Raw genomic sequence first — 125,807 nt, 5'->3', positions numbered from 1 at the left:
CAGTAGTTGGGAGGGTCAGTGCTCTGTGTCCAGCAGTAGTTGGGGAGGGTCAGTGCTCTGTGTCCAGCAGTAGTTGGGGAGGGTCAGTGCTCTGTGTCCAGCAGTAGTTAGGAGGGTCAGTGCTCTGTGTCCAGCAGTAGTTGGGGAGGGTCAGTGCTCTGTGTCCAGCAGTAGTTGGGGAGGGTCAGTGCTCTGTGTCCAGCAGTAGTTAGGAGGGTCAGTGCTCTGTGTCCAGTAGTAGCTGGAGAGTGTCCATCTTCTGTGTCCAGCAGTAGTTGGGGAGGGTCAGTTCTCTGTGCCCAGCAGTAGTTGGGGAGGGTCAGTGCTCTGTGCCAAGCAGTAGCTGGGGAGGGTCAGTGCTCTGTGCCAAGCAGTTGCTGGGGAGGGTCAGTGCTCTGTGTCCAGCAGTAGTTGGGGGAGGGTCAGTGCTCTGTGTCCAGCAGTAGTTGGGGAGGGTCAGTGCTCTGTGTCCAGCAGTAGTTGAGGAGGGTCAGTCCTCTATTCTAGTGCCCACCACTGTGAAGGAGAGACAGTCTTGTGTCCTTTGAGAGAATCAGAGAATGAAGGTGCTTCTCCTGCAGCTGCTGTTTTTAATTCTGATCCTAGACATTAAAAGTAAGTGATGAAATAGCCACAGGTTGGGGCATGAGGGAGGAGAGTGGTAGCTGTTGTGTGTTAGTGGAGCTCAGGGATCAGGACTCCAGGTGGGACACCACCTGGAGGAGCCTGAGGGCATAGGCCTTATCCCCAGATGTCCTGTCCTCTAAGCAAGGGACCCGGCGATTCCAGTCCCGTTCCTGTTCCGTGACTGTGTGTTCCTCGTCTTGTTTTCCCTCTTCTGGGGGTTTTATCATGTGCTCGTCTCGGATGGATTACCTTGTTATGGATTACGGACTGTTCCCTGAGTACCAACCTGGATCTGCCTGGGCTCGGTTGCCTTTGGCTGTTCCCCTGTGAACTGGATCACAAACTGTCCTCACAAATAAACCTAGTGTGTCTTTCTCTGAAGTCCGTCTAGTGTCTTCTCCAGAAAAACCGTCAGGTTTAACTGACCTCTACATGGGAGACCAATCTGGCTCCCATAACACACCTGCTGTGGTTTGTGTTAATAGAGCTCAGATACAGAAATCAGGACTCCAGGTGGACTGATAATACAAGCTCATATAAAAAGGACCTTTATCCTGTCAGTAGCATTATTTTTCTGATGTGAATCGCTCTCCTCAGGGAATCAATAATTCTTATCTCACTCTCACTGGGGACTGGGGTTCTCAGGGGCTGAACTGAGCCAGTTACTGTCTTCATGAGCCAAGAGTCACAGTGACCTTTAACCCCTGACTGAAGACACTAGAGTGCTGAAGGACTGGGGCTTTCAGGGACTGAACTGAGCCAGTTACTGTCTTCATGAACCCAGAGTCACAGTGACCTTTAATCCCTGACTGGAGACACTAGAGCACTGAAGGACTGGGGCTCTTAGGGGCTGAACTGAGCCAGTTACGGGCCTTAGCTGGGATTGTGAGCTCTGGAAGAGGTTGTGCTTGGCCCAACTCCCCTGGGGTCTACACCTGGGTCTCCAGCTACAGGACCTGGGCGCAGGAGAACAGTGGAGTCTGATAGTTCTGCCGAGTCCTGGGGTCAGCGCCCTCTGCTGGCACTCTCTTTACCTGCAGCTTCTGCTTCTGATTTTGTTTTTAATCAAACTACAGTAAAATGAGTTGGGATACTGTGACACTGTGTTTCCTGTTCCAGCGTGTGTGTTACTTACTTAAAGTACTTAATATTACATTTTCTGTTCCATCTCTCCCCATTACACTTCACACACAGACACACACACAGGATACATTACAATCACACACATGTATATGCACTCAGGAACACCTACACACTGTAATAGGATCACACATGTACACAGACTGCATATTAAATATTACAAACAGACATATCTATAGACATTGTATAGAATCACACACACAGACAGGGCACAATCCCACAAGCACTCACAGGGCACAATCCAAACACAGACAGACAGCACAATTCCAGACACATGCACACAGGGAATAGGCGCACACAAAGCACAATCACACACAGAGGGCACAATCTAAGAAACACACACACATAGCACAATTACACAGACACATGCACACACAGGGTACTGTTACATGCACATTTAATACTCTTACACATGCACATGGGCAGGGCACAGTCTCTCATACAGGGCACAATCAAACAAACACACACAGGACGCAATCATACAACCTCACACACATAAGACTCAGTCACATAATCTCACACACACAAGGCACAATGTCATTCACACACGTGTAGCGGCGAGGCTTATTAATAAGAAAGAATTAAGTGTTCTGAGCCTTCCCAAATGAGGCCCCATTTCTCTGTTCATCTCTGTGGTGCAGCCACAGAGAAACTATTCATGCAGGCTGATTTAAGGTTCCTTTGATAAAGGACAGCTCCCAAAGGGGGATGCACTTAGCTAAGCCTGGCTATCATGATCAATGGTCATCCATTGGCACCTATCTGTCTAGGGAGTGCCAGATGGACATCTGGACTGCATTCCTAAGTGTCAGGAGTAAGTGACTCATATCTCACCTTGATCAACCAATCAGGGACTGGTAGGGCCGAGTAACCCACGTGGGACTCTGATGCCCATGGAACTTTCAGCCAATCAATGAGCTCAAGTTCCTCCAGGTAAAAACAGGCAACACAGAGATTCAGGGAGATTCAGTAAGATTCAGTGGGATTCGGTAGAATTCTGTGGACTATTCTAAAGGGAATTCAAAGGAGAATTCCAGGGCAGGACGGCCCAGGAGCAGAAGGCTCCCAAGGGCAGGACATTCTCGCAGCGCGCCTCCTGACCATCCTGAGACTCAGCCCGGACAACCACGGAACGGCCAGTGTGTCCGAGTGCCAGAACTTTCCTTTGTTCTAAGAGTCTAGAGCGGAGGTTGCCAGAGTAACCAGAGGATCCACCCGAGGTTAGCACCAGCACCAGGCATCGTGAACAGGTCGGAACTGTGGACGGCTGAATCACTATTCAGAACTAGCTCTTCATCAGGAACGAACTGGTCCTCTTCCTGACTTGCTGGGACCCACAGTCATCTTTTCTCCTGTGCACAAACTGTGCTAGTTAAAGCCAACACTAACTAGCCGGCCAGTGAGCATCTGCAGCGCACCGTCGCAAGCCGCACAGCACAGCCTGGCACCAAGCCAGAGAGCGCGGATTGGACAGCAACAGCCTGCAACTGTTTCTTTGTGCCCGCAGGAGATCTGAATCCCCAGAGATTGGATGAGTATTCAACTTCACTGCATTACTGCTCGAGAATTCAATTGTTATCCTAACCAGTTGATATCAATTTAATTCCTAAGAGTTATGTACTTGTTTTGAGTATCTAATGTAGAAGTTATAACCAAGTTCATTTACGAAACGGTCTAAATGAATGAGGGTTTGGACATTTACTGGGACAATTATTAATTGTAGCAGTAAATCACATAATTGATTCTTTTAATGGCCTTAGAATCCAACCATGCGATATAACTCAAACAACGCACACACACAGGTACTAATACACGAGGATACATTTATTAATACATAGAATATGCATATAAACCTAACAGATCTTATTGAGAGGGTTATCAGAATACAAAAGGTATATATTCAGTCAGTTACGAAGAGTTACATATATCAAGAGGACATACGTTCAATATATCATTCATTTAGACCGTTTTGTAAATGCACTTGGTTATAACTTCTACATTAGATACTCAAAACAAGTACATAACTCTTAGGAATTAAAGTGATATCAACTGGTTGGGATAAGAATTGAATTCTCGAGCAGTAATGCATCGAAGTTGAATACTCATCCAATCTCTGGGGATTCAGATATCCTGCGGGCACAAAGAAACAGTTGCAGGCTTGTTGCTGTCCAATCCGCTGTCAAAGAAACAGTTGCAGGCTTTTTGCTGTCCAACCCGCTGTCCAAGTGCCAGGCTGTGCTGTGCGGCTTGCGACGGTGCGCTGCTGATGCTCTCTGAAGACTGGCTAGTTAGTGTTGGCTTTAACTAGCAAAGTTGTGCTCAGGAGAAAAGATGACTGTTGGTTCCAGCAGGTCAGGAAGAGGACCGGTTCGTTCCTGATGAAGCGCTAGTTCTGAATAGTGATTCAGCTGTCCACAGTTCCGACCTGTTCATGAGGCTTGCTGCTGATGCTAACCTCGGGTGGATCCTCTGGTTACTCTCTGGCAACCTCCGCTCTAGACTCCTAGAACACAGGAAAGTTCTGGCACTCAGACACACTGGCTGTTCCGTGGTTGTCCGGGCTGAGTCTCAGGATGGTCAGGAGGCGTGCTGCGAGAATGTCCTGCCCTTGGGAGCCTTTTGCTCCTGGGCCGTCCTGCCCTGGAATTCTCCGTTGAATTCCCTTTAGAAAAGACCACCAAATAGTCTCTCAGGCCTTCTGTGTTGCCTGTTTTTACCTGGAGGAACTTCAGCTCGTTCATTGGCTGAAAGTTCCATGGGCATCAGTGTCCCACGTGGGTTACTCGGCCCTACCAGTCCCCGATTGGTTGATCAAGATGAGATATGAGTCACTTACTCCTGACACACCCTAGACAGATAGGCGCCAATGGATGACCATTGATAATGATAGCCAGGCTTAGCTAAGTGCATCCCCATTTGGGAGCTGTCCCTTAACAAAAGAAAACATCTTTAAATCAGCCTGCATGAATAGTTTCTCTGTGGCTGCACCACAGAGATGAACAGAGAGATGGGGCCTCATTTGGAAAAGCACAGCAACACTTAATTCTGTCTTATTAACAAGCATTGCCGCTACAAGTGAAAGACTGAAGTGAAATAGAGCGGGGACGAAGGCAGTGAAGAGAGAGAACGTGGGAAGAAGAGAAAAACGCAAGGGGAAAAAAGAAGCGTCGTAAAAGAGGTGACGGAGCTGTCCTCTCTATAAGAAAGGTGCCATTGAACCCTGCACTCACTTATGGCCACACCCACTTGAGCATGCCTGGTCTTGCCTGATCTTGGAAGCTAAGCAGGGATGGGCCTGGTTAGTACTTGGATGGGAGACTGCCTGGGAATACCAGGTGCTGTAAGCTTTAAAGCACAGGAGGTGCCCTATCCCCGCTCGCTCGCTCATTCCCCTGTTCACACGTGCAGTGCGGCTTTTCCGTCTGTTTATTTGTCAGCTTTGGCGAGACACGGGTGCTTGTGTATTAGCGTGAGCGTTTTTTATTCTGATCATGAACAGTTTTACAAGTCTGCAAAGGATCGAGGAAAGGTTTATCGCCAGCTGAAAAGAGACACAGCGCTTCGGCTGTGGAGACTTGTTCGGCTGGCGTTCTGGGAGTCGCGTTTTTCAGAATTGTATTGAGATCGTTTTCCACAGAGCTCAGATGTCAAAGCACAGTAGAAGCTCTCCAAAGCGATCCTCTATAGCGCCCTTTCTCCCGCAGCTCCGTCCTCATTGGAAGGAAGCAAGAGTGAAAGGCTGAAGTGAAATAGAGCGGGGACGAAGGCAGTGAAGAGAGAGAACATGGGAAGAAGAGAAAAACACAAGGGAAAAAAAGCAGCGTCGTAAAAGAGGTGACAGAGCTGTCCTCTCTATTATACGGATAACTTTAGAGGTCTATTATACGGGTAACTTTTGAGGTCTATTTTATGTATATGGTTAGAGTTCTGTGATACGGATAACTTTAGAGGACTATTATACATACATGGTTAGAGGTCTATTATACAGATGCAGCTATTCAAAATGCGCGGGCGATACCGCCTTATTTTCCAGTACGCTGTACGCAGTCTACCGCAAGTTACCGGTAAATTCCGCTAGTTACCGTAAATTCTCCTATAATACAACAAGCAAAATAATAGTATCCAGAATTTCCACAAGGTGGAGCTAATAAAGCTCAACCTCTCATGTTTGAGCTGTGGCCATCAAAGTCTTTAACAAAGATATTACTAATAGTATTAATAAATGAATGACCTTGGACAAGCTGTAAATGTAAACTCAAATTATTGCCCTGGTCAACATTCTTTTTTTCATTGACCGTCTTTGTAAAAGTAACACCACAGCATTTCGCAATCACGCATTTGTTTCCAATCATGCAAAGCACAGTAATTTTTGAGAATCGATTCACCATGCCTTTCACATGCTCATAAAAGAGATTGATTTAGGAACATAAACATATTACCGTATGAAAACTGTACTGTATACAGTATGTATATGTATATTTAATGTCTTAACTGTGCCCGTTTAAGTATTGAATATTCATATCTAATTTTACCACTGAAGGGAAATCTTAGTAGCTGAGCATAAAAAGAATAGTAGCATACTGCAACGCGTGTGAAGGCCATAAACGATATTAATTTTGGAACATAAACATACAGTATATGGCTGGTCTCGGTACTTTAAAGAAAACATACATGAAACATGGTTTCATTATGACCAGAATCGGTCTTGAGATATTTTTAACTTGATTTACAGTATTTTAGAGGTATGTCTTAACACCGATAGTACAGTGCGTAAATACTGCTCACGTATATGTTTCTAGGTTTAAATTATGCATTTCATACAGTCAAATTACTTTTGAGCAACTAATAAGAAGCGCGAAACGGTATGCGTTTTAGTTTCGTTTTGTGCTGGGAGTCTGCTTTTAACAATGTCGCCGTGGATTGATTAGAGATATCAAGTACATACAAGTCATTTTTAAAATGTTGTAGTTCGTCTTGTAAAAATGTTACGAGTACATCATCTATCAACAATTACACAGGTTCTGTTTCCATATTGCAGATTTTGGTTACGTAATATTATTTTCTAGATTTCACGTTGTGAATATATGATTTGGGCAAACAGCCGCAAAGAAGTACATTATGGGTTGTTGTTTTTTTTTTTGCAGTTTTATCTAGAACAAGCGATGCTTAAACCTTTGTCTGATTCTTGTGAAACTATCCACACGACAGTTACAGTACCTAGGAGTTGACTTCACTGATGTCACTGATGGGATGTTTCTAAAAATCCACCCTCTGTAAAACGTCTTCTCTAGTTGTCCTGCGTATGTATTCGCTAATGAAGCTGTGTGTTCTGAGCCTGGATCTCTACATTTCTGTATGAACCAGCTTAGAGGGCTAAAGACAGCTTGTGTTTAAATTGAGTGTAAGGCAATTTATGCTTCTAAAGTCATGGTCAGCATTTATTATTGTACTGTGCTGTAAACTTGTTCTGTGCCTAGTCACATTATTTTATAGCGTTATCAATCTGGTGGTGCTGTGTGTTAGTTTCCTGACTCCCATGTCACATGGTCTGTGATTGAATCCCATGGAACTATGACTTTATTTTTTAACAAACATTTCTTTGAAAAAATGAAACGTTTCCCTTGGTCAGAGATTAAATAAAACCTCACTCGCACCAAACAAATTTATATTTCTAAATATCACAACATGATCGAATTTAAGTCTTTTTAATAACAATGAATAGTCACCTATGCGTTACAAAATAAACATTTATATTGATTTGAATCGTGTTTTGATTTAAATCGTAAACGCGTGTTTAAATATATGTGTTTAAATGCGATAAACTGTATAAAAGCTCTGATTCTTATGGAGTGTGTTCCGCCGGGGATTCAAAAAATTTATTTTTTTTAATTGCGTATCTAAGGAAAATTGCAGTATAACTTTGTTCATGCACAAACAGTGGCATGTTACATTATAATTTGGGTGTCTCCTCTTGCCAGAAAGCTCTAAATTGCATTTTGAGTGCGGTTTTTGACTTTTTCTAAATTGCAACCCATAAATAAAGCTGATAAAGCTTAGACTAACTGTATTCTAAACTATTAATTCATTTAGGGCTAAAATACATTCATTGTCTTCCAATCGAGTCGAGTTGACATTGGAAGCTTGCCACTCCCGGACTGTTAAACCAACGCATTAGCATGTTAAAGCGATTCCATTGAGGAGCCCAGCTACCAGTTAACACTGTACTTCCTACTTTGAAAATACCTGTGAAACCGGTTTAATTCGTCACAGCCAGCACTCCGGCAGAGAGGGGGTTGTACTCGTAAAGTAGAAGCAGGCGAGATTTCCAGCGAAAGACACCTCTCCCCCTCAAAACCCCAGTAAGCAGTAATGCTTTATGTTGAAAAGTGAGGTGGATTTTGAGGATGATAAAGAGGATAAACTGGGATGGGAGAAGGGTTTGGTTTTGCATAAGGGGCGGGATTATGATAATTGTAGGAATTTGCGAGAGTATAATGGTTTGATATATTTGATTTTGTATTGTGGTCGTTATCTATGTTTTTGGTTGGTATTATGTTTATATGGTTGTTTTTTGTTGGTTGGTTGTTATTAGGGTTATTAATAATACGATCTATAGTTGAAATCAGAGCCTAAATAAAAAGAAAAAGCAAGTGATTAGGTTTAGGAGCAATCTAATTATTCGTTTAAAACGCTATATAAAATAAAGTTTATTATTAATTTGTTAGACAGAGCGGTAAACATTATTATGCATAAGACAAAGATAACGAAATCTGTGTACGCTGTAAGGTTTTTACTTCTTAAACTTTTAAAATACACGTTTCGAATAGAAAGAAATCCTCTTCCTGGTACAGTACTGTATGTATAGCAAACCAGCACGTCTTTTTTCTCCAATCAGAGGGGTGTCAGATGGTGTCAGCCAATCACCATTCTGAAGCCCTACCATAATCTCTGGTATGGGGAGACCCCAGAATTCTGTCCCATAGTTTAGACAGATGATAGATACTTTTATTGATCCCACGAGGGAAATAAAGTAAATCATTTTCATTTTAGGAAATTATTAAACGCTCAGTTAAAAGCAAAGGAGATTGTCTGTTATAGTGGACATAAAAACAAGAGTTCACTGGCATTATATCCTAGAAGACACAGACCGGCGCCAGACCGGTAAAATGCCTGATGAACTAGGGATTGGACAGTTTCCAAGTGATTGTACAATCGATGGAAATGTTCAAATAAATGTGCAAAAGAAATAAACAAAATAATCATTTATTTCTTTATCATATTGGCTAGCTAATGTCCTCTCTTTGCTAGTTAGTGGCTATGTTTCTGTGTTGGATAGCAACGGGTGACTGTTCTCAGGTGGAAGATGTAAACAGCTTAATTTTCGTGTTAAATAATTTTTAAAAATTAAAATTAATTCTATACAGCAATCACATATTTGGGTACCGTTTCATAAAACTTTCATGCTTAAAATGTTCAGGGAGAAATGGAAGACTGGTGTGTATTTTTTCTTTAAACTATCAAGACCAGCCATACACAGTACAGTTTATGTACACACAGTAATGTTTATGTTCCTAAATTAATATCGTTTATGACCTTCATATGCGTTATGCTCCTCTTCTTTTTATGCTCAGCTACTAAAATTTCCCTTTAGTGGTAAAATTCCATATAAATATTCAAAACTAAGCGGATTAAAATGTGCACAGTAAAGACATTAAATGATTAAATCTTTTCACTACCAACCAATGCACCATGAGTGCCCCTGTCGGTCATTTTGGCCAGCCAATCACTTACCGCGGTGCCCTCCGGTGCCCTGCGTGTAGGTTACTGTACCGCGGGTGTTTACCGCGCATTTTGAATGGCTGCATCTGTACATCAAAGATAGGTTTTGTAGGTGTAGAAACAAGTAAACCAAGCCAATGATTTGGTTTACAAATTTATTCTGAAAATACACATTCACACCTGAAAAATATGCATTTCAAATTATACATTGTATGCAATCAATCAACAATCAACATATGGGCAATAATCATAAAAAAACACAACTAGTCTTAAACTTCAGCTACAAATTCTGGTAACATCAATATACAGTATAGTAATGACAAACACAAACTAATTACATTAACACACTATCTAACTCAAAACCACATTTTGATTCAAATATAAATTTTAAAATGTACTTCTATACATTTTTTTCCAAGGAAAAAAAATATCACAATTGAGGTTAAGACGATTTTTGTCCACAATTTGCAAACCCTGTCTTATTGTCCTAACAGAACCAGAAACCTATTATTTTCAGTGTCCAGATCTCCTGGCCCCCTGCCTTGCATATGCATTCTTCAAGTAACGCATTGCGTGCTCCTTTATTTCTTTTTCTGTTGATGTAGGGTGGGACTTCAGCACCGCAGCTAGGAGAAAATTATATAATATTACTACTCAAATAAATGATGATTAATATCTTCTTGAGTATAACCTCAAAAATGAACCATTAAGGTTTACTAAGCTCAAAGCTGAAATAAACGGATAAAATTTGGCTTGCATCATAGCGATTGAGCAATAAAGTCTGTCCTAATTAAAGAGTACCCTGTCCTAATTAAAGAGTAAGTTTGAAAGTACAACATAGAATAGGAGTACCTTTAATTACTCTATAAAGATTTGTGTCTCCCAGGCCCCTTTTTTGTTGTTTATCTTTTCGGTTTGTGCCAGCGAAGTTGAATTCTGACATCAGTTCATTTGTCATAAGTCTGAAAACCAAATTCAGACATTTAGTTTAGACATTTTTTCCACTCAACATTTATTTACTCAAATATTTAGGATCAAATATAGTACTGTAATCCTTATATTTTAAAAGACAATTTTGCAGTTTTACACCTTGCACATTCAGTGGTTTACACATAGGTATCTATAAGCTCAATTCTGTGGATATGTTAACTTGATCAAAGTAAAAATGTAATGTAAAAACATTTTAAAAAAACAATAAGCAATACCTTGACAAGACTGTGAACACACACTCTCTGACATCACTGCCGCCTACTCTCCGAAGTTGGTTTATCTGGAAATAATATTATATTACAAATAATATTAGAAGCTACTAGATCTTCATTAATCAACTAATCAGACATACCCATTACACATGACCATTCAATGAAACGAACACATTTTCACATATTAACTGCACTTTTTTGGAGTATTTTCTCAGTCTAAAAATACAAAGTAACCATTTTTCAAAGTAAAAAAAAAATGTAGTAACTCTTTAAAACATGAAAACACTTTAATTTGCCATTAAAGGATAAGCAAGATTATACATTATAAACTAAAAATATGAACGTATGCCAGATATGGATTATATTAATCAGATGTAGGCTATAAAATTATGACCTATCTGAAACCTAGAATATTAGTAGTGAATATTTTCTACACCACAGTGAGAATATAATATCATACCAGCAGGTTTTGATTGTCCATGCTGTCAAGTGCTTGCTCGTATGCACAGAACTCTTCCATTGTGGTCAGCCTTCTGATGTGGAATTGGGAGTCCACCGGTTCTGTGGACCTACCCAAACGCCTCAATTCATCCATCATCTCTATCAGGAGGCCCAATACCCGCTTCTGAAACTCTGAAATAATTTACATTTTATATCAGCATTTAAAAGGAATTAGGTTAGGAGTTTCTATTGTCACATTAGCATTACTGTAGTGTTGCTACATGCAATTTATAATCTTAAAAAGTAAAAATTCCCACATCTGTAGTTTATTTTAACTGTACTTACTTCCTTCTGAAAGAGGATCTCTCTTTCTCTTCTCTTCTGGTCTGGACGTGGTCTTCTGCCTGGGAGACTCTGAAAAGAATTCAGTTATGGAAAACATTTACTTTATCACACAACTTAATATTTCAATTTAATCATTTAGTTTGTCATTGAACTAGGATTCTATAAACAATGTCAATTAAACTCCATTGGTGTATTTATTTAAAAAAATAGCTTCAATTTTGAATATGTTTGTGTCGTTTGTAGCATTGTGGTAAAACACAACATATTTTTATATTGTATATGAGCCTACACATAATTAAAATACATTCTGTGTAAAACTATAATATGGGTAGTTTTATTTATTACTTTATACAATAAAAAATACATACTTTTTGACAGTCTTCCAGGATCATTTCTGCCATCTGGCCAATCCTGGTTTGATACTAGAAACTAAAAAGTTAACAATAATCTCATACCTATCAAATCTATCATTTGCAGAGGGATCATAAACTATTCTTAAATTTAATAATTTAATTGATATGGTACAAGTAATGTACTATTGTTCATGTCTACAATGCCTTGTGTTAAAACATTTATAAAGCCATTATTTCCTCACCTGATCGAGATGAGGGGGAAGGCGAGGGTGAGTGTGAAGCTGAGGAGGCATGGTGACTCTGGGGTTCAGTTGAAGACTTTGGTCTTATAACTTGCTTAGGGCTTTGAACTTTGCGTGGTGAGGTCACAATTTGGACTACCTGGGCTGTCAATATAATATTGCAGATTAATTTAATATTTAAGTATGGACGTAAAATTTTCACCAGTCCAATAATCTTTTAATATAATTCGCTTATGGTAGACAGTTCTCCAGACTTAGGAAAGTATAGTGACAACCTCAGACATAATAAAAAAAACAAATTAACTTGTGAATTTCATCTCAATTTCATAGAGTAATTAGATGTAGGCAAAAAATGTAGTAATAACTTCAGGAATGTTGAAGCCAGAACTTAGCACCGGTTTTTTCTTTGGGGAGGTTCTCACTTTTGATTGTTGGGCTTCAATAACATAAAGAATTGTGTTAACTTGTCTTTAAATATGATTGATGATGGTTATCTTCTAAGGACATTAAGAAAACATTTTAACTTTAATTCCAATAACCTACCTTTAAGCATACTTGAACAGCTGAGTGAGCTCTGGGAGACACTCTTCCTAGGAGAGAACCTCAGTTTTGGGGGTGGCACTGGCAGCTTCAGTGGCTTCTTCTTTTCTAAACAGAAAAAATATGGCAGTAAAATATTTCATATCAAATTACATTATTTAATCAACTTGATCTGTAACTTTTTACAATAAATTTATTTCCTTTATTTTGGGAAATTTGAAGGCAGAGAAATGTACTTACCTGGAGTAGCAGCATCAGAATCAAAGTCTGTAATATAATAGAAAATTATCATATTTCAATATAATACTGAAAATTAGTTTAACATAGAATAAGCTAACCAAAATTCTTAGCAATTTCCATGATCAACAAATCTGATAAGATTTTTAACATTTTCATACAGAACACCTTTCAAAATGACTTATTTTAAAGGGTTGTAAAAAAATCAATAACAAGGTACAAGCTAAGTGAGGCATCAGTTGATATTAATAACTGGTTAAAAATATAGCTATTGAGATTGTTAGTTTTACATACCATCAACGTAATCGGAGAACACCCGCTTCTTACTTTTGCGTTTTGGATTGGGTGTCTCATCCTCGTCTTCAGCATCCATAACAGAGGTGGTTAAATCAAAGTGATCACACTCTGATTTCTTGTCTACAAATAATTATATTTACATGACGTATGATCAAATATGAAAAAGGTATTGTTGCACTAATACATGTACATAGACAGTTACTGTAAATATTCAATCGGAATTTATAATAATTAACAGGAATTTGCTCTTATTTTCAAAGAAAGCTATACCTGATGTATGTTTAACTTTTATGACCTTGAAGGTAACCCAAGTATCTTTATTAGGGTTGGCCTTCTCTTTGTATAGTTTTGTGGCCTGCTTTGGATCATTCGGCCACCACACATACTCTCTTCGGGCATCCACCCAGTTTGAGGGCAGGACTCCCTCAACCTCCCCCTCCTGCTCTATCCAAACAGCGCGTGTCCACATCACCTGAAACAGACATACACATTTTAATTTTGAGTCTTAATTCAGATTGTGGTGCTGATTACTACACTTGTATTCACTTATAATGATTATACATAATTAAATAATAAACATTCTGCTTTATGTATACATTTGTAGTTAGATGGTATTCACTACATGCAGTTCCTAACAAACTTTAAAATTTAAACTTAACCATGAGAAAAGAGCAGACAGAAGCATCCTGTGTGAATAAAAGTTGCAACTTCTTCATGGAACAGGATTATGTTCTATGCCATGTAGAAGAGGGAAAAGGACATAACCAGCACCATATGGGAGACACACTACTTTTCTGTGCAACTCTTTTACAGAGAGGAATTTCTCCCTTGCATGCATCTCCAGACTATTAACATATACAATATTAAGCAGTTTTGACTCACATGGTTCAGTGAAGAAGTTACAAGTCTGAGTCTGTCATACAACATCACATAGAAGACTTCTGTCTGCTCTTTTCTCCTTCACAAATGCAAAGTCCTCATTATCCAACAGAAAGCAACAGTCTTTTTGTCTTGACGAAATATACATCTGTGAACAAGATGATTCACAGTTGCTCTGAACTCTTTCCTTCTCCTTCATTCTCTTTACTACTTGAGCTATAGGGTTATGACTGCTCCGCACTAGTTTCTTCAAGGACTGTAAAAAGTTTTCAAATGGGAATGCAGATACATCATTTAAGGAACAAATTGTACCACATCCTGATGTAGATGTCTCAAACTGTGCACATTGTATACAACAAATGTTGGTCCATACAAATGCTGAGCATTGTCAACAAAGGTATCAAGCAGTTTTTGGGCATAGTTGAGACAGGCATTTCTCTTTCTTTCATCCGAGTCCAACATAATGGAAAGAGCAACTGTTAGCATCAGAAAATGTGTGTATAGTTCCTTTGATACAACATTACGAAGCACAATGGGGCCTGTATACAAAAGGAACTGGCGGAACTCTGTAGCCTTCCATCTGTCAAGCTCTGAGAGGGATCTTGGCTGTCTAGCAAATTCCCCAGGCATCTTTCCGCTAAGAATTTCCAAATTATCAGAAATTTAATTCCTCTGCCTGACAGTCGACATTTAGATGGTCCTTGCTTTAAGAAAATAAGAATTCTTTTGGCAACACCAAGACAAGCTAGATGCATGTAGTCAAGGTTGAACTGGCTTATCCACCCAATTCCAGCAGCAGCTAAGGGAGAAAGTCTTTGTTGGTGTTCCTTGTACTCAAAGTTCTTGAATTGTTCTTCCCCTGTGAAAACAACTTTTACCCTCCCAGCTCCCTTTAATTTTGCATCTTTCGCAGCCAAAGTACGAATTGTGTCCTTTGCAGCATTTCAGATATGAGCGTGCAGGGGCATCACATATAAAAGCCTTCACAGTAACATTAAATACTCTATCTTCAAAGTGAATGCCATTATTGGTGAGTAACTTTAACTCCTCTAAAAAGTCACTCACATAATCATCAACTGATTCAAGCTTGGACCCTCCACAAAATAATGCTACAATGAAAGGCTGGCATTGGTGAAAAGAGCACAAAATAGGCCAAAATTGCACAGATGTAGATTTGATGAGAGGAACTCCATCAACATTGATACACAGGTCTACAGAATACATGCTTTCTTGGAATGTTTTAGAAGAATATATGTTTTTCAGGATTCCTTTCTTTAATCCAAAGTAAATGTACTGACCACCGCATTTATCATTGATTTGCACTTTATTAGGTGTTTGTAGGAGAGTCCTGCAATCCTTTGGAAGCTTGTGCCCCTGACGTCTCAATATCTCCAATAAATCATTGAAACACTATCTTTTACAACCATGCTTAGCAGACCAAGCTACAAGTTCAGTAGATAGATTTGGCCTTGCTGGGTCAGTCTGTGCCTCATCTACAAGGTCAGTAGATTCAGGACTGGGGTCAGTTACATCAGATTCATCAGAGTCAGAAATTTCAACCTCGTTCAAGATTTCTTCTTCAGAAGTAATAACTTCTTCAGTGTACCCATAGTCATTTGAATCCTGACGTGTAATGTCATCATTGACACAAGGACCCATATCACCAGACGATTGTTCCACATTCTCATCCTTGGTGTCATCTATGTGAAAACTGTCATCTTCATCATCTTGATCATCACTGCTGGATTCTGCAAGTGCATTTAGCTCTGCACGTCGCTTCCTCCATTGGGATGAATAGTGCTTTGACATAAAGTCTGATTTTGTGTGCCCCCTGCGTGCTGATGTGCACCTACAGATAGTTGTAACACATGCAGTTAGTAAATAAACAGCAACTGCTGTATGTATGGTACAATAAGGACTATGGAATATAAAAGGAAATGGTATCAACTTTTCTTAAGAAAATAAAAATAGAAATATTGTCATTCAAAGAAATCAACATTTAATTACATTTTTTCAGGCAGGTGGCAAGACCCCCTTGTGAAACCCCTGTATGCAAAGCTGTGTAAATAACTTACATACAGCACTGTTGCACGTTTTAGACCGTACCGTACGCTCGGTAATTTCCGGCAATTCCCATCAGCAGTTTCATTTTTGGGATTTTAACAGAGATTTTCTAATGTTTACATTTATATAATCTAATTTACATATAATTATATAAGGGTACATATAATTTACATTTATATAAGGGTCAAGAACAAAATGACTGCGATGAAAATGTTGTTAAATTTAAAATGGTGAGAAAAAAAGGTCACACTACGCAGGTATTTCCCATATATAATTGCCTAGTTAAATCTAGAAAAAAAACATGTGATTATTTTTTCCCATAAAAACATATCGTTATTCCTTAAAGTTGTCTTGCTGGGGCAATTCTAATTTCTAAGAATATCCATATATTTTTAGGAGAATCAGAGAAAATTATCATCACATACTTTACAAATCCATGGGGTACTATAAAATTAAGGGTTGGTTAGCATTGACATTGTTAATGGTACATGTTACATACTTCTTTTCAATGACCTGTTGAACATGTGCTGTTTTTTCCGATTCTCAAATTAGAGAAACGGCAAAACTATTTTGTGTAATCTTCCCCTTCACATTATTTTTATGTGCCATTTTTTGCGTATTAACGTAATATTTTAAACAAAATAATATTAAGTAAGATCTGTATGTATTCAGATAGTGTTATTATTTATACTTACTCGTCAAAAGAGGATTGCTGAGATTTCTGCGGATTTCTTCTACGATTGAAAAACGTGGCCAAAATGGCGACCAACGAATACTAGCAATGCAATGTGGTATATAACCTGAAAATATGCTGGGTTAGAGATTTTCTCAACATATGCATTTATTAATGTTGTCAATATTATGGTTGAAATTTAACATTGATAATACATCGCGGCTATGTGCCCCCTGCTATGTGCTGATGTGCAATTTTAACGCAAGCAGTTAGTAAGGATCGGTCACTGTTTATATATTATATATAATGACATTATGGAATAGGATGGGGACAGGCCTGGCATCACGGGGGGAGGGAGGGGTGTCGCCCTTTCAGTTCTAGGCAGAAGAATTTAGTTAACTTGTGCCCTAAAAAACTAGTTGTACTTTGTCAATGGTCAGACAACACTAATTGACACTAACAGTCACTCGGACTGTTTGATGTGCAGGAGTTAATGTATTTACTATATTTATTACTATAATAACTATATTTATTATACACATGTAAATGAATTAATTACTGCGAAAATAATTTACTTCGTACACTGTGCAGATTGCTGTGTACTCCTAGTTGCTGCACACACGATATATACAGTAAAAAGCCTCAGACACTGTGTTAGATGTGTTTTCAACGTTATATGTGCGTTTATTAATGTCGTTGATTTTACGGTTGCAATTCAACGTTGATTATACATCGCGGCGATGTATATATACGTATAGCCGTATTTTCCCCGTGATATATACGTATATTCGACGAATCACTTCCCACTGGGTCAGTGTCTGGTCTGCTATGTAAAGGAGGCAATTTGCTCTGAGAGCAGGCTCAGCGCTTACTGAACGCAGATGTCTCAGAGTGGTGTGTCCAAGTGGCTGTAAAAGGCGAGCGTTCTTGGTTATCAGTGCAGGAGAAATATTGCCTGCTGGCAAAAAAAAAAGCAAGCGATTTTTTTAACCTGAAACTTGTGATTCGAGAAAAGTACCCACCCGCCAGTCCCTGTGGCACAATCGGTAAGCGCATTTGGCTGTTAACTGATAGGTTGGTGGTTCGACCCACCCAGGGACGGATTTATTCTGCGATGTAAACATTGTCTCCGCAAAGGTCAATTGGATTTTTCAGCAAAACCTTAACCATTTTAATATTTGCAGGAAATGCGAGTGTTTAACACATGTCAGAATCACCAGGAAATGTCCAATGATGCCTAACATCTCAACTTCCCAGAAAACCATATTCACCCAAGAAAAATGATAGTCGAATCGGCATTTATACTCCCATTGCATCTTCTGCTGAAATATTTTAAAAATACAATGCAGATTTGTTTGAGAACTTGACAAGCATTGTTACATTAGCACTCTGCAGTTGGATTTCGATATTTTGACATATTTACCTTAATTTTAAACATGAATACTGTATAATCTATTGTAATTTTGTTGAAATATTAAAATATGTTAGCTGAGGATGCAAAGGGGTGAAAGGGAAAGGTCAGAGGGTATAGTAACAACAAGGTTATGATTGGTGGAGGTGGTAGGGGTGTTGATGGTTTTTCTCTGTAGAGGATGATTGAGTTTTTTATCCTTCTCTGAAGTGAGAAACTGGAAGAGTTGGGAGTTGAGGGATCTGATGAGGTTAGTTATGAAAGGAAGTTGATGTGGATCTTTTAGCCATAAGGATTCCTTTATATCTTTGATTTTATCATCAAAGATAAACTGGAGTCAGCAAAGATAAAAAGAAAATTATCTTTGCTTACTGCCCTGTCTTTCTCACACCTGAAGAAGGCTCCACAACCAAAACGTTGTGTTTCCTTTCTTCTCTTTTCAGCATGGAATAGTCCTTTACTTGTTCCTTTGCAGCCTACGCATGCAGGCACAGCTACCCACTTGATACCGTATATAACATTCCTATAATCACAACTATGAATGTCCACTGCAGGCATCTTTTCCATGATTAATTATTCTGGCATTGAAGCGTATTTTATGTCATAATCACTGAAAAAAGATGTTTTGTACATCCAGATTTTCTATATACTTTAACATACCATGTTCAGAATGTCACAATGCAGAAATGCAACACTGAAGTGTCATAATTACAAATGTTCATGATGAGTGATTCTGTCTCTCTTACCTTAGTGATGGAATTTTAAGATGTTTTGGTAATGAGGAAGGAGGGACATGCCATGTTTACACGGTCATATTTTAAAAATGGTACAGTAAAATTTCCTGAAGTTCAGGATTTTGACATTCTGTTCCATTGTCTCTCACACCTCAGTGTCAGAATTTTGAGCTGTTTTTATAACCTGGAGATAGTTTCATAGCAATAATCACCCTTTGCTCACCCTCGGTTAACCATATATTCTGCCATGTTCTAAATGTCCAAAATTAAAACTGCTATATTAAAAGTTCTTGCAAAATGCAAGATTTTTAGATTTTTAATGATCAGAATGCAACGTTGTGGTAAATATGCAGAAAGTGCCAATGAATTCACGTTTTGCCTTTGTCTTATTTACTTGATTTTCATCAGCCCAAAATCAATGTACTCTCCAATCGCTGTTGCTTCTTCAAATCCTTTAACTGAACGTTGATATTGAGGGATTATATTGCACAAATTGTGGTTTTCTTTTTAAAGCAAATTTGAAAATCTGAGCCTCTATTACAGTTGTCTTGGATGTTTCGCAAGGTATAACAGACCCCTTGCACCCTCAGTTAAACTATTTAAAAATATAACAAACTTAATTGATACAGAACAGCATTTAAAGTTACATGTATATTTAAATTAAGGTAAATATACAAAGGTATTAAAATACAAATGTACAGTCCTAACATAATTATGCTGTCCAACTGTCTTTTTTGCTTGTCAAGTTCTCCAACAAATCTGTGTTGTAATTTTAAATATTCTAACTAAGGGTGCAGTGAGAGAATAAATGAATTCTCCTGCCAGCCATTCGAAGATCAAAGTGCATGGCTGAATACAATGTCCTTGAATGTTGGTCATTATTGGCCACTCCCAGTGATAATGACTTACGTACTCAATTGTTTAGTATAGATGAGTTTTACATCAGAATAATGAGAAGTGGGCTCGAACCACTAACCTTTCAATTAACAGTGCCCAGAGAATCAGGTGTGTCCCTGTAAGCTTTTGCTTAAAAAAAAGAAAAAAATGCTTTTTCTTGCCAGCCTGCGATATTTCTTTTGCACTAATAAGCAAGATTTGTATTTCATCTTTCACAAGCTCTATGTATTTCATGAAAAGCAAGTTGTTCCAGAAAGGATAATCAAGCCACACGTGATCATGCATTCTATAAGACAAGACAGGAAGAAAGGCACTGTTTTCACTGTTATAAGAGCACAAGAAATATTTCCTAGTTAGAGAAATGTTGTAAGAATAACAGGAAGTAATCAGCCACCCTGACACAATATCAACAACACAAATTATTATTATTTGACATTATCAAAAAATATAAACATATCACAAAACTATAAACTGAACCCACATAAGGAAATCAGTAAGATCACCATTAAGCAGAAACAGAACAGTTACTGGGTCCAGTTCCTTTCATCAAGCTGGTCACTGGTTATTCTCACAGAGAGCACACTGCTGAGCAACACACTGAGGGACACAATGGAGTAAACACAGCTCAGTATCAGCACACAGAGCAAGAATATTACTGGGAACATTTGCTGGGTGAGAAACCACAGCAAGGCCAGATGTTCAAGAAGAATCACTCAAGCCCTTGCTTAGAGGAAGGGGACAAACTGTTATTACAGGATGGACAAGAGTAATGCTGGGCGATAATTCGATAACGATAATTATCACAATATAATTTTCCTCTATATAATTTTAACAAAAGTTTGATAAATGTTTGATATATATGTTTATGCCAAAATACTGCGTGAGTGCGCGTGCGTGTTGCAGACCGGGCAGCTAACGTGGTATTGTTTACCCACACGGTGGTGGCTGACAGGATTGAAGAGTGGAGAAATGAGCGACACTGAAGCTAATGTAGTGCTGCCAACGACCAGCTCGAAGGACGATGACATCGTTGACAGAAAAGGTCATTTAATTTAGGAAATTTGGAGATATTTTGGCTTTTTACAATCAGACATAAAACAGAGCAGCATGCACTGCAAACTGTGCCGCAGATCCGTGCCAGCAAAGACAGGCAACACCACGAACCTATTTCACCATTTAAAACAACATCACCTGTTAGAACACGCAGAAAGTAAAAAATGACAAGCACAAACTAGTGTTGTTAGTGGAAGGGGACCATCTATAAGCACCATGCATATTTTGACATAAAAAAGACTTGAATACTCTCTACCTCAGATTTGTTTAATGTTTCTGCTGTTTGGCAAGTGTTTGTTGTGTTCTTAAAATAAAGAGTTGTTTAATTTACTAATTAACTGTCTGGTTTCTTCAACTTTCACTCAGGAGAAAAAATCTGCCTTTAAACTTGAAAGAAATAATAATTTGACATTTATCGTAATAATTATCGATATCGACTGATATGAATTTTTTTATCGTGATAACGTTTTTGGCTATATTGCCCAGCCCTAGACAAGAGCAGTTTTTTTGTCAGTCTAGCACTTCAAAACCCTACCAGAACCTTCACACGGGAGAGAGAGAGACTGTTCCCTTGCAGGGAGTGTGGGAAGGGTTTTAAAAACATAAGCCACTTAAAAACTCACTGGCACATTCACACAGGAGAGAAACCAGAGAGTTTTAATCAGTCAAACAACTTGAGAGCCCACCTGCGCTCTTAAGGTACTGCTCTCTGTGTGCTGCTCACTGAGTGTCTCTTTCCCTTCTGCAGCACTGAGCTCTGTTTCCTGCATCAGACTGGAGCCCCACTCCTCCTCACTGTGCTGCTGTTCAAGAGGAGCCCTTTCCCCAGCATCAGGGAGAGCACTGGCCTCTGACCCTGAAAACACAGGACAAGAGAACAAGGCCTTTAACATAAGCTTAGAATACTGTTCAAAAGTAAATAATATCCACACAAAAACAAGCTAAACATCTTAATTTTGAGATAACAAAGAAATATCATCTGGCAACTGTTTTTAAATTAACTTGTTAAAGCTAATTTAAAAACTAGATGTAGACCAAATATCCAAACAGATATACAACAAAGATACAGACACTCTGGACACAACAAGACATTAACACTGCACTGAGAGAGAGAGGGGTTAATAAAGACACACTGAGTGGACACTACAGTACATTAACACTACACTGTGAGAGAGAGGGGTTAATACAGACACAGTCTGACTGGACACTCCAGTACATCAACACTGCACTGAGAGAGAGAGGGGTTAATACAGACACACTGGACACTACAGTACATTAACACTGCACTGAGTTAATACATGTTAATACACACAGACGTTTAAAATACTAATCTGGTGCTTTGGGGAGTTATTTTTCAACAAACATAAATATACGTACTGCAACTTGTATTATTTTTATAATTTCTGTATAGTATTATTTATTATACATATGTTCGAAAAGAGTAGGGGTGTAACCCCGGCGTCCTGGCCAAAATTTCCATGGCCTCCTAATAATCCCCATCTATGAACTGGCTTCATTACTCTGCTCTCCATCCCCACTGATAGCTGATGTGTGGGGAGCGTTCAGACGCACTATGGCTGCTGTCGCATCATCCAGGTTGGTGCTGCACATTGGTGTTGGTGGAGGGGAGTCCCCATTACCTCTAAAGTGCTTTGAGTGGAGTGTCCAGAAAAGCGCTATATAAGTGTAAGCAATTATTAATGATTATTAATTATACAAATATTACACAATAATTTTGGTAATGAGGCTAAATTATAAAAACTGATTCTATCAGAGAGAAAACGTTTCGGCTGTGAAGCCTTCTTCGGGTGCCTTCACCTGAAAAAGGCTTCACAGCCAAAAGGTTGTTTTCTCTCTTCTCTTTTCAGCATCAAATACACTTATTACTTGTTCCTTTGCTGACTACGCATGCTGACGCAGCTACCCACCTGAACTATACAATAATTGTTCAGAAGTAACACACTTCCTATCCCCAGGACTATTAATGACAACTTTTCCATCCTACAGGATGATCCCTCCATTGGGGCCCTCTTTTCTGACCACCCCATCATCTCATGACCGATCACCTAATCTGCGCAACCTTCTTGTTCACAGCTCCCTTGACCGCCCTCAACAACCATCCACACCAGGTACTTCCCCTTGCAACAGAGCTTGCTGTATCACCTACAAGTACACTTCACACAACACACTCATTCAAGGCCCCTCAGGACAATTCCGGATCACTCAGATGGCATCTTGTACCTCCAGCAACCTTATTTACTGTATCTCTTGCAGTAAATGCCCAGCCATCTACATTGGAGAAACAGGAAGGAGACTCGGAGACCGCTTCAGAGAACACGTCAGGGCTGTGAAGATTAAAGATCTCTCCAAGCCCATTGTTTCTCATTTCACCTCTGACGGCCACGGCCACTCTAATCTCTCTGTCTGTGTTCTCAAAGATGGTTTTCCGAACTCATACATCAGAAAGACTACCGAAACCAAACTTATCCTGCAGCTAGGATCACACCTTCCCCCTTCTCTTAATGACAGACTACTGTTCTACTAAATTTTCTCCATTCATTGGAAATTTCATTTCACACCTTTCTACACCTATCCTGACTGACTTCACACCTCTTGATTGGCCTCTCTTTCTGTCCCCTGCTCCCGCCTCTCACTCCTCCTCCCTCCCAACCTTTGTTCTCCCGCTACATTACCTTTACCTACTGCCTTGTCTCTCTCACACTCTCTCATTACTTGTTCCTATACAATTATTGTGTCTTCAATCATTTTTACCTTTAGATTAATTACATACCAAAGACCTAAAAGTATTCCAGAATAAAGTTTCACATTATATGTTGGGAATCAGAATTTACAAATGCAAATAAAATAATTTACCGATTTTTTGCTAATCCAATAATGAGATTATTGAGTCTTAAAGTGCTGTTTTCAGACCTGTTACTGTATTACTGATGTTTTCAGTATCATAACTGGAACAACAACAGTTCAGTTTCTATTAAAATAATCCTGCTGCTACACAAGACTTTCCCACTTCACTCTGTATCTCTCCACTATATTCTCACCAGTGAGGAAGTTAAAGACACTGTTTTTAAACACACACACTGACCTGACAGCTCCAGTTTCGTGTCCATTTCTTCCTTTATTCCTGCAGTGGCTTCACAGGGAAGCGTGTATCCAACATGATCTGTCTGTCCCCGATCTCCTCCTGCTCCCGACTCCGTCTCCCACAGCTGCAATCTCCACTTCAGGCTCTCGTTTTCCTTCTTCAGCTGCGCCACTTCACTCCCGAAACTCTCTTCCACACACTGTGTGATTTTAACCATTCTGTTTCGGAAAACTTCAGAAAATTCATCCACGATCGATTTAAGCAAAACCTCCATGAAAGAGTGAAGCTCGGTCTCCAGCGTGAATAATAAATTAGCCATCTTTCTAAACAGTCGATCCAAAAGAAAGGCTGAGTTTACGATTAGATTCAGTCTGCACAAATCTGCATCAAAACAGGGTCGCGCCACCAGGAGTTAAAACGTTTTTTTAATAACTGCCTTTATTATTCTTCTAAAATAGAAAAAGAATAACATTTTTTAAATTATTATTCATCTAAACAGCGGATTCAATCACAGCCACGCAGCCTGATGACGTCATTTTAGCGCCGCAGAGGCTTAAAAACAACCCAGGAGGGAAGTCGACAGAGATTTTCTGTAACGATATGAACTTCACTGCAACCGTCTAGCGCCAACTAGTCAGGAGGAGTGAATAGCCATTGAGCTACATGTTCGTGTGTGTGTTTTGCATTCAGCTATACATTTCTTTCCTATAAATATAGTAAAATTGTGTACATTATTCTCAAATTCCAAATTGAACATGAACATAGTCTGAACCAGTCAGCAGATATTACATAACGCGCCCACCTTTGACCAGACAAAACTACAGCAAGTTGTAGGGGATTTGTGATTTTACTGAGACAAGTATTAATTGTGGCAGTAATCACGTGGTACAGTGGTACAGTAGTGGTACAGTAGTTCGTTATGGCTTTCAGAAAATCAATCGTCAGAACAACTAACAACGCACTAACAACGCACACACACGGGTTCAATACACGAGATACATTTATTAAACATAAATTGTGTACCAAACATATACCAGTCTGCCTGAATACAGGCGGCAGACCTTACTTTGAGAGTTATCAATATACAAGGTATATAATCTCGAAGAGATGCAAACACAAAGAGATACACAACAGAGAGTATACTTCAATATGCCGTCCGGCTATACCAAATCTCTAATCAGTGTTATTACCCACTGTTACTCTAAACTCGAAAGTAAATACATTACTCATGAATTAAATTGATAAAAACTTGTGTTGAGGTAACAATGAAATTCTCAAGATGGAATGTAGAACATGGGGTTACTTATCCACTGTACTGTATGGATTCGGCTTTCCCAGTACAAACACCCAACCAGCTGACAGGTTCTGTTGCAACCTCTGTTCCAGCGGTTGTCCAATAGGTGCCCGTCTAGGCGTCCTCTGGCTACCGGCCAACCAATCGAGGTGCAGCTGGGAGTAGGACTGGCGGAAGAATCTAACTGCAGCGCACAGGGCAGTCGTTGCTCCCAGGGAATCTACCAGCAGTCTGGCTGATTAGTAGAAAGTCCCTATGCACAGAATGTGACCGCGGGTCTTCACAAGTCACTCTTTTGCATGGGAAGAAACTGGTTAGTTCCCGGTCCAGCGGTGCTTCTGAATAAATTATTCAAGTCGTCGGAGAGGGTCCAACTGTAGGCTGCCGTTGATCAAGCGGAGCGTTCACATTGGTTGTTGCAGAATTCTAGTACGCATGGGATCCTCAGCCTCGCGCTTAGAACAAAGTCTAAGTCCCAGTGCAGACAACACCAGTTGCCACGTGATTGTCTCTGAGAGTGTGCGGGAAATGGCCAAGGAGAGCTCCGACCTGAGCTTGTGCTAACTTTTTGGCGGGAATGGGAGACCAACGTGGTGTTACCACTGCCTCCCAGTCCCTGATTGGTTGATCAAGGTGAGAGATGAGTCACTTACTCCTGACACTTAGGAATGCAGATGTCCAGTTGGCACTCCCTAGACAAATAGGTCCCAGGGAAAGACCATTGATCATGATAGCCAATCTTAGCTAAGTGCATCCCCATTTGGGAGCTGCTACTTATCAAAAGAACACACCTTAAATCAGCCTGCATGAATAGCTTCTCTGTGACTGCACCACAAAGATGAAGAGAGAGATGGGGCCTCATTTAGGAAACTACAGCAACGCTTAATTCTGTCTTATTAACAAGCATTGCCTCTACAAGTCAAAATATTTTAAATAACACAACACATCTATTAATTTAACACCCAGACGTGACACATGTAAGACTTACACACAGATTTTAATGTGTGACAGTGTGGAAGACCAAGCCAAAAGATCAAGACTATGCGTGGGAAAGGTTTTCTGTTCGCACCTAAGACCACTGTCTTAGGTGCAAACTAAAGCCTGTGATTCCTCACACCCATTCAACCAGAGAGAAATGAAACAGATTGCAGGATGCCAAATGGTATCTGCCTGTCCTGTTTGTTTGACTTCTGACACTGCCCCTTTTCCCTGTGTACCGGTGAGGCTTAATAATAAGGCAGAATTAAGTGTTTCTGAGCTTCCCAAATGAGGCCTCATTTCTCTGTTCATCTCTGTGGTGCAGCCACAGAGAAACCATTCATGCAAGGTGATTTAAGGTCCAAGGACAGCTCCCAAAGGGGGATGCACTTAGCTAAGCCTGGCTATCATGATCAATGGTCATCCATTGGTGCCTATCTGTCTAGGGAGTGCGAGTTGGACATCTGGATTGCATTCCTAAGTGTCAGGACTAAGTGACTCATATCTCACCTTGATCAACCAATCAGGGACTGGTAGGGCCGAGTAACCCACGTGGGACTCTGATGCCCATGGAACTTTCAGCCAATCAATGAGCTGAAGTTCCTCCAGGTAAAAACAGGCAACACAGAGAGCCTGTGTGATTCAACAAGATTCAGACAAGATTCTAAAGGGAATTCAAAGGAGAATTCCAGGGCAGGATGGCCCAGGAGCAGAAGGCTCCCAAGGGCAGGACATTCTCGCAGCGCGCCTCCTGACCATCCTGAGACTCAGCCCGGACAACCACGGAACGGCCAGTGTGTCCGAGTGCCAGAACTTTCCTTTGTTCTAAGAGTCTAGAGTTGAGGTTGCCAGAGAGTAACCAGCAGCAGGCCTCGTGAACAGGTCGGAACTGTGGACAGCTGAATTACTATTCAGAACTAGCTCTTCATCAGGAACGAACCGGTCCTCTTCCTGACTTGCTGGGACCCACAGTCATCTTTTCTCCTGTGCACAAACTTTGCTAGTTAAAGCCAACAGTGAGCATCAGCAGCGCACCGTCTCAAGCCGCACAGCACAACCTGGCACGGAGCCAGAGAGCGCGGATTGGACAGCAACAGCCTGCAACTGTTTCTTTGTGCCCGCAGGAGATCTGAATCCCCAGAGATTGGATGAGTAGTCAACTTCAATGCATTACAGCTCGAGAATTCAATTGTTATCCCAACCAGTTGATATCAATTTAATTCCTAAGAGTTATGTACTTGTTTGAGTATCTAATGTAGAAGTTGTAACCAAGTTCACTTTACGAAACGGTCTTAATGAATGATATACTGAACGTATGTCCTCTTGATATGTGTAACACTTTGTAACTGATTGAATATATATCTTTTGTATTCTGATAACCCTCTCGATAAGATCTGTTAGGTTTATATGCATATTCTATGTATTAATAAATGTATCCTCGTGTATTAGTACCTGTGTGTGCGCGTTGTTTGAGTTATGTCGCATGGTTGGATTCTAAAGCCACCAAAAGAATCAACTTTGTGATTTACTGCTACAATTAATAATTGTCTCAGTACATGCCCAAACCCTACAGAACTGGTGCCTTCAGAGAGCCACTATAATCTACGTTATTTGGCGTCCCTGAACCGGTTTTCTCTACACCTGTATGTTCCTTTGATATGCTAAAGTCTTGCCTACTTTTAATGTAAATAAAGGAAAGTGTAACTTCAGTCCAGGGAGCATGTTTTGAGTGCTAGGGGAAACCCTTTCTCTGTGATGTGCTCCCCTTCAGCTGATTGAATTAAAGATCTCTGTTTGACAATCTCCCAACCTGAGTGAAGACTGAGTTTTCTTCGACAATAGAGAATTTGCAGGTATCCTGGGGAGGGAAGAGAACTGATATTAATGAAATACATATTTAAAGGGGGTGTAAGTCTTTAATGTATTCTGTCACATCTGGGTGTTAACTGAATAGATTTGTAGTATTATTTATTCTATTTTGTCTCTATACTTGTGTTTCTCAGGAGACAGCAGAGATATTGATCTTTTTCTACACTCATTATTTGAAGATCTCCAGCTAAAATATTCTTAGAAGTACAACGTAATTGTGATGTACTCTATTGAATAGCATTTACGTTTACGTTTATATTCACATTCCCGGTGATATTGACTTAGGTACTCAACTATTTACTTCTAGTTTGACTCGTGTCAAAAGTTTAAAATCTCTGCAAACATCAGGTTGGCTGAGGATGTGCAAAGAAACTCATCACATTTAGAGAAGGTGGATTAATTTGAAGTGTGTCTCTGGGTGCGTTTGATCTACCAACGTTTTGTTTAACTGAAGGACACCCTGACTGAGTGTGTCATAGAAACTAACACATATCATATTTTTTAGCTAAAGCTAAAAGAAAATCGTTGTCATTTTCTTGCCAGTTGGCAGTAATTCTTCTGCACTGATAAGAAAGATGAGCATTTTATCTTTTGCAATGTGTGGATTTCTTGAAAAACAAGTTGTGTCAAAAACTAAATGAACAGCTCCATTAAACTTAATGTAGAAGCATGTTGTCTATAATGATAAACGGTGCGAGAAGACAGGAATAAAGGCACCGCTGGGATTTGAATGCAGGATCTCCTGGCACTTTAACCAACTAAACGACAGTGCCAGCAAAGCACTGTCCTTTTACAGCCACTTGGACACACTGCTCTGTCACATCTTGTTCGGTGTGCTCTGAGCCTGCTCGCTGAGCAAGTTGAGAAAGGATGTGAAATGGCATTTATCTGGCAATTTCATTACCAAAGAGCTCAATATGCTTTTGATCATCTACAGGGTGTCCAGTGCAGCACAGGTGATGGACTGTTAATCCATCGTGCTCTGCACGCTTGGGTTCATATCCCATCCTCATCGACTTCAGGGTTTGACAAATATGCTTTTTTTAAGTGGTTGTGCTTTCGTTTCATTTTTCGCTCTTGTACTAGAGTAGTAATCTTTCTAGATGTGGATGAACGTGGTTTAGTAGGCTGACAGCAAGAACACAAGCAGTGACAGTATCAGAGGTGCCTGCAGTATGTTGGTATGTGAGCATAAATAACTTGTTGTGGAAGCAGGTGTGCCTGAATTAATACAGCTCCATCGAGCGGAAAACATAACAGAAGAACCAACATAAATTCAACAGCGAGCTTCTGTAGCTGAAAACACAGGCGAGACTGCTCCAGGTAACTCACAACCTCAACATGACATCACTGGGTACTGCTGTTGAAACCAATCGCACCACTGGAGTTGTGCGAGTTTTCTTTCTACACAGGCTGACACTGTACAAACACAGGGGAAATACAAGAGAAGAAACTGAAATAATTGTGCTCACTGCAAAGTTGGAAGGATAGAGATGGCCGGACACTTAAAACAGCTTGGAGGATAATTTGTAACGACATTATTCCGTGTCAATCAGCAGACGGATTTCTCTTCAGGTTCCGCTGTGCAGTTTGAATGTTTGTTCTCTGAGATCTGGTTCATTATATGAAATCATCTGATGTTAAATAGGACTTATCAGAATCAATACAACTGATGTCTGGGGAAGGCAAATAACCCTTTTTCACAATTTGGAATGTGACTGGTTACATTTCAACAGTTATAACCCCATTTAGAAAGGGTGTGCACACCAAGGCATTGAAAGCTTTTATTATTGTTCCAAAAAATGTTCCATTTGTTTTCTTTCTTAAATGTTGTTGATTAAAAGATCTTATTAAATGTGAAAAAATCTGATTGTGAAAAGGTCAAAATGTTAGTGAAAAAATCAGTAATGTGAGGAAAGATGGATTGTGGGAGACCCTTGACTCTCCATGTCATTCTGTATTTCTCTCTCATTCTACTGGGAGTGGTGCCGTCGCTTCTGGATAAAGTCTGTCTGTGGTCATTCCAGACGGGTCAGGTATGACTACTCTTCGGCACAAGAGACACGTGACTTGTGAGGATCCTGAGAGTGTCTACTGTTTTCAGACCCCAGACAGCTCAGACGGTAGCGCATCAGACTTTTAATCTGAGGGTCCAGGGTTCAAGTCCCTGTTTGGGTGGGTGTGCTTTTCTTAAATCTATTGTGAATGTCATTAGAAATCGTCTTTTATCTTTCACTCCTCTAGCTGTACTGTGGTTATTTTAAATGTCCATCACTTGTATTTTCTTTAGTGTTTCCTTTCACAAACCAAAAATGTTCAAGTAGATCTTGTCACTCTACTCCACGTAGATAATCTAAATGAAATCACAGTAGAGTACAGGACACGCAGTGAGGAGCTCCCGCAGTGAGTTCTCTTGAATACAACAAGAGGAAAGGCACACTGCACATCTGCGGAACATCACGGCCGAGTTTACAGTGACTTTGGAGATTGGAAACAATGTAGTTTTTCTATTAAAGGTTCAAGGAAACCTGAATATGTTTGCTAAAGTATTTCATAATCTCAGTCAAATCGAGTACGATTGCTGCACAGATCTGCAGTCTGCAATTAGAATACTGTTTGTGTGTTGTATACATCCGTCGTTCAAAGCTTTTCTAAAACTACAGAGATACGTTTCGGAATGCGTCTTCCTGTAAAAATAAAATCTCTACATGGGCGCTATAAGCAGAGTCTGAAGCCTGCTGAATAGAAGAACTATATTCAGAGGGCCAAAGAATTGAATATTTCACCAAGTGAGAGGACGCATCTCAGAAAAAGGAGGTGTAGTTGCTTCCATGCATCATAACACCACAAAGTCAGACTACAAGTGCTGTTAAGATGTTATCAAGGGTAACCCTGCCGAGCACTCTAAGGAGCTGGATTAAAGCCTGTCTCTTCGGGGGCGTGAGTTGGAATCCCACTGCTGCCCGGTATCTCCTTGTTAAGAATCACGGTTTTGTTGTTGTTGCTTCCATGTGATTTAATCAGTTTCAATAGAATTAACTTGAACAATTATATCATTATCATATTTGTTTTATTCCTCCTACCATTACAATTTGTGCACAAAGATTTAATTTTTTTAATTTTAAAAACGTGTTAGCCTTGATGGGAAAGTAGATAGAACAGGAGGCGCGGTGGCCAAGTTGAAAAGCGTTGGCCTTGTAAACTGAAGATCACAGGTTTGAACCCTGTCTGTGCCTGTTTCGTTTACCAAGACTTTATCTATATCGTCAATTGTCTTGCAATGTAGAAATCTCTGTAATAAGAAGAAAAGAACTATCAGTAGTAGTTAATAATCCTTCGACAAAGAAACGGGCACATTCAAAACACCAACCTCCACTGCTTGTCAGGATGGCTGAGTGGTCTTAGGTGCCAGAGTCAAGGACTCAGTCATGTGTAGTGACAGCTTTATGTTATTCACAACACAGATTTTTCTTCATGTTCATTAAGATGTGTAATTTGTATTTTGGTTGTATGAGAACAGTTTCTTCAAAAATCCCGTCAATTAACAGTGGAGAGCTAGCAGACGTATGTCTTCATGAAAACTCTCTTTAAGGCAATTACAAGTTTCTTGAACCAATCTGTCATATTTTTAAAATAGTTTAGCTCAAGATGCAACGGGAGTATAAATGAATTCTCCCACCCTCCATTCCAAGATAAAGCTCCATGTGTGAATCTTATTTTCCTTGAAATTGCTGATTTTGGTCATTATTGGAAATGCCCCATGCTATCGACTCAGGTATTCAGTTGTTACGTGCTGTAATTCGAGAAATGCAAAGCATTTGTATTCCCTGTAATTTTCAATAGGTTAATACTGTATTAAGCATTATATGCCCTTTTTTCTCTAGATGATATTCATGTTGGATCAGTGAGAAAGGCATGCCTGGTTGTGTTTCAACCAGCACCTTACTATAATTTCAGTTTCGACCTGACCGCACTAAGCAATTGTGCCACAGATACTCGAACGGGTCAGTTTTCTCCATTTACAGTTTTTGGGAAATAGATAATCTGCATTTTTAAGCAAGATTGTATTTCAAATTTCACAAATTGTAAGTATTTCTTGAAAAACACTGTTTCAGAAAGAAACTGAGTAGATGGGAACAGCCCAGTCAGGAAATATCGGACTTTTCATCTCAGGGTCCCTATTCAGGTGGCTGATTTTCTTGCAACTACTTATTCCATGCTGAAATGAGAAGGAAACACAGCGTTTCAGCAGTGTAGCTTTCTTTGGGTGTGACACAGAATAAACCTTTACTTGTTTCTTTCAAATTAATTTAAACCTCATTTCTAGCACCTTAACTCGTCAGTTGCTTTCAGTAGCTGAAAACACAGGCCACACTGCAGCAGGTGAGGACCAAACTCACAAACTCAGCATAACTCCACTGTGCACTGCTGTAGAAGTACCGCGCGCTGACCGATTGCACCACTGGAGTTGTACAACTCCAACTCCTCATACAGACTTGAGCTGCAGAAACACAGGGTGAAAACAGGGTTTCAGTTGTGGATCCATCTCCACATGGGGGAAAGGGACAGTAAAATAGCAAGGAAAATACAAGAGAAGAAACTGAAAGAATTGTGCTCACTGCAAAGTAAGAAGGAAAGAGGTGGCCGGATACATAAAACAGCTCGGCAGATAATTTGATAGACATTCTTTGCTATAAGTAGTATTTATAATCCAACAGGCACATTCAACACACCAGCCTCCACTGCTTGTCAGGATGGCTGAGTGGTCTTAGGTGCCAGACTCAAGGACTCAATCATGTGTAGTGACAGTTTTATGTTATTCACAACACGGATTTCCGTTCATGTTTATTAAGATGTGTAATTTGTATGTTGGTTGTATGAGAACAGTTTCTTCAAAAGCCCGTCAATTAACAGTGGAGAGCTAGCCGACGTCTTCATGAAAACTCTCTTTAAGGCGATTAAAGTGTCTTGAACAAATCTGCGTCATATTTTTAAAATAGTTTCGCTCAAGATGCAATGGGATTATAAATTAATTCTCCCACCCTCCATTCCAAGATAAAACTACATGTGTGAATCTTATTTTCCTTGAAGTTGATGATGTTGGTCATTATTTGAAATTGCCGAGTGATGTCGACTCAGATTCTCTCAGTTGTAAGGTGCTTTAATTCGATACACGCAAAGCATTTGTATTCTCTCCAAGTATCAATAAGGTCAATCCCAGTGGGCAAAAGATGTAGAATATATGTCTCTTAAACACATACCTTAGACGTATAAATGTGGTCCATAATTAGTCTAGAATGAAATTCTAATATACTTATATTTTTATATGTCAATTATACATCTATTATACAGATATATTTAGAGGACTATTATACATATATGGTTGGAGTTCTATTATACGGATTACTTTAGAGGACTATAATACATATATGGTTAAAGGTCTATTATACATCAAAGCTATGTTTTATAGGCATAGAAACTAGTAAATCAAGCCAATGATTTGGTTTAGAAATTTATTCTGAAAATCATTCACTCCTGAAAAATATCGAGTTCAAATTATACATTATATATAATATTGTAATCAACATGTGGCTAATCATCAAAAATCATAAAAAACAACTAGTAAACTTCAGCTACAAATTCTAGTAACATGGCAGTATATTTACAAACACAAACTAATTACACGAACATGCTAATATTTAACTCAAAACCACATTTCAATTCAAATATAAGTTTTAAAATTTACAACTTCTATATTTCCAAGAAAATATTATTACAATCTGAAGTTAAGTCGATTTTTGCTGTCCAGCATTTGCAACACCGTCTAATTGTCCTAACAGTTAGAACCAGACTTCCTGTTGGGTGGGACTTCAGCACCACAGCTAGGAGAAAATTCTATAATATTAGTACTCAAATAACGGATGATTAATCTCTTCTTGAATATAATCTCAAAAAAGAGCCATTAAGGTTTACTAAGCTTATTTAATGTAAATTTAGCATGCATCATAGTAATTCAGCAATAAAGTCTGTCCTAATTAAACAGTTTCCAAAGTTTGAAAGTACAACATAGAATAAGAGTACCTTTAATTGCTCTATAAAGATTTGTGTCTCCCAGGCCGCTCTTTTGTTTTTGATCTTTAGGGTTTGTGCCAGCGAAGTTGAATTCCATCGTCAGTTTATTTGTCATAAGTCTGAAAGCCAAATTTTAGACATTTTTTAAGCGAGTTTCCACTCAACGTTTATTTAAATATTTAGGATCAAATGTAATAAATTCAGTGGTTAACAAGGTATCTTTAAGCTAAATTTAGTGGATATTTTAACTTGATCAAAGTAAAAATGTAATGTAAAAACATTTAAAAAATCGATAAGCAATACCTTGACAACACTGTGAACACACTCTTTCTGACATCACTGCTGCCTACTCTCCAAAGTTAGTTTATCTGGAAATAATATTATATTAGAAATAATATTAGAAGCTATTTTTACTACTGGATCTTCACTAATCAACTTATCAGACATACCCATTACACATTTTCACATTTTAACTCTACTTTTCTGCAGTATTTGCTAAGTCCTAGAATAAAAAGTGGCCATATTTCAAAGTTCAAAAGTTGTAGTAATTTCTTAGAACATGAAGCTTTTTATAAAACACTTTATTTTGGCATTAAAAAATTAGCAAGATTATACATTATAAACTAAAAATAAGAATGTATGCCAGAGATGGATCCTATTAATCAGATGTAAGCTGTCACATAATGACCTATCTGTAACCTATAATACTAGTAGTGATTATTTTCTACACCACAGAGAGAATATAATATCATACCAGTAGGTTTTGATTGTCCATGTTGTCAAGGACTCACTTGTGTGTACAGGACTCTTCCATTGTGCTCAGCCTCTTGATGTGGAATTGGGAGTTCACCAGTTCTGTACACTTTCCCACATGCCTCAGTTCATCTCTGATCTCTATCAGGAGACCCAATCCCCGAAACTCTGAAATCATTCACATTTTGTATCAGCATTTGTAAGGAATTAGGTCAGGATTTTTTTTACACTATTGTTATATTAGCATTACTGTAGTGTTGCTAATGTGCTACATGCAATTTATAATCCTAAAAATGTAAAATTCCCACATTTGTAGTTGATTTTGTGTGATCTTCACCTTCACACTATTTTATATGCCATTTATTGCTTATTAACGTACTATTTTTAATCAAAATAATATTAAGACCTGTATGTATTCAAATAGTATTATCATTATTTATACTTACACATCAAAAGACGATTGCTAAGAAAAACATGACAGTATTTAACCTAAATGGCAAACAACAAATATCAGCAATGCATTGTGGTATATAACCAGAAAAGATGCTGTGTAAGATATGTTTTCAATTTCAATTATATATGCATTTATTAATGTTGTCAATATTATTACGGTTGCAATCTAACCATGGTGAGAATCCCTGCCTGTCATACAGGAGAGTGGGGTTTGATTCCTGACAGGGAGCTAAGGAGCTTTTTCTATGACCTGTTTACAATTTAAACTGTAATGTGAGACACCTTTCTTCTACAGAAATCTATTTTTTAAAAAGGAGATGAATTAGTTATAACAACACAAAACATCAAAGTGAAGTTGCTTTTCAGCAACTCCTTGGCTAAATGGGAATTTAGTTTTTTTGACAGCAGGGTCATTTGCAAAATTAAACAAGGAATTGATTCACTCCTGTGGAATACTGTATAAAATGGAAGACAGGTTTGATATGGAAACAACTACACACATTTTAGTTTTTTTTTTCCAATTGTACTCCCATCAAAGTGACATAAGAAAAGTCATTGTCAGAAGTGGGATATGAAAACAAGCCACCAGGGGAGACCGATGTAATAACTTCACCAGAAATATATTGAAAACAAATGGGCTGTCACTAAGGAAATTCATAGAGAAATACAGGTCCCACCATAAAACACCATAAGGAGTGCAAAAAATGTTAAGTTATTTCTGTACTTCATCAGTGTCGGTAAAAGAGGGACTCAAGAACACAAAGACTCTAGTTTGGGATTCAGGCTGAGAAAGGGAAGTGTGACTTTGGACACAGGGCATTGCAGAGAGGAACAAATGGCGCAACGAAACAAAATGCCAAAACCCCAGATTGAGCCAGGGACCTTTAGAGCATCAGTCTAAGGCTTTCTCAGCTGGGCTATTTCAACCTCTGTGTATGATCCAACCTCTGCTGTCTGCAGTAGCCTCCCAAAGTTCCAGCATGAGTGCACGAAGAGGAGTGGTAGAGTGTTACGTCATTCAGAAGGGGAGTAATCCAGCTCAGCTCTCTGAGGTTTGGTAGATACATCTTCTTCCTGAGTAATGTAGGATCAACTTCTTCAGGCTGGAGGAAGGGCTTGCATTTCGGCAGTAGTAACTGACTGAGTAGTGACTTCTAGGACCTGGTCTTATCAGGTTGCTTTGCCACATTTGTCAGTTCTGCTGAAAAGACCTGTCTCTAGGAAATTTAGGAAGCAGAAGAACGACTATCTGAAAGGTGACATGATCTGCTGGCTGTTTGATGTGATCATGAATGACACAGGAAATTCGAATTATTGCAATAAGACAAAACAAGATCCATAAAACACTGGCAGAAGTGCAAAATGTGAGAAGATAAAAAGACACCTGTTTCTGCCCGCTTTCAAAAAGGGGATCTTGCGCATGTGTGATGAACGTGATAATCACAATATTACAGAAATGACAGCAGCATTGAACATGGCGAGATGTGAAAGATTGTTAATTCCCTTCAAATACTCACAGTGTGTTTATTCTGCTGTATTAATTTACTGTGCTCATCAGGCAGTTACAAACCTGTTATCTACACACTGTTCCCAGAGCTGGATAGGTGACTCCACATTCTACAGCTCTCTAGCAAAAGAGGAAGTCAGACTATAGAAATGGAGAAAATCTCCTCTTCAGAATGTGGAAATATATTCCTGAGAGAAGTCCTTTCTCGACGTTCAACACTCTCTGCAAGTCACCCATTCCCACCTTGCGCAGTGTAGTGGTTATCACATTCTCTTAACACACCAAAGGGTTTCAGTTTGAAAGCGGGCGAAAACAAGTGATCACTTTTCGCTCATTTGTCACTGCTGAGGTTGCTTTATGGGTCTATTTTCTACACTGTGCTGATCAATTGGAAATCAAATGGCAAAAAAGACCCGTTCCCACACCTAAGGTAAATTATTAGGAATCAAAACTGTTCGAGTGTATGGAAGCACACAGCTTTATCAAGATTTCCAAGTGCAAGATCTTTTTATTCATAAAATACCCTATTTATGTTTTATGAGAAATATTAATGTTAATACAGAATCTTTTTTCACCAAATAAATGGGTTTCCAGACTTCAGAAAGCCTTCTAGACAAATACTAAAAGAGTAAAAATTCCATTTGGTAAATGAAATGAAAACAGATACCCTACCAAACCTTGAGTACAGGCCATTCAGGGTGATAATACAAAACCATTTATAATTCAACAAATAAAAGCTGTCAACTGGTAATCACAGCTACTCATAAAAAAACTGAAGTGGCAATACACAGTAGGTGACTCTTGAGTGCAAGTTAAATCCATGCAAGAAGGGGGTTTAGTGTTACATTTCCAAATCAGATATGCAAATGAGAGATCTGGCCCAGCCAATCTCAAAGCTCCGTTGGTCTGGAATGGAGCTGCTCCCCTCTTCTAGTTATTCACACTGGAGCTAGGTTACATATTAGCACATTTCATCTAATTCAGTTGTTTCAGAAAAAAAAGTAAACAAATAAACTGGATTTATTTGTTGGAGCTTCACCAATCTGTTTTTCCACCAAATAAATTGGCTTTCTGACTTCAGAAAAACCTTCCATTTATTTTTTAAGAACTATTTTTATTTCACAAACAAATACAAAGAATCACAAAATAGGAAACTTTAATAAATATACCCAAAACAATATATATGAAACCATCTCTTTAGGTTATAGTGCTCTAATAATGGACAGGGCCAGGCTACCTGCTCTCTTGACTGGAACCTCAATGCTTTTGAACACCCCTGTGTTCCTCAACCTCCTGTTTTTATTCCGTCAGCACCTCTGAACTCAGTTCTATGAAGGACTATAGAATACTGGCTTAGCCAGGTGCGAATGTCCTCCATCTTTGCAAACTCTGAGAACAAAACAACATGCACAGTTGAATATGGATCTTCCCATGGGCCTGAACTATCATTCTTTTTGACTCAAACAACTCCACACATTGTTCAAAGCGAGGGGAGGTAGCAGTAACAACTTCAAACGTTTTCTCCACATTCTACAGATCTCTAGAAATAGAGGAGGTCAGGCTGCAAAAGTGGGGGAATGGAAAAAATCTCCTCTCCAGAATGTGGAAATATTTTCCTTTTCTCTGCAAGTCACTCCTCCCCACCTTGTGCAGTGTAGTGATTGTCACGTTCTCTTAACACACCGAAGGGTTTCAGTTCGAAAGCAGGAGGAAACAAGCTATCTCTTTTATCAAAAGCTTAGCTCTCCCGACAGTGCATAACAGGGCTCTTTTCTACACTGAGATGCTTATTTGGAAAACATAAGGGAAGAGAAAAGTTTCCCTTATTGGGAGTTTAACCCAGGCCACCTGGGTGAAAATCCAGAATCCTAACCACTAGACCATACAGGAGCACACAGCCTCACAAACAATGTGTAATTTCTGTCTTTATAGCGCACTTGTTACATAGCTAGCTGGCACTCAGAGTACTGCAAGATCTATTTACTGAGAATTAGTTGAAGGATAACGTCAGGACTATAACCCCAGCTTTCAGGGGGACTGCAACCTTAACACAGAGCCTTAGACCACTCAGAAAAGGTTTGTTGGCTTTTATAAGTAATTACATGTGTGAAATCTATGTCTCTCAGGCCTGTGAGACTACATCACAGAAGTGCAAACTTGGAGGATGGGCTTAGTAGATAGGGCAACAATTGCGACACGCGCCAAGCCTCTTATGTCCACTGCACATGCAGACTTTGAAAGGGGTCTCAGATTTTATGGGTACTCAATTCTATACGACACTGGCAAGACGGAGTAAAGGAGCAGACCCTTTAAGAGACAAAAACAACACATTGTTTCAGCCAATGTTAATTAAAAGGGCAGCACAGCGTTGGAACTTCTGTCACGGAAGTTATAAGGGCATGCCGTGGAATGGCCAGGAGAGCAAAATAGGCCCTATGTGTAGTGGCAAAACGGGTGTTAGCCCGTTTAGGAGGTCAGATGATGTCAGGTAGAAACTTAAGCCATCAGGCCGCGGAGGAGATGGCCTGGTGCTAGGCAGGTCTGAAGACATATGAACCCTCAATACTGAATGAGGAGGAAAGGGTGACCCGGAAATATATAGCCCCAGACAAAGACAAACCAGAAGGACAAGCAAAGCACAGGGAAACTAGGACAGGACAGAGTGGGAGCGCCCTCTAGCTGTAGAGGGTGTGACAACTATTAGTTTTGAGTGATTGAAATCCATTTTCAATGGTGTTTTTCCTGCTCATAACATTACCAGTGAGAAAGAGGATTGTGAAACCCCCATTGCTTAAACAGCGAGTGCGTTGGTGGTTATAGTAAGAAGTTTCCATAAAATGAAGCATTATATTTTTGTAATACGTTTAGTGCCTATAAAAACTATTCACCCCCCTTGGCCTTTTCACATTTTATTGTGTTACAGTATGGAACCATGATGTATTTAACTGAGAATTGTTGCCACTCATCAACACAAAGTGCTCTATAATATCAAAGTGAAAAAATTCCAGACATTTTACTAAGTCATCAAAATAAAAAACACTAACCCTAACACTCAATACCCAGTTTATAAGGTGAAAAATTATGCTTGAAGCACAGCAAAGTTCTAAAACCAGCATTTGAAAAGCACCCAGAAACATAAAATGTCCATTTCTCAAAAGTAAAATCTTTAGCTTTGAAAAATTATTATCCATGTTTTCATTTTTTCTTTTTTTACATAACATGCTTTCGAGAAATAAACTGCCTATTACAATGAAGGCAGCATTAGCAAATGTGCATCTAGCTTTGTTAAATAAAATCAGGACGTTTACCTATCTCAAATTGATCACTCTTTGCAGGCACACTACGGAAACCCGCGGATGTGAGCTGGGAGAATTGACTCTTACAAAGAGTGTTGACCTAAGAGAAAAGGACTCCTCCTCTCAGTAATACATTTCCACATGTTGAAGAGTCGATTTTCCCCATTGCTTTCCCATATTTTTCGGTGTGGTTATTGATCACTGCCAGTTATCTGCCAAGTCACAGTGAAACTGTTACAGTGAAAAGATTAATAATATTTATTTTATTGGAATACATGTGTAATGTCTCATTCTTACAAGCAATTTTTAAGGAAACACTAGTGTAAATTATAGTGTAAATAGACAGGAGCTATTATAATGTTAAATACTAGTTGTGATAGGTAAAGCTGCATCCAAGTGCTTGGTATGAATAGGTTATCTACAGAGTCTTTGACTTATCTACTCAGAGGAGGAGCTAGATCAGTCCTTTTTTTCTCAATCTGAGTCACCATCAAGATGTAACATGGTCAAAGATGAACAGGAAACTTAATTAATGAGAACACCTGTATCACCCAAAATTGAATTCATAACCCTGAGATTAAGAATTCCATGCTCTACTGACTGAGCCAATCAGGCACTGGTTAAAGTGCCAATCTAGTCCCTGCTGACGTCAATTTGAAAAGGTAAACTTGCTGGCTTTTAATCCTGTTTGGACCAGAGTCTAGTGAAGCACATTGTGTTCTTCATTGATTACTTAAAGCAGAGCAAATGTCAGTGTAGCGGCGAGGGTTATTAATAAGAAAGAACTAAGTGTTCTGAGCTTTCCCAAATGGTCCCATCTCTGTTCATCTCTGTGGTACAGCCACAGAGAAACTATTCATGCAGGCTGATTTAAGGTTTCCTTTGATAAGGGACAGCTCCCAAAGGGGGATGCACTTAGCTAAGCCTGGCTATCATGATCAACGGTCATCCATTGGCGCCTATCTGTCTAGGGAGTGCCAGATGGACATCTGGACTACATTCCTAAGTGTCAGGAGTAAGTGACTCATATCTCACCTTGATCAACCAATCAGGGACTGGTAGGGCCAAGTAACCCACGTGGGACTCTGATGCCCATGGAACTTTCAGCCAATCAACGAGCTGAAGTTCCTCCAGGTAAAAACAGGCAACACAGAGGGCCTGAGAAGATTCAGTGGAGAATTCTGTGGACTTTTATAAAGGGAATTCAAAGGAGAATTCCAGGGCAGGACGGCCCAGGAGCAGAAGGCTCCCAAGGGCAGGACATTCTCGCAGAGCGCCTCCTGACCATCCTGAGACTCAGCCCGGACAACCATGGAACGGCCAGTGTGTCCGAATGCCAGAACTTTCCTTTGTTCTAAGAGTCTAGAGCGGAGGTTGCCAGAGAGTAAGCAGAGGATCCACCCGAGGTTAGCACCAGCAGCAAGCCTCGTGAACAGGTCAGAACTGTGGACAGCTGAATCACTATTCAGAACTAGCTCTTCATCAGGAACGAACCGGTCCTCTTCCTGACTTGCTGGGACCCACAGTCATCTTTTCTCCTGTGCACAAACTTTGCTAGTTAAAGCCAACACTAACTAGCCAGTCAGTGAGCATCAGCAGCGCACCGTCGCAAACTGCACAGCACAGCCTGGCACCTAGGCAGAGAACAGGATTGGACAGCAACAAGCCTGCAACTGTTTCTTTGTGCCCGCAGGAGATCTGAATCCCCAGAGATTGGATGAGTATTCAACTTCAACGCATTACAGCTCGAGAATTCAATTGTTATCCCAACCAGTTGATATCAATTTAATTCCTAAGAGTTATGTTCTTGTTTTGAGTATCTAATGTAGAAGTTGTAACCAAGTTCACTTACGAAACGGTCTAAATGAATGATATACTGAACGTATGTCCTCTTGATATATGTAACTCTTTGTAACTGATTGAATATATATCTTTTGTATTCTGATAACCCTCTCGATAAGATCTGTTAGGTTTATATGCATATTCTATGTATTAATAAATGTATCCTTGTGTACTAGTACCTGTGTGTGTGCGTTGTTTGAGTTATGTCGCATGGTTGGATTCTAAAGCCATCAAAAGAATCAATTTTGTGATTTACTGCTACAATTAATAATTGTCCCAGTAAATGCCCAAACCCTACAGAACTGGTGCCTTCAGAGAGCACACTACATCAGTAATCACAGAAATTTACAATTTTAACAAAAAAAACACTCAGTTCTCTCATGTAGTAACATATTATACAGAGAAAAGATTTTCATTGTGCTTTTCAGTGCCTGAGTACCTGTTGCTTCTTTATTGGGCACAGAGTCTTTGTCTACTAAAAGAAGGAAAGACATATTTGATCTGATTGTTCGTCAGATATTTTCATTAGTATGTGTTTTGTGATGTATTGATAGGTACAATTAAGGTGTAGTATGTACAAGAATTAACTTGCTTTACTGTAAATAAGATACACACAGCTCAATATGGGACTCAGATCCTTATCTCTGAGATGTAGCTGCTGACGGGGGGTGTTTTCTTCACTTTTTAGCGGCTTAATAGTTGAGTTTTGATAAACTTAGTCCAATACAGCATTGTGGCGTGCCAGTCAAATGTCAACCACTGTGGAATTTGTAAATTGTTTAAAGGAGAGAAATTGTAAGTAAAGATTGAACCTTATTGTTTAGATAATTAACAATTTGTTCACTCTTGCAGTTTCAGATTATAATGTGGGAAGATTTCCTCTGGGTTAATCTGTGTCCGAGTGCAGGTGCAAATATGTTGAAGGTAGAGACTTTGCATGATCTGCTCAAGGAAAGAAATTTGGTTTTTGATTGTTTTCAATTTGATCAATGATACATATAAAATATAACAAAACTTACAATATTCTGAACAGCATTCATGTTTACATTCATATTACAATTTAGGTACATTTAATAATATATTAAAATAGAGCTCTATAGTCCTAACTTAACAATGCTGCTGTTACGACCCCAGGTGTCTAGGTGTGTAACATTTAGGATGGACTTGGATGCAGGTGGGTTTCTGGTGAGAGACTTAGGAAGTGTGACAACAAGTTTGGTTCAAAAGTGATTTATGTTTAAAAAGTGAATAAGTTCTGTGTATACAGAACACAATAACACACAGGGAAAAGGAACGAAAATAACAAACAAAAATGGCTGATAAAGTTAGGGAAGCTGACCTAAATACCAAAACAAAACCCAAAATACTCGGTATTCGGCGTCTAACACCCTGGCTTAACCTTCACTGACTACCAAAAACCATACAAGACAAAAGGCCATCCTAAACTAGTGTTTCTAATACAAAGACCAACTATGTGTGCACAATGAACCAGACAAGCTAAACTAACCCATTACATAAGTGAGCTACGAATACAAAGGTTTATATAACACTTTCGGGCAAGGTAATGGTGAAATAAAGGATAATACAAACAAAGCCAAAGCTATATGAAAACATGAAGCGAAACAAATGAAAACGAAGAGAGGCGAAGCGAAATCGAAGCCAAAGCTGAGACGAGTGGAACTGAAGTCGAGCGAAAGGTCCCTTCATTCTAAAAACCTCCAAGTGAAATACTGAAGAAGTTGGGTTCTGATTGGTCGAGAAGCTCATTACGGATGACGCAATACAACAAGTTGGATGAATTAATGAACCAATGGGGAGGGAGAACAACCAAAGTCAGGAAGTGTGGAAGATAGCATCAAAACAAACACACATGGACCACACTGGGACATAACACCCCCACCCATAAAAAAAATAAATCTTTAAACTCTAGAAAGGGTGTCAGTCAACACATTTTCTGCCCCTCTTTTGAGGAGAATTTCCAAATTATAATTCTGGATAATCAAAGTACAACACATCAGTCGCTGATTTTGATTATACATACTGTGCAGAAACATTAAAGGGTTAAACAGGGCTAAAAATCAGTTTTATAACTCTACTTAAAATATAAATATGGACTTTTATTATAATGTTTAGTATCCATTTGTCTGATTTTTCAGAAAAAAAAAACAGAATGAGGATAGAATGAAAATAGTAAAGTTCATAACAGCAAGTGTGATTTGACTAAAGCATTTTTTTACATTTTGCAGTTCTCTGAAAAACCATCATCATCCTGATAGCTGCTGTAAACTGTTGCTTACTCATTTGTCCAGAAGAGCACAGTGACTGAGAGGTCAGAGCTATAAACTGGTGTTGCCAGTGTGAGAACAGCTCTCCAGTGGCTCTGTGTCACGATTGTAGTCCCTCCTCCTTAAGGGCGCTCTGGCTCTTTCACTTCGGACCTGATTTTGTGCACCTGCCCCTTGTTCCAGCCTCCTTCCCGACCCCCTTAAAACCCATTCACCCACTCAGTTCGGGGCTCTGCATTGATTCCCGCATCGTGCAAGCCCGGGACCTGGATGCGCCTGGCTCCGTTATGTTTTTAAATTCCTGTTCCCGTTCCTGTTTCCCCTGCCAGTTCTGTACTGGTTCCTGTTTTTAACCGTCAGTCTTGGATGGACCACCCGGCTTTGGACCTTTTGCTTTTGTTTGGATTCCCCTTTGGATTTTCTCCTGGATTGTTTGCCTCGGCCACACCTCCCCCGAGCACCAGCGCACCAAGGAAACACCCCCTGTTTTCATTCTCGTATCCTGTATGCTTTTCTCCCCAGTGTTTCCTTACTACCCCGGATTGTGTCGTCCCCATAGGGTCCGGAAAGAACTGTTCCATTACACTCTGTCTCCCTGATATTCTCTCTAACAATCCCACTGTCACTGCAGTCTCTCCTCCTGCTGCTCCATTGTCAGAGAGACTGATGAGGCACAGGACTCTTCTCAGCTGTCAACACCCAGTAACAGTTCTGTCCTCTCAGTCACAGAGGAGCTCTGGACCAGTTTGAGAGCTGCATTTTCAGGTGGTAATTTAAATACGTAATTTCTTTATTTTTATTTCATCTTTTTTGTTTGCAATTAATTTATCTTGGGTTTTTTTTGTAATGAAATTGTTTTACTTTTAAGATGTAAGACCCAAATCGTAGGTTTAAAAAATACTTTGCTATGATTTTTTACATTTGCATCTACATTTGATGTATTTAGATTCCACTGCATTTACTCACAATCACTGAGCATGAGTTAGAGCACAAAACCCCAGAAATGCAACAGATAAGTTGAATTTCCTGATGCCTTTAAGGATTTTGAAAGGTTCAGTTCTATCAGGGCTGGCAAAGAATGCCTCATAAACTGAATGTGGATGTTAATTATGAAATCCAATTAACAATCCAATTAAATATCTCAAGATAAGACAAAACTATAAGAACTGTAAGAATTGCATGTGCATGCATGTGTTGGTGTTATTTAATTTACATTTCTATGGCATTGAATTAGAGCTGCTGTTTAAGCTGTTGTATAGTTGTAAGTATTGTTTTAATGCAGCAGTAATTTATACATTTACAGTAGCTGTCAGCACCTCAGGACACAATACAGGAGTGTTATCTGCAGTAGTGCTGTACAGTACAGTGTTGCTCAGTGTTGAATAATTAACAACAAGAAATGACCACTTTAAATTCTATTTGGCAGATATTATTGATATGTGGAATTATTTATTATTTATTTATTCGAATGTATTTATTGTACTGTATTACTGTATTACTATATTTGTACTGTACTGTGTTGATTGTGCCTGGATGCTGTAGCACTTGAATTTCCCAAAGGAGATTAATGAAATACCTACCTACCTTATGGCATTAGAATAGCTTGATCCCTACATTTCTATAATTGAAGATTTATAATGATTTTTTTTATTATTTCAGCAATGGATAGGAAATACTAGTAAAGATTTCAATGAGAAACATATCCAAATAAGATACAACAGTCGGATACGAAAGTCACTCTCGCGTAATGCATAGCAATAGTCACTAAGGAGACACATTTCAACCTCGAATTGCGGTGTTAGATTGTGGGAGGAGCATTCGCTCACTTCCTGTTTGAGAGTGAGCGACACTTCCTGCTTCAGATGTTAATTTAAAGAGCGATTATAAAAACCCACCTCTGCGCAAGAGCTTCTGTTTCGGGAGCAAAATGTCATAGCTGAAAAAGAATAAGAGCCGGAAGTGGACCTGCGGGGGAAGTCAGGAGCAGTAGATCAACACTGATCGAATCTGAAGAAAAATGGCGAAGTCGTTGTTAAATCTGAAAGACGAGTTTTTCTCTTTCATGGAGGTTTTGCTCAAATCAATCGTGGATGAAGTGTCAGAGGTTTTCCGAAAAAGAATGGTTAAAATCACACAGTTTGTGGAGGACAGTTTCGGGAGTGAAATTGCGCAGCTGAAGAAGGAGAACGAGTGCCTGAAGTGGAGATTGCAGCTGTGGGAGAAGGAGTCGGAAGCAGGAGGAGATCAGGGACAGACAGATCATGTTGGACACACGCTTCCTTGTGAAGTGACTGCAGAAATGAAAGAAGAAATGGACACGAAACTGCAGTTGTCAGGTCAGTGGGGTGACTTTTATGAAGTCAGTGTGTGTGTGTGTTTAAAAACAGTGTCTAACTTTCTCACTGGTGAGAATATAGTGGAGAGATGCAGAGTGAAGTGGGAAAGACTTGTAGTATTGTATCAGACTTGTGTATTGTAGATGATTATTAACTTGATATTGTACATCCAAATCTATCTTGTATAATTGTAGTGTCATTGCTGACATTGTTGTATGTGTATATATATAAACTAACATATGTACAGTATATAAAAAAAATCATGGTTCAGCCAGAAACTGAATTTCATTGTCTTAAGCCTTCTCTCAGTGTACTGCTAATGTACTGTAGATTCCAGTCAGCGTCTGTATTCCTTATCAGTGTATTTATTATGTTTTTAGGTTAATGTACTTTTCAGTCCCATTTTGCTTTCTCTTTTCAAACAGCTCTTAGGTGTTTGACTTTTGTATATATCAGGTTTGAAAATGAGTTTTATTTAAGATGTTCTTCTATTATTCTTTGCTATCTCAAATTCACATTTCAAGCTGCTTTTTGTGTGGGTCTTACTTCCTTTTGAGCACTACTCTAAGCTCATGTTAAAGGTCCTGTCCTGTATTTTCAGGCTCAGAGGACAGTGCTCTCCCTGATGCTGGGGAAAGGGCTCCTCTTGAACAGCAGTACAGTGAGGAGGAGTGGGGCTTTAGTCTGATGCAGGAGACAGAGCTCACTGCTGCAGAAGGGAAAGAGACACTCAGTGAGCAGCACACAGAGAGCAGACAGAGTGTCGAAGATCTGGATGGTGTGCACATGATAAAGACAGAACCTAAGAGTGAGACATATGAGTTCTTAGTATCTGAGGACTTTACAGAAAAGATTAGTAATCTGGAAACTAAGAATATCACAGAAAGCTGTAATGAACTGGACTATGTCTGTATACCACGGCACAAAGAAGAACTGGGTTGTTGTAATCCTACAGAGCAGAAGATGGAGTCACAATTGTTTGACCCTGCAGAGCAGCAGATTGATGTACCTGGTGAAGAGAACAGTACTGAGTTACAGCACACAGAGAAGAGTCAGTACTGGGAGGAAAGGGAGGAGAAACGGAGAGGCCAACAGGAATCCGAACTTCATTCAAACAAATTAAAACATCGCCAGCTCACTACAGGCCATAAGATCAGGAAGACTCAATCAACACCTTGTTCAGATAAAGTAGAAAAAATGTCTGTACAGCACAAAAAGCAGCAATCAAGTAAATTAAGTCACCAGCACACTCACATGGGAGTTTTCACCTGCAGTCAGTGTGGTAGGAGCTTTAGTCGCTCATGCAATCTAAAATCCCACCAGCGTATTCACACTGGAGAGAAGCCATTCACTTGCAGTCGGTGTGGGAAGAGCTTTAGTGTGGCATGCAGTTTAAAAAAACACCAACTTATTCACAAAGGAGAGAAACCGTTCAACTGTAGTCAGTGTGGTCAGAGTTTTAGTTCGGCAGGGAACTTAAAAACCCACCAGTTCTTTCACAAAGGAGCAAGACCATTTATCTGCAGTCAGTGTGGGAAGATTTTTAGTCGGGCAGGCAACTTAAAAACCCACCATCTTATTCACACAGGAGAGAGACCATTTAGGTGCGGTCAGTGTGGGAAGAGTTTTAATCAGCCAAGCCACTTAAAAAGACATCAGGTTGTTCATGCAAGATAATGCAATGCACAGAAATGTGGAGTTGCACAATGATTTCCTTAAAATTAAGTCTCTGTCTCTTTTCTAATCTATTGTGGCATGACTTGGTCATGAAGTAAATCAGTATTTGAGGTCTGAAACCGCTTAGCAGAACTCACTGGTGCTTACATTTGTACAGTGTCTGATCAAGGTTTCAGAATGACAATACTCCCAAATTAAACCTGTGTTATCATGTCACCATAATATATTTGTAAATGGTAAACAAAGTATTGCTTATGCTATTGACTCCAGTATTCTCTAAATCGAACCATTACATTTTTCACAGGAGTGAAATCTTAATCTTTTATTTGTAGGATTTGTGAAAAATATGTTCGATACATTTCTAGTTGTTTTGCTTAAAAACATCATCAGCCAAGCCAGTAGCAGAAACTATTGGACTACTTGGGGATAGAAAAGGCATAAAACATGGTGACATGACGCATAACCTCTCCCTTTGTGTGGACATTGTTTTATTGTTTCTGTCTCAGCTGTCCTGGTGGTCATTACTGAATTTAACTCCATTTCAGATGATAAAATGAATTACAGTAAATCTGAGGCTGTTTCTGTAGATGGATCCAACAACACTTCGGAGTCCTTTCCGAATGTTCCATTTAAATGGACTAAATTCACCCAACCTTAGAGAATTAGGGAAACTAAACTAAATGTCCAAAATCATTTGGAACTCTGGCATAATCTCCCTCTTTCCCTTCTGGGCCAGATCAGTTTAGTTCAAATGAAAGTCTTGGTGTACCTTCAGTGCCAACATCTCCTCTCATTGTGTGTTTTCATTATGTATGTCTTGTGTATTTTTTTGTTGTTGTCATTCTGTAAAGCACTTTGAGAAGCCACCTTCAAAAGCTCTATATAAAATATTTATTATTATTATCAAGTCTTTTATACCCTCTGCATTGCTCTCCATGTGGCTGACCAGGAGGGTTATCACTGACAAGCACATGCCAGGTGTATTTGATGAGGTGAGAGGCCCAGACACAAGCTGAGTTTCTTTCAGCTGCTTGTAGAGAGGGGTGGTCTTGGCTTGTTAGACAAACTATTTTACAACTAGGCTTGTCTCTCCTGGTCATTGTGGGTTTCATTCTTATGTTAAAGAAAGATGATGAACATATTAACTAACTTTGGGAATCTTTAAGACATAGTATAAAAAACATTATACACATGATTGGGGATTTATTTATTTGAGGATGGCATCTTAATGTGTTTTCAGCAACTACAATCACAATTTAATCTTCTGCAAGAACGTTGTTGGGTTTTCTGCACACATGACACTTCGTCACGATGTAGATGCCTGCATCCCCAGATATTTCTCCTTGTAGCAATGTAGGAAATTTCATTAGGAAGAATAAAAATTTCACATTTTGTTTCTTCCTTCTGCTCTGTGTTATACACACTTGTAACACACAGGTAATGTGACTAAATGAGTTCATAAATGGGCAAGGGATCTTAGGTATGAAAACATGAGGAGGAGGCTAGAGGTTGTAAATTCTGTCTGATGAATGTTTACATGCAATCGATTTAAGGAAAACCCAATATTTATGTTATTACAGAGATTACATACCACAACCTTTCTTTAAACAGAGTGAAGGATGCCCCTTTATGTGTACAATTCTGCAGCAAACTCAAAACATTCATTATTATTGAGACTGCAGATTATTTTCATGTTTTTGAGGTTTTATTTCCCAGGACCTGAGGGGTGGTTTTCATGTTAAAATAAAGGAGCCTGGTCTCTCTACCCTTGGCCTACCTTCTAATCAGCTGTGTTGATTAAAATACATTTCTGTCAGCTAAGAAATGTATCTTAATCATCAGAAAGAAGAAAAACACATCTGTTACACTTTGGTTTAGAGACTGTTTTAATGTACTGCTCCATGAAAGGCTTAGTGCATTTCTGAAGGGAAATGAAAGATATTTCCTGAAATCATGGTCACCTCTTATAGAGTATTGGCTAGTGGAGTTAAGAGAATTACTGCTGAAGGGTCACTGTGTGATAAGGAGGAACACCTTCAGGCCTTCCATAGACTGAGGGAGGAGGGGAGCTCTGCTGGATGGAAGGGTGGCTGGATCTGAAAAGAAGAAGGGACAAATGTCACTAGAGATCTAGAATGGTGTAAGAGATTTTATTGTTTCTGTACTCATATCCTGTTGTATAGTATGTTAGTTGTATCCAGGAGCCTGCAGTAACCTCACCCTGCAACTCACAACTGACAGCCCACTGCAACTCACAGTTCTACTTTCCAGTTCGGATTTTAAAAGCTGAATGATCTGTAAACTCAAAATAATAAATCCTGTCTTTTTAAAGAATATTTTACAATAGTGTTTTCTTTAAAAACAACTTGCCTGTAAGAATTTAAGAAAGTACATATTCTAATAAAATAATTCTGATGAAACATTTCCCTGTGACAGTTTTGTTACACCGTGGAAAACCAGCAACTGAGGGGGACAGATTTCGTGGACATCTGGTCTTTATTGTGCATAACTCCTGTCACAGAACTGCATAAACCTAAGTGCCATAAAGTGGTAACCCCCAAACAGAAAAAATGCAACAGTGTCTTCACCCGAAATGAATAACATTCCCTTTCTGAAAATGAAACAATCTTAGTTGTTCCAGACTTCCTGAAGTAGGCTGGCAAGCACAACAAAAGCAATTAAAAGTCAGTTATAAAGTTTTTAAGACTGTCTGGCCATGGAAAAGGGGATATGGACTGTTCTCTCACAGGAACAGAGGGCTCCACAGGGGGGTCGACCTCGTCTGGGAGTCTAGTAGGGGCAGCTTCAGTCTCAACAATAGCTTTGGAGGTGGAGGTGGTGTACCAGCGTGACCCATCAGAGAGGCGGAAGGTGGCAGGACCCAGCTGCTCTGTGGCCTGTAAAGGAGAAGACTAAAAGACTGGAGCTTGTACTCATGATTGGGTCTCCTGGTCTGGACCCGATCCTGCACAGTGATTCCAGGCAGCTTCACTCTATGTGACCTGTCATACCACCTTTTCATCTGCTGCGGTTGTTCTGCCATCCTGCTGTGGGTGCGCACTGGAGGGGTATGCCTGTCCAGCGGTGTTTGTAGCTCATGACCGAGCATGAGGAAGGCTGGTGAGCTGCCAGTCATGGCATGCTGTGTGGCCCTGTAGTGAGAGTGCAGAGGAGCACGGCTGAGAAGGAACAGCCCTCAGACAGGTGGGCTCTGATTTTTGAGAGTCTGATTGAGTCGTTCCACATCCCCATTCACCTTTGGGTTGTAGAACGCAGAGACCCAAACTCTCCAGACACAAACTGTGGCCTGTTGTCTGAGGTGAAGACAGTTGGCAGCCCCCAGCAGGCAAAGAGGGATTCCAGGAAGTCTGTGAATGCCTGGGTTGTGACTGATCCTGTGGATGCTACTTCTGGCCATTTTGTATGTAGGTCATAGACCACTATGAGGAAGTGCTTTTGGAGCAGGACACCATGTAGCTCCCCACAGATGTCCACCTGGAGGTGATCCCAGGGGCTGAAGAGGTGGCAGAGGAGGCAGGCCTCACAGTTTCTGATCAGTGTCTCTAAATCACGATCGATTCCTGGCCACCACACGAGATCCTGGCAACATTGTTTGACCTTAAGAATGCCCAGATGGCCTTCATGTGGAGGACACATACTTGGAGACTGGCTAGAATAACCATACAGGTCCCCTGGGCAACACTGGAGTAATTCCAGCAAGAGAGCTCGTCTTTGACATGAAGGAAGGGGCCCAGTTCAGCAGAGACTTTGGAGGGCCAGCCCAGGCATATAAAGGTGCGCAGCTGAGAGAGCACTGGGTCCTGTTCTGAGGCCCTCTGTAGGTCCTGGAGTGAGACTGTGGCCTGAAGTGGAGTGTGGAGCATCTGGATGAGGTCGGACTCAAGTGTGTCTGAATAACGGCCTCCAGGCAGGTTAGAAAGGAGTGGGACAGTAAATCTGCAACTACATTTTCACATCCTGGAGTGAACTTTAGTATAAAATTATATTGATAGAGTCTCTCAGACCAGTGGTGGAGTCTGAGTGGTCAATGTCCTCTTCCTGAAGTGGCGAGCAGCACAGTGAGGACCTTGTGGTCCATCTGTAGCATAAATGTACGACCATTCAAATACATGTGCCACATCTCACATGCCCAGACGCAGGCCAGGGCCTCCCAGAGTACTTCTGTTCAGTTGGACTGAGAGCCCGGAAGGTGAATAGGTTGGTGATAGGTTGTTTCACCCCATTGTGAAGATGGGACAGTACAGCTCCCACAGCGGTGCTGGAGGCATTGCTGGTGATGAAGGTTAGGCTGGAGAGGTCAAAGTGTGCCAGGACAGGCGATGAGGTGAGCTGATGGCTTCAGAGCAGGCAGGCATCCAAACCGAAAGGGCATCCTTTTGCAGTAGCTGCTGCAGTGGGGCTGTAGTGGCTGAGTAGTATGGAGGAAACTAGAGGTAGTAGGCAGTCATCCCAAGGAAGGAGGTGACCTGAGCTGGTGTGGAAGGCTCTGGGATGCAATGAATGGTATCGATGTTGAACTGCAGTGGGGTGAGGCCAGCAGCTGAGAGGCAAAAACCTACAAATCCGATGGCATCAGTGGCCACATCTCTCTATTGAGGGTGAGGTGGTGGTGGTGGTGCTCATCATGGCTGGCAAGGGTTGGGCCATGAACCGCAATGTCATAGAGACAGATGACCATTCCTGGGATTCCAGCAAAGATAGTCGACATCACTTTCTGAAAAAGCTGGGGGCGGAGCTCAATCGGAAGACACCAATGTGTGTGATGACAACTGTCAAGTTTCAACTGGCAGGGTGAAGAGGAATCTAGAGATAGGACTGACGAAGATCCAATTTCGTAAATACAGTGGAACCCGAGAACTGTGAGGTGAGGTCTTCCACTGTGGAGAGTGGGTACTTATCTGGTATGACAGCTTTGTTTACTGCCTACAGGTCCACGCAGACTTGCAAACCCCTGGACTCTTCTTCGCAACCAACAGATTGGACACCCATGGGGAGGTGTTGACTGGTTCAACGATGTCCCCCTCCTGGAGCCTCTGAAGTTTGGCGGTGACCTCACCACGGAGGGCCAGTGGGATGTGGTGCAGTGGCTGGACGACTGGGCACACGGTAGTGTCAATCAGGGACGTGATTTAAAGCAGTGATGCACCGCCCCGGTGGCGTGAGAGGGTGAACTGCAATTCCCGCAGCACCTGGGAGGAGACTCACACAGCTGCCACGTGTGCAGCATGTCTGGGTCTTGTGTGAGCGAGTCCTGGCTGTCCAGCCGCTGCGGCTACTCCACATGGCCGGCAGTGAGTGCAGGAAAAGGAGTAGGGCAGCACGCTAGTGTAGAGGACAAGGCAGCAGAACCCTGAAAGCTTTAACAACTCTCAGTTGTTTGTTGCCTTTTCCCCCGCAGTCAATCCATTACTAGGAATGCTTATGGCAGGTTGAAAACGGACCCTTGTTAGTTTAAGAAATCAATGCATTCATGATTTTACATGGTTTTAAAGACAGCTATACACACAGAGAACAAAAACGACATGGCTGATGATTTTTCCCAAGCTGAAACACAGTGCACCTTTCCAAGCCATTTGATAAAGACCACCCACTGAGAACTGTAGCAGAACTTGATGGATGCTCAGTTTTTAGCAACTTTTATGTCTTTGTTATACATCTGTGATTGAAAGAACCATTTTTGGATGTTTATCACGTCTTTATCCTTTTCTGTGTGTGCGCATTGATCTAAAAGTTACTGATAAGTCAGAGTAAGTTCTAGTAAAAAATGCAGTAACCAAAACCACATATCTTATTGTTTTTTGTGTAGTAATATAAGTGAACAACCAAAACAGTCACATAATGTCTTGATCTAGTTTAATACAGGTATTCTTTTCCTTTCTCAACTTTTTTTTTCAAGAAATCCATGCAAGTTGTGAAACATGAAGTACAGTTCATGATCATCAGGGCTGAGGAAAAACTTCCATCTGTGAAGATAGTTCCAGCGATTTATTTTCTTTAATAAAAACCCACAAATGGAGAAATGCAATGTCTGTGACTTTCTGTGGCGTAATCTCAGCGAAAACAGGTCGAACTACAATAAGTAAACAATTGAGTACTCAAGTCAATATCACCGGGAATGTCCAATAATGACCAACATATTCATCCATGGAACTGATATCCTCAGCTAAAATGTTTAAAATTACACACAGATTTTTTGCCAATCTTGATCTTTCGCAAAAATGATAGATCGCCAGCATTTTTAGATTAGGACTGTAGAGTTCTGTCGTTATATTTTGGTATATTTACCTTAATTTTAATGAAAATGTAATGATAAATGTTTTAATCATTATATTAATATAGTAAATTGCAATATGTAGCATAAACTGTACATATTGTATAAAAAAGCTAAAGAACTTGTAAAGTGATTAACATTTCCTTGATGTCGATTTACTAATTATGTCTCGGCTTCATTCAATTAATTTCCTTCGTGACAGGTAATTTCTTTCCGGTATTTTTTTCTGGTTCTGTTATTGATCACTTACGAACCTTATTCTCATTAGCAAAATGTCACCTACAAAGTCACTATGAAACTGGTATCGGGAAAAGTTTCTTAAAATTTCTTTTGATTAGCATGCAAGAAAATTTGATTATTACCTATGGAATTTCCCGCCAGCGTGGAGCTTGAATTCACAACCTTGAGACTCAGTGTTCAAGAGTCACAGAAGAGGTCAGCCTGGTCTTCAGTTTGCCAACGATAAGCTCCGGCAGTGCTCCTCTGTAAAGCAGATTGTTCGGATCGGTTATGTGGGACGGCACTTCGATACTAAGATCGTTTGCAGCACACGCATGGTTTCCCCCTTCACGCAAAAAACATAGACGAAGGAAGCTCTCTTGTCTTGGGCTGCTGACTCCCGGATTTAAAGCGCTCTGGGTGCCAGCTAAGTCTTTAACAAGCACACTATAAAGACAGGAATTACACTTTGCTCACGTCACGCATGGAATGGCGAGGCTACTTGTTCCAATATTATCTAGTCTCACCTCATATGGTGCCGATCCCTGGTTTTCATTTAAGAAAGAGCACTGCAAAAACACCGTAAACAGTGCAAAACGTGTGATGAAAAAAGTCTTTTCCCCCCTTTGTCTAAAGCAGAACACAGCGGAGTCATGCCGAGGGTTGTGAGATCAAGATTTCAGTGGAGCACTGTCGTCTACGTCTTTAGCTACATGAGTTGGACATCCTCTTGTACACGGAAAGCAGATTGAGATCCTCTGACATGAAAAGTGCCATATAAAAGCCATTTCTCATCCTTTCTCTTAGTGGTGGAGCTATCGCATGTAAATGAGGCAACTTGCAAGGCGAGCAGGCTCGGTGCACACCGAATGCAGATGTCTCAGAGCAGTTGAAACGTGTCCAAGTGGCTGTCAAAGGACAGCACTTTGCCGGCGCCGTGGCTTAGTTGGCTAAAGCGCCTGTCTAGTAAACAGGAGATCCTGGGTCCGATTCCCAGCGGTGCCTTTCTTCCTGTCTTACTGTACAGAATTTATCCTTACGGGCAAATCCCATGCCTTTTAATTCAGGTGAATGCAAGTGTCCGTTTCCTTTCTGGAACAACTTGTTTTGAAAGAAATCTATACAGCTTGCGAAAGATGAAACACAAATCTTGCTTATCAGTGAAGAAGAGGTACTCCCAGCAGGCCAGCTAATACCAGCAAAGTTTTTTTTTCACCCTAACCCAGAGAATGGAGAAAAGCGAGGCGCCTGTGGCTCTGCAGTGTAATCAGTTCGCGAGTTCGGCGGTTAGCTGAAAGAGTGGTAAATGGAGATCGCCCCAGCCCGTCCTTACTCTTTTAAAGAGGATAAAAAATTAACTTCGCCGCCATTACTACCAGCTTTAAAAGACTGCCATGGGCACGGAAAAAAACACACTACAGATGACTTTTCTGGAACCGAAGCAGAGATTCCTTTACGAACCAACTGATAAAGCTCAGCCAGTGAATACTGTTAACAGAATGTGAAAGCACGATCAACTTTGTAACTGCAACCACAGGAAAAACAGCAAGAAGCAGGCTCCATTCCCCATTTAAATCTGTCGTGCGAGGCATGCTTTTTGCACGCATGAAGTAAATCCCACGATTGCTTTTGAACTTGGACAAAGTACTTCCAAAGGAGCGCTATGCGCAAAGATTTAACAAGCTCAACCCCCGCCGACGATTTGGTGTGAAGAAGCAGAACATTCAAGTTTCACAGACAGAAGCAGCACGCCAGCACAGCCAACATTAAAACGGAGGGCACACTACGATTTGCATTGACACAAAAGTGATCTGGGCAGACATCGTTCCCTGCATAACGCAAAAAGTGACAAAGCGCTTTTGGGTTGAGAGGACGCAAGAAGGTTTTTGTTTTGTGCCTTGATGTCAAGCTGAGAAAGTATCTTTAAACACTTTGCTTAGTTTCTCGAGAGACTGCCAAAAAGCAGTTCCCTCCCTTTCGTCTGAAGCCAGCTGAAAGGGGGTCTCGACAGAAGCACCTGGCAGCGGTGGGATTTGAACCCACGCCCCCGAAAAGACTGGAGCTTTAATCTAGCGCCTTAGACCGCTCGGCCACGCTACCCGCTGTGCATTGTCTCTTTGTCTCATTACTTGCCCGGAGGAAGCCGGGTGGGTTTTGCTCTTGTCGCCCGAATTAGTGGCGTTATGACCGTGGAACCGACTGCACCTGCTTTTTCTGAGATGCTTCCCCTCTCATGGCGAGATCTCGACTTCTTTAACACCTCTGGATAAAGATCTTCTGTTGAGCAGGTTTCAGACCTCTGCGTACAGCACCCTTGATGTCATTTTATTTTTACAGCAGCCGCATCCGGAAAGTTGTGTCTTTTACGTTTTATTTGAACAACAAAACTACATACAATACAAACAAGACCACATATAACGTATCAAGAAAATCGTCAGGGGCACATGCTATAATACAATGACACTTTATGAAAAATGATTACACAAAGTAAATAAAGATAAGGTCCGCACAGCTTGTTCTTACATTTCGAAAGAGTCCGTAAATACCCCTTTACGTCTATTTTGAACTGTTCAAATGTAGGACTCTTCCCAGACCATTTCACTTTATACCACATTCCTAAACGAGGATGCTTCTCCTGTTTTAGAACTATTTTGGGCGGTATGGCTTATACAGCACACCCACAGTATTCTAATGGTGGACTGCAGATCTGTGCTATAGTTCAGTCGAATTCAAAGGATCCAGCAATCTTACTGGATTTGTCTGGGATTCTGAAATGTCTCTTGCAAAAGTATTTGGGTTTGCTTGAACCTTTGATAAAAAAAGTGATCTGATCTGAGACTACCCAGCTTACAATCTCTGAGGTAGTTGTCACTAAACTCGGACGTGATGTGGCACACATGTGCCGTGTGCCTTTACTTTTGTAAAAAACTGGTATCGGAAAAGTTTCTTAATATTTCTTTTGATTAGCATGCAAGAAAATGTGATCATTACCTATGGAATTTCCCGCCAGCGTGGAGCTTGAATTCACAACCTTGAGACTCAGTGTTCAAGAGTCACAGAAGAGGTCAGCCTGGTCTTCAGTTTGCCAACGATAAGCTCCGGCAGTGCTCCTCTGTAAAGCAGATTGTTCGGATCGGTTATGTGGGACGGCACTTCGATACTAAGATCGTTTGCAGCACACGCATGGTTTCCCCCTTCACGCAAAAAACATAGACGAAGGAAACTCTCTTGTCTTGGGCTGCTGACTCCCGGATTTAAAGCGCTCTGGGTGCCAGCTATGTCTCTAACAAGCACACTATAAAGACAGGAATTACACTTTGCTCACGTCACGCATGGAATGGCGAGGCTACTTGTTCCAATATTATCTAGTCTCACCTCATATGGTGCCGATTCCTGGTTTTCATTTAAGAAAGAGCACTGCAAACACCGTAAACAGTGCAAAACGTGTGATGAAAGAAGTCTTTTCCCCCCTTTGTCTAAAGCGGAACACAGCGGAGTCATGCCGAGGGTTGTGAGATCAAGATTTCAGTGGAGCACTGTCGTCTACGTCTTTAGCTACATGAGTTGGACATCCTCTTGTACAGGGAAAGCAGATTGAGATCCTCTGACATGAAAAGTGACAGATAAAAGCCATTTCTCATCCTTTCTCTTAGTGGTGGAACTATCGCATGTAAATGAGGCAACTTGCAAGGCGAGCAGGCTCGGTGCACACCGAACGCAGATGTCTCAGAGCAGTAGAGACGTGTCCAAGTGGCTGTCAAAGGACAGCACTTCGCTGGCGCCGTGGCTTAGTTGGCTAAAGCGCCTGTCTAGTAAACAGGAGATCCTGGGTCCGATTCCCAGCGGTGCCTTTCTTCCTGTCTTACTGTACAGAATTTATCCTTATGGGCAAATCCCATGCCTCTTAATTCAGGTGAATGCAAGTGTCCGTTTCCGTTCTGGAACAACTTCTTTTGAAAGAAATCTATACAGCTTGCGAAAGATGAAACACAAATCTTGCTTATCAGTGAAGAAGAGGTACTCCCAGCAGGCCAGCTAATACCAGCAAAAAATTTTTTTCACCCTAACCCAGAGAATGGAGAAAAGCGAGGCGCCTGTGGCTCTGCAGTGTAATCAGTTCGTGAGTTCGGCGGTTAGCTGAAAGAGTGGTAAATGGAGCTCGCCCCAGCCCGTCCTTATTCTTTTAAAGAGGATAAAAAATTAACTTCGCCGCCATTACTACCAGCTTTAAAAGACTGCCATGGGCACGGAAAAAAACACACCACAGATGACTTTTCTGGAACCGAAGCAGAGATTCCTTTACGAACCAACTGATAAAGCTCAGCCAGTGAATACTGTTAACAGAATGTGAAAGCACGATCAACTTTGTAACTGCAACCACAGGAAAAACAGCAAGAAGCAGGCTCCATTCCCCATTTAAATCTGTCGTGCGAGGCATGCTTTTTGCACGCATGAAGTAAATCCCACGATTGCTTTTGAACTTGGACAAAGTACTTCCAAAGGAGCGCTATGCGCAAAGATTTAACAAGCTCAACCCCCGCCGACGATTTGGTGTGAAGAAGCAGAACATTCAAGTTTCACAGACAGAAGCAGCACGCCAGCACAGCCAACATTAAAACGGAGGGCACACTACGATTTGCATTGACACAAAAGTGATCTGGGCAGACGTCGTTCCCTGCATAACGCAAAAAGTGGCAAAGCGCTTTTGGGTTGAGAGGACGCAAGAAGGTTTTTGTTTTGTGCCTTGATGTCAAGCTGAGAAAGTATCTTTAAACACTTTGCTTAGTTTCTCGAGAGACTGCCAAAAAGCAGTTTTTTTTCTCCCTTCTGTCTGAAGCCAGCTGAAAGGGGGTCTCGACAGAAGCACCTGGAAGCGGTGGGATTTGAACCCACGCCCCCGAAGAGACTGGAGCCTTAATCCAGTGCCTTAGACCGCTCAGCCACATGACCCGCTGCGTGCTGTCTCTTTGTCTCATTACTTGCCTGGAGGAAGCCGGGTGGGTTTTGCTCTTGTCGCCCGACTTAGTGGCGTTATGACCGTGGAACTGACTGCACCTGCTTTTTCTGAGATGCTTCCCCTCTCATGGCGAGATCTCGACTTCTTTAACACCTCTGGATAAAGATCTTCTGTGGAGCAGGTTTCAGACCTCTGCGTACAGCACCCTTGATGTCATTTTATTTTTACAGCAGCCGCATCTGGAAAGTTGTGTCTTTTACGTTTTATTTGAACAACAAAACTACATACAATACAAACAAGAGCACATATAACGTATCAAGAAAACCATCAAGGGCACATGCTATAATACAATTACACTTTATGAAAAACGATTACACAAAGGTATTCGGGTTTGCTTGAACCTTTAAAAAAAAGTGATCTGAAACTACCCAGCTTACAATCTCTGAGGTAGTTGTCACTAAACTCGGACGTGATGTGCCACACATGTGCCGTGTGCCTTTACTTTTGTAAAAAAACTGGTATCGGGAAAATTAAAGTCGAAAACCAAAACAGTAACATATTTAAGAGTAAATGCCTCCTAATAGCTAGCAAGCGCTCCTAGTTAGTAAAGTTGTTTGTGTCCCTGCCTGTCACGCGGGAAACCGGGGTTTGATTACCGACGGGGAGACAGCTAGTTTTTTTAATGTCCAGATTCCAGTCTTTAATGCTGTGTGTGAGAGTTTACGTAACTTTCCTTTTCTCACATTTTCTGACGACTATTCCGAAGGAGCGCCCTGTCAACTCCTAATACTTTTCAAAAATCTGCCTGCATGTTTGATTAGTTTTGTTTTACTTAGAAAAAATTCAATATCGATCATAACTAAAGAAAATTATGATCAGAAACAAAAACAAAATGTTGAAGATGCAACTCGATCTTGAATCAGAGCTGGGTGACATGGGCAAACTTGTCCTGCACTGATCAGACTAATTGAAATGGTCTGATTCAGAGCCTGTGCAGCTTGTGCTAATACAACAACACCAGTATTGAACCCTCAGCACCATACTGACTACTGAGCACAAGTTCAGCTGCTCTCCAGCTTTGTTACGCATGTTTTTTTATTGCAAATGGAGCTGATCTCCAGACAGTACAGTGTTAGTCAGCAGCCTCTACTAGTAATACATCGCCCCTGTCCAAAATCTCTAGGTAAAAAAAACACATTTTATACATTTGTCTGTTTAAAGATATAATCTCTTTAAAAAAGACAAAGGGTTTGTGTGTCAATTGTTTCGAATTAATTTCGAACGCAAAGAAAAGTAGTTTTCTTCCTAGAAATCACACATTTGTCGCATCCTCCATACTATACTTCTCTCTTGTAGTAGTAAAGCATTTTGATTTAAACTGAACAATATATTAAATGTTTAATCTATACACTTACGATTAACATAGGCAGCCTTGAACGGATTGCGGAAATCAAATATACAGATGGATTCAGAGTGTGCTTTCCAACTTTTGTGTAACATTTTCCTTTGATAGGGCGGAGTTGTTTTTAAAATCTGGATTAAATAAAAAGGAGTGACGTCAGTGTAAAACAGCTTTCCTTCATGGGGAACAACAGTTGTGTTCCATATTTCTAATTATTTTGGTTTCAAGATAGCAATTTAGTATGAAACATAAAAGCCAGCTGGATAAATCTGTTACACGTCATTTACAATGGTCTTTCAACTAATAGCCCGTGCAGGGATCAAACCCCAACTGTTGTTGCGAGTTGCATAAGGCTCTGCAACATGCAGATGAGAAACTAACCTCCGCTTCTTCATTATATACACAGTGAGCTATATTTGCGAGCCTACTGCCCCCTGCGGGCTCTGTATTTGATTGCGGTACAAGACCGGCCGTGGAGGTAAAGTGAGACGGGTGTGTACATTAAAAGGCTCATAGCGTCCCTGGGAAGGCTCAAACCACCACCCTTTTTGTTAACAACCGAGCCACAAAGACTCATGTACAGCTTAACACTCCTCGGTCTCAGTGAAAGTGATACACTCCGTAAAATTTCTGGAGAATCATTTGTCAGTTTCCCTACGGGATTAATAAAGTATTATCTATCTCTCTTAAAGGAAAATCGCCAACAGTGGCCGATATCTATTAGAGTTTTTTTTCATTCTATACTGCAATTTCTGAAGGGTACAGGCTTGGGGAATTGGACCTTATGGTGAAGGCTGCGGGCTCAGCAGCAGCAGAACCTGATCAGTATTGGTTGACTCTGATATACTTTGACAACTTAACTTCTGGATTTAGAGACATTTACCTTAGTGTCGGTATACTAAGATGTTTTGGTAACGAGGAAGGAGGGACAAAGCAAATTGGCAGAATGTGTGCTATTTTGTTGACTACAAGTCCTCACATGCCAGAGGGTCAATATTAAAAAAAACGTAACAGTATAATCTCTTGTACTTCACAATTTAATAGTGTCTGTTACATTGTGTCTCACACCTCAGTGTCAGAATTGTGAGACGAGTATGTAATCAGGAGGGAGGGCAATAGCAATTCAGCAGAAATTGCATTCACCTTTTCCCAATGCATTCTCACATGCCATTTTCTCACATGCTATGCTCAGAGGGTCATATTTTTAAAATGGTATCATAAAATGTCCTGAAGTTCAGGATTTTGACAGTCTGTTATATTGTGTCTCACACCTTGATGTCAGAAATATGAGATGATTTTAAAATCAGGAGGGAGGGCCCTAGAAATATAGCAAACATTGCATTTACCATTTGACAATGTATTCTCTCGTGCCATGTTCAGAGGGTCGTATTTAAAAAAAACGGTACAGTACAATGTCCTGAAGTTCAGGATTTTGATAGTCTTTTCCATTGTCTCTCACACATCTGTGTCAGAATTTTTAGACATTTTTATAACCAGGAGGTAGGTTCGATCACCCTCTGCTCATCCTCAGTTAACCATATAGTCTCATATGCCATGTTCTAAATGTCCCATTTAAAACTGCTATATTAAAATTTCTTGTAAAATGCAAGAGTTTGAGACTTTTTATGATCAGAAGGCAAGGTCGTGGAAAATATGCAGGAAGTGCCAGTGAATTTACGTTTTGCCTTTGTCTTATTTACTCGTGGTATAACATGCCAGTTTGTTTTATTGTGAGTTGTGTTTCTGAAATGTGTTTCATACAAAAATGCAATTTGGACAGTCTCTACTTACATATTCCCCTTTACTGAGGAAATGTACAATAATACATCCGGATAAGTATTTTTAAAAATGACTGTAGAGAGCCATCTACAGGCGAAAGACGACATAACATCACAGCAGTAGCATTTAAGATGGAACGAAAAACACAAAGCAGCAGCTGGCGAATAAGAAGCCAACTTCAGCCTCGTTAATGCAATAGCATTAGGTGAGGTGGAAAAATATTTCTTGCTCTGAATCTTAACATTTTTATAGGAGGTGTTCTAGGACCTCTTGCCTCAGAAAAAAAACTGCCAGTACATCACTTATTTCTACTCCATCAATAGAAGCAGTGTTATCAGTACTGAGGCCTAAATGTACAGTAGGTCCTATCATCATATAAAAAGTCGAAAGTATCGACTGCATTCAACTGATAAAATGTATCTTCTATGAGAGTTATATCTTTATCCAAAATACATCAGAAACAAATGTGCATGTTTTTTGGGGGGGATCCTGAAGACTGAGACTCAAAACTTTTTTTTCCTTCTTTCCAGGAGGAAGGATTATTCAGATGCAAACATTGTCCCAAAATCGATGTACTTTTCAATGATATTCAAATCCTCAAATTCTTCATCTGAATGTCGATATTGAAATATGATATCGTACAAATTGTGGTTTTCTTTTTAAAGCAAATTTTATGCTTTAAATTAAATAAATTGTATTTATTATGAATGTGCCGGAATTTTTTCAGTACTTTAGAGGGTTCTGCCATTTTAGATGTTATGCTGTTCCTGTCTGATTTATCAAATGTGTCATTTAAATCTCCCGTCATTTCTATATCAGCCTGAAGGCCTTGAAGTAAAGATTGCAATTCATCCAAAAATGCAATTCATCCAAAAAAAGTTTCCCACTGGTGATACATACAAGGAAATGAATGTACATTTTCCCCCCAAATCAACAAATTTAAAATCAAATACCTCCCTCATTTGCAGGTGGAGAGAATAATATCAGAATAAATACAGGTTTAAAAGTCAGGAGCATTGATAGTCCTATTTTAAAATTACACTAAAATGCTCACAATATATTAAAAAGCTCTGTAAAATAATAAAAAAATTAAAAAAGGTAAAAAGAAATAATACACAGTTATAAAGCTCAGGAATTATCAATGGGAACTTACAATGGGTTGATATGATTTAAAAAATAAAATATTTGAAAAAATCCACTTACAATATGCTAAAAATGGCAAGAATACTTAAAACAGGTTTTAAAATTTTAAAAAAATAAAACAAGTTAAAAATAAATACTAAAAGGGTTTAAAATTCAGGAATGTGATTGGTCAGATGCTTACAATGAGTGTTGCTGGTGTTTCGTGTGATTTACTGAAATGAAAAAATATTCAATTTAAAAACGGCAAGAGCTCGTATGAAAAAAAAGTTCTTAAGTATCTTTGTTGTAAGAGCTGCACCAGAACTAGTGTATTCATATACATCAGAAAAGTAGCTGAACGTGACTGGTTTATATTCAGTTATATGCATTGGGGACGAAAAGGAGACTTACATGGATTTTATTAGGTTTTAGGAATCAGAACATTTATTTTTACACATTTATGCCTACGAGCAGAAATAACTTCCTGCTTTCAGCGCTTTTATTGTTTCTGCTTGTAACCTCGAACAGAGAAACCTAGTACTGACTCACAGAAACGCCCCGGAGTTTCTGTGTTTCTGGGATTTAAGAGGGATGTACTGTATGAAGACAGTAAAGGGAGTTTTTTTTTCCCGCTGTAGAGTATGAAGGCGGTTTGATGAGTCTGGAGGGAGGAGACGAGCATTCCGCACGGGGAGCGCAGAACAACAAGTTTCACCTGCAGCTCGCCAAGTCCTGTCCTATATAACCGCTGAGCCTGGGACACACTGAGTCTCTAACCAGTGTTTGAGATGTAAAGGGTTAAACCCAGAAGTCGAGAGTGGAGTTTTTGTATAAGTGTAAGATTAAGGGAATAGGGTTTTGGTGGGTTTGGTGCACAGCAGAGGTTTCGGTTTAGGTTAAGTTTGCTTTTGACACATTTGTAACGGCCATGGCGGCCTGTAGAGTCGGCATGCACCGTTACTTTTGCTCACTTTTGGTGTATAAGGGTGGTGAGGGTTCGGCTCACTCGGGTGATATTTCACGGTTGGACTTTTCAAGGAAGGTGTTACAGAAAGGATTAAGGCATTAGATGTCAAATGCTTAATCACTTTGCTGAAGGGAATTGGTTTTGACATTAGTTTCAATCGGCGAAGTTACTGGAACAATTTTGGATAAAAATAGAGTAGAAAAAAAGATGTGGGCCTGATTAGAATGTTTGAATGGCAGAAGCTGATGGATCTTTCTAATGTGGTGTGAGCCTGGTCAGTACCTGGATGGGAGACCTCCTGGGAAAAACCAAGGTTGCTGCTGGAAGAGGTGTTAGTGGGGCCAGCAGGGGGCACTCACCCTGTGGTCTGTGTGGGTCCTAATGCCCCAGTATAGTGACGGGGACACTATACTGTAAACAGGCGCCGTCCTTCGGATGAGATGTAAAACCGAGGTCCTGACTCTCTGTGGTCATTAAAAATCCCAGGGCGTTTCTCGAAAAGAGTAGGGGTGTAACCCCGGTGTCCTGGCCAAATTTCCAATTGGCCCTCACCAATCATGGCCTCCTAATAATCCCCCCCTATGAATTGGCTACATTACTCTGCTTTCCTCCCCACTGAGAGCTGATGTGTGGTGAGCATTCTGGCGCACTATGGCTGCCGTCGCATCATCCAGGTGGATGCTGCACATTGGTGGTGGTGGAGGGGAGTCCCCATTACCTGTAAAGCGCTTTGAGTGGAGTGTCCAGAAAAGCGCTGTATAAGTGTAAGCAATTATTATTAATTAATAGGACTGTGATTGTTCGCATGTTTAATGAGATGGTGATGAAGGAAGATGTTTTGACATGGTTGTCTAAGTATTGTTTAGTGAAAGGTGAGCTTCAGAAAGTCTTGGATGATGATGGCATCTGGAACTGTGCATGGAGAGTACCTGTTTCATTGCATGAAGACAAAAAATGGTTATGGTGGATTTAAACACATTCCTTCTTTGATTGGATTAGGTGAAAATAGAGGCCTTGTGTTCTACCAAGGGCAGCCAAAACCGTGCAGGAGATGTGGGGAGCTGGGTCACTTTGTGGATGCCTGTACAAAGGTGGTGTGTGTTAAGTGCAAGGAAATTGGACATGCATATACTGAATGTACAAGCGTGAGGAAATGTAATCTCTGTGAGTGTGAAGGTCATGTGTTTAAAGACTGTCCAAATTCCTTTGCAAATAGAACAAAACTGGGAAGACCATTGCTCTTCCAATAGCCTGCCACCTGTGGAGACTGAAAGTGCTCAAATGAAATGTACAGAACAGAGGGTGCAGTCTAAAAGAGACATTGGATTTAGAAAATGATTGAACTCCGAGTAGAAGAGTGAGGGAAGATCATTTTCCGAGTCCTCGGGTAGGTTCTCCCATGGGTTTAGATGTCTCTAATATATGTGATCTTACTGACCAAGCTTTAGAACCAAAGACTCAAGGAGGGCAGGTGGTGAAATATCCTATGGATTGTGGGGGTGGTGGAGGAGGAGACAATTAAAGCAAAAGGGGGGGGAGGCCTGTTGGGTAGGTGTCACCTACTGAATGATTGTAGCCAGAGCTTTTAGTCTCCCCTGGTCCTACTTTAAGTATGGCTCTTAATATTGTGTCAATAAATGTGAGAAGCATTCGCTCCAAGTTAAGGGCAAGGAATATCCTATCATTTGTGAGGAAGGTAAATGGAAAAACTGGGGACATTGGGCCCATCAATCTGGAGTGGGTCCAAAGAAAATAAATCTGATGGTATAGCTGTTCTAATTAAAAATAAGATGGTAGAGGTACGTCAGCACCTTGTAGTGAAACCAGGGAGAGCACTGGTGGTGTATCTGGGTTTCATGAATGTCTAATTTAAACTCTTAAATATATATTGTCTGAGTTGCTCACATGACAGATATGTCCTAATTCAGGAACTGAGTATATTTATTGGGATGGGAACCAGTGGTTTTAGCTGGGGATTTTAATTCTCTTTTAGAAAGAGAAGGCAGAATGAGGGGCGAGAGGTGGGTCCAATTTGATAAATCATCAATATTATTGCAAACATTATGTAAAGATTTTAAACTGAAAGATGGCTTCAAACTTCATAGTCAGGGGAGGGCAGGTTTCACAAGGCACTAGTCTAATGGGACCCAAGCCTCACGCCTTTTGTTTGATACGTGATTTTACTTGCAAGACCACAGGCCTAACCCCTGTTTTTTTTTCTCTGACCATTGTCTGCTGTCATGTACAATTTCTATTCCAACAGCTGTTACTGTGGGGAAGGGTGTGTGGAAGCTCGATATTTTGCTTCTGGAAGGTGAGGAAGTGACGCACAGGTTCAGGGAAAGATATAAGGAATGGCAGTCTTTGTATGACCTGTTTGGCACAAGAGCACAGTGGCCAACCCGCTCTGACCCCCAGCTTCTCTCCCTGTCTGTGTGACTCATGGAGTTAGAAAGACTACAAGCTGTGCAAACTTCCAAATCTGTAACATCATTTCAAGGGTGTATGATAGATCATTCACAAGATCAAATGGCTGTTTATTATTGTAAGAACTGTAGTTCACTACTGTTCTTTTGACTCTTGAGCTTGCATTATACAGCCGTTGAGTGCATTTTGAACCTAAGAGATATCCAACTGATTCAACCTGTCTGATGAATGTTAAATGGGTTGTGACTTTTGGCAAAGTTTTTTGCAACATTATTTGTTTCATGAATACCATTCATCTCTATAACAACTTTCCTGTACCCTGAACATATGTTTTAAATTGCTTGATCCCATTTGGTGCAAACTTTCCATTGTACTGGTAATGTGTTGTTTGCATTAGGAGTGTGTTAAATAAGCAGAAAAGAAGCCCGTTTCTTCTACTGCTTCTGATCTTATATAGTGGTCAGAATCTCTCATCCAAAAGCTGATGAGTGGGAGGGGGGGAAATTAGTGCATAAAAAAACATTAAAGAGCATAAGGGTTTTCATCACATGGACTTGTTTGACTGTTTAGGATTAATGTTTTGGTGCCAGATCAATTAAAGGACAACAACCAGAAACACTGGTTCTCAGACTGAACGCATTCTCCTTCAATAATCTTTTTTACCAACAGGTGAGTGGAGTTGCCATGGGCACCAGAATGGGACCCAGCTATGCCAATATCTTTGTTGGCTGGGTAGAAGAACGCTTCTTCGCTTCCTACACTGGCTATGTCCCTGACCTCTACAAGCGATGTATTGATGACTGCGTCAGTGCCGCCACATGCTCCAACGATCAGCTTAAGTGCTTCCTGCACCATTTCACCAACTTCCACCTGTACCTCAAATATATAGTTAACATATCTTCAACTACTCTTCAGTTTCTGGACATCAACTTCTCCATCAACTACCACAGACTCTCCACTTCTGTTTATTACAAACCCACAGATTCACACAGATATCTTGTATAGCTCATTTCACCCCAAACATACTAAAAATCTCTCCCTTTTTCACAGTTCCTTCGGCTACAACAAATATGCAGCGACGACATCGAATTCCAGAACCAAACCCTCAAAATGAACTCCTTTTTCATCAACAGAGGATACCCCAGCAGTGTTATTGACAGGGCCCTTGCCCGAGCCAAAAACACCCCTCGGACCATCAACCCAATCAGGAACTCCCACCGTAACAACCGCATTCCTTTGGTGCTTCCCTAACACACTTCCTATCCCCAGGACTGTTAACGACAACTTTTCCATCCTACAGGATGATCCCTCTGTTGGGGCCCTCTTTTCTGACCGCCCCATCATCTCATATCACCAGTCACCTAATCTGCACAACCTTCTTGTTCACAGCTCCCTTGACCGCCCTCAGCAACCATCCACACCAGGTACTTTCCCTTGCAACAGAGCTCGCTGTATCGCCTGCAAGTACACATCCAACACCACACTCATTCAAGGCCCCTCAGGACAATTCTGGATCACCCAGATGGCATCTTGTACCTCCAGCAACCTTATTTACTGTATCTCTTGCGTAAATGCCCAGTTTCTCTCTATATTGGAGAAACAGGAAGGAGACTTGGAGACCGCTTCAGAGAACATGTCAGGGCTATGAAGATTAAAGATCTCTCCAAAAACCACTGTTTCTCATTTCACCTCTGATGGCCATGACCACTCTAATCTCTCCATCTGTGTTCTCAAAGATGGTTTTCTGAACTCATACATTAGAAAGAAAACCAAAACCAAACGTATCCTGCAGCTAGGATCACACCTTACCCCTTCTCTAAACGAAAGACTACTATTCTACTAAATTTTCTCCATTCATTGGAAGTTTCATTTCACACCTCTCAACACCTATTCTGACTTCACACCTCTTGATTGGCCTCTCTTTCTGTCCCCTGCTCCCGCCTCTCACCCCTCTTCCCTCCCAGCCTTTGTTCTCCCACTACATTACCTTTGCCTACTGCCTTCTCTCTCTCACACCTGAGTGAGGCTCCACGGCCGAAACATTGTTTTCTCTCTTCTTTTTTTTCAGCATGGAATAAACCTATTACTTGTTCCTTAACAACCGGAAACAATATCTTCGGTCTTTCCAGAGCTGTAAGTAGTCATTCCAAGTTTATTAACTTGTCTCTGTGCTTGTATGTACTCTTCAATAGCCACTGATGTTCTGTACAACAGCTATTTTTACAAATAAATTTGCATTTTTTTGGACTTCTTTTAAAGAATTGGCACATTTGGCAGAGCGGCGGCTCTGTGGCTAAGGATCTGCACCTGTGGCTGAAAGGTTGCTTGTTAACATCCCACGGTCGGCAGAGGAATCCTACTCCATTGGGCTCCTGAACAAGGCCCTTAACCCCAACTGCTGCAGGGGTGCCGTATAAATGGCTGACCCTGCGCTCTGACCCCCAGCTTCTCTCCCTGTATGTGTGTCTCAAGGAGAGCAAGCTGGGATATGCAAAATAGGAATTTCTAATGCAAGAAATTGTATATGGTCAATACAGTGATCTTATCGTATTGGCACATGGTAATCTCCAAGGAACAAGTAATAGGTTTATTCCATGCTGAAAAGAGAAGAAGAAAACTGTCAGAAATCCTCAGTGAAAAGGTATGCAGATCCTGTGCAGATGCAGGAGCAAGTAGTTATTGAGACAGGCGAACAATCCAGAACGAGATTGTTAGGTGAAAGGTAGATCGAAATACTGGAAATACAGAGAGAAGCAAACAATTCAAAACAGAAGGTAAGGTCCAAGGTCGAGAGGCAAAAGGGAGTTCAGTAACCAGTAAGCGAGATTCAGAGTAAACGCGAGGTAGTGCTCTCAAAGAGAAGACTCAATACCGAGTAGCAGGAAGCGGGTTTGAATGGTTAAAACAGTGCTTTGCCGCACAGCAGAGCATGTGCTGGTGGATTAACACATGTTATTATTAACCCGCTGCTGGTACTGGTTAGTTATTTTGTGAGTTGATCTCCCCTGGCTGGTGGTCGTGACAGTGACAGAATGCCGTTTTGTGATTGATGCTATATCAAAATATAGGGTCCCTCAAAAATTAAACACAGAAATAAGAACATTTAATGGCTTGTACATCTGTTGCACTCCTACACTATTAACATCCATTGGGAGTTGAATTTCAATTATGTTTCCACTTCATTCAGATGTGTTCCCTATTTTTCAGATTGTTGGCAATGCCACATGTTAAAAGAGGACAGAGGAGTAGGAGGCCAGACCTGTGGTCAAGGGCTGGTGAAGTAGGGAATGAGATCAAAGAATTTCTGAAGTTTTCTAAGCTAGAAAAAAAATTAGGTGGCATGACAATATGTGGTCAACACTGTCAAACAGAGTCCTTGGAGAGGATTGCTCCAGCAACAAGAAATGGTTATCAGTGATTTGGCATGAAGATAGAAAAAAGTAAGAACCCAAGTGCTTAGGGCGCAGAAGGAGGTGAGTATTGGTAAGGATTCCAAACCAGATGACAGTACACAATCTATAGTCCATATTTCAAGTCAAAGTGAGGGACATAGTTTGGAAGGCAACACAGAGCTCAGAAGTTCATCAGAAGATACAGAAGATGCATGGGCTGCACACAGCAGCACAGACAGTGGTGACATGTTTGAAGGAGAAAAAATCTGTGTAGAATCAGAAAAAAAGCCTGAAGAGCACAGTGAATATTCCCAGGGGGCAAGCGTGCCTGGGACGTCACCTCAGGATAAAAGGGGATTAAGAAAGATTATGTCTGTGCCTAACACTTTCCAAGTATGTCTGAAGGCTGAACGATGGAGAAAAATACCACCTCTAAAAGGTAAATCTAAACTAAGATGACCATGGACCCATATGTTATATAGCGAGTTCAGGAAGATAAATCATTGCTGCCCAATAGCCTTCAAATACCAATACATCAGGAAACAGCAGAAAAAAAAAACTTTCTGATGATTACAACAGTCTGTACTTTCAGTTCCTACCCTTCAGTACTTTCAGTTCCTGTAATGTAAAATACATAATGATAACAAGACACAAACCAATGGGCAATGATGACATCACAATTGATGTTGTACGAGTAGGGAAAATACAACACAGTGAAAGGGAAACAAAATTTCGACAGGCACGTCAGCCTTATCGTTGAAAGATTGCCCGTGCCCTCACAAAAGGAATCAGCAATGTGTACTACAGGCAGCTGAGCAGAACTCCGCTTGCTGAAATTGCAGCAGGCAATTTATCTAAGGCTCACAAGCAAGTATTAAACACTTCAGCATTTACTATTCGAATACCACACTTTGTCAAAACACTGCCGCTTCTTAAGCTTATAAGTAACGGTTTTTGAGCACGCATTGTGTTGTTAATGCTTATATTAAAAAAAGCATAAATTCACATAATGGAATTTGGACTGAACAAAGTAGTCCAGCCCCTTTACAACATTACATACCCACTGATTAAAGCTTAAAACTACGGCAGCAGGAGTAACAATAATGGCAACAACATGTTTGGAGTTCGGCATTTCATTTATTCTGCGGAAACATCGTATGGGAATGAACTGCCTGAGATAAAAGAGTAATTGCGGCTTCAGATCGTTTTACAGAGCATTGCGTTGTTCTGTTCATGCTGACTACACGCTTTAAATTTGTCGTTTACTGCAAGCGTTGCTTTTCCAGGTTTTTCTGAAATTCCTCGCATTTGAGCCAGCACTAAAATATTTCATTCCCGTCGCTGAATACATCGTGGAAACGGTATTTGCAACGGAACGCTGTCACACATGAAACGTCTTTGTTATTCGGTTCTGAAGTTTGAAAATGAAAATAAAACGGGGGTCACTTCATAGGCTTGAAAGAAGTCCAAGCAGCATAAAAACCCGCGAATTCTCACAAATTGCATTGTGCTGCACCTTTCTTCTGCTGCTTTTATAAATCTGCCTTAAACATTTGAATGCATACCTTACTGCTGCTAATCACATTCACGTGTTTACAAAGCTTTTTTCTGTCCGTTCTGTTTTTGCTAAGCAGTTTCTCCGTTTTCCTCGTACTGTGATTGTCAGCGAGCACAACAAGACAGAAACAGTGTAAAGGCAGGTAAAAAAGTCAGGGTAAAACACCTGACTGTCAGGAGTGGGATTTGAACCCGTGCCTCTATTTGGAGAGCGAAACACAAAGCTTATAAGAAGCTGTGAATTTGCTGTTTTAAACTGCTCGACTATCCTGAAAAATGTGTGCTGATTGCACCAGTCGCATGCGATTTTCCGTAACTTTAGGACGATAGATACGACTGGACGAACACAATTTGTGGCGTTTAGCATGACATGGAAAACGGTACCGGAGCATTCGGGTCCGGACTACCAGACTCGAAAATAATTTTACCCCCGCACTATCAAACTATTAAACTCCCAGCCTCTCTCACTCTCTCCTCACCTCTCACCTATAATCTGAACCTCACAGTGCCTTCTTTCTTACCAAAAAGCCAAACACACATTGAAAATCTATCTCTACCATACATGTCAAAAGCTCACTCCCCATCATTTCTATCCCTTTATTTCATTCTTTTGATGCATGTTTTTGCACATAACCTGTTACCTTTTTGTTGTTTTGCACACTGCCTGTTGTTGTTTTTTGCACATCGGCTGTTGTCTTTCTTTTGTTATACAATTGTATTGTTGTTGTGTTTTTTTCTTTGTACTACTTATATCGGAGAGCTAGCTAAATAGCATTTCGTTATACCATATACCTGTGTATGAGTATAATGACAATAAACTTGGACTTGAACTTGACAGAGTCTTGCAGGCAGTATATTATTTTATCGTTTACTCGTTTAAAAAAACACGGTCTTCTCGTTCCTAAGTCAGATTTTTAGTGCTTTCGAACGTTACTTCCAACCTGGACTGACAGCTCACCCGATCTGTTTGTGATCAGACCATGGAGTCGGGGGCTGTACCAAGCGCACGTTCCTTCTCAATGCTGAGGCGATCATTCGGAAGATGGGTGTGAAGAGAGATAAACTTTGTCGACTAAAAAACAAGGCAGGATATGCGAGAATACTAATCACTGGCGACAGTTATGCTCTCTTACTATTGAGATCCCTACATTGCGAGTTTTTTTAAGACTTTGAAACTAAAGGAAAGCGGTGACAAATGAAACAGGCAGGGGTGGGGTTTGAACCCACGCTCTTCGGTTTACGAAACCGACGCCTTACCACTTGGCCACCGCGCCTTCGCGTAAGCATGGGAATAAGGTTGTTCAAATTATTTTTTTCTGAATCCGGTTTACATCGCCAAATGTAAACCGGAGGCAGCAACAACAATAAAAGGGATACTTGTCCTTAAACTCGGACGTGATGTCCTGCAGACATGTGCACAATGTCCTGTTTTCTTGCAGTGTAGACATTTTGCTGTTCACGCTCCGCATTCATCTGCTTTGTGCGTTATTAGTCCGCACCTGTAACGTGTAATGTCAGCCGTCCCCTGTTCTTCTATATCTCTAGCATGACTGCGTCCGGCTGCTCGGCTTTTGTTTGTAAAATCTGAGCGAGCGCCCCATTCAGTGTCACTTTGTCACTGTGGTCAGAAAGCATTCTTGATTCTGCTTGAGCTGCTTCATGAATTCTAGCGACTGTAAGAGCTCTTTTTAAAGTCAGCCTTCATCCTGCAGCAATTTTTAGTTTCTTATGTGCACATTTTTCCACAAGTTGATATCTTAACATGTCAGTTTCCAATACTCCAAAGTCACAAGATTTAGCCAGTTCTCTTAGTGCAGTCACAAAAGCATCAACAGATTCATCCTGAGACTAAGTTCTCTGCCTAAATTTATGCCGTTCCAAAACCACATTTCTCCGCGGTGTAAAGGAAGCGTCTAAGGCAGCTACAGTCTTTTTCTCCAGGTAGGTTGGCAAAAACCCGCTGCACGGAAGCCCCGATACAGTGCAGTAATGTAGCACGTCTCACGGCATCCTGAGCTTCTGTAGATCCACCGGCTATTTAAAAAAAATCTGTACGACTCCATCCATATCTTGTATTCCGTATACAAATCCGGAGCTCCGAGGTTCAGTAGAAGCGGTGGAAAAAGCTGGGCATAAGCAAAGCTTCTCGGCGCGGCTGCCATATCTTCCATGGCGCAAGCTAAACGAAAAGTCCGAAAATTCAAAAGTTCGTTTCTACCAGCAAGAGAACTAAAATCAGCAGTGTTCTGCTCGCTTTGAGTCCGTCAAGCACTCATCTCTGGTCACCATAAATGTTGTGTATCTAAATTTAGAGAAGTTTTTATATTATTTTAACTATTTTGTTAACTACACAGATCACGCCCTTACACCTTATATTCCTGCCTTCTACTCTCGTTCTGTTGTCTCGCGATGTCTACTCACTATACTACATTTAGCATGACTTCTTGTTGCAGTTGAACTCAAAGCTGGAGATGATCTCCATATTCTACCGCACTAACTAGTCCGAAACGTAGTACACAGTACACACTTTTTAAGTGAAGTCAGGTTGTTAAAAAATTAAACCAGCGACCTGTCACAGAAACGTACCCCAGTCTCCCGCGCAACAAGCGGGGGTACTCAGCACTATACTAACGAGGAGCGCTTGTCTGCAGCTGAGCGTCAGCTCTGTTTACTGTCAGCAGTCATTTCCTCATTTCCAAAGACTTTTTCACCTGCTCTCAGCTTTTAAAGACGGTCATAAACGCTCAAGAAGTAATTCATGTCAGTTTGAAGTCTGTTTCTGTTGTCTCAGCTCTTGATAAAGAAAAGCCGTGCGTGGGAGACTCCCTCTCTGAAGAAGTTTGCCGTCACCCTGCGAGGGAGAAGAGCCATCAATCACCGAGGCAACCACTGAGACAGTTAACATTAAACACGTGAAATGCGAGATGTTGTGATTTTTTTCCCGCTTAAGGCTTCTATCGTTTCTACTCTAACGAGAAAGACCTCTTTATTAGAAGTGAGATTTTAACAAACGTCTCCAGGGTTAACTGCGACCTGAACGCAACGCCTTAGACCACCAGCCATCTTGCCTGTGGTACTTAGAGCAGCGCTCAATAAAAATGATCAGAACCCGAAAGCGCGTCTTATGCGGATCAGTATATTCCGATTCCACTGGTTTTGCAGAAGAAATAAGAAAAGCCGAACTCAAACCACTGTGGTGCCACTACGGGTACTCTGTCTGCAGCTGCTTTAAGATCTACTCACACCGTGTTGCCATTAAGGCTACCTTGTTAAAAAAAACTTATCGTCATCTTTTTGAACGTGATTATTAGACACCCGTTAAATCTCCACCGAGGTTTCTTGAGAGATCTTCAGCGAGCGAGTATTAAAAAACTACGTCGCTTCCAACCTCTGCTGTCACTGTAAAGTCGGACGTGATGTTCTGCAGATGTGCAGTTTGCCTTTCCTCTTGTCGTATTCAAGAGTACTCACTGTGTGAGCTCCTCACTGCGTGTTCTGTACTCTACTGTGATTTAATTTAGATGATTACGTGGAGTAGAGTGACAAGATCTACTTGAACATTTTCGGTTTGTGAAATGAAACACTAAATATACTACTGTAAATACAAGTAATGGACATTTAAAATAACCACAGTACAGCTAGAAGAGTGAAAGATAAGAGACTATTTAGAATGACATTCACAATAGACTTAACTTAGCACAACCGCCCGAAGAGGGACTTGAACTCTGGGCCCTGGACTTGATCCTCGCAAGTCACCTGTCTCTTGTGCCAAAGAGCAGTCATACTGGACCCGTCTGGAATGACCACTGACAGACTTTATCCAGAAGCGACAACACCCCTCCCAGTAGAATGAGTGAGAAATACAGCATGACATGGGTAGTTAAGGGGCTCCCACAATCCATCTTTCCTCACATTACTAATTTTTTTCAATAGCATTTTGACCTTTTTTCACATTCAGATTTTTTTCACATTTAATAAAATCTTTTAATCAACAACATTAAAAAGAAAACAAATGGAACATTTTTGGGAACAATAATTAAAAAAAAAAACTTTCAATGCCTTGGTTGTATACGTGTGCACACCCTTTATAAAGGGAGTTGCAACAGTGCTGAAATGTAAAGAGCATTTCTGTAGAGAAAACAGCATTTTTTCTGCCTTGATGTTAAGCTTAGGGAGCCTGTCTTTTAGAAATTCTATTTTATAACACCTTGCACAGCCTCCCGGCAGACTAACAAATATTTTTTTGGAGAAATTGGCTCACACACCGGAAGACACTAACGTTTATTTACGTTAGAGTATGTAAAACTCAGGCTTTAACAGATGTTCATGATGTTTCACACGGGGTGTTACCTGTTGTAGTGTTTCAAAAGATGTGTTAGCGGACAACAAATTATCTTGAAAAGATTTGGGTTTGTACTGGCTGGGATTCAAACCCGACTCAATTATTTGGAAGGCGCCTGTACCACCAACGCACTTCCGAGAAACACTTGCAAATTGTCACAATCCTCTCTCTCACCTACAAAGTTATGGAGACACAGAGGTCCAATGAAAACTAATCTTATTCACTCAAGGCTCCACTCTTTTGTTGTGATGTCATTTTAATTAATTTTAGCTTTGATAAGGTGTCGTTTTTGCCTCTTAAAGTTAAAATCTGCTCCTTTCTTCCTGGTATAGAAATAACATGTTCCATCTTTGTTTAAAAACACCACTAAAAGTAAATTATTCAGCTCTAACGCCTGTGTGCATTGACAAGACATCTCAAAAGGACTTATCAAATAAGAACACGATCCTTCCTGTTACCATTCCTGTGGTGGGGCGTTGTTTCATCCTTTTATTTTCTTCTACAATATTTGCAGACAGGGCTTTATCACTCGAGTTGTACAGAACAAGTGTGCATCGGTCCATGAAAATCATCAGTAGTGCTGTTTTTCTATGCATAGTTTAATCAAGAGCACTTAAAAGATGCAAAAAGCTTTCAAATAAAACAGAATTGAAAGACAGTCGAGTAAGAAGGTAGAAAAAAAGCACTCCCCCGTCTGGGAATTAACCACCGTCGCACGTATGACTGGATACAAAAATAATAGATTAATTTGTGCCCAGTCTCTTGAAGCTTCAATGCGATTATTTTTCCTTCCTTATTTCTTCATTCCCATGCATTTACTCTGTAGTAGAGGAAACGCGAAAGTGGGAAACTGCAGGCATTCTTCGTGAGTGGTGGATTGTGATCAGTGAGCATCTGGACAAGTCTGTTCCACTACTTTGCCATCGGGGATGTAGCTCAGTGGTAGAGCGCATGCTTCGCATGTATGAGGTCCCTGGTTCAATCCCTGGCATCTCCAGGTGCTTTATATTACAGTACTCACATTGCAATCTTCTGTTGAGTGAGAACTCTTTCCTTGTGTTCAGCGAGAGCCAGGTTTACACAACTAAATGCAGGCACACTCGACGTGCTGCAGAGTTGCGCTGCTGTTTTAAATGTACCTCATTTAGTTCTGTTAAATCCTAAATTATTTGAACTAACCCTAACCCTAACCCTAATAATTTAGTTCAAATTCAGGAAATCCAGAGATTGCTTCACACTTGCCGTGGCTGTTGCAGAAAACACCTCTTGAATCTCACCCGGGATTTCTTGAGAGATCATTCAGCGAGCGAATCCTCCTTCTGATCTCCGCACTAAACTGAAAGCTTCACGAACTCCTCACTGCGTGTCCTGTACTGTTACAAGTGCTCTCGTGTAGATGTGAAGCACAGCCATAAACACACTTTGAACTTTTGCCGTTTGTTAATGAAAATGCAAAAGAGCATGACAAGTATTGATCGTATAAAATATCCATGGCACAACTCGAGAAAGTACTGAAGGACTACATATCGACTTTTGATGATTACAAGAGATTCAAGAAACACAACCGTCCGCACCTGGGTTTGGATCCTGAATGCTAGAGTTAAAAGAACATAAGCGACGTTTATGACCTATAAACTCTCTAAATTGTCTTATAGTTTATGAAAGAAAACACTTTCTTAATAATTACTTACTGATGATAGACGATTTATTGAATTTTAACAAAATCACAATTACAAACTTTTTCGGTTAAACTGTTATTCACATACTCTAACGTAAATAAACGTTAGTGTCTTCCGGTGTGTGAGCCAATTTCTCCAAAAAAATATTTGTTAGTCTGCCGGGAGGCTGTGCAAGGTGTTATAAAATAGAATTTCTAAAAGACAGGCTCCCTAAGCTTAACATCAAGGCAGAAAAAATGCTGTTTTCTCTACAGAAATGCTCTTTACATTTCAGCACTGTTGCAACTCCCTTTATAAAGGGTGTGCACACGTATACAACCAAGGCATTGAAAGTTTTTTTTAATTATTGTTCCCAAAAATGTTCCATTTGTTTTCTTTTTAATGTTGTTGATTAAAAGATTTTATTAAATGTGAAAAAAATCTGAATGTGAAAAAAGGTCAAAATGCTATTGAAAAAAATCAGTAATGTGAGGAAAGATGGATTGTGGGAGCCCCTTAACTACCCACGTCATGCTGTATTTCTCACTCATTCTACTGGGAGTGGTGCCGTCGCTTCATGATAAAGTCTGTCAGTGGTCATTCCAGACGGGTCAGGTATGACTGCTCTTCGGCACAAGAGACACGTGACTTGCGATGATCCCGACAGTGTCAATTTTTTTTCAGAGCCCGGATAGCTCAGTCGGTAGAGCATCAGACTTTTAATCTGAGGGCCCAGGGTTCAAGTCCCTGTTCGGGCGGTTGTGCTGTTCTTAAGTCTATTGTGAATGTCATTCTAAATAGTCTCTTATCTTTCACTCTTCTAGCTGTACTGTGGTTATTTTAAATGTCCATTACTTGTATTTACAGTACTGTATTTAGTGTTCCATTTCACAAACCGAAAATGTTAAAGTAGATCTTGTCACTCTACTCCACGTAATCATCTAAATTAAATCACAGTAGAGTACAGAACACGCAGTGAGGAGCGCACACAGTGAGTACTCTCGAATTCGACAAGAGGAAAGGCACACTGCACATCTGTAGAACATCACGTCCGAGTTTACAGTGACAGCAGAGGTTGGAAGCGACGTAGTTTTTTAATACTCGCTCGCTGAACGATCTCTCAAGAAACCTCGGTGGAGATTTAACGGGTGTCTAATAATCACGTTCAAAAAGATGACGATAAGTTTTTTTTTAACTAGGTAGCCTTAATGGCAACACGGTGTGAGTAGATCTTAAAGCAGCTGCAGAGTACCCGTAATGGCAACACACTGCTTTGAGTTCGGCTTTTCTTATTTCTTCTGCAGAACCAGTGGTATCGGAATATACTGATCCGTATAAGAAGCGCTTTCGGGTTCTGATCATTTTTTTTGAGCGCTGCTCTAAGTACCACAGGCAAGATGGCTGGTGGTCTAAGGCGTTGCGTTCAGGTCGCAGTTAACCCTGGAGACGTTTGTTAAAATCTCACTTCTAATAAAGAGGTCTTTCTCGTTAGAGTAGAAACGATAGAGGCCTTAAGCGGGAAAAAAGTCACAACATCTCGCATTTCACGTGTTTAATGTTAACTGTCTCAGTGGTTGCCTCGGTGATTGATGGCTCTTCTCCCTCGAAGGGTGAGGGCAAACTTCTTCAGAGAGGGAGTCTCCCACGCACGGCTTTTCTTTATCAAGAGCTGAGACAACAGAAACAGACTTCCAACTGACATGAATTACTTCTTGAGCGTTTATGACCGTCTTTAAAAGCTGAGAGCAAGTGAAAAAGTATTTAGAAATGAGGAAATGACTGCTGACAGTAAACAGAGCTGACGCTCAGCTGCAGACAAGCGCTCCTCGTTAGTATAGTGCTGAGTACCCCCGCTTGTTGCGCGGGAGACTGGGGTACGTTGCTGTGACAGGGCGCTGGTTTAATTTTTTAACAACCTGAGTTCACTTAAAAAGTGTGTACTGTGTACTACGTTTCGGACTAGTTACGGCGGTAGAATATGGAGTTCATCTCCAGCTTTGAGCTCAACTGCAACAAGAAGTCATGCTAAATGTAGTATAGTGAGTAGACATCGCGAGACAACAGAACGAGAGAGTAGAAGGCGGGAATATATGGTGTAAGGGCGTGATCTGTGTAGTTAATAAAATAGTTAAAATAATATGAAAACGTCTCTTTATTAAGATACACAACATTTATGGCGACGAGAGATGAGTGGTTAACGGACTCAAAGCGAGCAGAACACTGCTGATTTTAGTTCTCTTGCTGGTAGAAACGAACTTCTGAATTTTCGGACTTTTCGTTTAGCTTGCGCCATGGAAGATATGGTAGCCGCGCCGAGAAGCTTTGCTTATGCTCAGCTTTTTCCACCATTTCTACTGAACCTCGGAGCTCCGTATTTGTATACGGAATACAAGATATGGATGGAGTCGTACAGATTTTTTTAAATAGCCAGTGGATCTACAGAAGCACAGGATGCCGTGAGACGGGCTACACTACTGCACTGTATCGGGGCTCCCGTGCAGCGGATTTTCGCCAACCTCCCTGGAGAAAAAGGTACATATGAACAGACTGCAGCTGCCTTAGACGCTTACTTTACACCGCGGAGAAATGTGGTTTTGGAACGGCATAAATTTAGGCAGAGAACTTAGTCTCAGGACGAATCTGTTGTTGCTTTTGTGACTGCACTAAGAGAACTGGCTAAATCTTGTGACTTTGGAGTATTGGAAACTGACATGTTAAGATATCAACTTGTGGAAAAATGTGCACATAAGAGACTATAAATTGCTGCAGGAGGAAGGGCTGACTTTAGAAAGAGCTCTTACAGTCGCTAGAATTCATGAAGCAGCTCAAGCAGAATCAAGAATGTTTTCTGACCACAGTGACAAAGTGACACTGAACGGGGCGCTCGCTCAAACTTTACAAACAAAAGCCGAGCAGCCGGACGCAGTCATGCTAGAGATATAGAAGAACAGGGGACGGCTGACATTACATGTTATAGGTGCGGACTAACAATGCACAAAGCAGATGAATGCGGAGCGTGAACAGCAAAATGTCTACACTGTAAGAAAACAGGACATTATGCACACGTCTGCAGAACATCACTTCCGAGTTTAAGGACAGCAACATCAGAGATCAGAAGTATTTCAGAATCCCACTCAAATCCAGTATGAATGCCGCATAAATCTGCATTGTACAATTAGTATACTGTTTGTCCGTTGAATCAAACACGCCTTATGAAGCATTTCTAAAACAGGAGAGATCGTTAGGGAATGTGTCTTCCTGTAAAAATAAAATGAATTCAAGGGCACTATAAGCAGAGGTGTGAAAGCCTGCTCTACAGAAGAACTATAGCCAGAGATGCCAAAGAGGTCGAGATTTCACCACGTGAGAGAAAGCATCTCAGAAAACGAAGCTGCGGTCAATTCCACGCGTTATAAAAACACTAGGTCAAACAACAAGAGCTGAAGAGCCGCTGTTGAGAGTAACGTGGCCGAGCGCTCTAAGGAGCTGGCTTAAACCTCCAGTCTCTTCAGGAGCATCTGTTGGAGTCGCACTGCTACAGCGTATCTCCTTGTTAAGTATCCCTTTTATTGTTGTTGCTGCCTCCAGGCGATGTAAACCAGATTCAGAAAAAAATAATTTGAACAACATTATTCCCATGCTTCTTCGAAGGTCCAGTGGCCAAGTGGTAAGGCGTCGGTCTTGTAAACTGAAGATTGTGGTTTCAAACCCCACCCATGCCTGTTTCAAAGTCTTCAAAAAAACTCGCAATGTAGGAGTCTCAATAGTAAGAGAACATAACTGTCGCCAGTGATTAATATTCTTGCATATCCTGCCTTGTTTTTTAGTCGACAAAGCTTGTCTCTCTTCACACCCATCTTCCGAATGATCGCCTCAGAATTGGGAAGGAACGTGCGCTTGGTACAGCCCCCCACTCCATGGTCTGATCACAAACAGATCGGGTGAGCTGTCAGTCCAGGTTGGAAGTAACGTTCGAAAGCACTAAAAATCTGACTTAGGAACAAGAAGACCATGTTTTTTTAAACGAGTAAACGATAAAATAATATACTGCCTGCAAGACTCTGTCAAGTTCAAGTCCAAGTTTATTGTCATTATACTCATACACAGGTATATGGTATAACGAAATGCTATTTAGCTAGCTCTCCGATATAAGTAGTACAAAGAAAAAAACACAACAACAATACAATTGTATAACAAAAGAAAGACAACAGCCGATGTGCAAAAAACAACAACAGGCAGTGTGCAAAACAACAAAAAGGTAACAGGTTATGTGCAAAAACATGCATCAAAAGAATGGAATAAAGGGATAGAAATGATGGGGAGTGAGCTTTTGACATGTATGGTAGAGATAGATTTTCAATGTGTGTTTGGGTTTTTGGTAAGAAAGAAGGCACTGTGAGGTTCAGATTATAGGTGAGAGGTGAGGAGAGAGTGAGAGAGGCTGGGAGTTTAATAGTTTGATAGTGCGGGGGTAAGAACTGTTTCTGAGTCTTGTAGTCCGGACCCGAACGCTCCGGTACCGTTTTCCATGTCATGCTAAACGCCACAAATTGTTCGTCCAGTTGTATCAATCGTCCTAAATTTACGGAAAATCGGATGTGACTGATGCAATCAGCACCCATTTCTTCAGGATAGTTAAGCGGTTTAAAACAGCAAATTTACAGATTCGTGTCTTTTAAGCTTTGTGTTTCGCTCTTCCAAATAGAGGCACGGGTTCAAATCCCACTCCCGACAATCAGGCGTTTTACCCTGTCTTCTTTACCTGCCTTTACACTGTTTCAGTCTTGTTGTGCTCGGTGACAATCACAGTACGAGGAAAACGGAGAAACTGCTTAGCAAAAACATAACGGACAGAAAAAAGCTTCGTAAACACGTGAATGTGATTAGCAGCAGTAAGGTATGCATTCAAATGTTTAAGGCAGATTTATAACAGCAGCAGAAGAAAGGTGCAGTCTTTGTGAAAATTCGCGGGTTTTTATGCTGCTTGGACTTCTTTCAAGCCTATGAAGTGACCCCCGTTTTATTTTCATTTTCAAACTTCAGAACCGAATAACAAAAAGGTTTCATGTGTGACAGCATTCCGTTGCAAATACCGTTTCCACGATGTATTCAGCGACGGGAATGAAATATTTTAGTGCTGGCTCAAATGCGAGGAATTTCAGAAAAACCTGGAAAAGCAACGCTTTCAGTAAACGACAAATTTAAAGCGTGTAGTCAGCATGAACAGAACAACGCAATGCTCTGTAAAAACGATCTGAAGCCACAATTACTCTTTTATCTCGGGCAGTTCATTCCGATACGATGTTTCCGCAGAATAAATGAAATGCCGAACTCCAAACATGTTGTTGTCATTATTGTTACTCTTGCTGCTGTAGTTTTAAGCTTTAATCAGTGGGTATGTAATGTTGTAAAGGGGCTGGACTACTTTGTTCAGTCCAAATTCCACTATGTGAATTTATGCTTTTTTAATATAAGCATTAACAATACAATGCGTGCTCAAAAACCGTTACTTATTAGCTTAAGAAGCGGCAGTGTTTTGACAAAGTGTGGTATTCGAACAGAAAATGCTGAAGTGTTTAATACTTGCTTGTGAGCAGATCTTCCTCGATTTAGACAAACTCTTGTTCGGCCGATGATTTCAGATCAAAATCTGAATCAAGTGGAAAGAAAGCTGAATTACGCTGGGTACTGGGTATCACTGTTACGCCATCAGGTCATGCTAGGAGGATTGGGGGGATCAAATTGACACAGAGGGACCCAATGTGGGGGCTGAACCCACAGTTCTGAGATTAAGAGATTCTTGCTCTATGGACTGCGCCTATATAACTCTTGTGCTCCAGCAGTAATGTTTCTGGGTGTGGATGAACATGACATATTGTGTTGAGAGCAGCATTTACTTTCCTGCAGAGATGGGAGTGCCTTTAATACAGCTCTTTCAATCGGACAGAGTAACAGGAACTGACCTAAAGTTTCGGCTGTGGATCCATCTCCACATGGGGGACAGTAAAATAGCGATGAAGTAATGTTTCTGGGTGTGGATGAACATGACATAATAGACTGCCAGCAGGAACACGTGGCCCACAGGCAGTGACAGTATCGCTATATTTGGCTGCAGTATATTGTGTTGAGAGCAGCAATAACTTTCCTGCAGAGATGGGAGTGCCTTTAATACATCTCTTTCAATCGGACAGAGTAACAGGAACTGACCTAAAGTTTCGGCTGTGGATCCATCTCCACATGGGGGACAGTAAAATAGCGATGAAGTAATGTTTCTGGGTGTGGATGAACATGACATAATAGACTGCCAGCAGGAACACGTGGCCCACAGGCAGTGACAGTATCGCTATATTTGGCTGCAGTATATTGTGTTGAGAGCAGCAATAACTTTCCTGCAGAGATGGGAGTGCCTTTAATACAGCTCTTTCAATCGGACAGAGTAACAGGAACTGACCTAAAGTTTCAGCTGTGGATCCATCTCCACATGGGGGAAAGAGACAGTAAAATTGCGATGAAGAAACAGAAAGATTTGTGCTCGCTGCAAAGTAGGAAAGAGGTGGTCAGACACATGAAACAGCTTGGTGATAATTTGCAGCGACAATTTTATGTTATTTAGTACACGGATTTCTCTTCATGTTCCTTAAGATGTGTAATTTGTATGTTGGTTGTATGAGAACAGTTTCTCCTAAAGTCCTGTCAATTGATAGTGGAGAGCTAGCTGGTGCACATCTTCAAGAAGACTCTCTTTAAGGCGATTACAAGTTTCTCGAACAAATCTGTGTCATATTTTTAAAATAGTTTAGCTAATGAACAACGAGAGTACAAATAAATTCTCCCACCCTCCATTTGAAAATAAAACTCCATGTGCGAGTCAAAGTTTCCTTGAAGCTACTAATGTTCGTCATTATTGGACATTCCCGATGATATTGACTAAGAAGCTCAATTTTTACGTGTTGTAGTTCAACATGTGCAAAACATTCGTATCCCCTGCAAATATCGGCAAGGTCAGTGATATTCTCAACAATTTGTGCCATTGCAATTCGTGCGATTGGTGCCATACTTTTTCGAAATGTATTCTGACATGCCAGGATCAGAGGGTCAAATTTAAAAAACTGGTGCATTAAAATTTCTTGTACTTCAGGATTTTGATAGTCTGTTACATTGTCTTTCACACGGCGGTGTCAGAACTGTGAGACATTTTCATAATCGGGGGGAAGGCCGTAGCAATAAGCAGAAAGTGCAATCACCTTTTCCCAGTGTAAGTCCGTGTTGTGGTGAGTTTTTAAAATTGGTTTGCGATTTTCTGAAATATATTCCATACAAAAATATAATTTGGACAGTCGCTATTTATTTGGATATTCCCGTTCAGTGAAGATGTCTACAGTATTCCAGCCGGATTAGTACTGATCGAAGAGAGCCATCTACAGGCGAAAGGCGACATAACATCACAGCAGCACCATTTAAGGTGGAACGAAAAACACGCATAAGAAGCTGGCGAATAAGAAGCTACTGTAACTTCAGCCTCGTAGCAGACCCTGGGAGGCACGCTCAAAATAATCATCTTTCCAAGTACTTCAGAGTCATATTTAGATCGCTTTACTGCAATTTTATGTGATTGATGGGAGATGTGAAGCCATCGAGCCCGTACTGCACTTTCACATTGAAATTGAAGCCATTTCTCATGCTTTCTCTCAGTGTCCGGGCTGCAATTGCGTGTAAAGGAGGCGACTTAATCACCTTACAGAGGGTCTTCACGACGGGGTGCGTCAGCTAGTTCTCCATTATTGTCAGTTTACTGGACTTCTGAAGAAACCTATCTACAACGAAGATACAAACTGCACAATTTAAGGCACATGAAGAGAAATCTGTTTGCTGATTGACTCAAAAAATGTCGATACAAATAATCTGCGAGGCTGATTTACTTATCCGACCACCTCCCTCAGTTCCCCTTTGCTGTTAGCACAATTCTTTCAGTTTCTTTTCTTGTATTTTCCTTGCTATTTTAGTGTTCCCCATGTATAGATGGATCCACAACCGAAACCGTTTTCACCCTATGTTTCTGCACACCTTGCACAGCTCCAGTGGTGCAATTGGTCAGCACGCGGTACTTATACAACAGTGCACAGCGGAGTTATACCGAGGCTGTGAGTTTGTGCTTCACCTAGAGCAGTGTCTTTAGCTACTGAAAGCAACTGTCAAGTTTAGATACTATCAGGAATCTGATGGAGATAAATTAACATCAAATGAAGAAGTAAAGGACTTCGAGTCACAATCAAATAAGGCTCCACAGCTGAAACATTGTGTTTCCTTCTCTTTTCAGCATGGAATAAACCTTGACTTTTTCCTTTGAAGCCCATGCATGCTGACCCAGCTCCCTACTTAAATTACCATCAGCTGTGTACCTCCAGCTGACCTGTACACAAATATATGAGAGAGGTCTACTGAGACGAGAGGAGCACTGAAGACTTGAAAAAGCTCTTGCATTAGACTCTGTGTTTTTGTTGTTCCCCAGATTTATTTTTAATGTTCTTTTTCTTTTAAAGTTGTTGCGTTTGGTTGTTTTTTTATAGTTGCTAGATTACTACAGGGATTTACCTAGGTTCCCGGGAGACTTCTCGTTTTGTGTTTGTTGTTTTTTCGGGTTACAACTATTTTTTTTTCTGTTGATAGGATCCCACGCATTACTGTGGGACTAGTTAACTTTAGTTCATACATTGTACCTGAAATTACCACATAAACTACTACTCTGTTTTCCTTTTTTTTAAAAAAAAAGGCAAAACTAATGTTTGTTTCTCCTTGCTGCTGATTGGTAGCTACAACGGGTCAGTTGCAACAAACTGGCTGCTGAAATTTGTCAGCAGCTCTGTAGCAAACCTGTTCTCAATTGCAACAAACCTAAAATAACAGCTGCTGCCCATTAGACATTACTAAAGTAGGAGACTAAGCGGAACAATAGATTACATTGGAACTGTCCTGAATGTAGTGGAAATAATACTGTCATTAAGTAATGAACAATTGCTTTCCAGACACTACAATTATTCACAAGGAATTTTATCAATACATATTTTATTAATAAAAGTGTAATATCTTAATAATGAAGTTTAATGTTATCTGTATTAGTAGCTGTATTACAGGTAATGCATGCACAGACTTTATTATACTATTGTAAGAAAACCGGCACAGGGACGCCAAATATGTAACATTGCCATAGCCAAAATGTAATGTAGTGGCTCTCTGAAGGCACCAGTTCTGTAGGGTTTGGGCATTTACTGAGACAATTATTAATTGTAGCAGTAAATCACAAAGTTGATTCTTTTGATGGCTTTAGAGTTCAACCATGCGACATAACTCAAACAACGCGCACACACAGGTACTAATACACGAGGATACATTTATTAATACATAGAATATGCATGTAAACCTAACAGATCTTATCGAGAGGGTTATCAGAATACAAAAGGTATATTCGGTCAGTTACAAAGAGTTACACATATCAAGAGGACATATGTTCAGTATATCATTCATTAAGACCGTTTCGTAAAGTGAACTTGGTTACAACTTCTACATTAGATACTCAAAACAAGTACATAACTCTTAGGAATTAAATTGATATCAACTGGTTTGGATAACAATTGAATTCTCGAGCTGTAATGCAGTGAAGTTGAATACTCATCCAATTTCTGGGGATTCAGATCTCCTGCAGCACAAAGAAATAGTTGCAGGCTTGTTGCTGTCCAATCCGAGCTCTCTGGCTCGGTGCCAGGCTGTGCTGTGCAGCTTGCGACGGTGTGCTGCTGTTGCTCACTGACCGGCTAGTTAGTGTTGGCTTTAACTAGCAAAGTTTGTGCACAGGAGAAAAGATGACTGTGTGTCCCAGCAAGTCAGGAAGAGGACCGGTTCGTTCCTGATGAAGAGCTAGTTCTGAATAGTGATTCAGCTGTCCACAGTTCCGACCTGTTCACGAGGCCTGCTGCTGGTTACTCTCTGGCAACCTCCACTCTAGACTCTTAGAACAAAGGAAAGTTCTGGCACTCAGACACACTGGCCGTTCCGTGGTTGTCCGGGCTGAGTCTCAGGATGGTCAGGAGGTGCACTGCGAGAATGTCCTGCCCTTGGGAGTCTTCTGCTCCTGGGCCGTCCTGCCCTGGAATTCTCCTTTGAATTCTCCTCAGAATCTTACTGAATCTGAATCTCACAGGCTCTCTGTGTTGCCTGTTTTTACCTGGAGGAACTTCAGCTCATTGATTGGCTGAAAGTTCCATGGGCATCAGAGTCCCATGTGGGTTACTCGGCCCTACCAGTCCCTGATTGGTTGATCAAGGTGAGATATGAGTCACTTACTCCTGACACTTAGTAATGCAGTCCAGATGTCCAACTGGCACTCCCTAGACAGATAGGCGCCAATAGATGACCATTGATCATGATAGCCAGGCTTAGCTAAGTGCATCCCCCTTTGGGAGCTGTCTTTTATCAAAGGAACCCTAAATCAGCCTGAATGGTTTCTCTGTGGCTGCACCACAGAGATGAACAGAGAGATGAGGCCTAATTTGGGAAAGCTCAGAAACACTTAATTCTGCCTTATTACTAAGCCTCGCCGCTACATCTTAAACTGACCATTTGGCCAGGACCTCGTAAACAAGCCAAATACCATGAACCCCCCTCTTTACCATCAGACCGAGTGACGTCAGAAACGGAGAAGAAGATACTATATAACCCAAAAGTTTGTACCGATACAGGGAACAATACTTCGGTTTTGTTGTTTCTTGCGGGAAACAAGACTTCGGCTTTATTGTTCCTTGCATGCAATAAACTCATCTGTTTCACTTCATCTCGGGATCAAGAACCTTATTCTTTCTGTTACAACACCACTATACTAATGAGGAAGACATCGCACTCTCCGACACCCAGCATCGTGTCCCGACCCACCGTGCTGGAAGGCGACGCTTGCTGTGATTCCTTTACAGAGCAGAAATGACATCCGAGGAGCCGTGAGATCATTTCAGAATTTCGCAGCAATTCAGCATTTCGAAAACACAAACAACCAATGCGAGGAAGATGCGCTGGACAGAGCTCAGAGGGTGCAGCTGGGTGACTTTCCTTCTGAGTGACGTTCCTGCAACACTCTCCCGCTACTCTTGGTGCGCTCATGCCACAACACAGGAAGGCTGGAGCAGGTGGCTGTGGGATTTGCGCACCGCTGAAATAGCTCAGTTGGGAGAGCGTTAGACTGAAGATCTAAAGGTCCCTCATTCGATCCCGGATTTCGGCATTTTGTTTCATCGCGCCCTTTGTTCCTCTCTCCAGCACCCCCTTCCTAAAGTGACGCGTCCCTTTCTCAGCCCGAAACGCAAGCGAGACACCAGCAGCAGTCCCTGCAGGTTTCCTTAGTGTAGCGGCTATCACGTTCGCCTAACACGCGAAAGGTCCCCGGTTCGAGACCGGGCAGAAACAGCCTCGTTTTGCACACTCCTGTACTTCACAGAGGTCTTGAGCGACCGGTCATTTGTTCCCAATGTATTTCCGGTGCCTTCGTGCACTCTTGTACAAAATGCACGTTCCTTCTGTACGGGGAGCAGATCATTTGCAATTGGGCTGTGCCGACAGACCAGGACGAGCTCTGTCGGCTGAAATGCAGCGCAGGACCTGCAAGAACAACAGAAAGATTAGAATCCAGCGGGGGCCTCTTAGTGAGACCAAGAGCTCATCGAGAATCGGCTCCAGCAACAGGGCTGGGCACATTGTTCCATTCTCCGCCCACTCTCGGTGTAAACAAGTCCCTCCTGGTCTCTGCTTGAAATGCACTTTCCTGCGTTTGCTTTGGTGTAACTGGCTTCCCCTGCATGGGCGAATGTGAAGAAGATCCTTAGTAAGTCATTGAAGAAAACCGAGAAGAGGTCGGAGTGGCCTCTGTCGTTCATCAACGATCCAGTCAGGCAGTACTCCTCTGTAAAGCGCCGTTCGTTCACATCGATTGGCTTTTTTTTTGCCTTCATTCGTGCGAGTAGTAAAAGCAGACGCCCCTATTCTGCCGTGACCCGGATTCAAACCGGGGTTGTTGCGGCCACAACGCAAAGTACTGACCACTATACGATCACAGCGAGTTACCGAGACACACGCGGCAGGTCGGAAAGGGCTGTGTTCTCTTCGTGTGACATAATTCGGAAAAGTCCTGACGTTGCATTTCAACTGAGCCCCAGTATACATCGACCCTTCGACACTCTGAGTGACAACTCTCTTGCGTGTTTTCTCATATTTATGTAGTTTGCTTGCATGATGCCGGGAACAGCATGGTTGTTCGCTGCCATATAGTCTAGCGGTTAGGGTTCCTGGTTTTCACCCAGGCGGTTCGACTCGGTTTTGCCTCCTGCTTTCCAAAAGATCAGCACCGTGTACGAAAGAGCCGCATTAAAACTACTCGAACGTGCAAAACGTGCGAGAAGAGGGGGCGCTTGTTTCCAACCGAAACTTCTCGCGTGTGAGACGAGCTGATCATCGCTGTGGGAGGGTTACTCTGGTAGACAGGGCTGACTTTTTGCACTTTCTGGAGAGGCGATTTTCTCCACTTCAGTAGCCCGATTTCGTCGATTGCGTGGAGAGGGCTGTAGAATGTGGCGCCGCCTTTAATGCTCCGTCCATGACAGGCGTGCTGGTCTCTGGAGAGAGAGCACGGTCCATCAGCGCACTCCAATAAAGGCACTGGAAGCAGCTGAATCACATTGGCGAAGCTCAGCGCTGGGCCGCTGGGCACGTCTTACCACCGTTTCCGTAGTGTAGTGGTTATCACGTTTGCCTCACACGCGAAAGGTCCCTGGTTCGAAACCGGGTGGAAACAGACATCTTTTGTCGCCATGCACAAAAGGGGATTGGGGATTCGCCTAGCGCTGTGATTGAACAGACCCACTCACCTCTTAGTGTGGCGGGATCTGCACAGTGCATGTCACAGCGCATCCTGCTTTCACTTCAATGCGCGTCCTGATGTACCCCAGTCTCCCGCGTGACAGGTGGGGACAGGTGACAGGTCCTATACTAACGAGGAAGACATCGCTCTCTCCGACCCCCGGCATCGTGTCCCGACCCACCGTGCTGGAAGCCGACACGTGCTGTGATTCCTTTACGGAGCAGAAATGACAACCAAGGAGCCGAGAGATCATTTCAGCATTTCGCGTCTGAACGGAAAACACAAACGACCAACTCGGAATGACTTGCCTTTGACGCTTCTCAAAGCGTTCTTTGTGCATCGAACAGACCCACTCACCTCTTAGTGTGGCGGGATCTGCACAGTGCATGTCGCAGCGCTTCCTGCTTTCACTTCAATGTGCTTCCTGATGTCGAGTCGTGTGCCGTGCGGAGGCTCTGAAAGCGAGAGCAATGAAAAGGTGCACGACGCTGGGAAAGAAAACAGAGAAGTGAAAGGCAGTCATTTCTCTAAGGAGGTGAAAGAAAAGCTACTCCCCATCGGGGAATCGAACCCCGGTCTCCCGCGTGACAGGCGGGGATACTTGCCACTATACTCACGAGGAAGACATCGCTCTTTCCAACCCCCGGCATCGTGTCCCGACCCAGCATGCTGGAAGCCGACGCGTGCTGTGATCCCTTTACGGAGCAGAAATGACAACCGAGGAGCCGAGAGATCATTTCAGCATTTCGCGTCTGAACGGAAAACACAAACGACCAACTCGGAATGACTTGCCTTTGACGCTTTTCAAAGCGTTCTTTGTGCACGACGACTGCGCCGCCTAGCAGATACAAAGGGGTTGTACAACTTTGAACTAGCAAATGGAAGAGGGCTAAGCCCCCTCTCTTTTAGCCCAGGTTCGATCTGTCTCCCAGAATCACCAGGGCGCACACACACACACCCGTGCCGTTGAAGTGCTCTGCTTCATTTCTAAGAGCAACTCAACATTCACTCCTACCCCGAGTGCAGAAAAGACAGCATCCACAGCAACAACAGCTCAGGTCTCTGCACAGTAGCTAAGCTGCCCTAATCTCCTCTGCTCTGCGGCTCCTGCGGAGTGGAGTCCTGCCTGGAGCCGTGTTTGCAGGCGGCGGCTCCCCGCGCCCTGTCTGTGCGTCGTGTCCAAGAGCTCCTGGGAGGAAGAGAGAGCCCTCCCAGGGGGCTTTTCCACGGTCTGTGTGAGGAGGGGCGGGTGTGTCCAGTAGCTCATCGAGCGGAAGCCTGGGGCGGCGGAGAGCTGTGATCGTGCAGACCTTGAGGTGTCACCTCTTTGTCTGCTTTCCCGCCCCCCCTCCGCCCAAGCTCTGCTCCAAAGTAGCCCGGCAACCCCTCACACCTGCACGTGTCACAACCTAAGGTGCGATCATGAGACACCCATGGGGTGTCGTTCTGTTCTTGCTAATTGTTTCCTGCCCGTTGCAGGCAGGAGTCCATGCGAGGAAGATGCGCTGGACAGAGCTCAGAGGGCGCAGCTGGGTGGCTTTCCTTCTGAGTGACGTTCCTGCAACACTCTCCCGCTACTCTTGGTGCGCTCATGCCACAACACAGGAAGGCTGGAGCAGGTGGCTGTGGGCTTTGCGCACTGCCGAAATAGCTCAGTTGGGAGAGTGTTAAACTGAAGATCTAAAGGTCCCTGGTTCGATCCCGGGTTTCGGCATTTTGTTTCATCGCGCCCTTTGTTCCTCTCTCCAGCGCCCCCTTCCTAAAGTGACGCGTCCCTTTCTCAGCCCGAAACGCGAGCGAGACACCAGCAGCGGTCCCTGCAGGTTTCCGTAGTGTAGCGGCTATCATGTTCGCCTAACACGCGAAAGGTCCCCGGTTCGAAACCGGGCGGAAACAGCCTCGTTTTGCACGCTCCTGTGCTTCACAGAGGTCTTGAGAGACCGGTCATTTGTTCCCAATGTATTTCCAGTGCCTTTGTGCACTCTTGTACCAAACGCACGTTCCTTCTGTACGCGGAGCCGATCATTTGCAATTGGGCTGTGCCGACAGACCAGGACGAGCTCTGTCGGCTCAAAAGCAGCGCAGGACCTGCAAGAACAACAGAAAGATTAGCATCCAGCGGGGGCTTCTTAGTGAGCCCAAGATCTCATCAAGAATCGGGTCCAGCAACAGGGCTGGGCGCATTGTTCCATTCTCCGACCACTCTCGGTGTCCCTCCTGGCCTCTGCTTGAATCGCACTTTCCTGCGTTTGCTTTGGTGTAACTGGCTTCCCCTGCATGGGCGAATGTGAAGAAGATCCTTAGTAAGTCATTAAAGAAAACCGAGAAGAGGTCGGAGTGGCCTCTGACGTTCATCAACGATCCAGTCAGGCAGTACTCCTCTGTAAAGCGCCGTTCGTTCACATCGATTGGCTTTTTTTTGCCTTCATTCGTGCAAGTAGTAAAAGCAGACGCCCCTTTATGGAGCCTGTCAGCACCCGGAGTTTTCCCCTTCTGTAAGCTCTCCATAGCCTCTCAGCTCTTCTACTGTCAAATCCCCCTCAAGTACTTCCCTATCTTCTTCACTCAAAACGTTTTCTAGCTTTGAGGTAAAAAAATGAATTTCTTCATCCTTTACCTCTGTAGAGCTGTACAGTCTTGAGTAGAAGTGTCACGCCCTCTGCAGCCAGAGGGCGGTCCTTCTCTATCCTGTCCCTAGTTTCTGGTCTGCTGTCCTTCCTGTCCCTCTCTTTCCCTTGGGCTATATATTTCCGGGTCTTGCACTCTGTCCTCGCTCAGCACAGACGTTCGGATGTCCTGAGACCCGCCTAGCACCAGGGCGCCCCACGTCCGCTCCCTGAGGGCACAGGTTTCTATACGGCATTCCTGAACTCTTTGCACTAATGAGCTCAGGCCTTTTTCCCGTCTCGCCGCTACGCATATGGGTCTTTTTCTGCCCTCCTGCTTTCCACGGTTAGTCCCTTTGGACGTCCGTGACAAGAAGGCCTCGATGCAGGAGAGGATAGCACTCGGCTCTGTTCTCTCTCGTCCCTCCTCATCAACTACACTTTCCATGACAGACTTGGAGCCTACCACTTTCCTGAAAAAGAAGCGAGTACACTTCTCATTTTCTTCCAAGAACTGCACTCTGCTTCTTAACAGCACTCCTCGACTACTTTCTTCGGCTATGCTCCGGATGTCCTTTTTTAAATGGGTGATATCCTCGAGCACATCGAAGCCACTGTCTCGTGTAGAGACGCTGCAGCTGCCTCTGTTTCCTGGCTAGCACTCCTCTCCGTCTGGCAGCAGCCTTCCTTCCCTCAGCCATGAAAAAGGCCTTTGTCCTCACCTTCACCTCCTCCCACCACTCTCCTACTGACCCGTAAAGACACTGCAAGGACAGCCACTGTGATAGTTTCTCCTTGCAGCGGGATACTACCCCCTCGTTCTCTAGCAGCTTTGTGTTGAGTTTCCAGAGGCCTGGGCCAAAGACAGTCCCGCCCCGGAGTTCCACTCTACACCCTAAAGCCTGATGATCTGAGAAGAAGACAGGCTGAAGAGTGACCCCAACAACTTTCACTCTCTCTGAGACAAAGCAATAGTCAATTCTGATTCCTCCCTGACCATGTATATCCTGCTGTTGTGGGATATATACATCTATATGTGTCTGAGAGTTTAAAGTCTTGAACTAAGTTTTGCAGGGCCAGTGAGCTGGAATCCAGTTTTATCGGAGAGCAGTAAAAGTGTTCATGGAGTCCATTTCAAGGAAGGGGGTAGAGGGAGGGGTGGAGGGGTTCCAGCTGTCCCCATCACCATGCTCTCCTTCCTCCTCGCTCGGGGAGAAAACAGAGTCATTTTTCCTTTTCCTCAAGTCCAGCTCCTGGGAGCACTGAGGGGAAAGGGGTGCAGCCAATGCACCAGTCTCCTCTTCCCCCTCACCCACCAACTGCTGCAGATCCTCCGTGATGGACTGGATGGAGGAGAGGAGGACATCTCTAGCACTTGCAGAGTCTGAGAAAAGCAGCTCCGCTGAATCCTGGGTATCCTCGCTGGACCCGCTCCACCGGGGGGCCCCACACTGGCCCTCGTTCTGAGGAGCAGGAGTGGGGGAGGGGTCCTCGCTGTTCTCGGGGGTTTTCAAACCCTCGTGCTTGTCTGGTACAGTCTGCAGTTGTGGGGGCGTAGTGGATTTCTCTTCCACCGGCCCCAGAGCCACAGCAGGACTGATCCTGGCTGGAGGCTGAGAGTCTTTGTCCAACAAGGGTTCTTTGTTTGACTTGTTGTTTGCTTTGGATTTTCGGGCCGGTTTGGCTGAAACAAGCACTTCCTCATCCTTTCTCATTTTGAGTTTATTGGCGTAGGCGTGAGGGCAGTTCTTAAAAACGTGTCCTTCCGAGCCACATAAATTGCACTTTGGCAGCATTGAACAGTCAGAGGCTAAATGTCCCTGTTTGCCACAGGTCTTGCAGCATTTCACAGTGCAGGACGATGCCAGGTGTCCCACAGCACCACAGCGCCAACACACCTTTGGTTGTCCCACATAAAGAACAGCCGGATTGTAGAGGGCAGGTGCCTTAAGCCTCCATTTACATTGTCCGGTAGCAAGCGAACCTCGAATTTCCTTGCTCCTGTTTTTATACCGTCAACATCTCTAACCTCAGTTCCATGGTGGACGGTGCAGTACTGGTTAAGCCAGGTGTGAATGTCCTCAGTCTTTGCCAGTTCCGAGAAAATAACAACATGCACCATTTTCCTCTCTCTCTGTGTCAGAGGCTGCAAGTTGATCTTCTCAAGGGCAGGAACTTTCCCTCTTCTTGCCTCAAACACATCCACACATTGTTCAAACAGAGGATAGGTAGCAAATACAACCTCAAATGCTTTCTGACCTGGGAGAGCGAAGATGAAATCAAAGTGCTGAGGTTCAAAGCCAAGTTCCTTCTGCAACACTTTTCTGCTAAACTGCATACGATCCATGAAGAGGTCATCCAAAAGCTCAAAACGCACAGAATTCTTGCGGGATCCAAAAGTTGCCATTTTGTAAACTGCAAAACAAACACTGCTTCCACAAAACAAGAAAACAATCCAACTACTCCACCTACAGGATGATCAAGGTATCACCCCTGCCAGGTAAGTATAAGTTGTATAAGGCCCTGCAAGCGGCCAGCACCCACAGCACAAAGCGCGCAGCCTAGGCCAACTCCTCGCCCCGCACACCACTGCCTCCTGCTGGGCCCACTCTTTCACACACTCACACACCACACTAACACTCAAAAGGGTGGGCAAAACGAGAAAACGAGCGCGCCGTTTCCTACACATCTGCAGTCGCCAATGCGCATTCGCAGCATGTCCCGGGATGCAATTCGGCCTCATTTGCATAACACCAGACCCGCAAATCGCTACGCAAGCTCGCGTCGTGCGCCTGCCACGCACCGAACAAACACCGGAGCCTTTTCAGCAATTTTTCAGCAATTTCCCAAAAATTGGGCCTGCTCGCCTGCCCACAAGGCTCCGTCTCTTACCCGCTCTCCAGAGCCTGCTGCCTTCTGTGCTGTTGTCTCGGCACCGCTGCAGCGCACACAACTCCTGCAGCGCGGGGAGAAAGTTTCCACGCTCCGCCGCAGGGAAGGCTCGCTCCGAGCGCACACGTCCTTTCAATGCTAGTTCAACAAGTGGTCCGCATTAGCAGCGTCGGGGCTCCGGCATGTCGCACCTCACCTCACCTCGCACAGCCCCCTCCTCGAATGTCTGGCGCTGGGCATGCCCCGCTCTCCTCCACCTTATCTTATCGCGTGTGACCATCGACAATGGCCACAATGCCGGGGAATGCCACCTGTAAAGTGTTAATTGGGGCACAGGAATAGCCCGTCTCATCTCGGGGGCCGGCTTCAAAGACAATACAGCAAACACAGCGGGGCGGGGGAAGAAGACGACACGACACATGCAGGTACATTCAGCTCCGGTGGGAACGAGTCATTTGTCTGTCTTTTCAAGTGCTGGGAGTCGAGTAATCCTTCGCTTGTATCGTTTCTCCCCAGTGACTAGATCTCACCCTGCGACTCTCGACTGGGCTCACCCACGGCAGCCCAGCAGGTGTGAGCCTAGCCAGCACCCGGATGGGAGATTCCCCCCGGAGAAGCTCAGGTTTCTGCTGCTCCTACAAGAGGTGTGACTGGGACCAGTAGGGAGCGCTCACCCTGCGGTCTGTGTGGGTTTCTTATGCCCCAGCATCCTGATGGCGACACTCTGCTGCACAAACAGGCGCCGTCCTTCGGGGGAGGCATAAAACCGAGGTCTCGACCCTTCTTGGCCATTAAGAAGGGTGTCTCTCTGGTGTTAGTGTTCCCCTTTACCAATCAGTCGGGGTCTCCTCCTAATCCCCGTCTCATATGTAACAATCAATGACGAGGCCCCCCTGTCCCGCGATATTGTATTTGTCTCCTGGCCGCTGGCTGGCACCATGAGATTTAGTACTCGCGCAAGAGACCGGGGGCAGAGCGCGAACGCGGTCCCCCGCCCCCCACAAAGTGTGCGCTCCAGGTTCCCTCTCGGGGCTCTGCAACACAGCGGAAATGCAGCGAGAAGGAGCCTCTTGCTCTGACGCCGCAAGGCCACAAGAGGGCGGAGGCGCCGCGCGCCCGGCCGACGTGTTGGACTGGTGCGCTTTATGTGCTGTGCACTGGAGGATTTTGTCTTGTGAAGACTTGCCTTTTGCTCCTCCGAGCAGTTTGTTTGTTCTCCTCCAGTGCAGGACAAGCCAACACAAGGGAGCACATTCGCCAACATCCAGGTACGCAATGCGATTTGGAAAGAGGCTCCTTTCCAAAGAGTTGCACATGAACGATCCTTCAGTCCCGCTCGGGGGGCACAGAGCCCCAGCCACACACAGCTTCAAGTAGCGAGTTAAGCGCCATGGCTTTCGCTTGCGGCCACACCACCCTGAATGTGCCCAATCTCATCTGATCTCAGAAGCTAAGCAGGGTTGGGCCTGGTTAGTACTTGGATGGGAGACTTCCTGGAAATACCAGGTGCTGCAAGCTTTTGCTCTCTCGGCCAGCAGGGGTCGCCGTTGGTGCCGTAGGCTTTGGGAGGAAAACCTGGAGGATGGAAAGGTGATCTATAGCCTCATCTCTAGAGATGTTTTGTTGCTATGGCATGTGTGTGACCCATATAAAAAAAAAACCCGTTTGTAAAACGAATATCGAAGCTGCCTCTAAATCTGCAAATGAAGATGAGTCGATAAACCACTTGTTTTCCGTATAACTATACATATATTCATTAATTACTGATTTCATTCATTGAGCACGGATACAATAGAGGTACAGCCATTCACTGTTTGACTTGTCTGCACTGGTACAGAACCTAGCAATCAGAAAACGGGTGAAACTGTCTTGAGAATTAGCATACAGTACTGAGGCCCCCATGACCAAATAAAGGCTAACCTCTATAATCAGCCTAAATAATGCAGACTACAGCAAAACGACTGACTTTGAAAAGGGAATGAATGTCTGGAAGGAGTAGTGTAACCAGCTTGAAATGCTTCTCCGGACCCCTAACTAAAAGAAACTGGGAACCAGCAGTGGCATCGACTCCTTTCGAACTGGGATCCTATCGCAGCTCGTGGTGTCGTAACTCTTCTGTATCTGATATTGGACCAAGCACATCAGGGGAGAGCGTGAACGCAGTCCCCCACTACAAGAAATTATGCAGTCGAGATTCCCACATTTGGGGAATTCGCAGGGGTCAGCGCAGCCGGAGTGCAATGGCCGAGCCTCACCCTGGGTGAACCGATTTTTTAAGAACTTTATTTTCTTTTCACAAAAAAACACAGGACATCACAAATTAGAAAGCTTTACATTAATATACATACTTAAAACAGTATATATGATCACATCTCATTACATTTTGACACGGTACCAGTTACATAGCAACAATTTTCTTTTTTTCTGGTGCAAATCACATTCTTTACTTAAACATGATAATGTTTTTCACAGTTTCTTGAGATATTGACTTATGCTCTCTATTTCCCACAGATTTTCTGCTTCCTCCCTCCCTTCTCTCCCTTCTCTGAGGTAATAGTTCTCTCGGGTGATGAACAGGGCCAGGCTACCTGCTGCCTTGACTGGGACCTCGATGCCTTTGAACAGCCCCATGTTCCTCACTCTCCACAGGGCGTCTTTCCCACTGTTCACCACGGCCCAGATGTCAAACACGTCAGGAGGAAGTTTGTCAGGAGAGATGCCGTATATGACAAAAGCAGCGGTCAGGGTAAATTGGGGCGAGAGAGCTTGCAACCAATCTTCAAACTGTGCCCAGAAGGCCTTAGCAAAAAAGCAGGACCACAGGAGATGGGTCACAGTCTCCTCCTCGCCGCAGCCCACCCTAACGCAGCGAGGGCTGGGGGTGAGGCCCCTACGGTACAAGAAAGTTCGTACCGGTAAGCACTGGTGGACGACACTCCAGGCTAAATCTCTGTGAATGTTGCACAGAAACTTAGAGGATGTGTGTTTCCACACCTTCCTTGTTTGGGCTGATGTTAAAATGCCCACAGGGGTCTGCCCATTGTTCTGGGTTGCAACGAAATCTTCCAGTTTTTGGATGCTGACATCTCGGAGGGGAATATGGCCAATTGGGTGAGATCTTAGAAAACTTTTAACTGTCCCATAAATTGCAGGGCATGTGTCAGAGAGTGGGACATCAAGCTTGGGTCTGACACCCCACACTCTGAACACCTCCCTATCTACCCAGAGCCTGGAAAAATAAGTCCAGGTACGTGCTGCAAGTGCTGTTGCAATGCCTCTCAGCACAGAGGCCAGGAAAATGCACAGCAGCTTCGTAAGAATATCTGGGACAGACTTCCCCCCTCAGGGTAGCGGCCTGTACATTATTTCCCTTCTGAGTCTTTCCTGCTTCCCACCCCATAGAAATTGAAACATCAATCTCCTTGGCACCGCCGCAACACGGTGTGGGATTGGGAAGGTAGAAGCCAGAAAATTCAAGACAGGCAAGAGCTCGGCTTTGATGACCAGCACCTTCCCTGTCATGGTGAGGTCTCGGTCCTTCCATTGCATCAGTTTTTTGTTTAAGATTGGCAATTTGTTCTGCCAATTTACTGTTCCCACCTCTTCTCCAAAATACACCCCCAGGACCTTAATCCTCTTCTCTTGCAGCCTTAGATCATGTCCTTCTTTTGGCTCCCTCCAGTTCTGATAAAAAATCTCACTCTTAATGGTAATTCTTTCAGGTGGCTTGGCAAACTTCCTGCCCCAGCTAAGACAGGTACTTCAGATGTTAATGCTTGAAACTAGACATCTTTAGAAATGGTCATTCTTTCCGAGGGCTTGGGAAACTCTGTTTCTTTGAATGCACCTGCACTGTTGAATATACTTTAAAGCCATGCTTAGCCATGTTTTTAAAATTATATTATAACGATTTCTGTGTTTGATAATGGTAGCAAAGGCTTCATCCACCCACTGCTTTGCCAAAGGGAAGTGCTGTTTTCTGGGAGGGGTGGAGTCTTTGCTCGGGGTAACTTTCTGCTGAGTGCAATATACCTTTCACTTTTCACCTGCAATCGAGACAGGAGGTACAGTAACTCTGAGACTTGACTAAGGTCCTGGATATTGAATCACCACTACGATCAAGAGGTAAGACTTGACATTTTTACTTTTAAATGCATTTGCTGATAACCTTTTAAAACTAATATGCAGTCAGGCAGATGCATCTTTATTCTTAAGCATCTCTCAGTGCATTGATATTGTTTTTACTAATCTAATATCAAGAATCTCATCATGTGCATGCTGAGGTGTGGAATATATCTTTGTGTTAAATGGTATTGTTTTATATATTGTATAATTGAAATACAGCCTCTTTCTGGTTACAAGTATTGGCTTAGAAGACTTCTCCTTGCATTGTATAATCAGGGCCAGTTCAATGGGGCATTTAATTAATTGAGAGCTCTTTCTAGTAGATATGAATGCAGAATGGATACAGATTAATTGCAATAGTGTAACTGCAAATTAATATAGATGAGAATGTATGTTTGTTCTTACACAATGGCAGGAGCAGTTTCTCATTGCAGTGGATTTTCAGGGCCAATTCATCTCTCCATCTTATACTGAATATGAAAGGTAGTTGTTTCTATATGGACTCAGTCTTTGGAATTTGTATATATATATATTTTAGTGATCCCTCAGCCATTCTTTCTGTATTGTAAGTCAATTTCTCTTTTAAAATTCCTTCCCCACTTCTAGGACCTGCAGTTGCTGAACTCCACAATGGCTCCTATTAGAAAGTCTGTGACTGAGACCAAGTAAGTGTTCACTTTTTTATGAAACCATTATTTATTTTGGAGCAATGAGCATTTCTTATATAAATGCAATAAAATCATTATGCTCAAACTATGAGAGAGAAAATTAAGGATAATTTAAGAAATCAGTCTTAGCTTGTTTCTATACACAGATGGTATTATTTATTTTCAAAGGAAACCCGCGAGGATTCCCCTGGTGTGCAAGATGTGCCTGAATACTTTTGATCAGCTTCCTGCTCACTTGAAGAGGGCGTGTATGAAGCACGCCACGGCAGAAGAGATCAGGATGGCCTCTCAACAGGCGAGGAAGGACATGATAAATCACCTGAAGAACGGGTCATCGTGGATTACAACAGAATAGAGATCGTGTCTGGTGAGGCAAACAGGATAGCGGTTGTAAGACTGCTAGAGTCCTTGGGCCTTTTTGTACATGGGAAGCCTGAAGACACATTGGCAAGGTGAGATATTATTAATCTGTAAGGCTTCTGTAGTTTCTTTTTGAAAACATTGTTACAACATATTATGTAAAAGCATGTTGAAAAGAATCTACCTGCATTCCAGCGGCCCAGAGCAAGAGGCCACTGTCCAGGAGGAAGAGATGCCAGAGGCTGCTCTAGAAACTGAAGCAGAAGCGGATAAGGAAGGGGAAGATGTGAGATCTGAAGAACTCTATCAGCAGTAAGACTTTTTAATTTTCAGATCTATTTTTTACTAAAATTCGAATTTGTCTTATAGGTATAAAATGTTTAAACCGGTGTTTTATATCCTTACAGGCCCCGAGTAGTTAAAAAGTATCAGCAGGCTCTCCAGAAGAGAGCGGCCCAAGCTGGACTCTATAGATGGATGCTCCTCTCCTGATTGGATTCAAACAGTACCTTACCAAGGATCTGGTAGTGGCAAATTATTCTCAGGAGGTATTTATTTTTTAAAGGCATTTAAAATTAAGCAATGGTATCTTCATTGTAAATGTTTTTATTTCTTAGCTTAAAATTCACCCATGTGAAATGATGTTAGCCATAAACATCATGACTCTATATTTTCTACCTGAATCTATTCTACTTAAATTATTACATTATACACAATTTGAGTTCATTTTAAAAAGTAAACGGTAATGAAAGGAATGCATTTTCATAAGAAAGATAATACCGATATGCATGTGATAATCTTCCTTATATCATGTAGTGCGTCATTTGGACACTTTGTGGGCTTGAAATACAAAGATAAACATGTTCTATGCTACAAGATAAATACAAAACATAAGCTTTTATTTTAATTAGATTTGTTTATAAAGCATAAGCAATCATTTATTACATCACTTCTTGAATTAAATCTTTTGACAATAGGTAAGACTTCTATTTTACATTTAAACCCATGTTTAGCTGTGTTTTTTAGATTTAACTGAACCAATTTCTGTGTGTGATAATGTCCTTGAATTCTGACAACATCACACTAAATTACATGATATAAAACAGCTAATGTTTCTAGAGATAAAGTTTCTGGGATGCTTCTAATTACTTTGCATTACCAGGGACAGTTTAATTCACCTTGTACAGTACTGAAAGACCAAGATGCTTTTTTTAAAAGTTATTTAACATTTTATAGAACTTTGTCTACTATGGCAACATGATGAGCTTGGTGAAACTTGGAAAAATACTGCTTGGCCACTTATCTTAAGATAAAGATAGGATAAAGGTTTATCTTTTGCACCTACCTGCCCCCCAGGGAAGGCCAATGCTTTCTAAGTTGATGGTTCCCTACAGTAGACTGTACCTTATCTTCAAAGGTAATGTATATTGACCCAAATCAGTTTTGGAATCCAATCTACTGACGAGATGGAGCACATCCTTTTTTCAGGATTTTAGCATCATACGTTTAGTAAATTTAGTCCCTAATGCTGAAAGAAATAATCATAGAACATTTGGACACTTTGTGGGCTTGAAATACAATGAAAATCATGTTCTATGGTACAAGATAAATACAAAACATAAGCTTTTATTTTAATTAGATTTGTTTATAAAGCATAAGCAATCAGTTATTACATTAATATATGTGAAAATAACATTTTAGCATCATACGTTTACTATATTTAGTCCCTAATGCTGAATGAAATGATCATAGAACATGACATCTAACCTTACCTGTGGTGTCTTCAGTCCCTATTGCTCAATGCATGGTGTACGTACTGCATACATGTGTCTTGAGAATGAGGAATGGGCCCCTGAAACAGTCATTTGTCTGTTTCACAAATGATCGTATTTTACTAGAGATTCTGTTTGGGATTCAGATGTGCATTCGGACAGCAATCCCTTTCAAGAAATGATACGTTCTGGATGAGGTCAAAAGTGCTGAAACACTGTATTTAGGATGTGTTTGCAGTGACTGTGTGTCTCCTGCTTCAACGCAGTGATATATAGATGTGCTCCTGTAATTTCCTGGTATATGCCCAGGGCAGTAAGCAGCCTGAGGATTTATTTCCAGATGTGCTAGAGGTAGTGTTGTGAAATTCTTCAACACACTGGATCGCAGGTTTAAACCCCCTGCACTCTTACTCCTTAAAAACCAACAAATGCAGATATGTTGCAATCATATTGTAGCAGACACTCATTTGTCTGTTTCACAAATGATCATATTTTACTAGAGATTCTGTTTGGGATACGGATGTGCATTCTGACAGCAATCTCTTTCAAAAAAGGATTTTACCTTATTGCGGCTTTGCCCTTCTTGCCTCTTTGGACAATATCTCTATCTTGTGGTCGTTGTTGTCTTCTTATGCCCTTTTTATATTTCAATTCTCTATTAGTTGATTCTTGAATCTCTACTATAGAGTTGAAAACATCAGTTTTATAGCAGACAATATGACATTATTTATAGTCCAATTAAGAAGTTATTACCTTGTTTTTAACATAATCACAAATTAAAATTGATTAAAACTAAGTTTGGAACACCAGGGAACATAAAAAAAAAGATTTTTAGGAAAACCATGAGGTTCTCTGTGTCCGATGCCTGCAAGGGGAGAAAGCTAGAATCCTTTTTTCAAAATTTGAAAATAAACATCATATAACAACAGCTTTCATTCCTAGGAGTGAAAAATAACAATTTTTGAAGACATATTCGTTTCTAAAACACTACAATAAAGTTAAAAACATTCGTTTTATATTACATTATTTTTAGTGAAATTAGTCGTGATTAGAATTAAGTTTGCTGTGATCGTGCAGACCTTGAGGTGTCACCTCTTTGTCTGCTTTCCCGCCCCCCCTCCGCCCAAGCTCTGCTCCAAAGTAGCCCGGCAACCCCTCACACCTGCACGTGTCACAACCTAAGGTGCGGTCATGAGACACCCATGGGGTGTCGTTCTGTTCTTGCTAATTGTTTCCTGCCCGTCGCAGGCAGGAGTCCATGCGAGGAAGATGCGCTGGACAGAGCTCAGAGGGCGCAGCTGGGTGGCTTTCCTTCTGAGTGACGTTCCTGCAACACTCTCCCGCTACTCTTGGTGCGCTCATGCCACAACACAGGAAGGCTGGAGCAGGTGGCTGTGGGCTTTGCGCACCGCCGAAATAGCTCAGTTGGGAGAGCGTCAGACTGAAGATCTAAAGGTCCCTGGTTCGATCCCGGGTTTCGGCATTTTGTTTCATCGCGCCCTTTGTTCCTCTCTCCAGCGCCCCCTGCCTAAAGTGACGCGTCCCTTTCTCAGCCCGAAACGCAAGCGAGACACCAGCAGCGGCTATCACGTTCGCCTAACACGCGAAAGGTCCCCGGTTCGAGACCGGGCGGAAACAGCCTCGTTTTGCACGCTCCTGTACTTCACAGAGGTCTTGAGCGACCGGTCATTTGTTCCCAATGTATTTCCGGTGCCTTCGTGCACTCTTGTACCAAACGCACATTCCTTCTGTACGCGGAGCCGATCATTTGCAATTGGGCTGTGCCGACAGACCAGGACGAGCTCTGTCGGCTCAAAAGCAGCGCAGGACCTGCAAGAACAACAGAAAGATTAGCATCCAGCGGGGGCCTCTTAGTGAGCCCAAGAGCTCATCAAGAATCGGCTCCAGCAACAGGGCTGGGCGCATTGTTCCATTCTCCGCCCACTCTCGGTGTAAACAAGTCCCTCCTGGTCTCTGCTTGAAATGCACTTTCCTGCGTTTGCTTTGGTGTAACTGGCTTCCCCTGCATGGGCGAATGTGAAGAAGATCCTTAGTAAGTCATTGAAGAAAACCGAGAAGAGGTCGGAGTGGCCTCTGTCGTTCATGAACGATCCAGTCAGGCAGTACTCCTCTGTAAAGCGCCGTTCGTTCACATCGATTGGCTTTTTTTTGCCTTCATTCGTGCGAGTAGTAAAAGCAGACGCCCCTATTCTGCCGTGACCCGGATTCGAACCTGGGTTGTTGCGGCCACAACGCAAAGTACTGACCACTATACGATCACAGCGAGTTACCGAGACACACGCGGCAGGGCGGAAAGGGCTGTGCTCTCTTCGTGTGACATAATTCAGAAAAGTCCTGACGTTGCATTTCAACTGAGCCCCAGTATACATCGACCCTTCGACACTCTGAGTGACAACTCTCTTGCGTGTTTTCTCATATTTATGTAGTTTGCTTGCATGATGCCGGGAACAGCATGGTTGTTCGCTGCCATATAGTCTAGCGGTTAGGGTTCCTGGTTTTCACCCAGGCGGTTCGACTCGGTTTTGCCTCCTGCTTTCCAAAAGATCAGCACCGTGTACGAAAGAGCCGCATTAAAACTACTCGAACGTGCAAAACGTGCGAGAAGAGGGGGCGCTTTGTTTCCAACCGAAACTTCTCGCGTGTGAGACAAGCTGATCATCGCTGTGGGAGGGTTACTCTGGTAGACAGGGCTGACCTTCGGCAATAGGATTTATAGTCTCCAAGATGATATTTGCACTTTCTGGAGAGGCGATTTTCTCCACTTCAGTAGCCCGATTTCGTCGATTGCGTGGAGAGGGCTGTAGAATGTGGCGCCGCCTTTCCTGCTCCGTCCATGACAGGCGTGCTGGTCTCTGGAGAGAGAGCACGGTCCATCAGCGCACTCCAATAAAGGCACTGGAAGCATCTGAATCGCATTGGCGAAGCTCAGCACTGGGCCGCTGGGCACGTCTTACCACCGTTTCCGTAGTGTAGTGGTTATCACGTTCGCCTCACACGCGAAAAGTCCCCGGTTCGAAACTGGGCGGAAACAGACATCTTTTGTCGCCAGGCACAAAAGGGGATTGGGGATTCGCCTAGCGCTGTGATCGAACAGACCCACTCACCTCTTAGTGTGGCGGGATCTGCACAGTGCATGTCACAGCGCATCCTGCTTTCACTTCAAGGCGCGTCCTGATGTACCCCAGTCTCCCGCGTGACAGGTGGGGACAGGTGACAGGTCCTATACTAACGAGGAAGACATCGCTCTCGCCAACCCCCGGCATCGTGTCCCGACCCAGCATGCTGGAAGCCGACGCGTGCTGTGATTCCTTTACGGAGCAGAAATGACAACCGAGGAGCCGAGAGATCATTTCAGCATTTCGCGTCTGAACGGAAAACACAAACGACCAACTCGGAATGACTTGCCTTTGACGCTTCTCAAAGCGTTCTTTGTGCATCGAACAGACCCACTCACCTCTTAGTGTGGCGGGATCTGCACAGTGCATGTCACAGCGCATCCTGCTTTCACTTCAAGGCGCGTCCTGATGTACCCCAGTCTCCCGCGTGACAGGTGGGGACAGGTGACAGGTCCTATACTAACGAGGAAGACATCGCTCTCGCCAACCCCCGGCATCGTGTCCCGACCCAGCATGCTGGAAGCTGACGCGTGCTGTGATCCCTTTACGGAGCAGAAATGACAACCGAGGAGCCGAGAGATCATTTCAGCATATCGCGTCTGAACGGAAAACACAAACGACCAACTCGGAATGACTTGCCTTTGACGCTTTTCAAAGCGTTCTTTGTGCACGATGACTGCGCCGCCTAGCAGATACAAATGGGTTGTACAACTTTGAACTAGCAAATGGAAGAGGGCTGAAGTAAGAGACAAGATGTAAAAAGGGTTAACTTAAGTCAGTTCTGCCTGAAAATTAGACTTCTAAGCAACAGCGGTTTATGGCAGGAAAGGGGGTTAACTGATAAGGATTCCAGATGTGAGGGGGCATAATCTTAAACTGGCCATTTGGCCAGGGTCTCTTAACTGGCCAAATATCATGACCCCCCCCTTACCATAACACCGAATGACGTCTGAAGCAGCAAGCAAGGACTATATAACCTAAAAGTTTGTACCGGCACATCGACCAATACTTCGGTTTTGTTGTTTCTTGCGGGAAACAAGACTTCGGCTTTATTGTTCCTTGCATGCAATACACTCATCTGTTTTACTTCATCTCGGGATCCAGAACCTTATTCTTTCTGTTACAACAAATTTGGCTTAGTCGGCGGATGCTCCAGAAGGCGCAGAACTTCCCATCGGTAGGAGAGACGGTCAGCGCTCACATTACTAAGAGGTATGGACTCCTCTTTTATTAAAAAAAAAGTCCCGACTCTCTCTGATTGATTGGGAAATCTCTGCTCCCTGCGAGAATCGCCTGAGATGACGGAGTAAACGTGAGTTCCTGAATTCCTCTGGCCCGGGGAAGACACCGGTGTATGTAATGGGTGGTTTGCTGTAAGCCCAGAATTTGGTCTGGCAGGCGGTCCGCGGTATTGTGTACAGGCGTTCGAAGCTGGTGTAGGCGTCCCACACTGACAGATTGAAGAAACTGAGTCTCTTTAGTCTGAAGGGAGTGTCTCACACTGACAGGCCGGAGGAACTGAGTCTCTTTAGTCTGAAGGGAGTGTCTCACACTGACAGATTGAAGAAACTGAGTCTCTTTAGTCTGAAGGGAGTGCCTCACACTGACAGGCCAGAGGAACTGAGTCTCTTTAGTCTGAAGAGAGTGTCTCACACTGACAGATTGAAGAAACTGAGTCTCTTTAGTCTGAAGGGAGTGAACCCAGGTGCCCTGTGCTGAGCCAGGATCAGGGTGGAGTGGCGATTGCCATGATCCGGCGAGCACAAAGCTTCATCAGCTGCCCTTTGCCACAGGAGGTAAGAGGATGTCCAGTGATGACGTGCTTCCCTGTCCGTCGTGGCAGTGAACAGGTCCTGGTTACAGGATCTCTAAAAAAGGAAATAAAGACTGAAATCAGATCCGACCCACCATGCTGCCACGGCGACGGTGCACTGCCCAGTGAAAGTGGCAGCCTCTCCCTGGACTGTGGGTGGAAACTGGAGCACCTGGAGGAAACCCCCACAGACCAGGGAGAGAACATGCAAACTCCACACAGACAGCACCCACACCCCAGGTCCGGCACTGTGAAGCATGCCCGACGATGCGGAAGGGCTTTTACAAATGAGTGTGTCACTCACACTGGTGCCCAGGATGGCCTGCTACCGGAACGCAACCTAATTTTCTTCATGCAGTTTGTTCGAAGCGGTTCGCAGGAGCTGGAGGTGAGGACTGAGCTGGGGTCCAGGGTGCGAGAGTGACTGCTGACGTCGTTGTGTGTGTGTGTGTGTGTGTGTGTGTGTGTGTGTGTGTGTGTGTGTGTGTGTCTGGATCATTGTGAGTGCCGTCAGGTTTGTGTATTTAAACAAGAGGACGTCTCTGTGGGTGCAGCTCTAACTGTGCGCGCGGGCCTGTCTATCTCTCTACAATGCATGAGGGGCTAAATCTGCCTCCGAGAACCCGACTTTTCAGAAGAAAAATCTATGAAAAGGCACGGCCTGGCCCTCTTCTCTTGCTCCCGACGTATAACACACTGGGGGATGAAGCTGGTGTCTTCAGCTGTAACCCTAGCTATTTATGCAAACAGCTCTTTTATGAAAAGCAGCTCTAGGCCTAGACAAGAGGAACAGATTAAACAAATCTTGGATTTATGGCTTATTCAGAGCAGACTGAGCGCTGCTATACTGTATGTAGGAGCCAGAGATGAAGAATGAGCTTTATAAGGAAATCAGGAGTGTGAGAGAGGGACTGTGTGCTTTTCCTCCCAAAAGAGAAGGCTTGTGGTTCTTTATGCTTTTCTGCACAGGCTGCCAACGTGAGTACGTGTTGGGTTCTTGGTTCGAATGCTCGAGTTGTCAGGCTGGCGTTTTTTGTTCCTGTTGGAGCCCATAATTGTGAACAAGGCGCTTGAGGACGTCTCTGTGCGGGTGTGCGTTTGTAATGACGTGTGTGTGCCTCTCTGTTTCAGTATAAAAAATGCATTTAAGACATTCAGCCTTTTCATGTTCCTAATATTCTTTCCTTCTCGACAATAATAACTAAGGTTGCTGCTGGAAGAGGTGTTAATGGGGCCAGCAGGGGGTGCTCACCCTGCGGTCTGTGTGGGTCCTAATGCCCCAGTCTAGTGATGGGGACACTGGACTGTAAACTGGCGCCATCCTTCGGATGAGACGTCAAACCGAGGTCCTGACTCTCTGTGGTCATTAAAAATCCCAGGGTGTTTCTCGAAAAGAGTAGGGGTTTTACCCCAGTGTCCTGGCCAAATTTCCCATTGACCCTTACCAATCATGGCCTCCTAAAAACCCCCATTTATGAATTGGCTTCATTACTCTGCTCTCCTCCCCACTGATAGCTGGTGTGTGGGGAGCGTTCTGGCGCACTATGGCTGCCGTCGCATCATCCAGGTGGATGCTGCACATTGGTGGTGGTGGAGGGGAGTCCCCATGTCCTGCAAAGCGCTTTGAGTGGAGTGTCCAGAAAAGCACTATATAAGTGTAAGCAATTATTATTCATTATAAAGTAATAAGTCAATTTTTTCTCACCCCTCCATTGCAAAGCATACACAACACAAACACCAGGAACAATTATCTCAGAGCCAGTTAACCTCCCAGAAGAAATAAAAGGTGTTAAAAGTAAGTATCTCCTTTAGGTGAGGACAGACTGGATCAAACAAAAACAACATTTGAAGTGAATTGCAAATGTATTGAGTTGTGATGCAACTGTAACTTGAACCTAACATGACTGGGGCGTGCATTTTTGAAATTGCATTTTCACAGCTGAAATACAAAATGAAGCTGATCGCAGTCCAAACTCAAGGTATTGTTGTAAAACTAAATATTCAACATGTTTCTACCTGTCCCTTTTCAGCTCACTCAGAAGTCCATAGCCTGCAGCCTGGTGCCTCTCTGTCTCTCTCCCTCCACACTGCTGGTCCAGTGGAGGTGCTGTTTGATCCTGCAGGATCTGTCCAGTCTCGTATAGTCTTACTGAGCAGCGCAGGGCTCCCTGGCCCCAGGTACGAACAGTGAGTGTCAGTGCAGAACAGCTCTCTGACACTCCGCTCCCTCACTCCAGCTGATCAGGGCAACTACACAGTCAGGGACCTTAAGGGAAGCAGTATCAGCACTGTGATCGTCACTGTGGGCGGTGAGCAGGTCTACAGTAGGGTCACTAGAGGGCTCTATATTCTTGACAGAGTGTGTTCTTATATCATCCTCTGTCCTGATTGTCTTTCAGCTCATAGAAACACTGTCACCCTGCAGCCTGAAGCCTCTCTGTCTGTCCCTCTGTTCACTGGAGAGCCAGTGGAGGTGCTGTTTGATCCTGCAGGAGGTGGAAACTGGACCTCAGTGTGTTCTGTCCAGAACAGCACAGCCAGCTGTGTCCCCCAGTACAGTTTTTTTCTATTTTTGATGATTAGCCATATGTTGATTACAATATTGTACATAATGTATAATTTGAACTCGATATTTTTCAGGAGTGAATGATTGTAAATTTTCAGAATAAATTTCGAAACCAAATTATTGTCCCTCGATCTCTGTCTCTCTCACCCTGCTGTCTGTCTGTCCCTGCCTCTCTGTCTCTCTCTTTCAGCCCCGTCTGTCAGTCTGTCTGTCCCTCGATCTCTGTCTCTCTCTCTCTCCTTCCTCTCTCTCTCTCGGTTTGTTTGTCCCTCAATCTCAATCTTTCTCTTTGCCCGCTGTCTTTCTGTGCCTTCATCTTTGTCTCTCTCTCTCCTTCCTTTCTGTCTGTCACTCTGTCTGTCCTGCGTTGTCCCAGCTGGGCCTGTCTCCCCGGCTCTCTGCCTTCAGCTCTGTTCGCCGATGTCCCACCAGCCCGTCTCTCTCTCAGCCTGTCTCTTGACTTGCAGGAGGAAGAGGAGGTGGAGACAGCTCCTCCGGCAGGAGAGAGGAAGGAGGTCAGTGCTGGTCCCACCCTGCCTCCTGTCCTGTCTGTGGTGGAGTTTGCCGTCTTGTCTGTCCCTGGGTCTCAGTGTCTCTCTCTCTTTCAGCCCTGTCTGTCAGTGTCTCTGTCCTCAGTGTGTCTCTCTCCTCCTCCTCTCTGTCCTGTGGTGTCCAGTCAGTGTGTCTCTCTCCTCCTCCTCTCTGTCCTGTGGTGTCCAGTCAGTATGTCTCTCTCCTCCTCCTCTCTGTCCTGTGGTGGGTATGCTTTATATAGGCAGTGTGTCTCTCTCCTCCTCCTCTCTGTCCTGTGGTGTCCAGGCAGTGTGTCTCTCTACTCCTCCTCCTCTCTGTCCTGTGGTGTACAGTGGGTCAGTATTAGTGGGCTACACCCAGGCTCACTCACCGCGAGTGTGATCTCAGCAGAGTCTCTGTGCTCTTGGGACACTTGACTCACCTGTCTCTCTCTTCCTCTCCCTGTGCTGTCCCTCTCCTGCCCCCTCTCTCCCTCCTCGGACTCCAGCTGGAGGAGGTCCAATCACCACCTCCTGTGAGACAGAAGAAAAAGAAGGTGGGTAATGCTCTGATCCTCTCTTTACTCTTGTCCAGTGTCCAGTCAGTGTCCAGTCAGTGTGTCTGTATGAACCCCTCTCTCTCTCAGTGCAGTGTTCATGTACTAGAGTGTCCAGTCAGTGTATCTGTATGAACCCCTCTCTCTCAGTGCAGTGTTCATGTACTGGAGTGTCCAGTCAGTGTGTCTGTATGAACCCCTCTCTCTCAGTGCAGTGTTCATGTACTGGAGTGTCCAGTCAGTGTGTCTGTGTGAACCCCTCTCTCTCTCTCAGTGCAGTGTTCATGTCCTGGAGTGTCCAGTCCGACTCTTAACGTGACTCTCCTGTCTCTGCTTCAGAAGCGCTGGTGGGTCTTTTTAAACTCCCTGAGCTGCGTGTCGGTGGAGACAGGTGATCAGGACGAGCCGATGGAGGCGGTGGAGACCGTGGGTCAGGAGAGGAAGAGCGAGGGAGAGGAGGAGCAGGCTGCCGGGAAGGACAAGAAGAGGAAGTGCAGGTGAGCAGACAGGGGGGCGCCGCCCGGTCGTGTCTGTGATTCAAGGAAGAGTCTCCTCTTGCTGTTTGATGTCATGGTGACGTCTGTGTCTGTGTCCCTAACACCTGCAATAACAATATTCTTTCCAGGTTCCTTTCCTGGTTCTGTGCCTGATAAGATCTGGACTGGACTGGACTGGACTGGACTGGACTGGACCGGAGCTGAGGGACACCGGACGACTGGACTGGAGCCTAGGGACACCAGGCTGGACTGGACCGGAGCTGAGAGACACCAGACTGTGCTGGACCGAAGCTGAGGGACCCCAGACTGTGCTGGACTGAAGCTGAGGGACCCCAGACTGTGCTGGACCGAAGCTGAGGGACCTCAGACTGTGCTGGACCGAAGCTGAGGGACCCCATTCTTTGCTGGACCGGAGCTGAGGGGCCCCAGACTGGACTGGACCAAAGCTGAGGGACACCAGACTGTGCTGGACCGAAGCTGAGGGACCCCAGACTGTGCTGGACCGAAGCTGAGGGACCCCAGACTGTGTTGGACTGAAGCTGAGGGACCCCAGACTGTGCTGGACCGAAGCTGAGGGACCTCAGACTGTGCTGGACCGAAGCTGAGGGACCCCATTCTTTGCTGGACTGAAGCTGAGGGACCCCAGACTGGACTGGACCGGAGCTGAGGGGCCCCAGACTGGACTGGACCAAAGCTGAGGGACCCCAGTCTGTGCTGGACCGAAGCTGAGGGACCCCAGTCTGGACTGCACTGGAGCTGAGGGACACCAGACTGGACTGGAGCTGAGGGGCCCCAGACTGGACTGGACTGGAGCTGAGGGGCCCCAGACTGGACTGGACTGGAGCTGAGGGGCCCCAGACTGGACTGGACTGAAGCTGAGGGACCCCAGACCGCAGATTGGACTGAAGCTGAGGGACCCCAGTCTGGACTGAAGCTGAGGGGCCCCAGACTGGACTGGACTGGAGCTGAGGGGCCCCAGACTGGACTGGACTGAAGCTGAGGGACCCCAGACCCCAGTCTGGACTGAAGCTGAGGGACCCCAGTCTGGACTGAAGCTGAGGGGCCCCAGACTGGACTGGACTGAAGCTGCGGGGCCCCAGACTGGACTGAAGTTGCGGGGCCCCAGACCGGACTGGACTGAAACTGAGGGACCCCAGACCCCAGTCTGGACTGATGCTGAGGGACCCCAGACTGGACTGTGGAAAACTTTCACATTATCTCCACCTGAGTCCTCAGACCGTCTGCATGACCTTGTATTATTAAGTATTATTTTAAGGTCCTGTGATGATCGTAAGATGGGGGGGGGGGGTCACTAAATAAACCCTTGACATTAATCTGTATTGTAATTTTTGTTCTTTTGTTAAACATCAATAAAAAAAAAAATCTGTTTAGCTTTTGTTTTTTTCCCTCCCCCCCCACCAAAACGAACGAACAGAGTCTGTCCTTCTCTTTCATCCCGGAGAGTTTGTGGTTGACGGATTGAGGCCGAGAGCCCTCGTCGTCGGAGTGCCACCAGTTGGCGGGGAAATAGCAGGGGGGGCATCGTGTCCAATACTCCTTGAAACGAGACAGATTTCAAGCCACCTCCGTCTGAAGAGAAGGAAGTCGACCACGAAGTCCAGGGTGTCCTAGGAAACTCTTTAGCCCATCCCAGGGCGCTTCTCGAAAAGAGTAGGGGTGTAACCCCGGTGTCCTGGCCAAATTTCCAATTGGCCCTTACCAATCATGGCCTCCTAATAATCCCCTTCTATGAATTGGCTACATTACTCTGCTCTCCTCCCCACTGATAGCTGATGTGTGGTGAGCGTTCTGGCGCACTATGGCTGCCGTCGCATCATCCAGGTGGGGCTGCACATTGGTGGTGGTGGAGGGGAGTCCCCATTACCTGTAAAGCGCTTTGAGTGGAGTGTCCAGAAAAGCGCTATATAAGTGTAAGCAATTATTATTATTATTATTATTATTATTATTATTATTATTATTATTATTATTATTATTATTATTATTATTATTTAGCCATCGTTTGCCCAGCAGCCATCTCACCCTGCAGCTCCCAGCTGGCAGCCCCTTCCCCACTGGAGCCCAGCAGGTGGGAGCCTGGTCAGTACCTGGAGGGGAGACTCCTGGGAAAAACTGAGGTTGCTGCTGGGAGAGGTGTTAGTAGGGCCAGCAGGGGGCGCTCACCCTGCGGTCTGTGTGGGTCCTGATGCCCCAGTATAGTGACGGGGACACTGGACTGTAAACAGGCGCTGTCCTTCGGATGAGACGTCAAACCGAGGTCCTGACTCTCTGTGCTCATTTACAATCCCGGGGTGTTTCTGGAGAAGAGTAGGGGTGTTACCCCAGTGTCCTGGCCTGCTTCCCCCCCTGGTCTTGACCCATCGTGGCCTCCTTATCACCCCCTCTCTCTGAACTGGCTCCATCCCTCTGCTCTCCTCCCCACTGAGAGCTGCTGTGTGCTGAGCGTACTGGAGCATCATCCAGGTGGGGGCTGCACACTGGGGGGGCTGGAGGGGATCCCCCTGACCTGGGAAGAGCTCTGAGTGGAGAGTCCAGACTTATTAATTATTATTATTATTATTCGTGCTGCACTGTTGCGTTTCTACTTTATTAGAGAGAGGCACTGAACATCCTGTGATGGACTGCTGTCCTGTCCAGGGTGTATGAGTCTGTGTGTGTCCTGTGATGGGCTGGTGTCCTGTCCATGGTGTGTGAGTGTGTGTGTGTCCTGTGATGGACTGCTGTCCTGTCCAGGGTGTGTGAGTGTGTGTGTGTGTCCTGTGATGGTCTGCTGTCCTTTCCAGGGTGTGTGTGTGTACTGTAATGGACTTATATCCTGTGAAGGACTGCTATCCTGTCCAGGGTGTGTGTGTGTCCTGTGATGGACTGGTGGATCACAATATTAATTCTCCTCCTTGATTCCCTCCTTCATCGCCAGAGTGAAAGCGGGACACGGCAGTAAAAGCTCAGCCCTGCGGGTGGTGGTCCTCTCGGCCACACGGGGGCGCTGTGGCCCCACTGGGGGGGGGGGGTATGTTCACGTCCCGCTGGGAATCGCACCGACGCGGCGGAGTTCGTGAACGTCCCCGACAACAAGAAAACGAGAGAGAGAAAAAAGGTCGTTTTCGGGGTTCAAGAAGCAACCCCGAGATTCAGGGAGTTTCCCCGCTGAGCTTACTCTGCCGAAAACACGCAGGTTTTATTTTTTTCCCGTGCCCCCCCTCACACAGGCCGTTTCTGTAGCGTAAAGTTGTGTTTTTTTGCGCGGCGGTCGGTGAGGGGCGAAATTTTATTTATTTTTTTCCCACGGTTTGAAACAGAAACAGCCGGGTGGTGTTGTAGAAAGGTCGACGTGCCTGGTTTTCCTCGTCTGCGAAGCCCGTTTTTTTTTTTTGGGGGGGGGGGGGGGGATCGTGAGGTCCCACGCAGCGCTCGGAAAAGAAAATGGCGTTTCTTTTCCCCGCAGGACGGGGGGGTACCCGTGTTTTTTGGACGTGGCGTGGCCCCAAATTTCCGCCCTTGGGCGCTAGAGGGGGGTGGAGGTTGGTCTTTCTTTGATTTGGGGGCCGGGGGGGGGGGGGGGGTCTAATTTCACTGAACCAAACCCCACGGAAACCCGTGTTGGACGTGGGGGTGCTGAATGCGCCCTCGACGTGATTTTGTCTTTAAATTCAAGTGCAGCTTTTGTAACCCTTGGGCCGGAAACACCTGGACCCGTTTCCCCTGCCTGTCCGAGGTGGCGACTACTGGGGTCGTACAGGGACACCCGGCTGGCCGCCGAGAGTTGGAAAAATAAAATGTCCACCCCAAAAAAAACAGCAACCGTGAAAAATGACGGCCATTTTTGTTTCGCGGCCGAGCCGTGAGCGCGTCGGGGGCGACGTCACGGTGGCGTCTCAATGAGCCGCCTGACGTCACAGAGCGGCGGATTCTAGCGGGGGGGGCGGCGCCGGAGCCCCATGAGCTCAGAGGAGTGAAGAGAGAAGAGGAGGAAAGCGCTATATAGTCCTTTCTAAACACGTGTTTCTTCCAATAAAGTTACTTCGACTTAGATCGTTAGTTTCAGCTTCAGAATCGCTCTTCAGAATCCCCGTGAAATCGGTAAGTCAGTCAAAAGTGCCGCTGGCGAGAAATAACAAAATAAGTGGAGAAATAAGTTGTTTTTTTTACCGTTACTCAACTCTTATGGGTGTGATCGTGCTGTAAAAAGATATTGAGAGGAGGTGCACCTCTACACAGAGAGTGGTGGGGGTGGGGAACAAGCTGCCCAGCCCTGTGGTTGAAGCCAGTACCCTGGCTTCTCTCCAGACACAGCTGGGTGAGCTCCTCCAGTCAGGACAGGAGGCTCTACTGTACACAGAGGGTGGTGGGGGTGGGGAACAAGCCGCCCAGCCCTGTGGTTGAAGCCGATACCCTGGCTTCTCTTCAGCTGGGTGAGCTCCTCCAGTCAGGACAGGAGGGTCTACTGTACACAGAGAGTGGCGGGGGTGTGGAACAAAGCTGATACCCTGGCTTCTCTCAGGACACAGCTGGGTGAGGTCCTCCAGTCAGGACAGGAGGCTCTACTGTACACAGAGGGTGGTGGGGGTGGGGAACAAGCCGCCCAGCTGTGTGGCTCCGCCCCCTCCCCTCCCCTCTGTGACTCTGCTTGTCTCGGCAGGATGATGGACCGACAGAGATGCCGCACGGCCGTGCGCGGTCGCAGCAGGACCCGGGCCCGGCGAGGCGTCGTAAGTCCACCCCTCCCGCCCGCCGTCCAGCGTCCAGCGTCCAGCCCTCCTCCGACTGGCCTCTCCGCCCCCAGCAGCGCTAGCTGTATTATAATAATAATAATAAACTTCACTGATAGAGCACCTTTCACACACATAGCAGCGCAAAGCGCTTGACAGACCAGGTCTCACGGTAACACCTCCAGACGAGGAGAGACACTTCCAGTGGTGATCTTGACTGAGGACACGCCTCGGCTCAAGAGACAGGGTCGCGGGTCCATTATGGCCTTCTGAGAGCACAGATTGCCTCTGGACGTCCCAGACTCTTCCTGGACACACTGTACAGACTCACCTGTCCAGACTCTTACTGGACACACTGTAGAGACTCACCTGTCCAGACTCTCACTGGACACACTGTACACACTCACCTGTCCACACTCTCAATGGACACACTGTAGAGACTGCCCAAGGCCCCTAGTCTCGACACGACTGGGCTGGGCTATGTGGTCAGAGCTGTCTCGGAGGTGGGCTGTTTGGCGTCTTCACAGGTCACACCGGTCAGGCCGAACCCGGACTGGCAGCGGGAGAGGTCCAGGCCCAAGTCCCGGTGCTTTTCCGTAAGTCTGACCCAGTCGCCTTCCGCGAAACTGGACCGGCCGCCCTGTGGTGGGCCCGGTGCCCCACATCTACCCTACAGCTCCCCCCACTGACCCCTAAACTCCCGATACCCTACAGCTCCCCACTCTGACCCCTAAACTCCCGATACCCTACAGCTCCCCACTCTGACCCCTAAACTCCCGATACCCTACAGCTCCCCACACTGACCCCTAAACCCCCGATACCCTACAGCTCCCCACTCTGACCCCTAAACTCCCGATACCCTACAGCTCTCCACACTGACCCCTAAACCCCCGATACCCTACAGCTCCCCACACTGACCCCTAAACCCCCGATACCCTACAGCTCCCCACACTGACCCCCACAGTCCTGATGGCCGAGAGGTCTCTGCTTGCTGTAGTGATTGAGTGAGCTCTGTGGACCTGACCTCTGTCTTGTGTCCTCGTTTCCAGCGTCTCCTAGTGGTCCGGCATTTCAGCAGGCCTGAAGCTGAGATCTGGGGAGGAGACAGAGCACCCCCTAACACCCCTGAGCTGGGTTACAGGGTAAGACAGCTTCTTACTGTTGGACACACCTGTCCACACTCTTACTGGACACACTGGACACACTCGCCTGTCCAGACACTTACTGGATACACTGGACACACTCACCTGTCCAGACTCTTACTGGACACACTGGACAAACTCACCTGTCCACACTGACCTGTCCAGACTCTTACTGGACACATTCTCACTGGACACACTGTCCACACTCACCTGCCAAGACTCTCACTGGACACACTGGACACACTCACCTGTCCACACTCTCACTGGACACACTGTACACACTCACCTGTCCAGACTCTTACTGGACACACTGTACACACTCACCTGTCCACACTCTCACTGGACACACTGTACACACTCACCTGTCCAGACTCTTACTGGACACACTGTACACACTCACCTGTCCACACTCTCATTGGACACACTGTCCACACTCACCTGTCCAGGCGTAGTCTCTGCTCCTCATCCCCCCTGCGTTGTGTCTCCCCCTCTCCCCGCTGGACAGAATCCTGTGGTGTCTTCGTGTGTCCCTGAGCTCGTCCAGAAGCTGGAGAGGGCGGCCGAGCTGCAGCTGGAGCTCCCGGGGTCGCCCGGCTCGTCCCGCTCCGGCTCGCCCGACTCGTTCCGCTCGGTGTCCCCCCCCTCCTCGCCCGAGAGCCCCCTCCGCTCCCCGCCCCCGGCCCCCCCCTCCGGCCCCCTCAGGCCCCTGCCCGCCCCGCCCCGCCGCCCCCCCTTCATCCCCGCCATGCCCCTCGAGCCCCCCCTGCTGCCCGGGGCGGTGCCCATCTGTCTTTCTGTCCTTTTCTGTCTTTCTATCCATCACTCTATCCTTTTTTCTGTCCATCTGTCCATCTGTCCTTCTGTCCATCTGTCTTTCTGTCCTTTTCTCTGTCTTTCTGTCCTTTTCTCTGTCTTTTTGTCCATCTGTTCTTCTCTCTTTCTGTCTTTCTGTCCTTCTGTCTGAGTCTCTCTTTTTCTCTGTGTCTGTCCCTCTCTCCCTGTCTCTCTCCCTGTGTCTTTCCATGTCTCCCTGCTCTCTGTCTATCCTGCGTTGTCCCAGCTGGGTCTGTCTCCCTGTGTCTCTCCGTGTGTCTCCCTGCTCTCTGTCTGTCCTGCGTTGTCCCAGCTGGGTCTCTCTCCCTGTGTCTCTCCGTGTGTCTCCCTGCCTGTCTCTCTGTCTGTCCTGCGTTGTCCCAGCTAGGTCTCCCTCCCTCCTCTCTCTCTCCGTGTGTCTCCCTGCTCTCTGTCTGTCCTGCATTGTCCCAGCTGGGTATCCCTCCCTCCTCTCTCTCTGTGTGTCTCCCTGCTCTCTGTCTGTCCTGCGTTGTCCCAGCTGGGTCTCTCTCCCTGTGTCTCTCCGTGTGTCTCCCTGTCTGTCTCTTTGTCTGTCCTGCGTTGTCCCAGCTGGGCCTGTCTCCTCTGCTCTCTGACTTCAGCTCTGTTCGCCGATGTCCCGCCAGCCCGTCTCTCTCTCAGCCTGTCTCTTGACTTGCAGGAGGAAGAGAAGGTGGAGACAGCTCTTCCGGCAGGAGAGAGGAAGGAGGTCAGTGCTGGTCCCACCCTGCCTCCTGTCCTGTCTGTGGTGGAGTTTTGCCGTCTTGTCTGTCCCTGGGTCTCAGTGTCTCTTTCAGCCCTGTCTGTCAGTGTCTCTCTCGGCCTGCTGTCTGCCTGTCCCTGCCTCTCTGTCTCTGTCTCTTTCAGCCCTGTCTGTCAGTGTCTCTCTCCTCCTCCTCTCTGTCCTCAGTGTGTCTCTCTCCTCCTCCTCTCTGTCCTGTGGTGTCCAGTGGGTCAGTATTAGTGGGCTACACCCAGGCTCACTCACTGCGAGTGTGATCTCAGCAGAGTCTCTGTGCTCTTGGGACACTTGACTCACCTGTCTCTCTCTTTCTCTCCCTGTGCTGTCCCTCTCCTGCCCCCTCTCTCCCTCCTCGGACTCCAGCTGGAGGAGGTCCAATCACCACCTCCTGTGAGACAGAAGAAAAAGAAGGTGGGTAATGCTCTGATCCTCTCTTTACTCCTGTCCAGTGTCCAGTCAGTGTGTCTGTATGAACCCCTCTCTCTCTCAGTGCAGTGTTCATGTACTGGAGTGTCCAGTCAGTGTGTGTGTATGAACCCCTCTCTCAGTGCAGTGTTCATGTCCTGGAGTGTCCAGTCAGTGTGTCTGTATGAACCCCTCTCTCTCTCAGTGCAGTGTTCATGTCCTGGAGTGTCCAGTCAGTGTGTCTGTATGAACCCCTCTCTCTTTCAGTGCAGTGTTCATGTACTGGAGTGTCCAGTCCGACTCTTAACGTGACTCTCCTGTCTCTGCTTCAGAAGCGCCGATGCGTCTTTTTGATGTCCCTGAGCTGCGTGTCGGTGGAGACAGAAGATCAAGACGAGCCGATGGAGGTGGCGGAGACCGTTGCTCAGGAGAGGAAGAGCGAGGGAGAAGAGGAGCAGGCTGCCGGGAAGGACATGAAGAGGAAGAGGAGGGGCAGGTGAGCAGACAGGGGGGTGCCGCCCGGTCATGTCTGTGATTCAAGGAGGAGTCTCCTCTTGCTGTTTGATGTCATGGTGACGTCTGTGTCTATGTCCCTCACACCTGCAATAACAATATTCTTTCCAGGTTCCTTTCCTGGTTCTGTGCCTGCTAAGATCTGGACTGGACTGGACTGGAGCTGAGGGACACCAGACGACTGGACTGGAGCCTAGGGACACCAGACTGGACTGGACCGGAGCTGAGAGGCACTAGACTGGACTGGAGCTGAGGGACACCAGACTGTGCTGGACCGAAGCTGAGGGACCCCAGTCTGGACTGAAGCTGAGGGACCCCAGACTGTGCTGGACCGAAGCTGAGGGACCCCAGTCTGTGCTGGTCCGAAGCTGAGGGACCCCAGTCTGTGCTGGACTGAAGCTGAGAGACCCCAGACTGTGCTGGTCTGAAGCTGAGGGACCCCAGACTGGACTGCACTGGAGCTGAGGGACACCAGACTGGACTGGACTGGAGCTGAGGGGCCCCAGACTGGACTAGACTGGAGCTGAAAGGCCCCAGACTGGACTGGACCAAAGCTGAGGGACCTCAGGCTGTGCTGTACTGAAGCTGAGGGACCCCAGACGGTGCTGGACCGAAGCTGAGGGACCCCAGTCTGTGCTGGACCGAAGCTGAGGGACCCCAGACTGGACCGAAGCTGAGGGACCCCAGTCTGTGCTGGACCGAAGCTGAGGGACCCCAGACTGTGCTGGACCGATGCTGAGGGACCCCAGTCTGGACTGAAGCTGAGGGACCCCAGACTGCACTGGACTGAAGCTGAGGGGCCCCAGACTGGACTGATGACCTTTTGTTAAGCATCAATACATTTAAAAAAAAAAAAAATCTGTTTAGCTTTTGGTTTTTTCCCTGCCCCCCCCCCCCCAAAGTTGCTGCTGGGAGAGGTGTGAGTGGGGCCAGCAGGGGGCGCTCTCACCCTGCGGTCTGTGTGGGTCCTGATGCCCCAGTATAGTGACGGGGACACTGGACTGTAAACAGGCCCCGTCCTTCGGATGACACGTCAAACCAAGGTCCTGACTCTCTGTGCTCATTAACAATCCCGGGGTGTCTCTGGAGAAGAGTAGGGGTGTTACCCCAGTGTCCTGGCCTGATTCCCCCAGGAAGTTTTGAACTGCCAGAAGAAGTTTTCACAACCCGGACTCGTGAAGGTACAGGTCTTCTCCCATCGTCCGGAGCAAGGTGAAAGGCCACCCCCTCGGGGCGCAGTATCCCCGATGCACCCCTCCGCACCACCACCCAAAACGACACACACTTCTGTGACGATTGGGAGACCCCGGTTCGACCAGCCCCTGCGGTGGAGGAAACGACCCGCTGGAGAGAACACGCAGACTCCACACAGAAGGGTCACCTCGGCATTTATTCCAACAGCAAAACAACACCAGAGAGAAACTGTCTCTGAAAGAGAAGCGTACACCGGGAAAAACACAAATTTACAAATGGGAATAGGAGTTTTTTTTTTCTGTTCCGGGCGTCAGTTGTATTGTGTCCTGGTGATTTCTCCCGTTTCGAACGGAGTTTAATGTCGCGTTTCTACTTTATTAGAGAGAGGCACTGAACTTTGGGGAAAGTGACATCCACCCAGTATTACTAGTAGATTGATAAATATAAATGTTCTTTTTCCCCCTGTATTATACCTCGCGAAATATAACGATGGCCAACTCCTTAAGTCAAAATTTTAACCCTTTTCACGCTACAAGACTCCGGACGTTTCCTTTTTTGTCCTCTTTGGCCTCCAAAATAAAAAAAAACTGGGATCCATCGTGGCATTGCCAAATTAAAACGTCAACCACTTTTCGGGCTTTTGTAACTGTTTGTGTGGAGTCTGCATGTTCTCCCTGTGTTCTCCGGGTCCAAAGACAGGCTTTTGGGCTAATTGGCTTCTGGGAAAACTGGCCCTGGTGTGTGTGTGTCCTGTGATGGACTGGTGTCCTGTCCAGGGTGTGTGAGTGTGTGTGTCTGTGTGTCCTGTGAGGGACTGGTGTCCTATCCAGGTTGTGTGTGTGTGTGTCCTGTGAGGGACTGGTGTCCTGTCCAGGGTGTGTGTGTGTGTGTGTGTGTGTGTGTGAGTGAGTGTGTGTGTGTCCTGTGATGGACTGGTGTCCTGTCCAGGGTGTGTGAGTGTGTATGTCTGTGTGACCTGTGATGGACAGATGGTACCCAGCCTGGACACCCATGAGACACTGTCTTCCTCAGAAGACTCTCACGGAGGGCACACTGTCCCTAACCCGGGTCCAGAAGAAACTACAGTGATCTATAATTCCTGCGCCTCGGAAGGGTTTATGAGGTCTATATCCGGCGCCCGCGCCCGCGGACTGGCGGTTCGGCGTCGCGCTCCGCAGCTCGAGCTTCGGTGCGAGGCAGGGCGGGAGGGAGTCGATGTGGCCTCGGCGCCATCTTTGCTGGTGAGTCAATTGTGACCGTTGCGGTACAATAAACCATCAATAAACCTTTTCCCACCCGACCAGTATTTCTGTCGCGGCCCACGTCCCCTACAATCGACAAACTATAAAAAAACAGTAGCCCTTCGCAACATTACACGCCATTTTTTTTTATTTTAAACGTCCGTTAGATACGCAGGTGGCTCGATAGCTGTCTTAACCTCGCCGGCGTCTTTATACCGGCAAGTGAATTTTATTTGGGGTCCCTCAGAATTGTGACAGAAATGTCACTGAACCACAATAAAAAACGAAACTTTTTATTTTAAGGCGATGAATGGATTTTAAGAGTAACCGTGTAGCGACTGACGTAAGGAAAAAAAAGTTGTCTTTCCCTACGAAGACGTTTTGGTACAGGACTTTCTTTAAATATCAGTTGTGCATAGTTTTACAAAAAGTTGATGATGATCTTGGAGATAATTGCAAAGGAAAATTGAGATAAGTACCAAAACATTACGTGTGAAACGACAGGACAGAACTTTGAACCCACAAAGAAACAAAGGTATGAAATATTGCCTCGTCATGGGGGGTTGATAATTGTAATAAGTGTTCCTAATTTTCGTAAAGAAATGTATATTATGGGAGTCACACGTGAGATTTAGTGTATATACGTTTCATATTGTGCATATATACGGGGTTAAAAGGTGGAATGAGTATGATTATAAACTCGTGTGTCCTATAATCAGATAATTTTTGAACAAGCTTTGATTAGACAGGTGAAAAACAACATCATAATATATTCTCACGTCTGAATATCAGGTTCTCCCCTCTGGCCAACATTTCAGGGCTCCCAGGTGTAGATCCCAAATTGAAACAAATATTCATTTGTTACCCAATTAAACAGTTAATAGAAGTGAGTGACCAGGGTAAATAAAGGTGGGTCAGTGTAAACTGTTTATTCTGGACCAGACTTCGTCATGTGTGATATGTCATGACTTCTTATATTAAGTTTTATCTTTATATTTAGTTATACATGTGTAATAGATGCGATGTGTGTCCATAAAAAGGTTTCTCCAGGGGAAAATCAAGTTGGTTTTAAAACCGTGTTTCCTTTGTAGGGTACGTTGGCATTCCAAGTGTGGGGTTTTTGCCTTTTTATCATATTTTGGATGTGAATCCGTGGTATTTTTGCAGAGACAAGTTGCCTTTCTTATACGCGGAGGGATCTGCTCGTGAGATGTCCGCCCGGTCCATTTCTGAGCTCAGTATAAGGTGTAGAAAGCATGACTGTCATCATAACCCGCCTCTCACCCAGGTGTGGAATAATGTTGTGACTATTGCTTCAGCAATAACATGCTGATTGCATGTTTCTAGATGGGTATAACAGAGATCTCAACTACTGAGGGGCTGAGCTATATAATTGCTAACACTTATATAGCGCTTTTCTGGACACCCCACTCAATGCGCTGCACAGGGAATGGGCTATCCCTCTACCGCCACCAATGTACAGCCCCCACCTGGATGATGTGACGGCAGCCATAGTGCGCCAGAACGCTCCCCACACACCAGCTCTCAGTGGGGTGGAGAGCAGAGAGATGAAGCCAGTTCAGAGAGGGGGGTTATTAGGAGGCCATGATTGGTAAGGACCAATGGGAAATTTGGCCAGGACGCCTGGGTTACACCCCTACTCTTTTCGAGAGACGCCCTGGGATTTTTAATGACCACAGAGAGTCAGGACCTCGGTTTTACGTCTCATCCGAAGGACGGCGCCTGTTTACAGTATAGTGTCCCCCGTCACTATACTGGGGTATCAGACCGCAGGGTGAGCGCCCCCCTGCTGTCCCACTAACACCTCTTCCACCTCTTATTAGCCAGTGAAAAATGGTAGCTTCCTCAGAGACACCGCAGGAAGACAGGAGTTTGTGATGAAAGTTCGAGAGGGATGGCCACACCCTAGTTCGGTCAGACTCGGCTGTCGATATTTTAGCAATCACTCCTGACTCCTCTCCTGAAACGCTGTCAATACTGCACGTGATCCCCCTCTCTCCCACGCGTCCCTCTCCCACCCCGTCTCCACCTGTGTAGCTGCCCCCCCTGGTCACTCCTCCTCGCTGTGCAGGGGGGGTCCCAGCCTCCTCGTCCT

The 125,807-nt window shown here is 43.6% G+C and overlaps 1 protein-coding gene, 1 long non-coding RNA gene, 13 other non-coding genes and 2 pseudogenes across 17 annotated transcripts; 11 read left to right on the top strand and 6 right to left on the bottom strand.

The window, feature by feature from the left end:
- The first annotated feature begins 4,995 nt into the window (after positions 1-4,995).
- LOC138219236 (5S ribosomal RNA) lies at positions 4,996-5,114 on the top strand (annotated as a pseudogene).
- A 4,573-nt stretch (positions 5,115-9,687) lies between these two features.
- LOC138243132 (uncharacterized) lies at positions 9,688-24,570 on the bottom strand. Of its 2 annotated transcripts, XM_069198633.1 has the most exons (12): positions 24,018-24,570; positions 21,601-21,770; positions 13,474-13,675; positions 13,201-13,323; positions 12,910-12,936; positions 12,673-12,777; positions 12,130-12,273; positions 11,535-11,603; positions 11,209-11,381; positions 10,752-10,816; positions 10,399-10,508; positions 9,688-10,172 (listed from the first exon to the last, which is right to left on the bottom strand). In XM_069198633.1, the coding sequence occupies exons 1-12, from the start codon at positions 24,334-24,336 to the stop codon at positions 10,060-10,062; spliced, it is 1,620 nt and encodes a 539-aa protein (XP_069054734.1). In that variant the 5' UTR covers positions 24,337-24,570; the 3' UTR covers positions 9,688-10,059. The 2 variants fall into 2 exon arrangements, with proteins under 2 accessions (XP_069054734.1, XP_069054735.1); XM_069198634.1 differs by lacking the exon at positions 13,201-13,323.
- Positions 24,571-37,525: 12,955 nt separating this feature from the next.
- Positions 37,526-37,583, bottom strand: LOC138243898 (U7 small nuclear RNA). The gene has a single exon (XR_011192516.1). It is a non-coding gene; the product is annotated as a U7 small nuclear RNA (small nuclear RNA).
- Positions 37,584-49,580: 11,997 nt separating this feature from the next.
- Positions 49,581-57,932, bottom strand: LOC138243154 (uncharacterized). Of its 2 annotated transcripts, none has more exons than XR_011192004.1 (4): positions 57,882-57,932; positions 55,034-55,154; positions 51,127-51,276; positions 49,581-50,475 (listed from the first exon to the last, which is right to left on the bottom strand). It is a non-coding gene; the product is annotated as an uncharacterized lncRNA (long non-coding RNA). The 2 variants fall into 2 exon arrangements; XR_011192003.1 differs by lacking the exon at positions 57,882-57,932 and adding an exon at positions 55,418-55,685.
- On the top strand, positions 55,822-55,895 carry trnat-agu (transfer RNA threonine (anticodon AGU)). Its single transcript has one exon. It is a non-coding gene; the product is annotated as a tRNA-Thr (tRNA).
- trnaf-aaa (transfer RNA phenylalanine (anticodon AAA)) lies at positions 56,909-56,990 on the bottom strand. Its single transcript has one exon. It is a non-coding gene; the product is annotated as a tRNA-Phe (tRNA).
- A 735-nt stretch (positions 57,933-58,667) lies between the features above and the next one.
- trnat-agu (transfer RNA threonine (anticodon AGU)) lies at positions 58,668-58,741 on the top strand. Its single transcript has one exon. It is a non-coding gene; the product is annotated as a tRNA-Thr (tRNA).
- Positions 58,742-73,695: 14,954 nt separating this feature from the next.
- trnat-cgu (transfer RNA threonine (anticodon CGU)) lies at positions 73,696-73,767 on the bottom strand. Its single transcript has one exon. It is a non-coding gene; the product is annotated as a tRNA-Thr (tRNA).
- A 3,993-nt stretch (positions 73,768-77,760) lies between these two features.
- Positions 77,761-77,832, top strand: trnaa-cgc (transfer RNA alanine (anticodon CGC)). The gene has a single exon. It is a non-coding gene; the product is annotated as a tRNA-Ala (tRNA).
- A 1,346-nt stretch (positions 77,833-79,178) lies between these two features.
- On the top strand, positions 79,179-79,251 carry trnak-uuu (transfer RNA lysine (anticodon UUU)). The gene has a single exon. It is a non-coding gene; the product is annotated as a tRNA-Lys (tRNA).
- Positions 79,252-89,686: 10,435 nt separating this feature from the next.
- trnaf-gaa (transfer RNA phenylalanine (anticodon GAA)) lies at positions 89,687-89,759 on the top strand. The gene has a single exon. It is a non-coding gene; the product is annotated as a tRNA-Phe (tRNA).
- Positions 89,760-91,249: 1,490 nt separating this feature from the next.
- Positions 91,250-91,322, top strand: trnav-cac (transfer RNA valine (anticodon CAC)). The gene has a single exon. It is a non-coding gene; the product is annotated as a tRNA-Val (tRNA).
- A 1,707-nt stretch (positions 91,323-93,029) lies between these two features.
- Positions 93,030-93,102, top strand: trnaf-gaa (transfer RNA phenylalanine (anticodon GAA)). The gene has a single exon. It is a non-coding gene; the product is annotated as a tRNA-Phe (tRNA).
- Positions 93,103-93,211: 109 nt separating this feature from the next.
- On the top strand, positions 93,212-93,284 carry trnav-aac (transfer RNA valine (anticodon AAC)). The gene has a single exon. It is a non-coding gene; the product is annotated as a tRNA-Val (tRNA).
- A 5,001-nt stretch (positions 93,285-98,285) lies between these two features.
- On the top strand, positions 98,286-98,404 carry LOC138216387 (5S ribosomal RNA). Its single transcript, XR_011180099.1, has one exon. It is a non-coding gene; the product is annotated as a 5S ribosomal RNA (ribosomal RNA).
- A 624-nt stretch (positions 98,405-99,028) lies between these two features.
- Positions 99,029-99,167, bottom strand: LOC138243671 (U1 spliceosomal RNA; annotated as a pseudogene).
- Positions 99,168-105,221: 6,054 nt separating this feature from the next.
- Positions 105,222-105,294, top strand: trnaf-gaa (transfer RNA phenylalanine (anticodon GAA)). The gene has a single exon. It is a non-coding gene; the product is annotated as a tRNA-Phe (tRNA).
- The last annotated feature ends 20,513 nt before the right edge of the window (positions 105,295-125,807 follow it).

This window comes from Lepisosteus oculatus, chromosome 14 (genome assembly GCF_040954835.1).
Source record: "Lepisosteus oculatus isolate fLepOcu1 chromosome 14, fLepOcu1.hap2, whole genome shotgun sequence".
NCBI classification, from domain to species: domain Eukaryota; kingdom Metazoa; phylum Chordata; class Actinopteri; order Semionotiformes; family Lepisosteidae; genus Lepisosteus; species Lepisosteus oculatus.
This window is presented reverse-complemented; position numbering and strand designations above follow the sequence as displayed.

Excerpts from the sequence above, each read along its gene's own strand:
- LOC138243132 (XM_069198633.1), bottom strand. The coding sequence starts at position 24,336 with ATGGCTAATTTATTATTCACGCTGGAGACCGAGCTTCACTCTTTCATG. Across the intron at positions 12,937-13,200 it reads GTTCTCCGATTACGTTGATG|ACTTTGATTCTGATGCTGCT; the intron begins GTATGTAAAACT and ends ATTATATTACAG. Across the intron at positions 10,509-10,751 it reads GTGTTCACAGTCTTGTCAAG|ACTTATGACAAATGAACTGA; the intron begins GTATTGCTTATT and ends TTTGGTTTTCAG.